This window comes from Calypte anna, chromosome 20, assembly GCF_003957555.1.
Source record: "Calypte anna isolate BGI_N300 chromosome 20, bCalAnn1_v1.p, whole genome shotgun sequence".
Classification (NCBI taxonomy): Eukaryota; Metazoa; Chordata; class Aves; order Apodiformes; family Trochilidae; genus Calypte; species Calypte anna.
Window position 1 is genome coordinate 14,514,930 of NC_044265.1, and position 132,615 is coordinate 14,647,544.

Here is a 132,615-nt window from a genome sequence, read left to right on the forward strand (position 1 = left end):
AGCCTGGAGATCAGACACGACCCAGTGGGTGCCTTGGGCTTGTGACCAGCAGAGAAACCTGAACCCATGGTGAAGGCAGCTCCATCTGCTGCTCTCTGTGCTCTTCCCTTCCCCGTGCCAAGCTCCCACCACCCAGCTCTGTGCAGTTGGTCCCTGCCCTGTGACACTTTCCCAACACCCCACTGGTGACCACCATTCCCAGAGACCTCATCCCGAGGTGGGTGGACTCTCCTTGATCCTACTGCTCTGTGGGTCACCTCAGGCTGCTGTGGCAGCAGATAGAGCTGCTCTCCTTTCACAAAGATGTGCTGGGAACCTTTTCCTTCTATTCTGTTCTGTTCTGTTCTGTTCTGCTCTGCTCTGCTCTATTCTATTCATAAAAGCTTTCTTACTGAGCTGATTCAGGGGACATGCTGTGAGCAGTGTGGGCCCCACTGCCTCCTTCTGACTTTGCTGAATGTCACCAATGCTGAGCACTCACTGGGAAGGAAAGGAGATGTCTCCCTATTTCTTTGGCTCTCCACAGATTGCTGGGGTGCTGCCTCCCTCCCAGCCACTGGTGGTTGAAATGTGAGAAGCAAAAGCACCGTGGTGACCACAACCCCAGAGCAGAGCTTCCTGCAGCTATCCAGGACCCCTGAGCTCTGGGTGTCCCCATCAGACTCTGCTCCTGAATCCCTCTTTGTCCTCGATGTTGTGAGTTGAAACCTTTTGCTTTTGGTTTGGACCAGGCCAGGAACCCCCAGAGGGGGACAGCAGGCAGGGGCTGTCAGCATCTGGCCAGGGGGTCCTGTGGGGCTGGAGTGGTTGGAGAAGGAGCCTTTGCTGTCTCTGCACGGTGCTTTCAGAGTTCCTACCAATAGTAACTTAAAAATAGGCAAGGGTCAAGCTGACACAGCCCAGCTGGGCTAAACCCTGTCGGGGTGGTTTTTGCTCTGTTAAGTCTGAAGAGCTGAGGTTGGCTCAGGGTGGGGGAAAGGCTCTTGGTGTGTTTCCCTGGGGGGCCTGGCAGAGCTGTGGCCCCTCTGCTGCCAGGGGGGGTTTGCTGGAGGCTGGGGGGCAGTGAGGAGTTTGCTGGGGGGGGCAGAGTGGGTTCCTGGGCTGCAGGGGGGACTCACACCACAATTCCTCTCCCTGCAGCCTGCCAGGGGTGGCCTTGGCTCCCTCCTCCCTGGGGATGTTTGAGGTGAGCTGGGGGGGCTGCACTGTGCAGGGGTCTCTGCTGGGGGTTTGTTTGGGTAATGCTGTCCCTGCAGCCCCTTCCTGCTGCTTTCCTTATCACTAACAGGATTTAAATGAAATCTAAATCCAATCTGGCAGTTCCCAAAAGCTCCCGTTCTGCTCAGGGGGGACCTTTGCAGTTGTGCTGGGCTGGGAGGGGGCTCTGGAGGAGCTGGGGGGAGGTGGGTGGGTGGCTCACAGCCTGTGCCTGTGTTTCAGGAGCTCCCACTGAAGGGCTTTCTGGCAGATGTTATCCCTGTGGCTCATGTGCCCTCCATCAGCAGTGAGCATGGCTACAGCTGCAGCTGAGGACTCAGCCCCTGGCACGGGGGGCATTTGGGCTGCACTGCAGGCATGGATCCCAGGTGGGCAATTCACTGGCTGCTGGATCATCCCTTGTCATTAGAGACTCAATAAACAGCTTCCATCCTGCTTTCATCGAGCCAACATGACCTGACCATTCCTTTCCTGGTGGTGGGCAGCTGGTGCAGAGTGAAGGCTGCCTTTGAAAAGATCAGGGTGCTCTCAAGAACTTGTCTCCAGGAGAAGCTGGGGGTGAGGCAGGTTCTGTGGCTTTGTGTGCACTGCCAGAGCAACTGCTCTGCAGCACTTGTGGGAATTGTCCCCATCAGGAGTCCTGGAAAATGAGGCAAGCAGCCATAACCAGCCCCCAGGAGAGCAGCTCTTTATGGTGCCTCCGCTCTGCATTTCACTGCAAACCTTGCCAGGGCCGAGCACGTTTTTATTAAGAGATGTCCCTTATTGTTGTTGCATTAGCCCACAAGTGAGGCTGGGGATCTCAGGGGGCAACTGGTCAGTTTTCAGTGGGTTAGTAGTTAGTTAGTGGGTCCCACTGGCCTGGCCTGGCCAGAGCCCACAACCTTCCTGCTAACGTGAGCTCTGCAACCCTTCCCTGGGCTATTTCACCTCCTGCCCCCATCCCAGGCTCCTGGTGATGCCAGCAGCAAAGCTGTGTCTGTTCAGCTCATTCATCTCCACTGACCAAGCCCGTTCTGGTTTGCTCTGTGTTTCTCTGACTTCATGTCCTTGGGTCTTTGAAAGTTGCTTTAGTGAGACCTGGACCTCCCTGTACCATTCTCTTTGTGGGAATCTGCTTCAGTTTACCCAAAATATTGAGTTGTCAGAGACCTGGGCGTTCAGCAGGGCTGGTGAGAGGCCAAGTTACAGTCATGCTGAAAGGTCACTGCTCAGAAGCTGTTCCCTGCAGTGCCCAGCTGCCCCTCCGCTCTCTGCCCCGTTATCAGCCCCGTCTTTATGGTAATTCGGTTTCCTATAGAGATTGCCCAAAGTGTGAAGCGATTCAGGACAGGTGATAACTTAATACCATCTGGCTAACGCCCTCTTCCACCTTATCAAATGTCACCATCTCTGGGTGACAGCGAGGCTTTGTGCTCCCCAGGTGCTGGGCTGATCAGGTTGCAGGAAGAGTGACAGCTCCTTAAGTACTTTGGCACCTTTGCTACCCCTTCCTCAGCCTTTAGCTAGGATATTTTTTAAAGCTGGAGATAATGTGTGACAAAAGCTGGCTAATCTGCTGCAAATACTGATTTCCAAGTTTGCAGAAAGTATTAACTCTGAGCAAGCATTTTCTGGACTATTATTCTTCAGAGCTGGGGATCAGCCCATCCATCCCTGTCCCTGAACACTGAGCAGTTCATGGCTGGTGCCCTCCCCCCCAGCACCACCAGCCTCCAAGCTGCTCCTCGGGATGTGAGACACACCAGGACCATGTTTGGGCCCTGGACTCAGAGGAAAGATTGCTTTTTCCAGCCCTAAAGAGAGAGTCTCCTGATATGTCCACGCTGGGATCAGTGGTCCCTCCAGAACTTCAGAATCATCCAGAGCTGATGGGTTCCAGCCTGGCAGCTCCATGGCTGGAATCACCAGTGGCATCACCCTCTCAAGGGCATCTCCTTGTGCCAGAGCATTCCACATCCAGTCCTTCTGCAGTGGCCTGGGGTGGAGGTGATGGTCCTGGAGGTAACACCATGCCAGTGAGACTGGTGCTGCACTTCCCAGGCCAGTGGTGTCTGTCAGCTCAGGGGGTCTGTAAGGCCATGACACCCAATCAATACCCCTTGTCATGGTGTCACTGCTCCTACCCAATTCAATACCTCCTTCTCCTCGATTACCAAATGGGTTATGAGCCACCCAGGTCACTGAACAGGCACCATTGCCTTTGGGAAGTGCTGTTGTCTGTAGGCTGGTTGGGATGGGAGCACAGGGCACGTCCTGCTGGCCTGGCTGGTGAACATCTGACTCTGGTACCACCTCCACAGTCTGTGCTTGCACTGAGAAAGGTGCTGCCCGGTCCTTCCTTCATTTATCACCCATGGCATGTGGCATGTCCCCACTGCAGGGGTGAGATGCTCTGTGCTGCAGCACCAAGAGCTGTTGAGGTACCTGCCAGGGCAGGTGCAGTGGTTTTTATATATTTCAGCCAAAACCCCAATTTTACTTGAAAAAAAAATATCTAGTTGATGAAGGCATGGCTTCTCAGCCATGGCCACAGCTTGACACCAAAGACTCATGTCCCAAAGTGGGAAGCAGAGTCCAGGCTGGCACCCAGAGCTGGCTGGGTCTGAGGCCCCACCTATGGGTCGTTGCTCAATGATTTACCCAACTCCTGACATCTCCAGGGAAATATTTGCAGTGGGAGTCACCAGAAAGAAGACATTGTTTGTTTTGCTCCCCACCAATTATTCTGGGTGTCTTGGGTGACATCGCTCACTTCTTTCCTGCTGTCAGGCTCTATAAATGGGGTACTCCATGCAGGTCATCTCCAGAAGACAGGGACATCGCTGGAGAGACCCTTCTGCTCCAGAGCTTGATCAGGTGAGAGCAAAATGATTCCTCAGAGATCTCTTTCTTCTTCTGCAAACCTGAATGCTTCCCAAAGGAGAGTCCTTGGGGCTTGTTTAGGAGTGTTGGCTTTTTAACTGAAATTATTATTCCTGATGGTGCCTGCCTGCCAGGCTCTGACCACTCCAACGTGTGGTGGATTTCATGGTGAGTTTCTCGAGCACAGACACACATTTGTTATATTTGCAGTCCTTGAAGAAGAAAGGGTATTTCATGGTTTTCATAAGCCATTATCACTCCAATTATTGCTGGTATAACTCTGTTATCTGAGGTAGATTTTTACCTAGGGTGAATTAGCCCTCTCACACTTGCTTGATCCCTTTCTGATGTGCAGTTGACATTTAAATGGATTTGGATTTTTACACTTTGGAGCAATGAAATTCATTATGGGCTTCAAAGAAATGTTACTTCAGGATGCAGGTGTCCCAGGTTTGCATTGATGGTCATCACTTTCCACAGCCACCAGGAGCAGAGATGGCTTCCTCCTGGGCTCTCCTCCTCCTCTGCAGCCACCTGGCCCTTTCACAAGGACGTGGAATCGTGGTCTCAGTTTCCAAAACTGAGGTAGATGGTAAGTGCATGGAAAAAAAGGTATTTCTCTTTTTTTTTTTGAGACCAGTTCTGCTATTTCTGTCACTTGACCATGCTCAGAAAATCAGAAGCTGGTCCAGATCTGTCAGCAACAGTGTCAATGCTGATCATTTGCATTTATAAAGCACTTTGGAAATGTGGCTGGTGCCACCACCCCTCTGCTGGAGGGGAAGGAAGGACCAGGCTGACACAGCAAGGTTTGTGTGCTGAGCCCACACAACCTCACAGTCACCCTGCATCTTTTTTTTCAGGTTTTAGAGAGTCACAAGTCAGACGTGACCAGCAGAAGGTTCCAGCTGGTGGAACTCTGGTTGGTAATCTCCTCAAAAAAAATGGTCCTCTTGGTGGTCTCCTTGGCAAAGATGGTGCTGTTGGAAGTCTCCTTGGCAAAGATGGTGTCGTTGGTGGTCTCCTTGGCAAAGATGGTGCTGTTGGCAGTCTCTTAGGCAAAGATGGTGCTGTTGGCAGTCTCCTTGGCAAAGATGGTGTTGTTGGTGGTCTCCTGGGCAAAGATGGTGTTGTTGGTGGTCTCCTTGGCAAAGATGGTGCTGTTGGCAGTCTCTTAGGCAAAGATGGTGCTGTTGGAAGTCTCCTTGGCAAAGATGGTGTCGTTGGTGGTCTCCTTGGCAAAGATGGTGCTGTTGGCAACCTCCTTGGTCAAGATGGTCTCCTTGGTGGTCTTCTTGGAGGAAACGGTGCTGTTGGCAACCTCCTTGGTCAAGATGGTCTCCTTGGTGGTCTTCTTGGAGGAAATGGTGCTGTTGGCAACCTCCTTGGTCAAGATGGTCTCCTTGGTGGTGTCCTTGACAGAGATGGTGTCCTGGGTGGTGTCCTTGGCAAAGATGGCATCCTTGACGGTCTCCTTGGAAAAGATGGCATCCTTGATGGTCTCCTTGGCAAAGATGGTCTTGTTGATGGTCTCCTTGATGCTGTCCTTGAACTTCTCATTGGCGAAAATGGTATTCTTGGTAAAAATGGTCTTGTTGGCAGCCTTCTTGGTGGAAACAGTGGCGATGTCACAGGGTGAGTGAGAGTGGGAACGGGTGTCCTTGGCCAGCCCTTGGTTTGTCTGGGTCACCCAGGGGAAAGAAGGCTCTGAACACACAGGGCCCCCCTCTGCCCCCTGCAGCAGGTCCATCCAAGAGGGTTCAGCTGTTGGGAGGTGCCTGCCAGGGGAGGGTGTCCTGGTGCCATCAGCTGCTCCTGGGTGGGAGGGACCCTGCAGGCTCAGTGTGGAAAGGACCCTGAGGACCTCTGCAACCGCAGTGCTGGGGGGCAAGGGGACGGGGATTCTCTGTACCAATGTGCTCCTTATTGCCCCCTTCTTTCCCCTCTCCAGGCTGAGAATCCTCAACAACACCCTTCCCAAGGTCACCCTGCGCTCCCTGCCCGGCTTTGGCCATGAGGTGGGCTTCAAGACTCAGCTGCTGGTAGAGGTCACCAGGTATGGTGTGTCTACTGGGACAGGGCTCGGGGTCACCAGCTCTTTGGAAAGGGGATGGTGACACATGTCCTGAGCCTTGGGCTGTGTTTGTCCCCATGCAGCGCATTGGGCAGGGACCTCTGCGTGCAGGTGGATGCAGATGTTACCATGCAGGTCCAGGACAACCTGGGGACTCACCAGAACACTCAGGACTGCCAGACTGCCAGCATAAACATCCGTGTGAGGTCAGCATCCGTGTGAGCAGGGTGCTGGTGGCCAGCATGTGGTGCCCCCAGCAGTGCCAGCCCTTGGTGCTGGTGGCCATGGAAGGCAGAACCCGTGTGCCCGATGCCTGGGAGGCTGAACCTGGCTGCTGGCCTGGGGGGAAAACCACTGAGCTTCCCTTTGAAATCTGGGCTCCAGCAGAAATGTTCCTGGGTTGTGCTGGGAGCACTGGGCTGGGTTCAGGGACTTGGTTTGGATGAAGTGTTGGCACTGAAGCACAGCCCTGGGCAGTGCAAGAGAGGCACCTTCCCTCGGGCCAAGTGCTGGTATTTTCCAGCCATTAATCCATGTCCCCTTTAAGCTCTGTTTTCCCGTTATCCAGACCCAATGTGGCCCTCCTGGATCAGCCTCTGAAAAGCCTCCTGAGCGAGTCCCTGCGTGAGGTGGTGAGTGGGCAAAGCCACGGGCACGGATGCCACGGGGCTGGGCAGGCAGTGCGGGGGCTGGGGTTGCGGTGCGGGGGCAGCCCGGGTTGTCCCTGTGGCTGTTTGCCAAGCTGCGGGCTCAGAGAGACGCCCGGCCGGGCCTCCCCGTGCCGGCACCAGAACCTCGGTGTCACCGTCCCCGTGAGCCGGTGCCTGAGCCCCGGGGGGGCAGCAGTAAGGAGGGGAACTCCCCGGCAGCCCATCCGTGCTGCAGGAACGGGGCGTCCTCCCAGCACCCGGGTTCGCAGGTCCTGGCAATGCCACCGCAGGGGTGAGGGTCCAGGGCACTGAGCCCCCTCCTCTGCCTCCCCAGGGCTGCAACATCCTCAGCGCCGGGCTGCGTGTGCTCAGCTCCCTGCTCGGCTCCAGGGCCTGTAAGTGCTCACATCCCCCTCTTCCTCCTCTTCCTTCTCCTCCTCCTCCTCCCCCCACGGGTGACCCCTGCTCTGGGGGGGTGGGTTTGTTGTTTTTTCACACGGGGTCAGTACAATTGTTGCACCACCCCCCGGGACCGGGACTCCCCGCTCCAGCGCCGCGTTCCACTTCCCTGCCCAGAGCAGCCGCGTGGTTTTTCCAGCCAAAAAGACACTTCAGGAACTCTTGGTTCTAGAAACAACATTTTTGTTGAAAAATGGTGCTTTCCAGCGGCTTGTCCAGTTGGGAACGCTGGCAGCAAGAGCTGCCTTTGGTTCTGATATCTCTGGGAACCACGGAACCGGGGAGCATCCCCTCACCCCGCCTGCAGTTCTGTGACTTTTTTCCTTTCCCTCCCTCTGTCTGCAGCCGTGCTCCCGCTCCGGGCCCTGGGGGATCTGCCGCCCTTCTCCATCCTCAGCCAGGATGCCGTCCAGATGGAGCTGAACGTGAGTGCCACCACCTGGACCAGGGCTGGGGGTTCAGCTCCACAGGGCTGCTCTTGATGGGAAGGTCCTGTTATTCCAGCTTGCTTTGGGCAAGCTCCGGTTGGAAGGTCCAGATGAGTGTGGTCTGGCCACATCCATGTTAATGCCACCACTTAATCCTTGAGGGCAGCAGGAGCCAGACTGGCTCAGCACTGCTGGATTAAGCACAGTTGTATCAAGCTCATCCTTGTTGATCAGAGGTTCCTCACTCCCAGGGGAGCAGAGCTGACGGGTCATAAGCAGGTTTATAAGTGGTCTGCAGAGGTTTGGTGGGTGATCAGTAGGGACCATCATCAGGCCAAAACCAGACCTGAAGGTGCTGAGCCCCTGGCCCAGGCTGCCCCCAGAAGCTGTGGCTGCCCCATCCCTGGCAGTGCCCAAGGTTGGATGGGGTTGGAGCCCCCTGGGCTGGGGGAGGTGTCCCTGCCCATGGCAGGGGGGGCACTGGGGGAGCTTTAAGGTCCCTCCCAACCCAAATCCTTCCAGACCATTCTATTCACATTCTATTGGGACCCAGGGATGACCCAGCACCCCCTCTGCTCTGTCCCCCGCAGCTCCTGGGCAGGGACTCCCCTGCACGTGGACCACTGGCCACCGCCCGCCTGCTGCTGGCCACCGGCCGCCCCCCCCGGCTCAGCCTCCCCCGGGGTGTCCTGGATGTCTTCCTGGGGCAGGCCCAGGCACCCTCAGCCTTCAACATCAGCATCACCAGCACCACGGTGGGTCACCACGCTTCCTTCTGGGGCCGGGGGAAAATCCTGGTTTTTCTTGGGTGCCCCAGGGGTGGTCACTGCCCTGTGCTGTGTTTGTTGGTGGGGTGCAGCCAAGCCCAGTGTGGGCTTCCCACATCCCCCCAGCCCCCAACACCACTGCTGTTCCCGCAGGTCCCCAGGGGTGTCTCTCTGTCCACAGAAGCCATCCTGCCACTCATCCCCCAGGTCAGACCCCTCCCCACCCCACCACCCCTCCCAGCCATGCAGACCCCCCTGCCCTGACCCCCCCTGTCCCTGCAGCTCGCCAGGGTCCTCCCAGCATCCCTGCCCCTGGAGCTGCGTGTGCAGGTGGCTGACGAGCCAGTGGTGACCGTGAGGGGACAAAAAGCCACCGCCACCCTCAAGGCCACCATCGATGTCACCCTCCCCACTGTGGCATCCTCCCAGAAGCTCCTCTTCTCCATCGACACGGTGAGTGGGGTCCTGGGGGATGAGACCCCTGAACCAGGGTGAGGGCTGAGTCTGGCTGTTGTCTGGCACCCCCTCAGCTCCTCAGCCCTTCAGAACTTTTCTTCGGAATTTAGCACAGCTTTGGTGCAGTGGTGCCCAGCCCTTAGAAAGTGCTCACAACCAAGTGCAAGTGCAATGTTTAATAATGCAAAATAAAGACAGGAGAGAGCTCCATAACACCATCCATCAGAAGAATGGGATTTCTAGGCACAGACACTTGATTTTTCTCAGAGTGGGTTATTTACAAGTACTCAGGCTTTTCTTTTCAGTCTTGAGAGCTGCACAGGGAAATAACCTTGTGTCTTCCCTTGTTCCAATTCCAGGACATCATCCTGAACATCATCCCATCAGTCTCTGATGGCAAACTCCAGTTGTCCCTGGATCTGGACAGGTAGAGCTGAGCTCTGTGGGGCTGTGGGCAGGGAGGGAGCTCCATGGGGAGGGGGCTCAGATGGGGAAGCTCTGGGGCCAGGCAGGAGGGGGCTGGTGGCATCCCCAGGGGGTGTGACACAGACATGGGAGATGTGGAAAAGGTGCCTGGGGCTTCTCTGTCACCTCCCAGCCTCAGCCCCAGCCCAAGGACATGTCCAAAGCCATGAGAGAGCTCTACAGAAGTTGCTCTGCTTTCCAAATCTTGTATCTTTGTGTGGCTGAGACAAATTCCAGACCATTCAAGGCTCTGAGCAGCTTTTGGGAAGCTATCAAGGGGCTGCACTGGATGGACCCCAACCCTGCTTTGTTCTTCTCTTTTGTAGCATCAACCTGACACGGGCACCCCGGGGGCTCGACGCTCGCAGTGTAAGTGATGTCCATGGGGAAGGAGACCCAAAATCCTGCTTCTCCTTCAGCCTTCTCATCTCCTCCTCTCTCAGCCCTGCCCACCCCCCGTGCCCCGTGGCAGTGACTCTGGGAAGTGCACACCAGTGTTTTCATCCCAGTAACTCACAGTTCTTCAGCCATTAACACGTGTCCCCTTCCTCTCAGGTCTCCTCACTTGCAGATTGGGTCCAGAGCGTTCTCAGAGCCTCCTACATCCCCACTCTGAATGGTACAGCCAGGCTTCACATTCCCTCTTCCCTCAAACTCATCTGGATTTGGGGCTCCCCTTTCCCTCACTGCCTGTGCTCAGTTTCCCCATGACACAGAACTTCTCTTCCTCTTGCAGACTCCTTGAGCCTCTCAGTCTCTCTGCCCAACATCCTCAACACCAACCTGGGGAGCATCGAGCTGGAAATCACTGAGGTAAGGATGGCATTTCCCAGGTGGGCACCTGGGGACCCCCAAACCCCCATGGTCAGCCCCATTCCCCATGGGCTGCCCCTGCTCTCCAGCACTCCCTCTGCCCGTGTGAATCCGTGGGGAAACCTCCCCTGGGGTCAGGGGGAAGCTGGTGAGGCTCAGACTGTGAAAACCTTGGGGTTTGTGCTGCCTCTTCCAGGCAGACAACTTTCCTGACCAGGGTGCTCTGCAAGAGTACTGCCCGGGAGGTCCCTTGTCCCAGCTCACCCTCTGAGCCCCCCAGCCCTGCTCCTCTCTGCTGCCTCCGTGTCCCCTGCAGCTCTGTCCTGCTGTCACTGTGGCCCCAGGGGACAGGCAGCCACCCACAGGGACCAGGAGAGCTGCTGGGGGTTCTGTGGCCACTCTTACCCCCCCGTATGGGGAAGCCCAGCTCTTTCTTAGCATTAATGGTTGTTCTTGTGTCACTCTTCCAATAAAATCCTTTACTGCTTCAGTGTTTCTCTCTCTGAATATTTATTTGGTAAGAGGTCCCAGGCTGCCAGCACCCATCTGTCCCCACTGTGCCCCACACAGAGCCAGGGTGGCTGCACCCATAGCGAGCAGCTGGTACCTTACAGAAAGTGTTTGTGAAGCTCAGCCTGGGGCAGATGTGGGCATGGGAGCTCCTGGCAGTGTCCCCAGGGGAGCATGGCCATGCTGGGACAGGGCTGGGTACAGAGCCAGGCACAGAGCTGAGGTGCCCCCCCAGGATCACATCTCCCCCCTTGCATAAGGCTGCACAGCACACCTGATCCCAGGGGGGTATCAGGTGTTGGGGACAGCAGGACAAAGGTGTCCTTGTGGCCTGGTGCTGGCATGGAGCAGCGTGTCCACCCCAGAGGGGCTCTCCTGAGCCTGCAGAAACATCCCCCACCAAGAAGGGACTGGAGGCTGCAGGATGGGTGGGGGGATCCTCAGGAACCGTGTGTGTCCTGGGTTGGGCATTAAAGGAGACAGAAATCTCTGGGTGCTTTTCTGGAGCCTCCCCGTGTGCTCCCCAGAACTGGGGAAGTTACCCCAGGATGGCAGTGGGTGTGGGACAGCCGAGCACTGATGTGTGTCTGGAATCAGCTGAGTTTCCAGCAGGGTTCTTGGGGGTCAGCAGCAGCTCCATGGGCTGAGCCCCAGAGTCTCAGGTTCCAGCTGGGAACAGCCCTGCCCGATAATGGGGCATCCTGTCAGCTGTTGCTCAACACCCTTCCCTGTTTTATAAATCTTTATTGATCTTGGAATACATGAAAACCACAAATGCAGTGGTACAGCCTCCATCCCCTGGCCCAGCTTTTGCAGTTCAGGCATCCTCCCGTTTTTCCTCATCTGCTTCAGTGTATAAACACCACTGCTCCTGGCCTGAGCACGGAGGTGCCTCTGGAGGACTGAAAATCAAAGCCAGGCCTGGAAATCTGGGATAAGACCAGGTAAATATGGTCAAAATAGTGGGTAGAGGGTGCTGTGAGCCTGGGAGGGCAGAGCCATCATTTCACCTGTGGGTGATAGAAGGGGAAAAACCCAGGAATGGCAGAAATGCAGGTGACTGATTCCAGTTTGTATTTAGTGACCAGCCTGAAAAATCAGAAAGGAAAATAGCTGTAGTCCACCCAAACCCCTTCTCTAAAGAAAACCCCCACATTCCTTTGATGCAAAGTTAGGCTTTTTGTGTTGCCATATCCTCTGAAGGCTGCCCCTGGTACTGGTATTGTTATGAGGGTAGAAGATGCTGGGTTAGGAGGCAAGGCTGAGGTGTCCCAGGTGTGAGCTGCAGCTGTAACTCCCTGCTCCTGCCTCCTCTGAGAAACCATTTCAGACCCTGAGCTTCAAACCATGTCAGGGCGACCAGGGGTGGAAAGGAACGGGTTGCCCAGGGTGTCCACCCATGGGAACAAGCAAACAGGTGCTGGGCTGTGCAGGAGGTGGCTTGGAAAGTCCCTGCAGATGTGCACAGGGCCACCACCACCCCACGTCTGTTCGGATTTATTTGCCAAATGTGGCTCTAACCCGGGAACAGTTTTGGTTCCCCTAAAGCTCAGGTTCTGTATTCACTGAAAAATATTCCCCCAGAAATCTCCAGTTCCCCATCACCTCCAGGGTCTCCAGCTTCTTCCCACTCTTTTCCTCTTCTCCTCCCTCAGGTCCTGCCAGCACCCACAGCTCTCTGGGCAGAGCAGAAGACACCATGTCCCCCACCCTGGCATGGCTCTGGTGTGCCCTGCTGACCCCAGCACTGGGTCAGCCAAAAGATGCTGTGCTCAGGCTGAGCCAGAGTGTCCTGGGTGATGGTGAGTCCCTCATCCTCCCCCGAGTGGGACCCTGGGACACGGGAGCCAACGGGGGCACCCGTGGGGGTTGCACCGTGGTACCACCAGAGCCCCATCAGCCAGGGGGAGAGCATGAGGTGTGTGTGGTACCTCATGGCTGCCACCCATGGGGCACCTCAAGCCATGTTTGAGGAGCACAAGGTGCAGGCAGGGGCTGGCAGCTGCCCTCCTGTTCCTGCTGGAAGGCTGTGGGGGTGGCCAGGGGCAGCTCTGATGGTGGGTGATGTTTCCAGCTCTGATGGTGGGTGATGGATCCAGCTCTGCTGGTGGGTGATGGTTTAGCTCTGCTGTAGGGTGATGTTTCCAGCTCTGCTGGTGGGTGATGTTTATTTCCAGCCCTCACAGGCTCTCTCAGACAAGGCAACACCCTGCAAGGTGCCCTCAGAGAGCTGCCACTTGGCAGTGGATGTCCTGGCACAGATGGAACTGGAGACCTGTTGAGTGGCCTGGGAGGAGGTCTCCTTGGTGGTGGTCTGCTTGGTGGTCTCACTGGGGATTTGCTGGGTGGTGAAGGGCTGCTGGGGGGGCTGACTGGGGGTCTGCTGGGGGGAGGGGGCAATGCTGGGGGTGACTTGCTGGGTGGAGGGGGTGGTGAAGGCACTTACAGGAGAGGACCCAGAAACCCTCCCAGGGGCTCAGTGGGAGCTGGTGGTGACGTCCTGGGGGTGGCATCCCTGCGGGGGTCTCTGGAGGAGTACTGGGACAAGGAGGTCTGCTGGGTGATGGAGGAACCCTCGGCACAGCTGGGACCCTCGGTGGCCCTGGTGGCCTTCTTGGCAGAGGGCTGCTGGACCATGCAGGGCTGCTGGGAGGAGGTGGCCTGCTCGGCATCCTGGGGGAAGGAGGCTTGCTCAGCACCGTCCAGGGGCTCACGGGGTAAGGATGGCACCGGGTGGGCTCTGTGCAGGGGGGAACCTGAGGGCTGGGTCAGGGCAGCGGTGCTGAGGCTGCCGGGGATGCTCAGGCTGATGGAGCTGATGCCTGGAACCTCCCCCAGGTTTGCAGCCAGCCTCGGGCTCCCCCAGGGAAGTTGAAGGAGTGGTTGGAAAGTTCCTGCCCGTAGAGGGTGCCCGGTACCTGCAGCAGCCCCGGCAGGAAGTAACAAACTTCCCCCTGGATACTTCGGGATGCAAATTCCACTCACCTCATGCAAAACCCAAGCCCGGAGGATGGACTCTGCTGCCCCCCAGCTCTGTGCTCTGCGCTGCTGACAGGAACTGTTTAACAAGAACCATTTTACTCTGCATCAGGTTTGGGTTTGTTTTTTTTTTCATGGTGCTCCTTTATTTTTCCACAGCCTACTCCCAGCTGTGGATAATTTATTGGCCAGTGTCCTGAACAGACTTCTTCCTAACCTGGTAAGCTAGGAAAAAACCATCTCCCCCCTGTGAAGGAGCAGTGAGTGTGTAAAGCAGAGTGCAGCTCCCATGGGTGCTGTGCCAGGGCTGCTGCTTCCCCACACCCACTGGTTTGGGGCTGGTGGGTCTGAACGTGGTTCCTCCCCTCCCTCCTGACTTTTGCAGCTCTGCCCCGTGGTCGATGTCACCCTGGGACTCATCAGCGACCAACTGGGCCTTGTGAATTGTAAGTCCTGGGTGGCTCCCCTGGTTTGCCCCTTCTGTCACCTCCCCCGTGGCTGCGTGAGGGCTGTGACACTTTCCTGGGTGGGAAGAGCAAACTGAACCCCGGGTCTACCCCATGCCAGGACCGGGACCCCTGGTAGCTCCTGACCCAGACCGTCTGTCCCCAGGCAGCACCCTAACATGGGCAGAAGGACCCCTGGGTGCAGAGAGGAGGCATTGGTGGGGTCCCTGGGCTGTCCCTGTTTGCAGCAGTGTCCCCCCATTGCTCTCTGAGGAAAGGACATCTCCTGTGGCACCCACTCAGCACGGGGGCTGCAGCCCTGGGCTCTCCTCGGGGGGAGAGGGCTGTGGGGCAGGGGAGGGGGTTTGCACCCCAACCCAGCAGGGCAGGGCTGACCCCTTCCCTCTGCCCCCAGCTCTGGTGCCCCTGGGTGTGCTGGGCAGCATCCATACAGCGTGTCCAGCCTGGCCCTGCTCACCAGCCAGTTCCTGGAGCTGGACCTGAACGTGAGTCCTGTGTCCTGTGTCCCGTGTCCCGTGTCCCCTCCCTGCAGCATGGGCAGGGCTTGGGCATTTTCACCCGGGCTCGGGGAGGTCTCCTTGGGCCAGGGCACCTGAGAGGGCTCCGAGGGGGCTGTGCAAAGGTGGGGGAGGTCACGGCTGGGTGCCTCCTGCTCCTGCTGCCGTCACAGGAGACCTCAGGGGGGTTTGGCTGTCACCAACTTCTGGAGAAGGAAATGCCACGGGCACTGACCCATCGAGGTCCTGCATGCAGAGATTTCACACTGCAGAAACACGAAGTTAACCATAAAGACAAATATTGCAAACTTTTTGGCTTGTGCTTTCCTCCCCCAGATTGTTGTTGGGTGAGTGGCAGGAGGGCTGGTGGATTTCCCCCTGGGGAAGCCAGAAGCTGTCCCCATGCCACCCCTGCCCCCCATGCTGGACACCACCTCCTCCCAGCTGGGCCTCTCAGTCAACTTCCTCAGCTCAGTGCTCTCTGTCCTGCAGAAGGAGGGGGTCCTGGACATGGACATCTCCAGTGACATGGTGAGCGTGGGCTGGGGGCCGGGCAGGTCCCCCCGTGCTCTGCCTTGCTTGGGCACCTCTGTGGCTCTGCCATCTTAGGGGAAAAACATGAGCACAGGAGCATGTGGGAACAGATTCTGCTGAACCCCTCAACATGTGCAGCATTTTTCTCCTCTCTCTCACAGTTTCCTGAGCTCCCACCACTAACAACCTCCACACTTGGAGCCCTGGTTCCTCTGGTGAGTCCTGCGTCCCCCTCCAGCCCCAAATGACTTGGTATAAGAAGCAGCTCCAGGAGGCTGTGGTCCTCCCTGCCCCTTCCTCCTCGAGGTCACCATCCCAGCTCTCCATGGAGGTGAATGAGCTCTGATTTAGGTCCCAGACTGGAAACAGTGGCAGACCAGAGCCCAGGGTTGTCCCCCTGTCCTCAGCAGCTCTCTTGGGTCCCAGACAAGCCTTGCAGCTGCCCCCTTTGCCTGGATGAGGCGCTGCCTGTGCCCCCCCAGCCATAACCAGATGTTCCTGGTGGGGCTCAGGGCAGGTTGGGGGCTGAAGCACAACCACTTGCTGGGCTGGAGCAATCCAGGCTGGGAGCAGCCCCAGGAGCAGCTCTGGAGCAGGCATCCTGCCCATGGCCCCAGCACCACATGTGCTCCTGCCAGCAGAACCTTCCCCTCTTTGGGTTCTGGCAGGTTCTCCAGGCAGACACGTGAGCTGCTGCTGAGAATCTCAGTCCCTGAAGCACCCGTGGTGACCTTTAAGAAAAACAAAGGTGTGATCCAGCCAACAGCTACAGCAGAGGTGATGGTGATCCACCCAGATGACGTCCAGAGCTCTCTCTGCCTCCTGAATATCGTATGTCTGAGGGAACAACCCGTGCAGAAATTCCCCCCCTGGCTCCCCCTCCCCACAGAGCCAGCACAGAGGGGGCAGATGGCACCCAAGGTGACATGGCTGGACAAGGGCTGCAGGAGCCACCCCTGCCCAGGCCTCTCTCTTTGACTGCAGGACACCTCCTTGCTGGCCCAATTCTCAGTTGAGGACAACAAATTGAAGATTGGTGTCAGCCTGGAGAAGTAGGAGCCTGAGGGGTGGCCAGGGCCGTGGGACCTCCTGGGCTGTGTGATGATGAGAGGAGGGAGAGGACTGGGTCAGCAGAGCAGCTGCCTGGGTTTTACTCACGTCTGCTTCCTCCTGCAAGGCTGATCCCTCCTTGGTGTCTTCATCCATTGGGGATCTTGATGTAAGAGCAGGAGCACCCCTGTGAGCCCCATTGCAGAAAGCAAAGAGCTGGTAGATAATGGCTGAGGAGCACCAAGGGCCCCTTATGTGTGACAGCTGTGTCATGGCTTTGGGAGCAGATCCTTGATGCTGCCTTCCTGCCAGCCATGAACAGTAAGGGACCTCCCAGCCCTGGTCTGTGTGTGCCAGGCTGTGCTGCTGCTGCTGGCAGGAGCAGGGGCTGGGTGGGGAGGGGGTGTCCTGGGTGGTGAACCCCCACATCCCAGCCAGGGCCCCGAAGCCCCATCCACGGGTGTCACCCCAGGGCAGGAGCAGAGAGTCCCAGGACAGAACCCCTGAGTCCTGGTACTGGTGGTCAGAAGGGGTTTGCACGGGGGCCACACAGGGCTCTGGTGACCACCCCTGTGCTGGGGACCCTCAGCAGGGACGGGGGTGCTGGGGGGGTTGGGGGTGCTGGGTGCCAGCATCCCCCTGCTCTGAGAGCCCTGAGCAGCCAGAGCCACCTCTGCCACAGCCCCTGTGGTGGCCACGCTGGGACACGGGCAAGGAGCTGCTCCCAGGTGTGGGGGGACCCTCAGCCCCACCAGAGCTGTCAGGAGGGGACAGGAGGGGACAGTCCCCGAGAGCCAGGTGGCAGCGTGCCCCAGCAGAGCTGCGGGCTCGGGGTGCTGCTGGCCCCGGTCCAGCCTGGCTACGTGGGACATGCGGGGAGGAACGGGTCCGGGTGGGTCCTGCCCCGGCTCTGCTGCTGCCCACAGCCCGCGGCTATAAGAGCCTCCCCGGCAGCAGCCCGGGCAGCGCCGGGACACAGCAAAGGGCTCCAGGTAAGTGGCACTTGAGGGACCGTGGCTACTGAGCCCTCCTGCTCCCGTTAGCCCACCCCGCAGCACCAGGGTATCTCGGCTTTAAGAGCAAGAATTTTAATGACATTTCCTTTGAAATCTGTAGCAGCACTTAATCATTTATGAAAATTAATTTTTAAAGCCAGTAGAGATCTTGCTGTAGGATTCCACTTTGTTTGTTGCTGTTAAGTTTGTTGTAATGATGAAGCCAGCAGAAAGAAGTGGGTTGTGGGTTTTTTTTCTTCATGACCTTGCTGAGCAGAATTCGGGATGATTTTCAGTTTTTCAGGGCTCATCCCAGCCTGTACAAACAAGTGTTTCCTGCAAAGCCAGACATGCTGTTTGTGTGTCCAGAGTGCTCAGTGTGCTGAGATGTGTGTGAGGTGCCAGCCCTGTAGATACTGGGAATGACTGCAGAGAGTCCTCTGCTCTCTCACGTATTCTCTCTAAGAGGAATCTTCTGAGAGGCCTGAAAACCATCCTGGCAGCTGTTTGCAATGCTGCACACGTCTTGCAGAGCCCCTCCAACAAATCCCACTTGATTTTATTTGACACAATTTTCAATGGCACTGCTCTGGCTGCTATCTTTCTCTCCTGTTCGATAACCACAGCTCCAGGAGCTGTGCATCATTACATGCTGATCAAAGGGAAAATGTAAAAGACAGTCCTGTGAAATTAAAGTCTAATTTTAATTGTGCCATGAACTGTCATAGAAGGATTTTATTTATTTTATTTTTTTTTAAGTATCTGGAACAGATAAAGAAGTTGTTCAGCCTGACCTAAATAAGGTTGTTTCTCAGTGCTGAACCTGCAGCCCAGGTGCTTTTTTTGTCAGAAGAGCCAAGCCCAGGGGTCTGCCCCCAGAGCAGGGGGTCCCTGAACCTGGCAGCTTCAGCAGGCACCTCACTCATTCCTCCCTGTGCACAAACAAACCCAGCTGATGGAACAGGAGGTCCTTGAAGATGCTCTCTCTTGACTAGAGGCAGATCAAAGACAAGGAAAACAGACTCTGCTCATAGCCCTGATGGAGCAAGCTGAGAAAAACAACCAACCAACCCAGGGAGAAGTGAGCCTGGGTTTGGCTGCACTTGGAATTTGGTAATAAGGTGTTCTTCATGTCCAGGAGGCCACAGCTCTGACACAAACTTCTTTATCCAGCTGTGCCCCTTTGAGGGTTCTTCTTTCAGGGCCATTTAGGAGCAGCTGGAAGCCATCCATCTCACTTGGTGCAAGGTCCTCCTGCCTCACCTCCATCCCTCTTGCTCTCTTTAGGTGTTTTCTCCTCCCAAGCTTCCCTGCAGTGTCACCACTGCTCTGCAGCTGTGGGGACAGCAGGGACTCTGGAGGAGCCCATCCTGGGCTGCAGTCTCTCCCTGATGACTCTGATGACTTTTCTGGTTGGAAAAAAGGTTCTGTGGGTCTGGGCTGGTCCCTTGGGGCTGGGGGACAGTGCCTGGGGTCTACATGTCCACAGGGCACCTGACCCCTGGGTGGCAGACGTGAAGGATGGAGAGCTGGATGGGTGCCCAGGCTGCCGATTCCCTGGGGATGGGGTTGGTGCTTGGGCTGATGTGGGTCTCTCTGCAGATGCTGGGACCTGAGATGCTGCTTTTCTGGATCCTCATCCTCCAAGGGGGTTTCCTGCTCCCCTCCCAGGGCCTCCCCATCCTGAGCAGTATCCCTGGGCTGAGCCCACCACAACCCCAAAAGGGTGAGCTCAGAGTTTTTCCATGTTTTGTGCTGTGTCCTCTGCCCACCAGGGACCTGCGTCCTGCAGGTCAGCTCCACAGGGAACCCAGCTTTGCACAGGGATGTTCAGGGGTTCCCATGAGACCTCAGCAGTAGATCAGCCTGACACAGCTGACCCAACCTCTCATGTCAGTGAAACTTCCCCAGCAGTGGAAGGCTGAGTAGTAAGAGGGACTTCCTTGGTGCAGGTCTGCTTGGTGGGCTTCTTGGTGGAAATGAACTGCTTGGGAATGGTCTCCTTGGCACAGGAAGTACGGGTGGACAACAAAGTGGAGATGACAGGAGCAGATCTGGGATCCTTGGCACAGGCCTCCCAGGTGAGGAAGATTTACTTGGCACGAGCAGGGGTGGGAGAGGGGGAAGTCTTAGCAATGAAAACCAGAAGAGTGCTGGAGGTCTGGCTTTTGCAGGACAGATCAGCAGCAGTGGTCTGCTTGGCACAGGCACCCCCATCCTTGGCAATGGGGGTCTCCTCAGCAATGACCTCCTGGGCAATAACAACCTGCTTGGAGGGAAAGGTCTGCTTGGCACGGGTGTCACCAGTGTGCAGAGCCTTGGCAATGGACTCCTCAGCAATGGTCTTCTCAACAATGACCTCCTGGGCAACAACAACCTTCTTGGAGACACAGGTCTGCTTGGCACAGGAAATCTCCTAGGCAATGGAAGTCTACTTGGTCTTGGTGGTCTGGTGAATGGAGGAATCCTTGGCAAGTCCCCCTTTGCCTGGTGAGTCGGAGCAGAAGCCCAGTGGGGGTGGTGTGGGGTAACAATCAGCACCCAGAGGAAGAGTTTCCCTGGAGGGGTGTTCCAGGGGACCAGGTCCATCTCAAGGTGGGTGTGCTTCCAGGTTGAAGGTGCTGAACATTGAGAACCTCCAAATGTCATGGAAGATCCTTCACGGGGGTGAGCTGGTGCTGAACCTGTACTCAAAGCTGGTGCTGCAGTTCCCAGGGTGAGCACGGCTGGTGGTGAGAGAGCAGAGTGAGATCATGGGGGTCTGAGGGTGCTGGGAAGGACAGGAGGTTCTTGGGTGCTGGAGAAATGTCCCCAGATGCTGAGAAGGAGGCTGGTGAGGAAAGATCTCTGCTGTGCTGCTGCCTCTCCCTGGGGATGCTTCCTGCTGTCCTCCCTCCACGGTCTGACCCCTGTCTGGTTGCTGTCTGGGTACTTCCTCTGGACAAGGTACTGGAAGCAAGGTGCCAAGGAGGGTCCATGCCCCATCACCTTGATTTGTCCTTTCTCCCCCTGGAGTCAGATGTGTCCTGGAACCCCCTTGGTGCCTGTTTGCACACTGGGACTCCAGGGATGGGGCCAGGAGCCTGATGGAAGCCCTGGGACTGAAGTGTTGTCCCAGCCAAGCCCAAGCTCAGCCACAGGCACTGCTCTCCCATGCTGTTTTGGCCTTCTCCAAGCCACACCAACTCCTTGCTTACTTTTTAGGGTTTTTCAATTTCTGAGCGGTTCCTCGATAGAAACCAACCTCACATCCCACATCAGACTGACCCAGGACACCCCTGGAGACCTCAGATTGGAGGTGAAGGATTGCAAGAAGCTCCTGGGCAACTTCAACGTCAACATGAGGAAGGGGTGAGCCACATCCCAGGCTCCTGACACCTCCCAACACCTCCTGAGCACCCCAGATCCCTCCTGAACCCAGCAGTTATCCAGCCCTGGGCAGCCCATGGGGTTTTTTTCTCATAGAAAAGCCATTTAAAAATTAAAAAAAAATCAGCAAGGGGCTGGGATATGAGATGTCCACGGGGCACAGGGCACAGGGCACAGGGCAGGACTGGCTGTGGGGCAGCTCTTTGCAGTGGGGCAGCAAAGTTGCATCCCAAACCTGGGCACAATCAGCTGCTTAGGAGCAGGAAACAAAGTTGGGAGCACCCCGAATTCCTGCCTGGGGGAGCTGTGGGTCTGCAGCACCCCGGGACATGGAGATGGGGCAGAAAGGGGGCTCCTCCTCGGGGGTCCTCCCCAGGGCTCCCAGCAGAGGTGCTCAGGTTTGTCCTGCCCTGCTTATGGTTTTCTGTTGATTTTTTTGGGTTTTTTTCCCCTTTCCAGCCTCCTCACCAACCTGATGAGTGGGATGCTGAACTCTTCACTTCAGACCCTCGTTCCTGCCCTGGTGAGTGCCTGAAAGTCCTCTGCTGTGTAAGCTTCCCCATAGTTGCAATTAGAGCTCTTGCCCTAATTGCCCTACAGACTTCCATATGCACACACCTATATATTTATGGACGTGCACAGGCACACACATCCCCTAAGTGAATTCAGCAGACTCCCTTGATCTCTCCTGCAGTCAGGATTTATTTGTTAGCAGTAATTCAGGTTCCATCATGCAATGTTACGGGATAATTTGTAACCAATTGCTTTCTGAATCGCCTCCTGGTACCATGGGGGGGGGGAGCAGGAGTGACAGCATCACTTAGGAAAAAAAAGGGCTTGTTAGAAAAATCTTTCATTCTGCTCAATCAAACCGGTGCCATTTTGAGAAGACAGCTGAGCAGTTCACGTTGCTCTTTTCCCATGGAGAAAACCATGGATGCTTTAGGAGCTGATTGTTCCATCTGGGTGTCCAGCCTGTAAAACTCAAGCACTGTCAGGGAAAGGTGTTGCAGCACCCAACATGTTCTCACCAAGGTTCTGCCTCTTGTTACCATTGCAGCTTTGCCCCTTGGTGAATATCTGGGTCGGTGCCATCAATCTTAAGCTGCAGTTCCTCAACGGTGAGTTGTTAACTTCCCTACATTGATTTTTAGAGCCACAATGAAGTTTTGCCCTCGTGTCCCTCCCCACGGGCAGTGTGTCCCCCCGGGAGAGCTGGAGGCAGAGGAGCCCCTGGGGAAGCTGCCGTGGGTGGCCCAGCCCTGGTCCAGCACAGCCCTGGTGGTCTCAGGGGGTTTTCTGGGACCCCCGGCTGCCTCTCCCCAGCTGCAGTCACAGAATCGTTAAACCACAGAACTGCTTTGGTTGGAAAAGACTTTTAAATCAATTACCAAGTCCAACCATTAACCTAACTCCTGCCTGGATGCAACTGCTGCTTCACTCCATGCAGCTTTGTACCCTGTTACCCCACACACTTCCCACACAACGAGACGTGGACAGAAGCTCCAGGACAGTTGGCTCTGAACCCCAGGAGCTCGGAGCCTCGTAGGAGGGATGAGAATCGTTCCTGACCTTCAGGGGGGCTGGGCACTATTCCTCCCCTGGGGATGTGGCCGGGTACCATGTTCTAGGATGGTTCCAGTCCTGACTGTGTCCCCTTCCCCTCAGCCGTCTCCTTCGGGCTCCTGGGGAAACTCCAATCCGCCCTCTCCAAGCTGCCGGTGGCCTCCGGGCACTTCGTGGAGCTGGATCTGCAGGTTCGGCCCCGGCCCGGTCCTGCCCCCCGCGCTGCGCTCTCTGCAGCCTCGTCCTTGAACACCTCCTTGGGTTGTTTTTTGGTTTTTGTTTCTTTTTTTTGCAGAATTCCCCGTTCCCGAGCGTCTTCATCGATTGGCTCCTGCAGAGTAAGTCCATCCCGGATGCCACCATGGGGATCCCCATGGCCACAGGGTGCAGCCAGCCCCAGGGGTGCTGGTGCACCTCAGGGTGGTCCCAGAGAGCCCCCCCATGCTGGGACAGCGGTTCTGTCGTGGTTCCTGTCCCTGGGGGATGTCCGGGCAGGTTTGTCCCCAGCAGCATCCGAGTGGTGAGGCAGAGCTCCTGCCCTGCGCAGCCCCGGGAAAGCCACTTCACCTCTCATGAAAGGATTTCATAATGTTTACTCAGTAGCAGTGAGTAACGGGCCCCAGGATGCTCTGAGGATTAATTAATATTTGCAGAGGTGATTGGGGGAGCTCGCAGCTCCATGAGGGCTGGAGGGGGGCGGGAGGAGCTGGGAACCCTCCCAGCTTCCCTGGAAGTGAACTCCCGGCACTGGATCGGCCCTGCCCGGAGCCAGGACCCGCGGGGAGGTTCGGGAGCCCGGAGCACACTGACCCTTGTCCCTCTCCCCCAGCCACAGGCCTGGATCCCGGGACCGTGCCCTAGGCGTGGGGTGGCAGCGCCGTGGGGTAAGGACAATGCGGTGGGACGGGACAGTGCCTGGGCTGGGCAGCAGGAGCCGGGACCGGCCCGGATCCTTGGTCACAGGAGGTGACACGGAGCATGGGGATGATGCTCTGAGCCCAACAACCTCAGCTCTGGCATCCCCCCAGGTGCCCCCGTGGGCAGTTCCCACCGAGGAGGAGGAGGAAGAGGAGGGAAGGGAGGAAGATGACTCAATGACCAGAAAATAGACATCAAAATGGAGAAACCCAGCCCAGAAAATGCACAAATTCTGTGTTACATTTCAGCCTTGCCAGACTTGGGGGTCTCTGCCCAGCCCAGGGGCAGCTGTGCTGATGGTTAACTGTGTCCATGGCTAACTGTGCCCATGGTTAGCTGTGTCCATGGTTAGCTGTGTCCATGGTTAGCTGTGTCTGTGGTTAGCTGTGGTTATGGTTAGCTGTGGCTGTGGTTAGCTGTGGCTGTGGTTAGCTGTGGTTATGGTTAGCTGTGGCTGTGGTTAGCTGTGGCTGTGGTTAGCTGTGGTTATGGTTAGCTGTCTCTGTGGTTAGCTGTGGTTATGGTTAGCTGTGGTTATGGTTAGCTGTGTCTGTGGTTAGCTGTGGTTATGGTTAGCTGTGTCCGTGGTTAGCTGTGTCTGTGGTTAGCTGTGGTTATGGTTAGCTGTGTCCGTGGTTAGCTGTGTCTGTGGTTAGCTGTGGTTATGGTTAGCTGTGTCCATGGTTAGCTGTGTCTGTGGTTAGCTGTGTCTGTGGTTAGCTGTGTCTGTGGTTAGCTGTGGTTATGGTTAGCTGTCTCTGTGGTTAGCTGTGGTTATGGTTAGCTGTGTCCGTGGTTAGCTGTGTCTGTGGTTAGCTGTGTCTGTGGTTAGCTGTGTCCATGGTTAGCTGTCTCTGTGGTTAGCTGTGGTTATGGTTAGCTGTGTCCATGGTTAGCTGTCTCTGTGGTTAGCTGTGTCCATGGTTAGCTGTGCTGGTGGTGCTGAGGACACTGGAGCCAGAGGCAGGAGCCCCAGGTCATGCCCTTGATGCCATCCTGGCTGTCACTGCCATTAGCCAGGTAATTTTTGGACACAGAGGAGACTTTCCTGGTTCTGAACAAAGACATCCTGGATGTGGTCCCATCCCATGGGAATTCTGTGAGCTGGCACCAACTGCACAAAATTCCCAAGAAGGGAAGAGAGAACAGGGACAAACGCTGATGAAATGTAAAGGCTTTGTCTCTGCTCTCCTCCTGCTGATTAGTTGGCCATTTCAAAGGGAAATGTTGTTGTTTCCATTGAGTTCACACTGTTAAAGGCAGGCACAAACGGCCTGCAGTCTAATCCCAGCATGTACTTAGCTGGTTTGTTCCCCAACAGTTATGCTTTGAACTGATCAGAGTAAATGCCCTCCTGTCTTGTGATCTCCAAGTGGATTTGGATGTGCTGCATTGTGGCTGAGGTGGATTCACATCCCTTCTGTTGCTCTTCATAATAAAAAGGTTTTTTCTTCCTCTGCATTCAGCACGTGATTTGGTTTCTTTCCAAACTGCAGAAGGATTTTAGCATTTGCAAGGGTTTTGTTATTTATCTCTCCTATCAGCTACAGGGGGAACTCACATGTGAAGAATATTTAGTAGAGTCTGTGGAAAGGTGGGGACCCACGGTGAGCTGTGGCCCCAGAGCCAAACCAGGGCTCTGCCTCCCTGGCAGTTTCAAGTAGCTGCAGAAACATGGTCAGTGGGAGAAATAAATATTCCCCTCATTTGTATTTATGCAGATTTATTCTGCCCTTGTCCCTGAGCTGCTGGTTCCTTTATTCTTCGTTGCTGCTCTGTGCTTGTTGCCAGTGAGCTGGGACTTGTTTGACACGAACAAACACATCCCTGGTGCCCTGCTGGGGCAGCTCCCAGGATGGGGCCAGGACCCCTGTCAGGGTGGGTGGTGATGGCTGAGGAGCTCCCAGGTGCAGGGGGAGCTTGATCCCAGCTGTTGGGTTTTGCTGACTGCTCCCTGCACCAAAACGTGTCCTGGCTGGGCCAGAGCCCCTTGCAGAATGGCTGCACCGGGAGAGCTGCCAGGGCCAGCACCAGGAGCACATCCCTCCTGGTGTCCCTGTGCCAGTGGGCTCTTTCCCACCCCCGTGTGCCAGGGTGGGTGACCCTGGCACAGCTCAGACCCCTGCCAAGGCACTGGTGTGGTTTTCCATGCAGGATTTCCACAGGCAGTGCCCAGGGGTGTCCCTGGCCCACCCGTGGTCCCCATGGTGGTGGGGACATGTGGCCCGCAGGGGTGTCACCAGTTCCTGCTCCCATCCCACTTCTGTTTGCACAGCAGCACAACAGGAGGTCAGGGACTGCTGGGCCAGGATTTACTTTGGCCCAAGGAAGGGTGAAACCAAAGCCCTGAAGGCAAACAGCAGCTCTGGGCAGCTCCGCCTCCTCCTGCTGCTTTTGTAACCCCTTTGTGGGACAGGAGCAGCCAGCGGGACCCCAGCCTCAACCAGGACTTTCCACCCAATATGGGGAGGAAAAAAGCCATGGGAGGATGGAGAGAAACCCATCATCTAGGGATGGGCACTCGAGGGAGGGAGGATGAGCACCGAGGCCTCCCCCAGCCCCAGGGGTTTTGTCCTGTGGTGCTGCAGCATCTTCCTGCTGCCAGCAGGTACTGCTGCTCCTGCAGGCCTGTGCCCTGCTCTCTTCTGAGCAGGGACTGGGGAAAGGGCTCTCAGCAACTGTAAGATGGAGTCTTGATCAAGAAACGATGGGGAGAATCTGTTTTTAAAATGTCTGAGTATGTTCAATTTTCTTTTTTTTTTTTTTTTTTTTTTTTTTTTTAAGAGGAGCTGTTTGCTGAGGTGCCTGCTGTTTGTTCTGGTGGCTTCAAAGAAAACTTCATGTAATTAAATACCAGAAGGATGACAATAAACAAACAAAAAAAGAAGAAACAGGTTAAAAGAGGAGGCTGAATAACCCAAGGGAAATGGAGCATCTTGTTTAGGCTCAGGAGCCCTGCATAAACCTGCCCTAAAGTGAATCTTGTTCCTGTGTCTGTGCCTCAGCCATTACCCTCAGCATCTTCATGGATGCAGAAAGCGGGGAGGACAATTCTGTCTGGCTTCTCATTTTCACAGCAGTGCTCTGAATATTAATCAGCCCCAGCCCAGCACTGTAGGCACTGCTGCACTGCCCGGGCTGCTGCCAGGGCTTGCTGTGTCATTTTCAGGGAGGCAGCAGCAGGGGCTGTGCCAGTCCCTTCTCTGTGCCCGGTCCTTGCAGGGAGCAGGAGTGTCAGGAGCACCCTGCCCATCAGGGTGGTGTCACCCCAGGGTTCCCTTTCAAGGCATTGGGCACCTTCTTCCTCCTCATATGTGTGAGAAGCAGGGAAATGAGCTTCATCTTCTCGTTAATCCTCTCCCCGTGTGGCTGCCCCAGCCCCACACCTCCCACTCCTGGAAATGAAGCCTAGGTAATGCATTTTCTTCCTTTTGAGGGGATTTGGGGGTTTTCCACACCGATGGGCTTTGCTTTTGACACCACTGGAGCCACAATGGGAAAATCCCTCCAGGCAAAGGCACTCAGCCCGCCTGGCAGCCCCATGGCTGCAGCTCCTGCCAGCCCCACTGCTGGGGATGGTGGCTCCCACCCTGCAGGAATGGAGACCTCCTTGGAATGATATGTACCAATTCCCTTTCTCTTCCAGTTTCCTAGAGGAAGTGTTTGCTAAGAAGGATGGGTACCTGCCAGGCCCATGGAGCACACCCCAAAACACCCGGTGTGGGGCTGACTCTGGGCTCCCCAGGGCAGGGCAGCAGCTGAACCCACCCTCTGCTTTTCCCTGGTGGAAAACAGCTCCCGAATTCCCCCCTCAGCAGTGTGAAAGAGAAGCTGTGGCAGCTCCCACACAGTACATGGTTGGGGGGCAGAGGGGGCCCCGGGAGGGTCTGTGTGAAGCAGGGGAGGTTTGGGCTCTGTGCTGCTCCAGTCCATGCAGTCACAGCTCAGAGAACCCAATCTCCCAGTGGGGGCTGCTTGGCTCTCTGAAATTCTGACATTTCAGGCAAAATGTTGTTTTGAATTCTACTTTGCTGTTTGATCTCCTGAGTTCTCCAGGCAAAACATCACCAAGGCTGAAAACCTCCATGCTGAACGCTGGATGGGAGGTGTTGAGCTCAGCTCAGCTTCTGCTCCCCTGGTTTGCTGCTGCTCCAGCTCCCCCCACATCCCGGAGCCATCCTGACCCTCCCTGCCCCTGCTCGGGTCATGTTCCCACAGCAGACATGTCCTGACACTCGGTGTGGCCCCAGGGCATGACCCTGACCGGATTTCTGACTGGGAAGGAGAACTTGTCCGGGAAAGAAGGGTTGAGAAGCACTTCTAGTGCTGGGGCTATTGCCCAAGGGCTGGAGCTGCTCCGGGCAGGCAGGGGCACACGGAGCCTCCCCTGTGCCAGACACAGAATGTCACTCTTGCTTTTTATCCCATTCAGAGTCCAACACAGCTGTCCAAACGAATTGCACCACCTCTGCCTCAAGAGAGGCGTTTTAATTACCCTATTGACTCATGGTCTTGAGAGCACCCAGCGTGGGATTAGGGGGATGCAGGGACAGAGCCCATCACCCTGCCCCCACCAGCCCATCACCCTCCCCAGCACACGCATCTGAACACTCCCCAGCCCCGATCTGTGCCTGGCTGTTAAATAACTCAGCCAGCAGAGGAAAAAAAATACTTGAGAAAAAAAATATCTGGGAGCTGCTAATGAAAACCATCAGAAAATAGATATCAAGTAATGACACCATGATGAGAGCTTATTAATAGGAAAGTCTAAAGATAAAACTAATTTAAACCTGATGAGACAGGACATCTCATCTTCAGAAGAACAAGGAGTCAATAGCTTGCTGTCAGTGAAGGAAATAAATTGCTCACAAGGGAGGAGGAAAAGCCACAGGACTCCCAAGCCCCAGGGAGCAGCAGTTTGTGTGACAGCTGAGGGGCTGCAGGAGCCCCCAGACCCCCACCCCAGGCAGCTCCAGAAGAGGGTGAAGTGCAGCCACAGCTGACTGCAGGACTGGAAGACAATTGATGGTCTTTATTTTGCATCAGACCCCGAAGTGTTACGTGCAGAGTCAGCAATGGTGATGAGCAGGCAGCAAAGGGAACCCCTGTGGCCCCCCAGCAGTGCTGGTGGGGGATGGAGGAGGAGGAGGCCGGGGGAAAGGGCTGCCAAGTGTGTGCAGGCTGAGTGCTAAAGTGAAACCCCCCGAGAAAAGGGCAGGAGCGGCTCCTCCTCTGGGCACAGCCCCTCCTGCCACCGCCTGCAGAGCTCTGACCTGCTCACAAACTGCCGGCAGGGAAAGGGTCAATTTCCCCCTCCGGCTTCCTTGGCATCTGGAGTGAAACCAGATTGTCTGGAGTGAAACCAGACTGGCTGGAGTGAAACCAGACTGGAGCCCCCGGGGGGCTCTGGGGAGGGATGTGACACCAGGCAGCACCACGGGCAGAATCCAACTGCTCAGCCCCAGCTCCTGGGGAGCCCTGGGGAAGGGAGCAAGGCTGGGGGTGAGGGGGGGCTGGATGGGGTCTGCTTTGAGGTTGTCCTTAGGCCAAAAATCAGCAGCAAACAGCAGAGGAGCCGTGGCTGCCATCCGAGCCAGCCCTGAGCACTGCAGTCCCTCTCCAGGGCTGTGCAGTGGGGGCTGCAGAACACCCAGGTTCTCGCTCTTCCTGAGTGACCTTTCTACCCCGTGAAGCTGTTTGTGTGCCCGTGTCACACACCCAGCACACGCTGCCAGCAGAAGAGGAAAGGTGCTGACTGCCTGTTGTGAAACCCTGGTGCTGGGAGGCAGCACGGCTGATGCTTGAGAGTAAATGTCACCCCAGGGCTTGAGGTTTGTGCCTGGAAAACTGAGCTGCCACATGGCAAAGCACCAAATCAGGTGTTTGTACAGGGGTGTACAAACGGGCAGAGACAAAAAAGGGTTTGTCTGATCTGCAGAGGGGCCCTGGGACAATTTTCTGGGAAGGAGGAAGCTGCTGGAGAGGTGAGGCTGGGCCAGGCTCTGCTCACCCCAACAGGACTGGCCGAGCCCTCAGGGTGCTGGTGGAACCACAGCCCAGCATCTTCCCATAAATCCTGAGGTTTCCCAGGGCTGGGAGGAGCTGGAGGGACCCCGTGCCATGGGGCTGAGCACTGGTGCTGCTGTGATCTGTGCTGTGAGTTGCTGAGTAACAGCAGGATCCACTCAACACTTAGCTACAAGCCCAGCCCCATCTTGTCACAAACCAGGAGGGACCTGAGGCAGTCAGTGGGGAGCACAGGCCAGGAGCTCTGCAGAAGGAAAAGGGATAAATGATTGTGGGAGATTTAAAACCCTGGGGGGTTCAGGACTGTCATCGCTGCTCAGACTGGGAAAAAAGAAAACCTTACAAGAATGAGCACAAGGCAGGATGGGCACAAGACAGAAGTTCACCCTCCCTAACAGCAGAACTCAGGGAGCAAAGCTGACAAGTGATACAGAAACCACATCCCACTTCTACCCCCCAAGAAAAAAAAGCATTCCTGCTTTCAGACAGGGCCAAATGGAGCTCAGCCTCCAAGGTCACTGTCAGTGCTCCCTAATGGATGCTTCAGAGCCTTCAAACCTCAGCTTCATTCCTGAGCCCTATAAAAACTAAGGAGGCAAGGCAAATGCTAAGTGCTATGGCTCCTTGGGGAGTCTGTGCAGTGAGCATTACCACCTCTCATCAAAGTGGAAAACTCAGCTCTCCTCTTAGTCTCTTGCTCCTAAAATACTGACTGTAAACCCACCCCCGGGGGCACAGAGCTGCCAGGCACCCACTCTGCTCAGATGGGGTGGGTGAGGGAAAAGGTGGCACCATCCCTTCCCAGGGGTGCACAGGAAAAGGGGAGTGCAAGAGGCACTGCAGGGAGGTTCAGTCTGGGCCACAAGTCAGCTCCAGTGCCTGTCCCTCCTGAGGGATGATGCTTGTACATCCTGCTCCTCCCTGGGCCGTTTCAAACCACTCAGCTCCTTGCTGTCTCTTCCTTAAATCCCCACGGGTCAAAGGCAAAGGCTGACACTCCTGCAGTGTGAATTTGGGCCCCAGACACTTCCCCATTTGGGGGCAGCACTGTGTATTAGACAGCACCTCAGGACCCAGACAGAGCAGTGCTGATCCTGCAGATTCCCTTCTGTGAGAATCAGCTCTGAAGTAATAAGCAAAAGGTATTTATTTCTTAAACTAAGGCCTCATGAATATTCAGTGAACCGTGCTGCTTTCAAAGAGATACAATTATATCCCAGAAAGAGCTGAGCAAGAGAGAAGCCTTTCTAGTGAAACCCTTTCATGCTTGTTCAAAAATCCTGCACATTCAGGTAGTGCCTGCTCTATGAAGAGCTGATCAGCTGTTCCTTCAGTGTTTGTCACTGGATAGAGGCTTTTCTCAACAAATTCTTTTAATAACATCTGTATTAAAAGGGATGATTCTTTCCCACCTCTCCTAAGAGAGAGTTTACTTACAAGCACAGGTTATTGCTCTTTGTTTGAATCTAGGAGCCCAGGCTGGAATGGGACAGGGTTGGCTGCAGGCAGGTAAGACCCAGGATCTGCAAGATGCACTCAGAGGAGCTGCTGGCCATTTATTTACACTGGTATGACCATTTCTCTCCCCTAAAGAGCAAAGACATCCACAGATACCTGGATTACAAGACTGCACCTGAAGCTTTAACAGGCTGGAGACAGCCCCAGATGGCAGCCAAACCCACAGCAGGCCTGGAGACAGAGAAATCCTCCCTCTCCTACCTACAGCCAAATATCCCCGGGGCAGGGTAGGGCAGCATTCCCTCAGCCTCAGGTACAGGGGATGAAACATCCCTCACACGTTAACATCACTTTGTATTCCCCAGTTTGGTGCCAAACTCCATCACAGGGGCATGGTGCAGGTTCCAGCCTGACCTTTCCCAGCACTCTGCAGCAGGGCAGGTCACCAATATTTGGCAAGAATCATCACAATCTCCTCTTCTCTGAGCTCCTTGTCCCCTTGGGCAGTACTCCTGCCTTTCTCCAGCAGTTCTGGAGGTTTTCTAAGCACTGTCAGGTTTTTTGAGTTCCTAAATTCACCTGACCCAGCTGGAATGGCCTGCTATGCAGACACACATCCTCCAGGCTGGGCTGCACCAGAGGATGTGAGCAGAGGTCAGAGCTGCAGCATGGTGTGGCTGGGCTCAGCCTGAGAGCAAGGGAAAACACAGAACCACACGGTACCAGGATCTGGCCAGCCCCCACACACACCCCATCCCTTTTGCCTCACTTGCACAGATCTATGGGGGACGAGTTGTTACCAAAACAGGAATCTATTTTATTATTTAAATATATATTTTCATATACACACATCTCCCTGTCTACACCCCATCTCCACCTGACAAAACTTCTTGTTTCCTCCTGGACAAAACATGCTGCTTCTGCCCACCTCTTCCCCAGCAGACAGCTCAGTGAGAAGGTGCAGAGTGGGAGAGGGCAGTGCGAGAGAGCGCAACACCCCTGAGGGTCTGAGAGCTGGCAGAGGTCACCTGAAAGAAACAGCACAAAAATCCTCAGAACAGAGGCTGAGCAGCATCCATTCTAATTTTAGGCTCTCCTGGCAGCAGCTGCTCTAGAGAACAACACTGTGCAGGAGCCCAAGGACACGAGCAGCACAGAGAGGTCACCTTCACCAGCACGTAGTCCCCTGGCTGGGCTCTGACCAGCGCCCTGCAGCCCGCAGCATCCTCCATCTCAGCATCAGGGAAGATCACCTTGGTGTTGCCATCATTCCTCCCACACAGCTCGGAGGCAGAGCGCTTGCTGGGCTGAAAGGAGGGCAGGGAACATTGCCTGCATGGCAATGGCTCTGATCCACTGCTGGGCTTTACTGCCTCAGGAATTAATTGAGCACCATTGCCAATATTAAAATAAATGTTCCATGCTGCTCAGCATTCCGAGTAACAATGTGCCACGGCCACGTGAGCATGTGGACACTCACACACCAAAGCCTGCACTGATTCAGAGACAAGTCTCTAACCTTCCCCATCCCCCTGAGATCAGCTCAGTGCTCTGGAAAAATCAGCTGTGTGCTCAGAGTCCTCGGGCTGTGTGGGGAGAGCACGAAGGGAAGGCAGAGGGGGAGGAGTGCTGTGCACAGCCTGAGAGCCTCCAGGTCAGCAAGAGAGAACAGCTCTGTCCCAGGAACTCACCCCCTCCACCAGCACCACCTGGGACTGTCCCACCATGTCCTGATTCAGCCTGGCAGCCTCCTCCCTGCACACAGCAATCAGCTCCTCCAGGCGCCGCCGCTTCACGGCCGCGGGGACATCGTCCTGCAGGCGGTGATGGGCCCGGGTTTTCTGCCAGAGAGGGACAGAGGCAGCACCCTCAGCCTCAGAGCAGCTCCCTGCCTGAGCCCAGCAGCACAGCTGCTATCCCTGTTTCATCTTTCAGGTGCTCAGCACCAGCAGCAGCCTCGATTTCCTCACGTTCTTCATGTGGCAGAGGGTTTGGTGCAGGTGCTGTGTGTGGAGCAGCAGGGAATGGGTCCCACTGCCTCTGTTCCCACACACTGAAAGATGATCCACATCCCTTTGCTTCCTTGTGTTTCCCAACCTCCCATCCTCTTCCCTGCCAGCATCTTACACCATGGGGAGCATCCTGAGGGCGGCTTGCCAACTAACCACCCCTCTATCTTCCAAAAATCCACTTCTCTCGAGACCTGACTGGCAGTTTCTGGGCTCCAGCCAACCACATCAGCACAATTTCTCACCAGCAAAGGGCAATGTACCTGCCCAGGTGTCTGCAGACAGGGCTGCTGCACTGCAATCACACTGGAGCATCTGCAGAACCAGGTCACCCCATCTCTAACCAGCCCTGACACCCAGGCTGGGGAACTGGGAGCCTTTCAGGCACAACGGGGGCCCTGGGACCACAAACCCAGGCAAAAACCCCTCCTGATACACCATGTCTTTAGCAACTGTTTTTCAGTCACTCAATTTTAGAGTCTTATTGTGAGAAACAGCACTCAGGCACGATGTGAGACACCAGAGGTAAGAGACTTCTCCATCAGGTCCCACACTCACCTGTCTCATGCTGTAGGCAAACAGGAACCCCACGTTGTAACGCACCTCCCGCAGCAAGGACACAGTCTGCTGGTGATCTTCTTCTGTCTCCCCACAGAAGCCAGCAATAAAATCACTGCTTAAGCTCACCCCTGTGACAGAGACACAGCTTTACACTTCCCTCAAGAACAGACAGGGAGATACAGCTGTGCTGAGCTCAAAGGCAGCCCAAGGCAGCCCCTACCTGGGATGGACTCACGCACGTGGTGCACAAGCTCTAAATATGCTTCTCTCGTGTACCTGCAACACATGGATCTGCTAATCAGAACCTGAGTCAGTGAGGAGAAACCAGGAGCAGGAGTCAGAGGGCTCCTGTGGAGATGCTCACCCTCGGCGCATGGCCTCCAGCACCCGTGTGCTCCCACTCTGGGCTGGGAGGTGCAGCTGTTTGCAGATGTTGTGTCGCTCCTGGATGAGCTGCAGGACCTGAGATGGAGAGTGGGGGACAATGTCACAGACAGCTCAACTCTACCAGGATCTCAAGGGCAGGAGTCTTCCCCGGCAGAAGCCAGAGAAGTGCAAACCCACGAGCACAAACATTCCCCTCCCAGGGGCTGCTGCTCCCACTCTGTGATTCCATGTTCCTTGGGGAAGGAAGCACAGCTCTCGTTGAGCAGTTCAGAGCTGCCTGGCTACAAGCTGAGGTCCAGGTGTTTGTTTTACACTTGCCTCATCAGGAAAATCCTTGGGGTGTGGAGAGGTGAAACGGATCCTCATTTCTGGATCAATCCTAGAAACCTGGTCCAGCAGGTGTGCAAAGCGCAAGCCCCCGGGCTTGGCTCTGTAGATTGTGCTGAAGCCATGACTGAGGGCTGGGGCAGCAGCTGACTGGAACTGCACCTCAGACATGTCTCGAAAGCTGTTGACATTCTGACCCAAAAGGGTCACTTCCTTCACTCCCTAGGAAAACACAGAGAGGAAAAAAAATAACCTGAAGCTGCAAGGGCAGCTGTGGTTCTGTTCTTCCTTCAAGGAGGAGTCTCCAGGGAATCAAAGAATCACAGAATCATAGAATGGGCTGGGTTGGAAGGGAGCTCAGAGCTCATCAAGTCCAACCCTTGATCCACTCCCCCCGTGGTTCCCAGCCCATGGCACTCAGTGCCACATCCAGGCTCTTTGGAAAGATCTCCAGACACGGAGAATCCACTACTTCCCTGGGCAGCCCATTCCAATGCCTGATCACCCTCTCCAGAAAGAAATTCTTTCTCATCTCCAACCTAAACCTCCCCTGGCACAACTTGAGACCCTGCCCTCTTGTCTTGCTGAGAGTTGCCTGGGAAAAGAGCCCAACCCCCCCCTGGCTCCAACCTCCTTTCAGGGAGCTGCAGAGTGATGAAACCCTCCCTTCCCTGGCTGTCTCGGAGTGTTCCAGGGGGAACCACAGATAAAGCTGGTGACACTGAGAACCAGCCTTTCCCCTGGAGGCAGCTGGGCCTCACCTGATCCGAGAGCATCCTCACTTCCTGCAGGATGGAGGCGATGGGGCGGCTCCGCTCCCGGCCACGGGTGAAGGGGACGATGCAGTAGCTGCACATGTTGTCACAGCCACGCATGATGGAGCTGACACGGGGGAGACACACACAGGTCACACCAGGATGCTGCCCAGAGGCTGCACCCTGGGAGGCAGAGCCTCTGCAGTGCAGGCTCTGTGAGGAGACCCTCCTGCACCCCCTTGCTGCAGAGGGGGACTCTGTGTGGACACACTGAGCAGGCCCTGGCTTGGTTTGGGGAATCTGATTATTAAAACCAGATAAAGGGGAACCAACCCAACAGCCACCACAGTGAAGGGGGGATCAGAGGAGTTAAGTGGGAGAGCCTGGGGGAGAACACAGCAGAAAGATGGGGAAGGAAAGGAGGGGGGGATGAGAGAGGCACAGAGTTTAGGAAGGCAGAAACACCAGTGGGACAGAAACCCGTGGGTGCAGCACCAGCCCCAGAGTATCAGTGTTCTCAGAGGAGAGGAGGAGCAGCCTGCAGACAGCATGGGGCAGTCCCTCCAGAGCTCAGTCAGACAGTAAAGCAGCAGCAAGCAGAGAGCAGAGCAGACTCCTGCCTCTGGGCTGCTGGGAGTGAGCACCCCAGGCACCCCCTCAGCAGCTGCTGTGACGTGCTCTGCATGGCAACATCTCCAAAGCAGAGCCACAGAAAGGCACAGAGGGAAATCAGGTACTCACACAAATGCTGTGGTGCCACCTGCACTCGTCTGGACAGGCAGGATATCTGCATAGGTCTCATCTAGTGAGAGGAGGACGTTGGCAGCTTGCTGGCCAGACTCAGCCACAGCCAGCAGCCGGGGAAGGTCCCGGTAGGCATCGGGCCCCGCCACCACGTCCACCAACTTCTCCCTGTGCAGGATCTCCTCCTTCAGCCTCTCGGCCATGCATCCTGACACCGGGGAGAAGGCTCCTGGTGAGGAAGTGCCCACCCCTGCCACCCCGTGAGCTGCTCTCACCCCGCAGGACAGGGGAAGAGGCGGTACCGAGGATGCCGATGCGCAGGGGAACGCCCGCCCGCTGCCTCCGCCCCTTCAGCGCCTTCAGCTGCCCCAGGCGGGTCCAGATTCCCCGCTCTGCCTTCTCCCTGGGGAGCCAGGGAAACAGAGGTTATCCCAACACCTCCAGCTTTACAGCCCCCCGGGGTGGAGCAGCCCCGGGGTTCTAAGAGGAGAATTCAAGTGGAGCCAGGGACTCATCCACCTGATGAACGGGAGGGACCTGTGTGCTGTGGGGATCATCTCCTGGCTCTGCCTCATCTCCTGTCCTGTCACTCACCTGGGAGCAGCTGCCCTGCAGGAACAGCTCAGGGACCAAGCTCTCGAGGAGCAAGAGCCTGCCCTGCCCTGCTCTGCCCTGCTCTGCCCTGCCCTGCCAGCAGCAGAGAGCACTGAGAGGAAAGGAGCCACGTTCCCTACACAGAGATCCCACTCTGCCCTGCACTGTGCTTCCCAGATCCCTGAAGCACAGCCCCTGTGTGCAGACACCTGCACTTCAAGAGCAGTGAGTAATATCCAGTGAATAAATACATCAATCACCAGAGCAGAAAGCTCTGCCTGGCCCTGGCAGGGACACAGAGCTCCTCATGATCCCATCCCGAGCAGAGGGAACAGGACAAACCAGAGCTCTGCACACCCAGCTCCACACAGACTGATAATTCCTTACCAAGTGCCCAACCCCAGCAGTGGCAGCTCCTTACCTGACAGAGCAGGTGAGGAGCAGGATCACATCTGCCTGGAGGGAAAAGGACACAGAGGAACAGGAGTCAGTGACAGCTCAGTGAGCAGGGAGCACCCCCAGCCTGCACGGGGACATGATGAGCCAGACTCCAACACTCAGTTAACCCAAGGGAAAAGGTTTGCCCCAGGGATGGGGGGTTTCACACAGGGGCCCAGGGAAGTCTCCCACTACCCAGAGGAATAAACCCAAAGATGAGTCAGGAGCAGCCCCCTGTGTCCAGTCCCTCTCCAAGTGAGAGGGAACTCAGCAGCCTGATGGCAAACCCAACCCACAGCTCTCCCACACCTGAAGTCATTTTCCTTATTCCACAGAATTCAGACTGCAAAACCCACACCACCAACTGGATTCCCACTGGACACAAGAGGAACATCCTGAGGACACTCAGACCTTGGAATGGTCTCCCAGGGGAAGTGGTGGATTCCCCCACTTTGGAAAGGTTCAGGTCTCAGCTCCATGGGTGCTGGGACACCTCACCAGGGTTGGACCAGGTGATCCTTGGGGTCCCTCCCAACCTGGCACTCTGTGACTCCCCATCAGGGCTGCACTGCACCCCCAGACACCACCTGGGCTGGCAGGCACAGCACTGGGGTGATGCCCACACCCCAGGAGAGCTGCCAGGCCCCTCACCTCCTCCGGGTCCTTTGTCCTGGTGTAGCCATTCCTCTGCAGGATGCTCCAGGCAATCTCTGTGTCGTTGACATTCATCTGGCAGCCATAGGTCTCCAGGTACACTGCAACACAGAGGCTGTGACCCAGCAGCCTGCCCAGGAGCTCCCAGCCCCCCCTGCTCCTGCAGCCTCACCCCTGGGGAGAGGGGCACAAGGGACACCCCCAGCAGCCCGTGGAGGAAGGACAAGGCAAACCAAAGGCTCTGGGAAACCCGAGTGCCTCAGAGCCTCATCACCCCAGTGCTGCAGCTCTGGTTTGTGGCTGCAGAGGAGCTGGGCTGTCCCTGAGGCAAGAGTCAGAGCAATGAACCCCCCCTCCCGGAGCCTGGGAGCTCCAGCACAGCCCTGCTGACACCTGAGAGGACAGAGGGGACAGAGGGGACACACACCGGCAGGATGGGGCTCCTTCTAATGCCCAACAACCCTCTGGGCCCCGAAGCACCCAAACAACGCCTCTTCCCCCCGCACTCCCTTCCCCTTCCCTTTCCCTTCCCTTTTCCCGGTGCCCCCTGACCCCCCGGGTCACGGCGGAGCGGCACCACCACAGACCTTTCCCGGTCCCGGGGGCAGAACCGGGGGGCGGCTGCTGCCCGGGGGGCGGCTCCCCCCTGTCGGAGCCCCTCAGGAAGTGCCTCAGGTCCGGCCCCGCGGGCAGCGCTGTCCCGCGTCTCACCGGCCGCTCCCCCGGCCCGCAGCATGCTCTGCAGGCGGCCCCGGTGCGGGGTGCGGTGGCTGCCGAGCGGAGGAGCCCTGAGGCCCGCAGCGCGGCCCGGGACGGGAGCATGACCGCCATAGCCCCCCACGGACCGCTTTCGGGGACGGACCGCTGCCGCTGTGCTCCGCCAAAGCGGTCCCCCCCGCGCCCCCACCCCCCGTAGCTGCGTTCCGCGGTTCCGCCGGGCCCGCCCCGCTGTCGGGCGGATTCGGGGACCCCCGGGGAGTGGGGGGGGGGGGGACGGGACCTGCCCAGCCCCCACCGCGGAAAACTGAAATAATGATGAAAACGGGACGGCCCGTGGTGCTCTGCCACCACCGCGGGGTAAAGACATCGGAAATGGGCGCTGCCGGCCCCCGGGGGGCTCCTGGCAGCCCCGGCCGCCCCGAGGGGTCCCGGGTCGGTGCGAGGGGTCCCGGGGAGGCTGCGACAGAGACAGAGACAGAGACAGAGACAGAGACAGAGACAGAGACAGAGACAGAGACAGCACCACGACCGCGGCTCAGCAGCTTTATTGCCACCAACCGCACAGGGGATGCGGGAGGGGACGGGGGGCTCAGGGACCCCCGGGGCGGGGAACCGGGGGGTTCGGTCCCGGGGCTGCTTCTGCCCCCGGCAGCGCCCAGGCCGGGAGGAGCGGTGAGGGAGAGGCGGTGAATCCGCTGCTGGGGGGACAGGGAAGGGGCGAAGGGGACATTGCGGGTGCTGTCGGTGCCTCCCCCTCCTCAGCTCCGTGCCCGGGGCTCGTAGTGAACGTCTGCCCCCAGCATCAGGGAATCCTGCGGGGAAAAGAGAGCGGCAAGTCCCGCTTGGAAGTCCCGCTTGGAAGTCCTGCTCTCTGCGGGTCCCCAGCACCCACCCCAGCCCGGGGCGGGAGGAGGGATGGGCACGGTGGCTCTGCCAGCCCTGGGAGGGCTCTGGGGCCATTTCACAGCCCCGCCTGCTGCCCAAAGCCTCCCACAAATTGGGTTTCTCGGCTCCCCAGGACCCATCCAGACCCCCGGGGTGCAGAGGGAGAAGCAAGGCTCTGGGTGGCATCTGTGACAGCGGGGTCCCGGCCGCGGGGACCCTCCTGCTCCTCACGACCCTGCACACCCCGGGGAGGGGCTCTGGCCCGGGATGCCCCTCACTCACCTGCTGAAACCTCACGATGGTGTTGTGGAGCTTTATTCTGTCCGGCAGCGGCAGAGGGAAACCCTGACCCAACCTCTCTGGGAGAGAGAACAGAGGTGGCTGCATGGGGATGGGAATGAGGGCAAGAAGCAGCCACCTCCTCCCCCCGGGCACTTTCTTGCCCCCGCTGCTCCGGGGCTGGCAGAGGAAATCCCTGCCGAGCTCCAGGGAAGGGCTGGGGGCTGCACACCCCTGGGCCCCTGGCAGCCACCAGCCCTGCTCAGGCCTCCTGTGCTGGGGAGTCAGGAGAAGCAGTGAGCAGGGAGAGGGTCTGGAAAGCATTAGGATTTGCACTGTGCTCAGTTTTTCCATTGTATTCCTGGCTGGATCCGTGTCACAGCACCAGGAGCTCTGACTGGGCTCACGAGCAGGGATTTGATGAGTGATCTGTGCCTGCTCAGATGAAGCAATCTGGCCGGTGGCTACTCCAGCATCCCCACTCCCCCAGGGGGTACTCACCATTCAGATTCGGGAGGAGGATGCTGGAGGTGTAGATGTTCATCATGGACTGCAGTGTCCGGACCTGGGGAGCAGAAAGGGGGGGAAGAAAAGCCTTAGTCTGAGGGCAAGCAGGTGACCAGGAGCTGGGGGATGATAAGAAGAAACGGAGACAAGGAGCTGCCACAGGCAGATGTTTCACCAGGGACCAGCGGGTTCATCTGCACTCCCAGATCCCAAGCTGGGGTCAGGGGGAAGGAGCCCCCCCCTCCCCTTTGCTCCCAGCAGGCTCTCTCCTCCCTGCTGGGGGCTCTGCTCCAGCCTTACCTGGAAAGTGCCCACGTCTGAATGCTTCAGCGAGAGCTTCATCCTGCAGAGAGATCCAGCACTGCAGGGCTCTGCCTGGGCTCCCTCCTGGGTGCTGCCAGTCCCCGCAGATGTGGTTCTGCTCCCTCCAGCCCCAGCTCATCCCCTCCACACCTCTGCCCCCCAGAACCCAGAACTGAAGCCCCCCCAGCCCCCCCACTGCTCCCCCTCCCTACCTGCCCATGGTCAGGTTCCCCACGATGTGCCCGGAGCTCACATTGATGACAGCAGACACGTTGCCTGTCTGGGGGGAGAGTGAAGAGCTCTGGCATTGCTCCCCCCACCTCACCCCAATCCAGACACCCAAACCCAAACTCACCAGGCTGAGGAGGAAGAGAGGAGCCAGGTGGTCACTGGACAGGATGGCATAAGCCTGGATATCCACCACAGGCCTGAGCGAGAGCCCCTCTGGTGTGATGCTCAGGAAGGGGGGGGAGGGTGTGGACAGCCTGAGCTTCATTGGTGTGTTGGGGTACATCTTCTCGAGCTGCAGAGGAGCAGGGGGAGGGCAGGGAGGGTGGCACAAACCCCCACTCCCAGAGGAGACCACCTTGCACAGAGCAAACCCCTGCCTGAGCACGGGAGCTCTGGGGAGGCAAGGCTGGACCACTCACCTCGGGAATGAAGGCTGAGAAGGTGGAGGTGGTCAAATGGAACTCAACGTCCTTTGGGATCTGTGGGGGGAGAACAGTCACCCCCGGGCAGTGCAGTCTGGTGAAATCAGCCCTCCAGCCCCCACACTGCTGTGCTGGACAGCCCCAGCCCCCGGGCAGCTCACGGGGCACAAAGGCTGCCACGGGAGCCCCTCTGCAGATGGAAGCCCCCGTCTTGCTGGGGCTGCTCACCATCGAGTCTGTGATTTCGAAGACCAGTGCCCCAGCTGTGTGGTAGGCAAAGCTGGCAGTGTTCAGGAAGTAGCTGGAGACCCCAAAGTAAACCATGTGGTCGTGGTCTGGGGGCAAGGCCAGCGGCAGGGGAGAGAAGGGGACAGCAGAGCGATGGGCCAGGGAGTAGAATTCACCCTGGGAGGAGGGAGAGAGGTGAGGCAGGAGAGCAGTGGGACCAGAGCCCATCTGTACCACCACCTGCCTTGGTGAGGGCATCAGCCAACTGGAGCTTCCCCAGGGCAGCCTCTCACCTTCAGGTCCACGTCCAGGGACTGGGCAGTAGCAGCTGGAGGTGCCACCAAGGCATAATCGATCCCAACCATGTCATCTATCTTGGATGTGACTGTAACAGACAAGACAAGGGATGAGTGAGAGTGGGAAAGCCAGGAGCAGATTTCCTGGGCTGACATCCAGGCAGTGCCATGCCCAGGCTCCCTGGTGCTCAGCACCAGCTTCATCTGCGTTCGCTTCTGTTCCAAAGCAAAATCACATTTTCCTGTTTCCCCTCTGAGTGTCTCTCGGCCATGCAGACTGACTCCTGGACCCAAGGAACCTGCTGGGCCCCCTGGCTTGGGGGGGCCACCACCAGCTCCCTGGGGGCTCCATGCAGTGAGCAGTCTGTGCAGCAGCCAGGCAGGGGGTGATGAGTCCCTGCTGATGCAGTGTTCCCCAGCTCCCAGAAATACAAGGAAATGGGGAGTGGGCAGAAGGGAAAGCACTGTCCTCATGGCTGGGAAATGTGAGGGAGAAACCTTCCCAAAACCCCCAGCAGCCCCCACCTGGTACCTGGCAGGGTCTGGGCGTAAGGCTGGAGCTCAGTGTGCACGGAGTTGGCCACCATGTCACAGACCTGGAGGAAGAGATGCAGCGAGGCTGAGCAGGGACAGACCTGCTGGGGCAGCTGGATCACATCCCCAGGCCAAAGCCTCAGCCCTGCTCCCTGCTTTGCTGCCCCATGCTGGTTTTATTCCTTGCAAAACCCTGCTTAAATAAAAGAGCACACAGTGACTTTGGTCCCCACTCATCAGACAGCACATTGTCAAGATACAAGCAGGGTTTACACCTGCAAACATCCACTCCCAGGGAGCTCCCAACCCACAGATCAGCTCCGTGGAAGCCCTTGGAAGGAATCTCACACGTGCCTCAGATTTTGCTGCCCTCCTTCCAGGAAGCAAAACAGCAGAAAAGGCCTTGGAGCCTCTGCTCTGCTCCTGTTGCCAGCCCATCTGCTGCCATGGCTCCCCTGGACCTTGGGAAAGCCACCACAACACATCAGGAATAGTGCCCAGGCAGGGTGGGATCTGCTGTGGGAATGGGATTTGCCTGTTCTCCAGCTGCCTCCTTCCTGAGCAGGGGTCACATCCAGGGAGGCTGTCAGTCCTGCCAGTTAGCCTTGTAGTAATTAGTGCTAACAGCTTGTTTCCATGTCTTGCTGCAGGTCTCCTGCATGGAGGCTTTTGTCCTGGGCAGGCAGCAACCAGAGCCCCCCGTGCACCCCAGTAAAACCAGATGGCAAGTCTCCAAAATCCAAAAAGGAGAAATTCTCCCCCAGAGCACAGAAGGAAGGCGGCCCTTCAGAGGAGAGCTCTGATCAGGCTTCCTCTGTTACAGGCAGTTTGGCTGAGGTGTAAGAGCTAATTAACTGACCATGGAAAGAAAAGTCTTTGTTAATTAGGAACCAATTACACTGAGCTTTGGCAAAGGCTGTGGGTTTGAGCATGAACAACACAATGCAGTTAGTGCTGCCCATTCCTCTGGTTCTCACTGGATCAGCCCCTGTGCTCTGGTTAAATCCCTTCCTCTGCTCTGATCCTTCCTGCCCAGCAGCTACAAGGGGGGGGGAGGTGGTAAAGATCCCCAGAAACACCCAGGGCTCTGCCCTCCTTCACTCACCCACCTTGCTTTCCAAGATCTTTCGGAATCTCTGCTCCACAGCTCTATAGAAGAGGTTATAAAGCCATCTGCAGAGAACAGAGAGGAGCCCTTCGTTAGCTCTGAGGCTGCTGCAGAGGATTTGCCAGGAAAAGGAGACACTGGAGACCCCAGGGCACTGGGGAATGGTGTTCCCATACCAGTGGGGTGCCCAGCTTTGTGTCAGGGCTCACAGCTGCAAACAGACCTGCAGGAGCACACAGCTCTAGTGCCTGCCTTAAGTCTCCCTTATTAATGGGAGAGGCCAGATTTAAGTTAATTTGGTTGTGATGAGAAGTGTGAGAGCCCTGAGACAGCTGAGGAGAGGTCAGCCTCTCCTGCACAAGGTGCAGCCCCCAAGGGACTGCAGATACACCACCACCATCCCACTGGAACCATTCCCATGCCAACCCGCTGCATTTCCAGGCCCAGAGGGTGAAGTTACATACCCAAGCTTGCCCGAAAAGTGCACCCAGACTTTGGAGATGTGGGTGCTGCAGTCAGAGGTGCTGATGGTGGGTTTCCCAGAGGAATCTTTGCCCAGCTTCAGGTTGATTTTGATATAGACATTCTCCACCCTCAGGTCAAAGGAACCGTGGTCTCTGCTGCAGGAAAGAGACATTTCTCACTGCTGAGTCCTCATGAAGGAACCCAAATCACCTTTGGGATGGACCTGTGTAGCTCAGGCTGTCCCCTGCAGTGAGAATACCAGGGGAGTTGGACTAGATGACCTTTAGAGGTCCCTTCCAACCCAGGGTATTCCATGACAAAACACATCCAGACCCAGAGAGGGGGAGCTGGGCACACACATGAAGTAGAGCTTCACCCGCCAGTTCCCATCCACGCTGGCGAAGGCGTTGGAGATGGAGACCTGCAGGCCCAGGCTGGGGAGCAGGGAAATCCGTGAGTAGGGCAAGTGGAAACTACGAAGGTCCAACCTAGAAAGAAATACATAAAAATAAGAGAAAATTCACATTGCAGGCACACACAGCCGGGGAGGAAAGGAGCAGGGCCACCAGGCCAGCAGCATCTCCAGCTGCATCCTGCTGTGGCAGAACTGTGCCTTGGAACTGTGGTCCCAGCAGCCACCCAAGCAGCAGGTCCAGACTTGGAAGAGCAGGAGCAGAGAGGTGCCACGGGGCAGGAAGGAGCTGGGGTCTCTGAGCAAGGGATGGGTGCACTGCTCCCATGGGCAAAGCCACCCCCATCACCTGGGCTTTGGTTGCACAAAACCCCCCCGTGCCCAGACTGCCCTCACCCTGCTTCCCTTCCCCCCTTTCACCCGAGGCAGGAGGGTCTCTGCCTGCACTGAGGATGGGGCAAACACCCCCGGGATCTGTGGGGGGACAGGACAGTCCTTGCTGCTGTGTAGGGCCAGAGCTGAGTGAGAGGCTCCAGAGAGCTCTCGGGGCTCACCTGGAGAGCTCATAGTGCACCTTCCCCACGTGGCGGATGCGAAAGTCACCCGAGATGTCTGGCACCTTCACCTTGGTCAGCTCTTTCTCCAGGACCGCGATCCCGTGCTGGTGGGCTGCAGGGACAGAGGGACAGGGTCAGGGACAGAGGGACAGGGTCAGGGACAGCCCTTCACACAGTGAAAGGGTTAAAGCAAACCTCCAGGCATGGCCTGGCTGCTTTCCACCTCCCCGGCTCTCTCTAAAGCTAATCTGTGTGCACAGAGCTCGGGGATCACACAGCAAACACGGCTCTGAAAGCTCCAGGGGAAGGTGGTGGCCAGGCAGAGGGACGGGTCCTGGCTAGGGGGGCAGCAGCAGGAGCCCCCCGGGCGATGGGGCACTGGGGTCCCGCCATGCTCCCTGAGCGAGTGCCCGACCCGGCACCTCGGCCACCACCACACCCACAAGGAGAGAAACCCGAACGGGACCCACCATAGTCCAGGCCAGCCTGGGTGATCCTCACCACGAAGCCGGGGTTGGTGGCCGCGCTCAGGGCCAGGCACAAAGCCAGTGTCCCGCACGCCACTGCCGCACTCTGCGCTCCCATCCCGCCGCACAGGGCTGCCCCGGGCCGCCCCGCCTTTATATCCCTGCCAAAAAGGGGAACCGCAGGAGAGGGAGGAGAGGAGAGCAGAACCGGAGCCGCAGCCCCTGTGGGGCCTCCCCGGAGCCAGCGGGTTTCTCTCTGGGCTCTGCTCCTCTGCCCTGGTGGCACCTTCAGTGCAGCACCCACACTCAGGGCACCCCCGCACCCAGGGCCTCTCCTGCGGGGCAGGGCAGGGCTGGCAAAAAACAGAAAGCAAGAGCTCAGCTTCCAGTTCTCCAGCAGGCACTGACAGTCCCTGCCTGCAGCAGCTCAGACCTCTGTGGGCACTGGGAAAGGCTGGGAACAAGCCTGGGGTGTCCCCGAGCCACCTGCCAGTCCTATTGCCCCCCCATCCCTGCCCCAGGCGCTCTGATGCCCCCACACAGACCTATAAAGGCAACCGTGGCAATCAGAGCAGCCTGGGTGCACAGTGCAGGCTGAAGAAACCACGACATGCTTTTTCAACCCCTACAGGCAGACCCCAGAGCCCCTCTACACCCACAGAGGGGCCCCTGGTTGGGCTGGGGGGCTGCTCGGGGGCTGCAGCAGGGCTCAGCAGGTGCCCTGCACTTCCAGCACAGGCTCTGTAAGACAGGAGATGACCTCCAGCGTACCAGGAGCAAGCCCCAAAGACCAAACTTCTGGAGCCCAGATATGTCACAGCTCTTGAGCTGAAGCCAGGTGAAGTGGATGGGTGCAGGGCTGAAGGGGGAGCACCCCTTGGGGACACTGCAGACTCTCCCCTCAGGCTGCAGGATGGAGGTGAGGGAAAAAGCAACTATTGAAGTTGTTTTCATTTCCCGTTGGAGAGGGCAGGACCAGAACCAGGAAACCCACAGCAGCTGATGCAGGCAGATCTCATGCTGGATCTAGGGAAGCCCTGGCTGCCAGAGGCTGCATCCCTGAACCAAAAACTGTTGTGAAATGCAGCTATTGCTCAAGGGCATTGAGGAACCAGAACCTGCTCCATAAGGAGAAATGAAATTTTATAGGGAGGAGCAGCACAGAAAGGAAGCAAAACCAGAAGACTTCTGTCGTGGTTTGAGCAAGGTCTGCAGTTGAACTTTAAAACTCCTTCAAAGAGCGTGAACCCTGACCAAACCCGGCTTTGTTTGGCAAGGAACAGCTGAAGCCACAGCTAAAGCTTGATACCCGGGACGGTTCCGGTACTGCCTTGTGGCAAGGATGACAGCAGGGACTGAGCTTGAAGTCCTGCCCTGCCCGACCCCACATTTCGGAGGGGAAAAAGCTTCACCTTGTGGCCAGATCTGCTGGGGAAGGACTGGCCCGGCACGGGCTGCTGGAGCCGGGCTCGGCTTTGCTGGGCTGAACGTGCTGAAAAGGGGGGAGGGCAGGGAGCTGCAGGAGGTCCCTTTGCTGCATGAACCCTGGGGCTCAGGACCTGCTCCCTGCTGTCCCCAGGCCAGGGCTGCCGCTGGTCCCAGAGGCTCCCCAGCATGTGGGGCAGGCCCTGATCCTGCCCACAGCTCCTTCTGCACCTCCCGTCTGATGCAACAGCTCAGACCACCCCGCATCGGGGACACAGGGCTCAGGCTGGGCTCTGCGACATGCCCAGCAAGGACACCCAGACACGTTTTCCTTCTGCAAAGAAATCCATTCGCATCCATTTCCCGCAGGACCACAGGAATGCCCCCGGTGGGGCAGGGCAGAGCTGCGGGCTGGCTGACACCGCTGGGGAAACGCAGGGGAAAACCCGGGGCACTCGGCAAGAGAAGTGAAAGCTACCTGGCTGGTTTTGAGGGAAAACTGGAAAGGGGAAGTCCACGGCCAAAAATAAAACTTCCCTCTCTCCATTTCCAGCCAGGACACGTTCACTGCCACCAAAAGGAAAGGGCCCTGACCAATCTGTGGCCTCTGTGGTTGTCCCCAGACCCACAGGGACTTCACCCAGAGTTCGGTGAAATTCTATCAGCACCGAGTTGCAGCTCCTGCCTGCTCCCACTGTCACCTGCCAGTCCCTGCCAACCTTTGATCCAGCAGCATCTGAAAATACAGCGAGGGACCCAGGGGGCTCTGCCACTGTTTTCCCAGCTGCAGGATCGGAGTGACCCAGCCTCGGCCGTTCCCAGAGCCGGGAGGGCTCTGTGCCAGCAAAGGGTCAGGGCTGACACCAACCCTGACTGCTGCAGCAAACCCAGGAACACCCGGGGACCTGAGACCTGATAATGCAGCTAAAATGAGAGCTGATAATGCAGCTAATAATGAGAGCTAATAACGCAGGAGCCATGCAGGGCACAGCTGTGCCCACAGGCAGGGATCCTGAGTGCAGGGACACAGCCACAAGTGACAAAGCTCCCACCTGGAGCCCAGCCCCAGATGCTCTCCCTGATGCTGGGCTCACCACTCTTGCCCTCCCTCCATCCCAGCGTCTCGGTGACATCCCGTGTGTCCCCTCGGGACCAGCACTGCAGCCAGAGCAGCTTCTCCACCCACCAAGGCTGCCATCACCCCAGACAGGAGGGCTCCTCTCGCAGCACTCATGACGTGAGGTCTGAGAGCCTCCTGGGAGACAAAAGGGGACCCAGAGAGCCAAGGGAGACGATTTTGCAAAAAAAGTAAAAATAAAAATGCAGGAATGGTGACCTCGGGCAGAGCTTCGGGGGAACTGAATAGTGGCTCTGTGCTGGTGGAGGGACAGGGCAGAAGGCCACATGCAGCCTGTCCCAGCAGCTGCTTGGGACAAACAGGACATGGAAAAAGGGAGCAAAAGAGGAGGGTGAGCTCATGGGGTCAGGGGCCCCCGGGGGCTCTGCCTTTTGCTAGGCAGGCTTGGTGCTCAGCATTCCCACTCCCCCCAGCCCAGCCTTGCCATCTCCAGGGGGGCAGGAGCAGCATCATGTGCTCCTTCGGGATATTCCAGGGATGTAGGGCTGGATCCAGCCATGCCCGGTGCATTGGCTAGTTTAGCACCCCAGGGCCCAGGCTGGGCTCTGCTGAGGACCCCACCAGCCTTCACATCCTCCTGCTCACCCGTGCTGCAGCTGGATCCGACCCGCCGGCGTGGGACTGCTCAGCCACACCGGCTCCCTCTGCACCCAACCCGGTGCCTTTCAGGAGGCGTGAGAGACAAACTCAGCTCTCGGGCTGGTTTCAGAGGTAACCAGGCAGTTAAAGGAGGTCAGAGCATGAGCTCATGCTCCCCTCGCACAGGGAAGCTATAAAAAGGCTGAGGCTGTGAACTAATGTAATTAAAGGAGCGATTGGCTGCTGGTAGGGGAGGGAGGAGCTAGCCGGCAGGCCCGGGTTTGCATCAGGGTTCTTAGGCCAGGTTTGAGCCCAGTGCCAGCCCTGCGGCGGTGCCGGTGGGTCCGAAGCCAGGGGTTGGGCTGCAGCCGGGTGCTCCGGCTCCTCATGGCCAAGCATCTGCCCACCCGTGCCCGAACCCCTGGAGCACTCGTGATCTGTTCTGGCTCTCACTAGCTCCCAAGGAAATGGGAAGCTAAAGCAAAGGCCTCCCTGGCGCCGTCCTCCCTCCAAACAAGCCAGCAGCCCAGCTGTACCTCCTCCCGTCTCGGCTTGTTTTTACAGCGTGTCCTTTGGCCGCTCAGTAACCCCTGGACAAATGTTCCTTATCGAGACTCCCTGGTGGCTTGCGGCCCACGCTGTGGCTGTTCCACCCGTCCCTGGTCCCGTCCCTCGGCCCCAATCCCATCCCTGAGCCCACAGAACCCAACTTCATCCTGAGCGGGGAGCAGAGGGTCCGAAGGAGCTGGACCCACTGCCCAGGAATCAAAGAGCTGTGCTGAGCTGCAGTGGTTTGTGTCAGACCCAGTCTGTGGCTTTGGCTCTTGCACTGACTGTTTTTGTACAACTTCTGGTTGCTAAATCACATAACTCTGCCTTCAAGTAGGTACTTTCCATCGCTGAAACATCCGAGGAGGCGTAAGAGACGCTTTTCCCCTGCTGTGCTGCCAGGCCCATTCAGAGCAATGTGCGCTGTGCCAAGCGCCGCTCTGAATACAAACCAGCCCGGATGATTCCCACCAGCGCCGGCCCCCGGTTATCCAGCGGGAAGCTACGGCAGACAGACCGTGCCCCCCCCCGCAGCTCTGCCTTCTCCCGGTGTGTGAAGCATCCCCGGAGCCGGGAGCGATCTGCCGGAGCAGGACCCGCTGGGGGCAACCGCCCTCCTGCTGGGGGGGGGTCCGTGGGGGTCTTGCCCACAAACACACACAACTCCCCCGGAGGGACGGAGCCGCTCCCGCGCCCGCCCCTGCCAGCCGCCACCCCGAGAACACCGGGCGGGGATACGGGGGAGCCCCCGGGGGGAGCCCCCGCCCCGGGAACACGCGAAGGGGCTCGTCCCGCTCCCCCTGCAGCCCGGCCCGGCCCCCCCAGCCCGGCGGCGCTCCCCGGGCCGCCCCCGCCAGCCCCCTCCTCCGGCCCGCCCCGCCGCGCTCGCTCTTTCTTTGCCTTTTCTTTCTTTTTTCCTTCTGTTTTGTTTTTGGGGTTTTTGTTTGGTTGTTTTTTTGGGTTTTTTTCCTCTCCCTTTCCCCCAGAAGCGGCGCGGCGGGCGGAGGGAGCGGGGCCGGGGCCGGGGGGGCCGGGGCTGCCCCCGCAGCTCGGGGAGGTGCCGGCGGCCGGGGCGGCTCCAGGAGAGCCCGGCCGTGGGGCAGCGCTCGGCCCCGGGAAGGAAGAGGGAAGGGACCGGCGGTACCCCGGGCCCCCCGGCCCCTCTGCCACTTCCCAGTAACCATGGTAATTCCATCTACTTTCTTTTCCTTTCCGCTGACCTCCCCCGCGGGCACCTGTGGCCCCCGTCCCTCCCCAGCACCGGGTGGGCATCGGGTGCGATGGGCACGGAGGTGACGGACGGGGACGATGGTGGAGGACGGGAGGGAAGAGAGAGGTCGGGAGCGAAGGCAGAGGATGGGAGCAATGTTGGAGGACGGGCATGAAGCAGGAGGTCGGGTGTGAAGGCAGTGGTGGCCGCTGGCTGCTGGGGCAGGAGGGTGTCGGGCCACAGCCTGCGATGCTCCAGCTTCCCAGCAAAGTTTGGGATGGGGTGCAGCAAGTGGGTGCTGCTGCTGCATGAGCAGTGCGTGGCATGCAGGTAGGGGATGTTTGGACATCCCCTGCGTGGCCATCTCGTTGGTCACCACAGTTGGCACATGTTGTGTCCCTGGGCTGGCGGGCGATGCGGTGCTGGACGCTGTGCTCCTGCTCTGCCAGGCTGGGACTGCTCAGTAGGGTTTGCATCGAGTCCTGCCAAAGTGGCTGCCAGAGAGGGCTGTGGAAGACGGAAAGCAATTATTATTCAGGGCTGGTCCTAAAGCTCAGACCTCGCTTCTTCCTAAGCAGGAGGGAGAAAGGCACAGAGCTGAGTCACCCTGTGGCTTTGGGAATGGGTTAGACAACTTTACAGCCCTGAAACACCAAAGCCCAGCTCATCTTGTTGGTGTAAACCACTTGAGAAAATATGGGTATTTGGGGAGAAATATCAATCTCTATTTAACAGCACTTTGGCTTATTAAAATGGAAATAGCTTTGCAAATGTAAATCTCCTTATGTTCCCTAATGCCTTTTGTTTCGGTCCGTGCTCCCTCGCAGCTGGCGGAGGAACCGGGGCTGGTTCCTTGCTTTTGGATTTCTGGCTGCTCCCTGGCCGGCCTGGCCTCAGCTTCTGCACCAGCGCTGCGCCAGGGTTACCCCAAAACCTCCCCCGGTGATGAGGTGCTTTGTGACACTTAACAAAGCCGTTTCCAGCCCTTGCAGGCCAAGAGGCTCCGCAGCACGGGGCGGGCTGTGCCGGTGCCTCCATCACTCAGCCGCTCTCTCCCGCCGCTGGCTTCCGCTGCTGGATGAAGTCCTGGGCGTTTCCATTCCATTGACAGAGAAGCGGCTTTGTTTATCCAGCTGATCCCTCCTCTGGCATATCCCTTCACTGGGTTTTGGTGGTGGTTCAGAAGATTTTTCCTTCCCTCCCTGCAGCAGGGCTGTGCCTTCCCCCAGGCACCCCGAGTATATCCCAGCCCGTTCACCCAAATTCCCCCCAGCTGTGAAGTGCAGGACAGGGCTGTGTGTGCTGCAGGGGAGGCTGCTCTGGAGTTTGGGGAGATGGCACTATGAGAAGAGGCAGTGGGTGTGGGAAGGGGCTCCTGGCAGCGTGTACCTGGTCCCTGCTGGACCCCCCCAGCAGAGCCCTTCCTGGTGGCATGGCCAAGCTGGGGGACAGCAGGTTTGGGGCTGTCCCTCTCCTATGGACACAGCCTGCCCAGAGCAGACCCCTGGCAGCCCTGGTCCTTAAGGACCTGACTTCTCCTGTTTGTGTTTGTTTTTTTCCTGTGAGCTTAGTTGGAAAGAGTTTAGTTTGGTTTCTAGAGAGAGCCAGGGCTGTGTGAGGCTCTGGTGCAGGTAGAGCCAGCCCATCTTTTCTGGCAGCACAGGAGCAGGATGGATCCCCCTTGGCTGTTACAGACAGCAGCTCCTCACCTCTGTGCTGGGATGGGGATGGATCTGAGCTTGGTGGTGCCAGGTCAGGAGGTGGTGGGTGCCCAGCCAGACTTGGCTGTGTCAAGGGAGCAAAGCAGAGCAGAGAGCTGGGGTCCACACTGCAGGTGGCCTTTCCAGAACAAGGTTACCCATCCCTCCTAGGAACTGTGCAAAGACCAAGTGTCAGCAGCTGGGTGGGGTCCAACAGCAGAGAGCCTGGCAGGGGAATGCGCTCACAGATCCCACGAGAAGGGCCTTGCTCTCCTCCTGCTCTGTCCCAGCACTGTGGCTTCTTCTGGAAGGCCCAAGGACAGGAGATTCCTGTGTGGACACATGGAGAAAAAGTCAAGAAGAATTAACCAAGGCGTGACTGCAAAATCATTTACCTAAAGAGCATTAAAGCTAATTAAGCTGAATTAACCAAGGCCACTTTGTGTCTGCATGGGCTCCCTGGCCAGGGATTTTCTGCCTGAAACTAATTCCCACCTTCAGTTAATCCCACCTCCAGTTAATCCCACCTGATTTCCCAGGTGCCTTGCAGGAGGACAGGGATGATGGCAAGCCATGACTGCTGTACCTACTGCTGGGACGATGCTTTGTAGGATCAGCTTTGCTTTGGGCTCCTCAGTACCTGGCAGCTGGCAGAGGGAGCACAGGCCGTGCTCTGCAGGAGGAAGAGGAGAGCCAACCCACTGCAGATCCCTGTCTGGCCAGGCTGGACCTGACCCTGCACAACACAGAAACCTGTGTCTCTGCACACCAGCACCATTCCCATCAGAAAAGGCACCATTTGCCCAGCGGCCCCAGCATGGTTTGCTCTTTCTCTGAGCCTTTCCTGCAGAAATAACCCCCAAGGAGCTGGAGAAGTCTCATCCTTTCCCACTCACCAGTGGGCTCCTTTGGGCAGCTGTGTCTGTAGTCATGGAACCAGTGATCTGTGGACAGGGGAGGGGGCTGGGACCAGCAAAGTGCTTCCCAGAAAACACTGAGAGGACTCATTCTGAGTTCGGAGAATTCAGCGATGAGTCTGAACCAAAGCACCCCATCCATCTTCCCATGTTTGTCCTTCCTCCCATCACTACATTCCTGCAGCAATGAGCTGCTGAGCCCGGCACATCCCCAGCTCAGCAGTCTGGCTCAATTTAACCCCTTGGCTGCAGGGGGCAGGAATCTGTGCTCAGTGTTCACCATGGGCTCCTCAAATCATATCCCAGAGCTGAGAACCAGACTCGTGTCCTCTGGCTGCACGCTGCTTGGTGTGCTCTGCACCCCAGGTCCTCCCCTGTTCCCAGCCCGGGAAGGTTTGGAGACCCCCAGGCTCAGTGGTGTTGCCAGCGTGGGCATTGCAGGGGGTGGCAGTGGTGGGATGGTGGGGGTGGTGTCCATGGGGGGTGACAGTGTCCCGTGTGGGGCTGCTCTCCCCACCAGCACCGTTCTCTTCCCGCAGGACACGGGGTCACTGGACACAGCAGTGCAGGGTGCCCTCCAGGCCCTCTACCCACCCTTCGAGGCCACGGCCCCCACAGTTCTGGGCCAGGTGTTCCGGCTGCTGGAGACCAGCTACCAGGGTGATGGGCTCTGCTGCCTGCTCCAGTTCCTCATCCCAGCCAAGCGCCTCTTCGAGCACGTGCGGCAGGCAGCCTGTGTAAGCCCTGCACCCCCACACGGGGGTCTGCTCTGACACTCTGCATGTCCCCCCCCCTGCCCTCCTCCCCGAAGGAGACCATGGGGTGCCCAGCTCCCTGGGGTGGCTCCAGCACAGAGCCTGGCACATGCTGTCCCCATTGTAAGGGTAGGGGGACTCCTGGGTCACCTTGTCTTATCCCTGGAGAGGAGATAAGACTGGAGAGGAGGTTCCCCTCTGTTAGCATGTGGGGAGCACTCAGCACCCTGGGAACAGCCACGGGCATGGGGTGGGCTTGCAGGACTCTGCTCTGGTTCAGCTCAGGGACATCCCTTCCAGTCACCAGGCTCTTCGGCTCCTGGGCAGATCTGGGCAGAGAGAGTGCATGGGGAAGGAGGGTATGGAGGTGGCAGAAGCTCTCACACAGTGTTCTTCCTCCCTCCCTCCCAGGCTCCCTACTTTAACTGCATCTTTCTCCATGAAGGATGGCCCTTGTGTCTTCGTGAGAAAGTGGTCGTCCACCTGGCACCACTCAACCCCCTCCTGCTGCGCCCCGGGGATTTCTACCTGCAGGCAGAGCCCTGCCAGGAGCACTCCGCCCGCATCACCGTCAAGCACCTCTCCTGTGACCTGCGCACGGTGGAGGAGACGCCGGTGCCCGAGGCTGCCTACGCCCTGCTCTTCACCAACGAGTGGCTGGAGGAGATCAATGTTGACCGGGCTGGGGACCCCCTGCACACCTGCCTGGTGGCCACTGAGAACGGCATCGCCCCTCTGCCATGGAGCAAGATCGCCACGCCAGAGTTCATCGAGAAGCCCAAGGCTGGAGCTGATGTGGTTTCTGCAGGGGATCAGCATGGCTCTGCTCCTGAATCCACCACCAGGCCTGCAGCATGCAGTATTCCCACGTCCCGTGGCACAGTGGACACCCCAGCACCCTACAGCAACGTTGCAGGCACCATCCCGGGCTGCAAGGTCAGGTCTTGGAAGTCGAGCCAGGGAAGGTACCCAGGACTGATCAAGGTGGACCAGGCTGGCCTGAGGAAGCAGCCGTCCCCCCTGGCCATGCCCAGCCTCTGCGAGATCATCAGCCAGAACCTGGAGGGGGAGTACGTGGACCTGCGGGAGCTCTCCCAGGAGCAGCTTGAGCTCCTGGCCAGGTCCCTGCCACCCACCTGCCTGCCGGGTCCCACCAGTGCCAGGGCCGGGGCAACAGTCCCCTGGACAAATGGGGAGCTGGTAACAGGCACCAGGCATGGCGGGGGGACACTGAGCTTGGAGGAAGGTCCCTGCACACCCTGCCAGGGGACAAAGCTGAGCCAGGAGCCACATGGCCCACGGTGCCGCCACCGGGACTCCTACCTGGCTGCCCTGCAGAACCCGGTGAGCTTCGGGCCCGGGCTGATGGCAGCCATCCTGGAGGAGCCAGACAGCCCCAGCCCCGAGCTGCCCTCCACTGCCCCCCGTCAGACCCCAGCACCACGCAGGAGGGGGGCCGGCAGCCCCCTACCCCTCACCCAGCACCCCCACCCCACCAGTCCCGAGGCAGTGGCACGGCAGGGCAGCTCCCGGCTACCCCCGGGCTCCAGCCACAAGTTCTCCTTCCTGAAGGGGCCACGGCTGGGGGCAGCCCCCAGGGATGAAAGGGCCACCAGCCAGCACGAAGGGGCCTGGAAGAAGGTGTCAGCCATCTACTCGCCCCGCATGGGCAGGGCCAAACCAGGAGGGAAAGGTACCCAGGGGGTGGCGGTGCGTGCCGGGGCTCTGCGGGGGCTTCGTTGTACATGTCCAGCTCCTCTCTCTGTCCCCACGGGCAGGTACAGATACGGCAGCTGCTGCCACCTTGGAGGAACAGACCCCAAAAAGCACGGGCTGCAAGAACGGTACCTCCACGCTGGGAGGTTCCACTGTGAACGCTGTCCGGGAGCCGCCGGGCTGGCAGGAGCTGCACATGGGGCTGCTGCGCTCGGGCATCGTCTGCCTGCCAGGTACCACAGCCCGGGGGAGGTTGGGAAAATGCTGTGTTGCTGGAGAGGGCTTTCTGGAAAAGGTTTCAGGGCTTTGCTGGAGGCCGCAAAGCCCCCAGGCAGAAAATTTCCTTTCAGCTGGACAAAAAAATTAAAAACCAAAACCCGAGCAGTCTGGCTGGAGCAGCTGCCCCGGTTCCCAGCTGCACCGAGCCCTCCCACACCATTCCTCACCAGTGAAGCTGTTCAACTTCTAGCTGCCAAACACTAAACATTTGGCTTCTTCCTTTTCCCAAGAGCTGAAAAACAGTAACAAAATCGTTCGTTTTTTCAGGAAAAACGTTCCCAGCAGCTCTGCCCTGGCATTTCCAGGGCCAGCACTCATACTGGGCTGATGCTGCCCCTCCAGGGGGCCAGTGGGGGCTGCACTGGGGTGGCACCAGGAGGCCACCACAGCTACAGTGTTAGCCCAGGCTGAGCACGCTGAGCTGAGCTGGGGCAGAGCCTGCTCCTGTGCCCCTTGGCACTGCCCCTGCTTAGCAAGCAGCAGCAAGGCCAGTGGGGGCTCCAGGACACCCAGGGGCTTGTTCAGAGCTGGGTCCATGGAAGCTGCCAGAGGTCACTGGTCCCTCTCCCCACAGGCAGCTCAGACAGACTGGGCAGGACCCTCCTGCAGGTGACCACCAGTGGCAGTGCCTGGGGTGCCAAGTGGTGCTCAGCCACAGAACTGGCCAGACTCATCCTCTACCTCTGCTCCCTTCCCAGGTAAGAGCCAGGAGGATCTGTTGGGTTCCCCTGGCTGCCTCCCTGTGGCATCAAGCTGGCACAGATGATGCCCAGCATCCCACACATGCTGCTTTGGGCACACCTTGCACAGTCCATGCTGCATTCACCATCCCCTGCAGCCATACCTCTGCTGAGGACATGGTTTTCAGCCAGGGCATCCAAATGGGCACCAGGTCTTGCCTGCTGCCCAGGAGTGTGGGAGGGGGCTTCAAGTGGGTTCTGCCAGAGGCAAAGGACCACTGCTTCATGAGCCACTTCTGATGTGCCATCTGCCTCCTGCTCTGCTTGTCTTTGCCAGGGGTGAAGCCAAGGATGGTGGGTTCACTGTCCTGGTGGATGCCAGGAAGCAGCCACCTGCTCCTGTCCTGTTCTCAGCCCTACGCTCTGTCCAGGTACACCAGGCTCCACATGTCTGTGCCACCAATATCTTGGGGTCCCTCCAAACTCCCCCAGCACCCACCCCTGGCTGGCACCAGCTTCTCTGGCAGCCCCTGACACTGCCGGGCCTGAGGCCATGGTTCTCATTTTGCTCACAGATTTTACCTGTGGGCATTGTGGATTTACCAAGGCAGCTGTGGCTGCCTGTGGCTGCATGGCAATGTATGGATCTAGAACACCCATATCTAGAACTACCCCTCCCCGGCACCAGCCCTGGCTCCCCACAGGCCATGCAGCACTTACACAGCTGCCACTTTGCTCCCCAAGCTGCTCACAACTCTGATTTCTGAGCACAGCCCATCCCAAACCTGGCACCCAGACCCTTTTTCCCAGGCCCCCAACCCAAGCTCACACCCAGCACTCCCATCTCTCCGGTGCCTCAAACATCGTCTGTGAGGCACCAACACTTTGGGACTGATGGTCCCATCCTTGTCCCTGCTATCACAAGCCCCCAACCCCTCCAGCATCCTGTGGGCTTTGCCATGGTGACTCTCCCTGCCTCCTGCAGAGCATCTCACGAGGGTGCATCCACACCGTGCTGCTGCTGGCTGAGAAGGAGCTGGTCACCCCCCGTGAGAGGCTGCCTGGGGTGCAGGTAAGCCTGTCCCCTCCTCGTGTGCTTGCGTTGTCACCTGTGGGAAGAGCAGAGCCAGGGTGAAAGGAGCCCTCCACATCAGGGGCCCTCTTGCTTGGAGACTCCAGGCCCCAGTTTGGGGACCTCAGGCAGAGCAGCAGCTCACTGGGGTAGATCCCCTGCACTGGGGACAAGGTGGGACCCTTGGGCTCACGGAGTGACAGGGCAGCCCAGTGCTTCCCAGTTACCTGCACGCTGCCACTGGGATAATGAATCTGAACTTGAAAGGGTTCATTGTTCTTTTAGTGCTGCTCAGCTTAATGAACATAACGTGAAATATCAATAAGCTTGATCACCCAGCTTGGGTGGGTTGTGCTTGGCAGGAGGGGGTCGTTCGCCTGCTCCAGGCTGTCCCTGGACATCTCTGGGGATGTCCCCCGTGCTCAGGAGCCCCGTGTCCTGCAGGTGGAGACCCTGGCATCGCTGAAGGCTCTGGGCCGCCACATCGACAGCTCGCAGCTGACCCTGGAGCTTGAGGGCACCTTCCCCTACTGCCACGGCGAGTGGGTTCAATTCTTCCAGGTGTCTGTTCTCACGCCAATAGCCATCACCTCACCTCCCCGCCGTGCCCTGCCATCCCCACCGCAGCTTCCGTGTCCCACAGACCTCCCTGGAAAAACAGCAGGAAAGCCCAGGCGAGGGGAAGAGAGAGGAGAGCTCTGATGGCAGGAGGGCAGCCCCCCCCTGCCTGCTCCTGCCTCTGCTTGTCCACCTCCACGTTCCCTGTCCTCCTTTTACCCGGTGCCCCGCGGTATTCCCCGCTCTGGCCTGGCTCTGCTTCTCCTCCTCCTGCTCACGGTACCCCACTGACCCACTGTGTCCCACGGCAGAAACTCCATCCCTTCACGGCTGGACTCAGGCGGGCGTCGGAGCTCCTGCGGAGCTGCATCCAGGAGCTGCGGAGTGCCGGCACGCTGGCGGGGACACAGGTATGGGGCAGGCTGCAGGGACTGCCAAAGAGCCCAGCACACAGACACAGTTAGCCAGTTCCCTCCCTCCCCAAAAAACCCCTGCTTCCCAGGGGAAGCTGTCCCTTGTCCCCTGTGCTCGTCCCCCCGGTCAGACGCGTGTCCCACCCTCGCTCCGCAGGACGTGTCCGCCTGCATCGGGAGGCAGCGGGAGCTGATGCAGCGGGTGCTGAGCGACCCGCAGCTGGTGCAGGTGCAGCGTGAGGGGGGAGCGGTGCTGGCCAGGCTGCGCAGGGAGGCAGCCCGCCTCGGACCCTCGCCCGGAGTCAGGTAGGAGGGATGCAACAACCAGGACACCCACCCACTCCTCATCCCCGTCCTCCTCCGCTGGCCGACAGCCACCTCCCCGGGGACAGACCTGTCCCCACGAGCACCAGCTTCTCGCCAGCACGTCCCAGAGCCAGCGCCCACCTCCTTCCTGCCTGCAAACTGCCCTCGAACCCGGGGGCTGCTCCTCGGACAGCCCTGTGTTGGATCTCCCGTTGGGGGAGGTGCAGGGGGTCCCAAGGGGGGAGATGTCTCCTGCCCTGGGACCAGACTCGGCAGGACCTGGGCCAGCCCTCGGGCTGCTCTCGGCCAAAGCCACTAGATGGGGCCAAGCCCCGGCGATGCTGCACGTCCCGCCCTGCTGCTTATCCAGCGGTGCTGAGCTCATCCAGCTGTGCTCATCCAGCGGTGCTGAGCTCATCCAGCGGTGCCGTGCTGCTCCGGGCCTCCTGCACACACAGCACTCATCCCGCTGCTCCCTGGACAGCCAGCGCTTTCCCATCCCCCGATCCCTGCCATCCATCCTGCTCCATGGGACAGGGCGGTATCACAGCATCTGCAGGGCTGGAGTCCCCTGCCCAGCGCACCCCAGGGAGTGCCCTGGTGTTCGGGTGGGCTCTGAGGACACACAGGGCCTCTTGGCTCTTGACCTGGGCATCTGCTGGGCTCTCACCAACCATATGTGCTGGGTTGTCCATCTCACACGAGCCAGCGCTCTCTTCTAGGGAGCTGCCCCATCTCCAGCTCCTTCTGCAGGGCTGCCTCGGTTGCATCTTCAGGAGCAGCCAGCTGATGGCTCCTCCTCTCCCTGACCTCCAGGACCAGCATGGATTCGGCCGAGGGGCTGTACAGCCAGCTGGAGGAAGAGCTTCACGACCTGGTGTCCCAGTCCAACAGCTGCCTGGAACGTCTGGAGTTCCTCCAAAAGATCCGGGAGCTTGAGGCTGAGTTTGGTAAGGTGAGTTGGGTGTCCCTGGGGTGCAACAAGTTGTCCTCTGTGATGTTCCCATGGCTGAGCATTTTGGGCATATTTCCTTGAATTTTGATGTTGAAGGAAGCCCAGAGAATAACAGGATTGTCTGAGTTTTGGTTTTCATTACGGAGCAGCCATGTGTGACCATGCCAGGATGCTGGGCCAGGGAAGGAAGGGGAGGTGCTGCAGAAGTGCTGTGGGGGTGGTGATCGCCCTGACCCTCACCCTGCTCTCTCTTGCAGCTGGGGGGCTGGCTGGATGGAGAGGCAGCAGTGCAACTGCAGGAGATGGGCACCAAGGAGCAGAGCCTCAAGAGTGTCCAGGGCTCCGAGGAGCACTTTAACGAGTTCCTCATCCAGGCAATGGTAGGTTTGGAGGTGGATTTTCTGTGACACACATCCCTGGGTATTTGTAGCAGCCGTGCTGTTTGGTGGCTCCAACCCCTTCCTGGCACTTGGCAGAAGTTGGAAATGCCAAATTAGGAACATCCAGATGTCATTACAAGGTTTGCTAGATCCAGCCCAGATGCCCCAGCTTTGGAACAAAGCTTCTGGGAAAAACTGGGGGTGTCCTCAGGCCGGATGGGTCAAGCTGCAGCCTTCCTCCATCCCTGCAGGCTCAGTACTGGCGTGGCCTGGCCCTGTGTCAGGAGGCGGCCGAGGTGCAGGACGCAGCTTTCCCCGAGGCAGATCCCTTCCAGAAGGCTGCAGCCCTGTTCAGGAGGAAGCTGCTGAGGTTCCTGGGGCAGGTGGAGCGGCGGAGGGCGGAGCGGGAGCTGCTGCGGGAGCTCGGACGCTTCTCCAGCAAGGTGGGTGCTCGGGCTGTCCTCCAGCAGGAGCTGGGCTGGCTGGGCAGCCAGGAGAAGAGCTGCTCTCCCTGTCTTTTCCAGGTGTCAGGGCTGAAGGTGGGCAGCAGGCAGTGCTCGGGCCGGGGGCCGTGCGGGGAGGGTCAGGCACTGCAGTGCCTGCAGAGCTCCTTCCAAACGCTGTCGGTGGAGCTGGCCCTGGAGAAGCTGCAGGAGATGGAGGCTCAGGTGTGCAGGATGCAGAGCAGCCAAGAGCTGGCAGCCTGGACCCAGGCACGGCACAGCTACCACGAGAGCAGACAGATCCTGGAGGAGATGCTGGCAGAGCTGCAGGAGGCCTGGGGAGCACAAGCTGATGAGCCAGGTGCTGCCCCATTGTGTCACTCTGCTGTGCCTCAAGGGACCGCCCCATCTCCTGGCACACAAGGTTCTACTGCAGAAGCCACCCAGTACTTCCAGGTTTCCAGTCAGAGCAGTTTCTCCTCTGAAGATTCAGACTCACAGAACTCCACTGAAGATGCCCCAGCAGCAAGCCTGGCTTTGCCCCAGGACCTCCAGGGTCCCAGGCAACCTTGCCTCTCTGAAAAGCCCTCCCAGATTGTTTACCTGGAGAACCACCACACCAATAGTCCAGCTAAAGCAAACACCAAGTAAAAACAGTCCCTTCCCATGGGGGCTGTTTCTGTGCAGTTGTGGAAGCCTCGATCAACAACCAAATGGGACATCCTATGCTTGGATGTGGGATACTGGGACCCATTGCCCAACCCTCAGTCCCACAGTCCTTCAGTTCCCTGTGCTTAGCCATGTTGGTCAATAATCTCCTGCGTGTCCTCCTCACCTCAAGTGCCTTTGTCCCTGCACACGCCAGGTTTCCCTCAGGACAACCTTGAGGGTTCCCCACAGCCATGCTCAGTGCATCCCATGGGAGCACAGACCTGCCCCCCACCACACTCCCCTGCTGCTGGGTGGTTTTACCATCCCCTGCATGGCAACAACAGGCAGTTTGTTCACGTGCATTCATTAACGTGGAACTAATGATATTAATGATAATAAACCTGCAGGGAAGTGCTTGGTGTGGTCCTTGTGGAGCAGAACAAAAAGCTGTGTCTTGCACAGAGCCAGGGACTGGGCTCTGGGACACCACAAGAGCCTCCAGTGCCACCAGTCCTGGCTGTGGTCACAGCCTGGCCCTGCTGCCCACCATCAGGGCTGTTGACTCACAGAATTGTCCTGGCTGGAAAAGACCTTGAACATAATTGAGTCCAACCATTAACCCAACTCTACCAAGTCTGGGCTCATCCCTATCACACCCTGCCCCACTGCGACCATTGCCAGAATGAATCCCTCTCCCTTTTTAAGGGTTAAATGCCTCCAACACTGATTCTCACTCTGGTCCTACCCCCTCCTGGTCCATGGGCAGGGTGGTGTCATCCTGCCCAGCCTCCCCACTTGTTGGGAACGTGCTGTCCCAGAGCCTCGGGGGTCCGGGTGCGACCTCTCTGACCAAAACACCCCAGGGTCCCCTGGGATCCCATCCCCACAGTGTGTCCCGCCTGTTTGGCCACCTGGGAGCGGGCGAAGCCACCCACCCCCCAGACAGCCACATCATGAGCTCATCCAGAGACGTCAGAGCAGAAGCAGTGCCTCACACCGGAGCCGTTCCAGGCGCTCTCCTCCTCCCAGCACCGCCGTGGCTCACGGCCCCGCACGATGCTGCTCCTGGCAAAGGGCACTTACCCATCCCAGTGAGCATCACTCATCTCCCCTCAGCCTTGTTTTTGCCAACCCTCCAGGGTGAGCCCCACTGAGCTCCTCTCTGGAGGCCACAGCCACCCCCAGCAGCACACGTTCCTGCCCAGGTCATTAACAGCAGCATTAATGAGCCCCGATCCAGGCACTACCCTGGGACCTCCTGCCTGTCCCTTTCTCCTAGTCCTTCCTGATCTCCAATCCTTACTTCTCCTCATGGTTCTTTCCCACTTGGTCTTCTCCAGCTCAGACACTGATTCCTGCTCCCTGCCCACCCGGACAGTGCCCAGAGCATTGTAAGAGCCAAAGCTCTCTCCTACCTCCAAAGGCATTTAGAGCCCCCCTTGCCGGTTCCCCGCTGTTTTCTGCTCCACCACGGGCTGGTTTGTTGTGTTTCCCACTCACTGCACCCCAACAGGGCCTTCCAGACCCCCCCATGGATGCTGATCTTGTTTAACAGAAGCCCACAGCTTCGTTAGTCCTCGTTAGCAGCACACAGCCACGAGCAGCTGAGTTCAGTCTCCTGGAAAGGGGCAAATAGTCAGGTGTTAAAAATGAGCCACTGTGTAAATTGAACAAGAAAGAGGAACAAGAACATTTTACTGAAATAACCTTGAATGGACACATTTGGGTCATGCCATGGCTGCATGTAAAGCCCTCGCTGTCACACTCGGAGCATTCCCAGAGCCACAGCACTGCCAGGCTGCTAAGAGGCAGAAATGCTGATCAATACTTCTGTCATTTTTAAATTTGATTATTCTGATTAATTCTAGGAGCCTGGTTATGGACAAATAGCTGCTGGTACACGGGGTGGCAACTGGATCGGGATCTCATTTATCCCATCATATCACTCAGGAGATAAAATCTCTCTGGTGGCCTCGAGTAAAACATCAGATTGACTCCAAAGGGCTTTGCTGGTTTATAGGAGTGACACCCCTGGGCCCCAGCTGGGTTGGTGCTCTGATATTCTCCTGAATTCTCTCCAGCAGGGATACGAGGTCAGAGGCTGAAATGACCCAGAAGTGGGCAGGGTAGAAGTGGCAGGAACTGAGCATTAGGCTCACAAAGTTGCCTTTTACTTAACCAGGGTGAGTAACGTCTGTTTTCACTCCCACACTGGAATGAAATTTTCTGTTTATTTTACCTGTGTGTAAACAGCCAGCTTCCTGGGAGCCCTTTGAGGAGGCACTTACCAGTCCTTACCAGTACTGTCCATGGAGCAAAGCCAGCGAGCCAGGGGCATTTTCTAACTTGCCATTTCTGAGCAGCAGTAGGAATGTCCACAGTATGGCTTTCAGACTCTCATACTAACATCCTAATTCCTCAGCAAAACACAGGAAGAATCAGAGAAGAAATAATTACTGACATGAATAATAAATCCTCACATCTACTACAACATTCCCTGCCTGCTCCAAGCACTTGTCCAGGAGCAGTGGGGGGTCCCTGGGGCACAGGGTGGTCCCTGGGTGGCCAGGAACTCTGAGCTGGGCCAAAGCCACTGCTGGCCTGTGCTCAGCCCAATGCCATGCAGGAGCACCCAGGCCATGGGATCCCCAAACCAGCCAGTGCTGAGGCAGGAAGGTGCTGCCACCAGTCTGCTCCCCTCTGCCCTGGTGGAAAAAGATGTTGTCTTCTGCTAGGAAAAAGTAGGGACTTTTAAAGTTTTAGGTTTTAGGCTGGAGTAATTGTACTTCCCCTAGAGAAATGAAATAATCTTCCAAAGCAGATGAAAGCAAACAATGGCTTTCCTGTTGTTTTTCTTTTTCCACAGAAAATATTTTAAGAAGTTCATCCTGAGATGAACTGATAAGTGAAGGGGGAATTTCCAGCCTCTCTGGAGGGTGAATCTCCTCCTCAGAGAAGCCCCATGCTCTCAGCTGCCCTCAGCCCCACAGCTGGATCCCTCCTACCAAAACCTGTTTTCCTGACATTCTGGAAAATTTTTCTTACCTCTGCTGCTCTTTCGACATGAGATTTATGGCTCCGAGTCTGACCAATTAAGCTATAACCTTTCCAAAAAGGCAAGAGCAGGAGTTAATCAATGTCTCTTTCCCACCCATGAAATGGCAAAATCATTTGTCAGGGGCTGGTGGGGGGCGGCTGGCAGGGCTGGGGGTGCCAGGGTCAGCCCAGCCCACCCGGCCTGCAGAGAGACTTTTTTTTCAAAGGAGAAAAATGTAATAAATGTCAGACGCAGAAGAAGGCGCGGGGAAAACCATCAGTGGGCCAACACGAGTCCCCCGGGCAGGACCCCCAGCAGGAGCTGCCCCGGCCCCCCCGCTCCCCGCAGCTCCGCAAACAGCCGCCGGCGTTTCAAAGCCCGGGACTTGGCTGCTGCTGATTCCCGGGAAACGCGTCCGTGCCTGGATCTGTGCTCCCGGGGGGCAGCGGGTCCGGCTGCAGAAGGGAAACCCAGAGCTGTGGGTGCAGGAGGAGGCGGAGGGCAGCACAAAGCTGCCGGATCTGTCCTGGGTGTCACCAGGGCTTGGGAAGCGGCTGAAATGGCCCCAGCAGCTTCGTTATCTCCTGCTCCGCAAGCTCGGATCTTTCCTGTCTCTGAGCTGAGGCTGCCGGTGCTCCTGGGGAGCCAGAAAAAAAACCGAAACGAAACAGAGAAACGATCGATAGCAAAGGAAAACTAACAGGGGGGGAGGTAATGCCAGAGGGTCGACCTTCAGGAGCTGAACTCCAGCCTGGGGCTGGGCAAGGCACGGGCAGCCCGGCTGCTTCCCAAACTCCAGCTCTGTCCCGTCCCGGGGGGCTGCTGGGCGCCCACCCTGGGAAGCGACCCCCGGGGCATCACCGGGACTCGGGAATTCACATCCCGACAGGTACCCTCCCGGGGCAGGAGTTGCACCCCAGCGCCATGGCCGGGAGCACAAACCTCAGCACAGAACCCTCGTTTTCCTCCCACAAATCGGTCTGGAGCCTGCCCCGAGGGAGGTGGGGAGAGCAGGAGGTGCCCTGGGGGCAGGAGCGCTGTGGAGGGGTCCAAACTGCTGGGAAATGACAGGGAGACTGGAATTCTGCTGGTTCCTGATTCAGCAAGATCAGGTTGCAAAACTCCGTGTCCCCAGCTCACATCTTGCCTGACAGCTGCTGTTTGATCCCACGCATCCTACCCTGTGCCACAGGACCCCAGCAGTGGCTGCCACCAACCTCGTGGCCAACTCAGGGCCCCTGGCTCGGAAAGGGGTGACACGGATGAAGGATCCATCTCCTCAGCAGATTGCTGCTGCCTGCAGGTCCCACCTCCCAGGGCAGAGAGAAGGGTGCTCCTGGCTTCTGGCAGGGAAGCTCTCAGCTCAGTTCCTACCAGCTGTGGAGCAGCTACAGGTTTAGTCCTCCCACAGATCAGAGCTCCTCTCCAGCTCCGGTGTGTGAAGGACAACTGCTGCATCCCCCGTGCCAGGATCCCTGTGGTCAGCCACCAACACTCCCCCTCAGCCCCGTTATCACGAGCATAAAACACTTTCTCACACTTTACCTTTTCCTCAAGTCACATCCCAGCCCTCCATCTCCTTTTCAGACCCAATACCCCAGTCGGGGGCAGGGATGGGACTATGCTGGACTCCCTCCCGAGGGGTTCTGGCTGCTGGGTCACCACACAAAGTGGGGAGCAGATGGGTCAGCCCAGCTCTGGGGAACACCCCAGGTGGCACGGGCCAGCAGGCTGATCTGTTAAAGTCAGTTGACAACTTCACAGAGGAAGACACTGTCCCTTTTCACAACTTGTTTATCTGCTGGCACAGGGGACTGAGTCAGGATGTGCAGGCACAGGGGGGGTGCCAGCCCCAGCACACACCCAGGACAGCAAACAGGCCCTGCCCGACCCAGAGCAGGGAAGGCAAGAAACCAGCAAGCTTTGAAGCAGCTCCAGGAGCAGGGTGGGTGCGAGGGAAGTCACAGTCCTCTGCTGAACACCTTGAGTAAATGAGTTATTTTGGGAGTCCAGCAGTGCAAACACCCTCTTAATGCAACCTTGTCTTGCTAAGGAGAGTAAAAATAACACCACCAGTGTGGTTGGGCTTCCATGTGTAGCATTTTCCAGCGCCTGGGCAGACAGATGCCTTTGTGGTACCTGGTAGTGAGTGAAGTGGGCATTAGAGTCCGACACAAGGGAGGTTTTCCCTTCCAGGGATGCTGAAACCAAGCTTGGGGCTCCCTGGACAGCCCCAGGGGACAGCAGGATGTTCATCTCCCATCACTTCAGACAGAGCTGCCAGTGCAGGGGCAGACACTGTCAGTCCTTCCTGTTCTGTGCTTAGTCAGAAAAACAGACAGAAATTAGTCCCTGACCCCCCCAGCTTGCTTGGCCCTGCACCCCAGAACACATCAGCACCCTCAGGGCAGCAATCTGCTCCTGGCCCTGTGAGCAGAGTCTGTTTCTAATCACCTGCAGCCCAGAGCTGCTACGGGCATGTTTGTCACACACTGCCTGCAAGAAATCAAACACAGCCTGAGTGCATCCAGAGTTCAGGTACAATAAAAGGGGAAACGTGAGCTTGTACAGGCAGAGCTGGACCCCACACCCTCTGTCCTGAGCCCAAACACACTGGCACATGCCAATGGCTCCCATGCCTAGGCAGCAGCCCCAGGCCAGCTCGGGGTAGGTGAAACGTGGGGCTGTGGGCCCCCAAAGCTGTCATCCAGCCCTTCCTCTGCTCCGGGAGCTCACGGGGCTGCTCCTGGCATGCTCAGCCCCCACCAGGACACTGTGCCAAAAAGCCCTTTGAGGAGCTGGAGGAGGCTGCACAGCTCACTGCAAACCCTCCCAGTGTGGTGCTGCATATACCTGAGCAGAAAGCATGATCTGTGGTGGGGGTCCCTCACCAGGACCACCCCAAGCACTGAGGGAGTGGATCCAGTTGTGTGGCCAGGACAGGGCACAGAAGGACATGGGGACAGCCGGGCTTTACGAGGGCACAGCCCATGGGGTAACCCTGAGTACCCCAAGTGACAGAGCCATGCAAAGACATTGTCACCCACAAGGTCCTTGGCACCCACAGCAGCTGTGGAACAACCACCAAACTTCCTGGCCCTCTAAGGGGAATAGGTGAGGGGCTCTGGAGGAACGGGATAGGACCCAGGTGGCTGAGGAAGGTTTCCAGCATGCTGCCACCTCCAACACAGAGGCTGCAGCACCCTGCACCCAGTCAGTGTCCAGAGGGCTGGCACTGGAGCTCCACCAGAAACAAAACCCATCCTTGGTCCTGGTACCAGTCACCTACCCCATGGAAGGGGGTGTGTTGTCTCTGCCCTCTGCTCCTGCAGGTGATCCCCAGTGCATTGGGTGACCCTGGGGTGCTCAGGGGGTCAGGCTGGGCCAGGCAGCACCACTGGCAGCCCCAAGGGGCTAGAGACCCCCGGGCAGAAGAGGGCAAGGGCTGCCAGGGAAAGAGCCGGTCCCTGCCCTGCAGCAAACACCAAGAGCTTCCATCGAAGTTTCCAGCCCATTTTCCCTCCGGTCACCACGTCTCTCAGGGATGCATTTACGGGAAGGGGACTGGTCGCTGAAATCCCGGGCAGCCGGAGCCCTCGCCAGAACTCGTCGGGAATGGAGATAAGGCTCGGGGGAAGAAAACTTTATATGGCGAAAACATTCCCCAAGTTCCTGGCACCTCGATGTGAACTGCACACCCCCTTTCCTCCCCTCACTTCTATATTTTTTCCCTCTCCTCTCCCCCGTGGTGGTTCCAGCCCCAGCTGGGGGGAGGCTCCGGGGGGCGGGAGGAGCGGGGGGCGCGCACTGGGGCAGGGGCGGCCCCGGAGTCTCCGGGGCGGGGGCTCAGTCCCCGGCGGCTTTTGCTTTTTCTTTTTTTTTTCCCCTTTGGGTGGTTGTTTTAAATAGGTGGGACCGAACCCACCCCATTTCCTGGAAACTTTGTTTTTCCCTTTCTTTCCCTCCGCCATCCGCGGGGGTGTGCGCGGCGGCGGGTGCCGTATAAATGGGGAGAGCGGCGAGTCCGAGCCGCGGATGCTGAGGGGCAGCTCCCCCGGCAGCGGAGTCCGGACCCGTACCCGAGCCAAGACTAAGATCAGCATCAGAACCGGGACTATCACGGGGACCAGGGCACCATGGCCGAAGGTAAGACCACAGGACAATCGCCCCTCTGAGCTGGTGGCCCGGAGAACCCAACCCCAACCCCGGATCCCTCCAGCACCTGCGCGGCCCCCCCGGATCGAAGCGTCCGGGATTCGGTGGCACCCGCAGGCAGGAGCCCCCCGCTTGCTGTGCCGACCAAGGGGCGGTGGGGAGGGGGAAAGGCTACACCAAAGCACGGCGGTGACACTGTCCCGGTTCGGTACCGGGTCTGCTTCCTTCCCTCCCTTCGCAGCTCCCCCGCTGGCCCGAGCGGTGCCACTATTTGTAGAATGAAGTCTGATGCTATTTAAAGCTTTCAGGGCTCTCGAGAAGAGCGTTGACAGCGGAACTAGGAGCATGTGCCTACGTCCCACCAAGGTTTAAGGAGGATTTCTGGAAGCTCGACGGGCTGTTATGCCTTTGGCCTCCAGAAATCCCTCCAGGAGGGTGGCTTTGCCGACCTGCAGGAGGAGGCAGAGACCCCACTGCCATCCACACGTCCCCACAGCCCACTCCTTGCCCCTCTCTTGGCACTTGTTTCTCAAAAACCTCTACCTTTTGACGATTCCTCTAGGGATGATGATCCTAGAGGCGCAGGGACAAGGAGGAGCCTGGTCCTGCTCTCTCTTCCAACAAGTTTGTCTCAGTGACAGCGAGGTTTGCCTGCTCACAGTTCATGTACTGTAGCACAGAGCCTTGTTCTGCTTTCAAAGGGGGAGGTGGCAAGAGAAAGGTCTTTTCCATGCTCTGTCCCATTCCAGAGTCTTCATGGACAAGTTGGAGGGACTTTGCCCTTACTTATGGGCAGTCCCAGCTGCCCACAGCTCACAGCACAGCAGGGACCAGATATGAACCCTGACAGACTCACGTTATGGTATCCCAAACCCTGGAGAGCCAGGAGTGGGGTTTCCATTGAGCTTTGGGAATAGCAACGTGATAAGGGAGAGCCACGTCCATCAGGCACTGGCCAGGGGAGGGCTCGGTGACCACCACTGCTGGAAGGGCACAGCCAGGGAGAGCGGCTGCACCAGACAGCATCACCCTCCCCGAGCCCCCCCAGGCTGGCCAGCCCTGAGCTCTGTGTGCTCTACACTAAACAATTCTGCTTATTTTGGCAACTACCCTGCCAGAGCATTTCAGGGTCACTGGCCCCGAGCAATGATGAAGGATATCTCATGGCTCCAGGGCAGCGCCGGGGGCGGGGAGGATGAGGAGGGCTGAGAGACAGAGCAGCATCAGGCACCCTCTTTGTCACCCGATTTGGGGATGGTCCCTCCAATTTTTCAGGTCGTAAACCTGCCTGGAGAGCTGCCTTTGGCCTGGACGAGGCATAGAACCATCCCTGGCATTCTGCTGGCTCAGCAGTGCTCATTTGGGGTGGGGGCAAAGACCCCACTGCCTCCCAGAAAGTTCAGGGCTTTTCCCCATCCCTGGATGCCACGAGCACGGGTCTGGCAGCACACGGTTCCCCCTCCCTCCCCTCCATGGCAGCCCCAGGAATGTGACAGGGAGGGCAGCGCTGAGCTGCCGCTGATTGGGCAGAGGAGGCTGCCGAACCCTGAAAAGGTTCCGAACCATCAGGGAGTGGGGGTAGGAAGAATCCCTCCCATGGGGCAGGGTTGTATCCCCGGGCTGTGGCAGAGCTGTGCCCACACTGCTGCTTCCACAGAGCTGGTGCTGGAGACGTGGGACCTGCAGTGCGAGCGCAACGGGCGGGAGCACCGGACGGCGGAGCTGAGCGGGCAGCAGCTGGTGGTGAGGAGGGGACAGCCCTTCACCATCACCCTGCACTTCTCGGGCAAGAGCTACGAGGAAGGGGTGGACAAGCTCGCCTTCAACGTCGAGACGGGTGAGTCCATGTCACAGGAGTGCTGCTGCACCTGCCCCGTTTCACTCAACACCCCCACAGGGGAGGCTGGTGCCAGGCACAGCTTTTGTACCAAGATGGAGAGAAAAGGTAGAAACTGAGCTCCATGATGAGCTGAAGGAAACCGACGAAGGAATAAACCAAAAACCCACCACTGCCACCTTCTCCTCCCCGTGACTAAGCCAGACTCAAGGCCGTGCTGGAGGCAGAGTTACTTGGTGGCTGTTTGAGAACCTGCCTGAGCCTCTCACCCTTCTGAGCAACAGCAGCAAAAGGGAATCTTTTTCAGACAGAGGGTTTCACTTCAGCACTTTTTCTGGTGGTCTTTTACCCAACTGCCCCTGCCCCCCTCCCTACAGCCACTTCTGCTCATCTGAGGCACAGGAAAGGGGAGAGGGAAGGTTCCCAGTGGGCCCCCCCATGCACCTCCCTGTGTTCCCTGAGCAGGTACATGGAGCTGGGCATGGATCCCCCTGGCTTCTCAGCAGGAGCTTCTCCTGCCCTGGGTAGATCCCGCTGGGAACAATGGGAATGGGGACAGGGACATCTCCCCCACAGCTGGGCTGGGTGCAGCCAGCAGACAGGGGCTCAGCCCCGCCAGCTCTGAGCAAAGGGATAGGAAATTCTTCCTCGAGAAGGAGTTATTTTGGGGCCAGTGTCCTGCTGAGTCAACCCAGCCAGAACACGAAGTGAAACCACGCCTGGGTTTCCCCACAGTGCCAGCACTCTATCATTTCCCCTAAAAGCTCTCATCCCACGGTGGGGTGACCAACACTGACCCAGCACCCTCTAATTCACCCTAAACCAGCAGCTCCTGGCCTGCTGTAACACAGTCCTGCTGCATCCTGGGCATCCTGGGCTGGTTTTACAAGCGAGAAGAAGCCCCCAGGGGGCTCCTCCCGGGGACAAAGGCACAGGCTGGCAGCAGCTGCCATCAGCCCTGGAGCTTACAGGAAAATGGGCAAAGGTCCTTTAGCTCCCGAAGGCACTCAGCCACATGGCCACGCGTCTTTCAACGGCGCTGGGGAGGTGCAGGCAGGGAAGGGGATGGCCCCTGAATCCAGACCTGGCCCCCCTGGGGACAGTGAGGACACATGACACCTCCCTCTGGAAAGAGGAACAGCTCCGTGGAAAAACAGAGCCCTTATTTTTAAAGCAGGAATATTTAGAGAGGGCCTGGTCCCCGAGGAGGAGGAGGAGGAGGTGGTGGCAGGCTCCCTGGCTGCCCATCCCTATGGCAGCTCCAGGCTGGCCCTTGCCCAAAGGACAGGGTTGGCTCAGCCCGACCTCCCTGAAAGGACAGAGAGGAGAAACTGTGTCACCCTCATGAGTTCATGAGTATTTTTGGTGACTCGCCTGGCACCTGGCCCACGCTGTGGGTGAAGGATGGCCAGGGACCAGCCCCAGGATGTGCTCCCAGCACGGGAGTGGGCTGCGGTGTCACTGTCACACCAGCATTACCCCAGGGACCGGGTGTCCCCGCTCCTGCAGAAGCTGTGCTGGGAGCTGGATGGGTGCAGGTGGCTTCTTGGCACAGCCGCCGGCTCCAAGGGGTCAGTAGGATCACGGTGTCCCGGGCTCGAGTGCTCGGGCCACTGACGCAATCGCTGATGTGGGATGTTTGCAGCAACGCCTGAGGCTGCACACATGTGGCCGGGTTCCTGCTGAGACCACCCCAGCGACACGGGATCCAGAGACACAGCCCCGGGGTGGGCACAGCGATGAGACACCCCCTCCCCCCCTGTCCCGGCCCTGGGGCACCCACGGGACGAGTCCCTCCATTCGGCCCCTTCCCACAGAGCAGGAGACATGGCCGAGCCTCCCGGGGCAGGGCTGCCCCGAGCCCCTGGTACCCAAAAAACAGATCAGCAAACGGCCTCAAAACCGAGGTTCGGGCAGCTGCCGCAGGACGGGGGGGCATTGGGAGCACCTCGAGAGCTGACCTGAGCCTTCTTGGCAGGGCCCTGCCCCATCGAGACGTCAGGAACACGGTCTCACTTTGCCGTGACCGACTGCCCTGAGGAATCGGGCTGGAGCGCTGTGGTGCAGGAGCAGGACGGGGACTCACTCTCCGTCTCACTCTGCTCCCCCCCCAACGCCCGCATCGGCTGCTACAGCCTGACCCTGGAGATCTCCAGCGACTACCAGGGCGCCAGCTACCACATCGGGGACTTTGTTCTGCTCTTTAACGCCTGGCACCCAGGTGAGCTTAACCCCTTCCCCAGACCCGCAGTTTCTGGGTGAGGGGAGCCCGAGCTGCCCTCCAGCTCAGTTGGGATGGGGCACCCCCCGTATCTCACCCTCCTGCAGACCTTGGGTGTCCCGAGCCCTGCCCTGAGCTCGGCCCTCAGCACAAACCTATGCCATTTCCATACTCACACTGTCCCCGCAGCAGCCCGGTTCCACGAGCACTGCCCCAGGACTTTCGCAGCCCCTTTTCCCACTGCCCGCCCCCCTTCAAAGTCCCTCCCGGGCTGTCACTGCCACACCGTGCCCCACGGGAGCTCACCTCTGCTGGGGCAAAACCGGAGCAGCTCTAGGCTATGAGCAGAAGAAAAGCCCTTGGCCTCTAATTTATTGCCTCTAATTAAATTTGCGCTTAATAATTGCCCCCGCCCATACCAGTTCAGCTGTTGCTGGCCCTGTAAAATGCGGGCAGCCCCACTCCGGGGGGAGGAGGGTGCTGCGGGGCAGGAAATTGCCGGGATTTCTACCTCTCCACACCCTTTGTCTGGCCCAGGAGCTGCTCCGTTGCCTCGGGCACACCGGGTGATGTCCTGACCCCTCAGGTCTCGGTGCTGGCTCGCTCAGGGCTCTGCCCAGCACCGGGGATGCGTGTGTTGGTTTTACTTTTCCAGTAAATAGTGCTTTTCCCAGAAGTTCGGCTTCAGCCCTGCTGTCAGCCGGTGCTCCTTGTTCCCACTGCTCACTTCTCCCTCCGGAGAGGTTTCCTCTCCCGAGGAAAGACCCGGCCCTACAAAACAAAAGGAACCGGAAAGAAAGGGGAGAAATGAAAGAGCAGGAAAGGAAACCACAAGCCAGCTGAAAATTTCCCATCAGCTCCAATCAAACTGTGTTGCTATTCTCCAGCAGCTTTTTCAGTGGGGAGCAGTTCCAGCCCCCTTTCCCACCAGACCCATCCACGGAGAGGGGGACTTTGAGCAGGGCGAGGGGTGTGGGGTGTGGGGCAGGGCCCCGTCCCCACCTCTCTCTCTCCCGCAGAGGACACGGTTTTCCTCCGGGATGAGAACGAGCGCCGCGAGTATGTGCTGGCCCAGGAGGGGCTCATCTACCAGGGCTCCCGCGACTACATCACCTCCACCCCCTGGAACTTCGGGCAGGTGAGCGGGACGTGGCCCCTCGAGCCCCCAGGGCCCCCCACCAAGTGCAGCCAGCACCTCGGGGAGGAAGCGTCCCCACTAAGAACCCTTTTCCTCAGGGAAAGGGGCTGAGCTGGCAGCATGGCAGAGCAGGGGGAACATTCCTGCGTGGTTCTGGGGCTGCAGGCTCCTAATCAGGGAGTCCACATGGAACCGGGAGCTGGTACCTGATAACAGCCCTGCTGATACAGCAGCACCCACACCCAGCCCCAGTGCAGGGGGACCCAGACACCCTCCCCGAGCTCCAGCTGTCCCCAGAGCTGCAAGGAACGGGGTGTCCGTGGCCCCCACAGGATCCGTGGTTCAGGGAAGGGCTGTGAGTCAGCCAGTGATGGGAAATGGGTGGGTGTCCACAGAGGTCGGCTGGGTGGCTGCCCCCGACTGCAGGAAGCAGGATGTGACCCCAGTGAGAGGGTGGGAGCTCAGCCTTGGGCTTCCCAGGCTCAGCCTCTGCCAGCCCCTTGTTGTGGTGGCACAAGTGGGGGACATCACACAGTGGGTGCTGGCTCAGTGAGGGGACCCCAGGGAGGTGTGATCCATAAATGTCCAGTAGCTCCAGTTGTGGGGCATCATGGTGAGGCAGGGATGGAGGACAGAGACCCCGTAACACTATGGAGACCTCACAGCCCTTTTCTCCCTCCTCTGCACCAGTTTGAGGATGACATCTTGTCCATCTGCCTCAAGCTGCTGGACACCAACCCCAAATTCCTGCGGGACCAGAACAGGGACTGCTCCCGCCGCAATGACCCTGTCTACATCGGCAGGGTGATCAGTGCCATGGTGAGTCCCTCCAAGGGCATCCCCAGGGGTGCAAACGTTCTCCCTGTGTTGTCCCCTCAGCTACATCCCCAATTAGTATGTTGAGGCCAAGTAGGCCCTCTCCATCCACCTGCCCCCCCACCTGTGCTGCTGGGATGCAGGTGGACATGGGGTGCATCCACACCCGTGTTCATCCCGGCACACTCGTGCCCTGTGCTCACCTGCATCCCAGCCAGCTCTGTCACAGCTCCAGGATGGGTGTGAAGGCACATTTAAGCTGGAGAAAGAGCCTTTTCTTCCCTCACCATCCTTCTCCTGCCCATCCATCATGGCCCTTCTTGTTGCAGGTCAATTGTAACGATGAGGACCGGGGGGTGCTGGCGGGGCGGTGGGACAACTCCTATGAAGATGGGATGAGCCCCCTGGCCTGGATTGGCAGCGTGGATATACTCAAGAGGTGGAAGAATTTTGGCTGCCAGCCAGTCAAGTATGGCCAGTGCTGGGTTTTTGCTGCTGTGGCCTGTACTGGTGAGAGCAGATACCCACCCCACCCCCCTCCGTGTCCTTCCCCATCTCCCACCCCTCCCCTCCACTCCTTCCCTGTGCTACAGCAGGAGGGAACGCTGAGGATGGTTCCAATCAGACCACAAGGATTGTTTAGCAATTAACCTCTCTGTTATTCTAATTCATCAGGAAATGGAGGGGGGGAAATTTGATAAAAAAAAGAGCTCTGGCTTTTCAATTAGCACCGAGGCCGAGGGAGGGGATTGGCCACATGGCACTGGGGAAGGAAAGCAGCTTTAAGGTCAAGTTTGCAATAAATTCATGAGTCCAGCCGAGAACAAAATAATTTCGGTGCCAGCTGGGCTGTCAGGTGGGGGGAAAGGAAAAGAAAAACTTCTCTGCTGGCTCCCGGGGCGGAGCACACGCACAGCCCCGCACACTCCCGCAGCTCCACCCCGAGACAAAACACTGCACCCGAGGGGCTGTGCCTGTGCGTTCGTACATCACAGCCCGACGAGAGACTCTTTAGAGGAGAGAAATAGCAGAAAACTAAAGTGGATTTTCTGCAACTCTCCGAAGTTTGTAGCCTTCCTTTGAAGTGTTCTAACCTCCTCCCTCTTCCCGGGGGAGCTGCGCTGGCAGTTACAGGCAGCTGTGAGATGAAACAGGAGGCTGCTGCCCATGCCCTTCCTCAAAAGCACTCGCAGCCACTTTTGTGCCTTTTTTCTCCTGCCACATCAAAGCCAGGCAGGCTGTCACTGCTTCCTGCCACCCCCTCACCCACACACGAGTCCCACGGTGACTGCAGGAACAGTTCCTGGGCACCCCTTTGGGGGGGATGGGAAGGGCAGGAGCCCAGGGCTCTGTGGGACTGGGTCTGTGCAAACCTGGGGCTCCCCAGGCACAGAGCTGGGCAAGCCCAGGCCCCCGTCTCACCCTGCTCTGCCTCCCCACAGTCATGCGGTGCTTGGGGATCCCCAGCCGGGTGGTGACCAACTACAACTCAGCCCATGACACCAATGGGAATCTGATCATCGACCGCTACCTCAACGAGACCGGGGAGGAGGACCGGCGCTCCAGGGACATGATCTGGTGAGGGGACCCCAGCCTGCCCACCCCCGGGCCAACACCTGCCTCCTCCCCAGCCCCTCTGGGTGGGCACTGGGGAGGCCCCTGCATCCTGGCTTGCCTTGCAGGAACTTCCACTGCTGGGTGGAGTCCTGGATGGCTCGTCCAGACCTGGCACCTGGCTATGATGGGTGGCAGGCGCTGGACCCAACGCCCCAGGAGAAGAGCGAAGGTACAACGTGCACCACCTGGGCACTCTGTCCTGACCCACACCCACGGCCTGGCAGGGTCTCCCCCCACCACAGCCACCTTTTGCCCTCGTGGTGGCCAAGCCCCAGGCAGTGACCGTGGCTCTGGTCCCTGCAGGGGTTTTCTGCTGCGGGCCAGCCCCCGTCAAGGCCATCAAGGAGGGTGACCTGCAGCTGAAGTACGACATCCCCTTCGTCTTCGCGGAGGTGAACGCCGATGTGGTGTACTGGGTGGTGAGGCCTGACGGGACACAGAAGAAGAGCACCCACTCCTCAGTGGTGGGGAAGAACATCAGCACCAAGAGCGTGGGCAGGGACACCAGGGAGGACATCACCCACACCTACAAGTACCCAGAGGGTATGGGGTGGCAGAGATCCTGAGGGGGGGCTGTTGGGAGACAGAGTGGGGAAATAATTCATTAATGCAGAAACTGCACCGGGAGGGCTGCAGGGATCCAGGCAGGGCAGCCCTCACAAAACTGTGTGACTTTTCATGCACCCCAGGGTCTGAAAAGGAGAGAGAAGTGTTTGCAAAGGCAGAGCACGAGACAAGCTCTCTCAGGGAGGCAGAGGAGGGGCTGCACCTCAAGATCAAGCTGTCAGAGGGTGCAAACAATGGCTGCGACTTCGACGTCTTCGCCGTCATCAGCAACAACACAGATGAGGAGAGGGTCTGCAGGCTGATGCTGTGCGCCCGCACCGCCAGCTACAACGGCACCGTTGGGCCCCAGTGTGGCCTGAAGGATCTGCTGAATGTCACCATCGCACCCTGGGAAGGTAAGAGACCAACTGGTGGCCAGGAGAGGACAGGGCTGGGCCGGGGCAGCACTTGTCCCGTGTTCAGCTGCATCTCTGGGGTCTGCGGTGGGGCTGGGGATGGGTCTCCTGGCAGAGCCCCCCAGGGACTAGGCAGCCCTTACAGCTTTGCATCAGTCTTTGATGCCAGGGTCAGGAACATCACTCAGGGGCTGGAGGGCAGATAAAGCAAAAACCAAAGTTCCTGCTGCCTCACCTGTCATGCTGAGGGGCTGAGCTGTGCATCCCAGGGCTCCTGCACCCTTCTGCATCCCTCCCTTGTGCAAGCTGGACCTGAGCTTGGCTGGGCTGTCTGGCAGGATTTTCCTGTGGTCAGGGAGAGCAGGACTGACCCTGAAACAGCAGTGCTGGGGCTCTCGTGGCTCCTCCTTGTGTGGGTGCAGCCTCTTGCAGCCTTTAGCTCCAGAGCTCTCCCTGCGTGGGCCTGCTGAACCTTCCTTTGCCTTTGTTACAAATTACCATTACTGCCTGGTAATTAAACAAGAGTTTTGATTTATGTCGGTTTACCACAGACCCTTCAGGGCTTGGAAATGCAATACATCTGCTGTCCTGGAACAGCCTCCTTTTTAATCTCTGCCAAGATCTGCTCTCCTAACAGGCTGGTAACAAGCGCAGCCTCGGTCGCTGCTGTTTGAGGGGACCCAGGAGGGTGCCCACTGCTCCTGCTGCCCCCTCCCTGCCGTGGTCTGATGGCTCTGTGTGGACTACTGCCAGTGGTCACAGCTTCTCCAGGGCCCTTCCTTCCCCAAGGCAGCTGGTTGTTTTCAGCCTCCTTCCCCCCCTCAGCACAGCCCAGACTCCGCAGGGATTTGGGATAAACACTGCTCAGAGATGAGTGAGGCAGCTAAGGGGGGGCTGGGCTGCCTCCCCCTGCCAGCACTGGCTGCAAAGGGCTGGCAAAGCCCCCATGGGCCCCGGGGCAGGCACAATCCTGGGGTCCTGCCCTGGCACAGAGCCCTTTCTCCTCCCCTCCCCCTGAACATCACTGCTGGCACCCCTCTTCCTCACCCCCCCTCTGCTCCCCCTTCCAGAGCAGCGTGTGCCCCTGCGCATCCTCTACGAGCAGTACGGGGAGGCCCTGACCCAGGACAACATCATCAAGGTGGTGGCTCTCCTGACTGAGTACCAGACTGGAGATGTCATCGTGGCTGTCAGGGATGTCTACGTCCAGAATCCAGAGATCAAGATCAGGGTAAAGGACCCATGGCCTGTCCCTGGCAGGGCTGGGGGGAAACTCACCTGGAAAAGGGGTTGCAGCAGTCACCATGGGGTGGTTGGTCCCAGAGACCTGAGCCCTGGGGCAACCCTACCTGGGACAGACTTGAGAAGCAGGTCTTGCCTCCCTGAGGTCCTGCATCTCCAGGGAGGGGAGCACAGGCCTCAGGCATGGTGGTGCTGGGGGTCCAACCCTTCCTCCTTGCAGATTTTAGGGGAGCCGATGCAGAGGAGGAAGCTGGTGGCAGAGATCAGCCTGGTGAACCCCCTCACAGCCCCCCTCAACAACTGCCTGTTCGTGGTGGAGGGCAGCGGCCTCACTGATGGACAGCAGACCAAGGAGCTGTAAGAACCTTACCTCCCTTCACTGAGACCAGGGGGGGTCCTGTGCCCAGAGCCCCCCAGGGAGGGTGGCCCCGGGTCCTGGGATTTGGGGAGCAGGGGCTGTGCTGGTCCCTGCAGGGAGCCTGAGCATCTCTGCCTGTGCTGGGGAGGGGGCTTGGCTGTACCCCAGGGGGGTCCCTGTGCCATCCTGCAGGCAGGGGGTGGGGGAGAGGTCCCTGGTGCAGGGTCACCCTGCTGACCCCCTGCCCTCCCCAGCGAGGAGCCCGTGGAGCCCCAGGCAGAGGCCAAGTTCCGGATGGATTTCGTGCCGCGCCAGGCGGGGCTGCACAAGCTGGTGGTGGATTTTGAGAGCGACAGGATGAAGGGGGTGAAGGGCTACCGCAACGTCATCGTGGCACCACACCCCAAGTGAGCGGCCCCCGTGGCCCCCTGTGCAGAGACCCTCCCCCTCCTCCCTGCCTCCCACTCAGGGGCTCCCAGACCCCCACCCGCTTTAGCCCAAGATGGTCCCGGTGGTGCCGGAAGGACGAGGTCCAAAGCCTGACCTGACCCCCCCCGAGCTCCTCCCCGGGAGCACTCAGAGCTGCGGGGGGAGAAGTGACAGCAGGGACAGGACAGAGGGGCTGGGGACATTTGGGGGCTACCAGTGGCAGCCACTTCACCACCTTCACCCTGCTGGGTGATGCTCCCCATTCTGCCTGTCCCCCGCTATGGGCACAGAGGGACCCTCTGAGCCCCCTGGGCAGGGGCCATCCCCCTCCCCTTTCTGCAGCACTGACAGCCCTGGCCACAGAGCAGACTTCATAAACCAAGCAGCAGAAGGGACCTTCCCCAGCACCCACCACACCCCAGCTGCTCTCGCACCCACTGCTACTGTTCTTTGAATGCAATTGGGTAGAGAAAAGATTGTACACTGTGAGCAAAAGCTGTTTATATGCTCTAGATATATATAACATAAATCTATTTATAGCTCTATAAATACATACTGCACAGAGCCCTGCTGCATAGGTAAAGCAGGGTGTTAGCTTCAACAACCATTCCCACCACTGCCAGTGAGTGATGGGACCTTACCTTGAGTTAACTATGCAAGCACTGAATAAAAACTCTATTTTTCACTTTTAAAGCCATGCTGGCCCTCCTCACAGCAGAGAAAGCCCACAGAGGAAATGAAACAAACAGGTTTTGCAGACCCGGGCTCCTGCTGGGGCTGCCCAGCTGCCAGAAGGGACACAAGCAGCAGCTGGAGCAGCAGAACCCCAACAGGGGTGAGGGAGAAGGGGTGGCTGAGCCCGGGGGCACAGGAGGAGCTGGGGGCAGGGGTCAAGCCCCACTGAAGAGAAGTGCTTCCCACAGCAGCACACAACCCTCCTGCTCTCTCCCCACAAGTGCTGTGGGAGGCAGTAAACAGACTCCAGGAAGGCTGCTGCAGCCCCGGTGGCCTCCTGCTGCAGCCAGGTTTTCCCAACCCCCTGGGCAGAGAGGACACTGGCAGCCCACCCACCCCCTGACCCTGGGGGGACAGCACAAGGTGACCCCAGCTGGTCCTGGGCACCCCAACACTGCTGATGTGGTCTCCTCTCCTGGTGCTCCCCAGGGTGAATGAGGAGCCAGGAGCATTTCTGACCCAGGACATTTCTGTTTACCTTAAGATGAGATAAACCCTCCACGTGCCAAGTTCCACACGCAGCTGCTGTGCTCTCCCGAGGCCCCACACCATCCCTCCAGCTCCACTCCTCCTCCTCCCAAGGGAGGACAGGAGCTGCCCCTGCTCCAGCCCAGGGTCTGGGTGGGCACTGCTGGGCTCTGGCTTTGTGCCTGGCAGGAGGTTACTGGCCAACAAAAGCTTCCAAGCCAACCCTGCAGCCTGGTCACAGGGTCCTTCTCCCCTGGCCTTGTGGAGGTTTAACCACCACAGTGCTCCATCCTGCAGCCCGATGGGGGCTGGGACCACCGGGGGATGCACCAAGGGTCCAACCCACGGCAGGGGGCTGAGGAGCACAGAAAGTGCTGGTGCCCCCTGGCAGTGTGAGGACAGGAGCTGAGCTGCAGGAGGGATGGGGATGCTCCCTGCAGAGCACTGGGGACCACAGCCCCCATCTGGGCCAGCACCCACCCCCCAGACACGAGCCCCAGGAGCACAGAGAGCCCCAAGGAGTTCAGAGCAGGGACCCAGCGCTGCCTGCCCGGTCAGGAGCTGTGCTCAGAGCCAGCCCTCCTCTGAAGAGCATTTGTTACAGACAGCTCTGCAGAGCCAGGCTTCCAGCTGCTCAGTGCCTGGTTTAAAAATAACCGGCAGCTCCTCTGGTTCGAAGCTGGGTCCTGATAAAATAAACATTAGCACAGCTATTTCTGAAGGTCACTCCCATCCATCTGAGGCTCGGCAGAGCACGGAGAGGAACGGGCTCATCAGCTCCCAGTGCTGCTGCCACTGCTGGGCTCTGGGGTTCGGCTCTTGGGGATGGTTCCTCCCCCATTATCCAGCAACCACTTCCCTCCTCCCACCCGTTTGTGGAGCCCAATTAATTACTTCGGGCACCTCTGCCAAGCATGGGGGTGTTTGCCCCACAGATCCTCTTCCTCACCCTTTAAGGACTGTGGGAACAGCGTGGCCAGGCTGCAGCTCCCAAGGCAAACATTCAGCTTCCCTCACCCTGGAGTGTAAGGAAAACTGTGAAGACACTTAAGATGGTTTTAGGTGAAGAAAAATGTTTTGTAGCTAACTCTGTGCCAGAAAATACAGGAGGCAGATGGAGGGAGAAGACAACTGGGTGTCCTGTATTAACACATGCTCCAGCCTCAAAACCCTGGAACTGCCGACTGCAGCAGAGTAGCTGAGTGTCATCTGCTGTGATTAGAGCAGCAGATGTCCCATCATCTCACTGGAAAGGCTGCTCCCCTTCAGTAACAAGAACAAGGGGATGCCAAGCACGGGACTGGGGGCACAACCCGTGCTGCCCACCCCCAGGAACATGGCCCCTCCACAGGGCATCCAGCAGGAGAAGCCTCCTGCATTCTGCACCAGCATAACCATGGAGCCTCACCTGCTCCAACATACGTGGAGGCTTGGCAGGGTACTGGCCTTCATTAAAATGCTTGGTAAATGGTGCTATGTGAAGCCCCTACTGAAAATAAAGAAGCTATTTTCAACCTACTGTTGCCATCCAGCAGGCTTTTCACACCATTCCTGCAAGTGGAAAAAGAGGGGAAGGAAGGAGAAGGGAAATGCTGCAGCAGCTCTCTAGAAGACACAAAGGCATTTATGTTGTAGTTCACACCCATTTCCTTCCAATCCTCTTTCTGCAAGACCTTGCTGTCACAATATAATCCCTTAAAGAAGATTATTTGCTTCTTGGGCTTGCGGGAGAAGCCCTGAGCAGGACACCTCCCCAGACTGATGGGCACAGTGTCCCTCCCTGCATGTCCTCCCTCCTCTCACAGCAAGCAGAAAGCTGCAAAACCCAACCCTGCAGAAATGTCAAACCTCAGGCTTTGGTTCTTCCTTCCCAAATCAGGTGCTGCTCAACTGAGCCACCTTCCCTCTCCCCCCAGCCCCCCCAGCTCCCCAGCCAGCAGCCCCACTGTGAAACCACCATGAAGTTTTCAGCTTGAGACTCTTTATTTGCCATTTATCTTTTACCCTTCTGCTTCATAAACCATCCATCCAAACCTCACTTCCAGCTCCTTGGCTATGGAGAGAGGAATTTACTGTCTAAGATGGTTCAAAACCAACCCTGCAGTGCTAACCCAACCCCTTTATCACTGTGCTGCAGTAACTGCCAAGGCTTCCAAAGCTTCCCACTTCTCCTGGCTCATTTTCTTTGCTTGTTTACGTAAAAACCTCCCAAATATGCCTTGCATTAGGAAACTTGGTGTGGCCCAACCTTACAAGCTGCCATGAAGTTCAAACAGGAGAAGTCACTGCCCCAGGAGCAGGTGAAAGCCCTGGCAAACACCTCCCAGCCTGGCTGCACCACAGCACCACCCCCCAGCATCTCTACAAGGTCATTCTTTTTTTTTATGTGGCATGAGGTGCATTTTATACTTCTTGTATCTAATCTTAAAGATAAACATGAAAAGTTTAGAACTGACCATGGAATGTATCAGCACTTGGCCTGAGAAAGTAACTGGATGAGTCCCAGGGCAGTCACACCCCATGGGAGGCAGCGGGTGCCAGGCAGCTCCAGAGAAAGCCCCTGCCACCCCCAGGCCGACCCAGCCCTGCTCTGTCCTCACCTGTATAACCCCTGAGCTGGCAATTTGTGCCTCAGTTAACCAGGATGGAGCTCTCACCTTCTACAGGCAGGTAAGCTGCTTTGTTCCTTGTGCAGCAGTGCTGCTGAGCAGCAGGGACAGGAACAGCAGTGAACTGGAACAGATGACTGCACAGAAAGCTGCAGAGAGCCAAGGGCTCTGGGAAGCATTTGCTTCAGTTCTTTAGAAAAAATAAACAACCCTCCCAAAAAACCCCAACAAACCAAAACCAGAAACCAGATTCTCAAAGCAAGAAGGGACAGCCAGTACCCAGCCACATTTGATGCCTCTGGAAGCCTCAGACAGGTTCCTACAAACCCAGCACAAAGGTGGCTTTTCACGGCAGGAATCCTACACCAGGCTCCCTCCCACTCACCACAACCTGCCCTGCAAGCCCTGACAAAAGCAGCACTGAATACTCCCTCTCTGATGGCAGGTTCATGAATAAAGCAGCTTGACAGACACTCTCCAAGGCATATGAAACAAGGACCACGTTTGCCCAAAGAGCCCACTGCAGAGTGGTTAATTGGGGTGAAGACCCCCAAAACCTCCAAGAGGACGAACCCCCAGTAGGATGGGAAGGCCCCTCCTGCACAGCAGCAAGGCTCTGGGATGCAGGATCACTGACCCTGCTGGAGCAGCAGCTCCTGATGGAAAGTCACACTCCTGGCTCCCAGGATTGGCTTCTCTGTCTATTTGTAAAAGCATAATTATTTACATGTTCCCCTACAGCCCAGATTAATGCATGAATGAAGAAGCCCAAGTTCTGCACCTTGTGCCCCTCCAGTCAGAGGTCAGTGCAGGGGAGCACATTTCAGTTTGTTCACTGCAGTAAAGACCTGAGAAAGATGCACACCCCAGTGAGAGTTTACATCCACCAGTGCTGAGGGCAGAACCCCCAAACAAACCCACCCTGTGCCAGGGAAACCCCTGAATGGGGAAAAAAGTAAACCCACTACTATTCAATGACACCCTCTTTATTCAAAAATAGATATCTATGAGACATTTCAGAATATACTGCTGTCACAAATGGCAGCCTATATGTCTAAATTAATTCCTAAATCAATTCATATACAGATTTAAGCTTTTGTTAAAAAAAGAAAAGACACACCTTGGGAAAATCTGTTTAACCTTGAGAGAATGTCACCCAGTTCACCAGATGCCCTTTGCCCAAAAGTAAAACAAATAAAATTAAAAGCCACAAGACTTCATTTAAATTAAGCAAAATAAAACACTTAGGTATAACTTGGAAAAAAAATCAAAACCTTTCAATTAAAAAAAAAAAAAGGACATACAACTCTCACAGAAGATCTGCCCAAAACAACAGTGTGAGATGTCCACACATTTGTCTACATAATTTTTTTATGACATCTTTTTTGTCCTATAGTGGATACACATTCAATCAATGGTCAAACTAATTACTGGTTAGAGCAGCCTCAGGGTAACTCCATGAGCTGCAAGAGGACAGGAATGAGTCTTTTGGTTTGGGTTTTTGAGGTTTGGTGGATTTTTTTTTCATTTTTGGCAAAAGCAGAGAGAATGCACAGTGATTTATCTGAATAATGTTTGGACCATAAAAGGCTGCATAACAAAACCACTTAACGGAAAGAAGAGATCCACAACTGGAAAATCTCCTGTGAACTGAAGAGGAAAACACATTTCTTGGCTGGGCAGGAAGGGTGCAAGGGGTTTTAAAAAAAGGACAAAATGAAGTGTCAGTAAGAAAAGGACGTGAGCTTCTTAACAACATAATGACCCAAAAATGCTGTATTACCTGTTTTAACTGAATTGGCTACTGAACACCCTGTAAATAAATTAATGAGGCTGCAGAACAAGCTTTGCATTTCCGTAGGTTTCCTCTCACATCTCTGACAACAGCAGAGGCACAAACAGCACATCAACTAATTTCAGCCTCAGTGCTACAACACCTGTATTACCAGATCAAGTGTTTCCAGAAACTTAAAATATTTTATAGTGAGAGGTGCTAAATTTAAACAGAATTTTATCCAAACTGGAATGGTTTTCAGTGATCAGAGTCCAGCTTGTCAGCCCTAACACACAACTGAAATGCAGCCACAGCCATGTCAGCTACAGCATCAGCCAGCAACAGAATGGAATTACAAGTCTTTGAAATTTGGCCTTTCCCCCCCACCCACTTTTCCTGACTATAAAAATCAACCCACAATAATCTGACACAAAATTAAGTACATCCTTCTACTATCTACATGCATGGACATGGTACATGTGCATACAGGGTATGTGCATACATAAGGGTCTATTTCCTAAATAAATAAACATTTATACCACATTTAACTTCTGTTCATCAAACAGCTTCACTAAAGCTATGGAGAGGATTTACAGAATAGTATTTGCAATGTGCCCACCCTCAGAGCAGATCAGGCAGTGCCTGTCACTAGGATATCACCTGCTGCAATACACCATTCCAACCTCTCAGTTCATTAAACCAAAGCTTCTGTGACCATCTAATTTTGTATAATGAAGAGGGAAAATGTGGTATAAATCTAAGGTAGCTAGAACAAAATTTACTTCCACTCTCATTTAGGCAATATCCAGTTCTGCATTGCTCAGCAGAGTGTAAATTGTGAAGCTCTCTCTAATTCACAAAGAAAAGCTGCTTATTTTTATTGCCTGTGGTGAGTTTCAATTTACGTACGTGCCAAATAGGAGCCATCTTCCTGTCAGCCCCACAGCAGTGTGAGGAACTGCAGATGTAAGAAGAATATTTCTCTGTACCACTGCTCAGTAGATGCCTCCTCCTCACACTGACATGGCACAGTGCCTGCACACACACACATCCCCACAGAGCCACTCTACTGCTCTCAGAGGTGAGTTCAGAAACCCAACTAAACCAGACAAGACTTAATCAGAAATAATACAATACTTTCACAGAGAAAAAGCATTATATGGTCAACCTTTCCTTGAAAACATCCCAGGTATGTATGTACATGATTCTCACAACTTCTGTGGGGTTAACAAGTGCTAAGAGCAAACAGCAACTAAAGAGTATGGGAAAAAGTGAGAAGAGTTTGCCTAGACAGACCACCCCACTCCCTTCAGAGCTCACACCCTCGCCCTTCTTCCCTCCCTCCCTCCCTCCCCATGAGCCACTGTACCCAGAGAGGGAGAGCATGAGCAGCCAAGAGGTTGAAAGCAGGGTCTGCAAGTTCCTTCCAATTGTAGATCTTGGAAGACTGGATTTCCAGTCAATACCAGAGTCTTCTTACTTCTGCTGGTAATAATGGAAACTGGGGGACACCGTTTGTTCTAGTCTGTTGAAAAGAGGTCACCAGCAGATGGCAGAGGTGCCAGCCCTCCTGTGACATTGGGCAGCAGGGACAGATCTGGGAGGCTCTGGATGTGGGACTTGAGCTCCTTGCGGACCTGGGTTACCCGAGCAAGTTTCTGTTTGTATTCCTGAGGGAAGATACAGAGATGAGAGAATGACCATTAAACACAAGATAATTAACAGTGCTTTCAGTTAAACCAGGAGTATTTTCCAGGTGAGGATGCTGAGTGAAGGTGGTGAGGCACTGGCTCTGAGCAGCTGCTGGCATGGTGCAGATCCACACCCAAGCTCACAGCCCTTGGCATCCCTACACCACTAATCCTGCCCCCTGCTACTTCAACAGAAGCTGTGTCAAATGCCCCCAAACCTGCACCCCCTGGGGCCTGGCAGATATCTGGGAGCAGTGTCACTGCCCAGCTGCTCTGCTCTTACCCAGGCTGCCAGGGGAGGAACACTGCCAGAGCCTTCCTCCAACACACACCTCTGCTGACAAGGCTACACCAGAGATATTGCTGTCCTGCTGAATTGCTCATTTTCCTTAAGCTGGATCAGCCTTGAATACTCAGGTAACTCAACTGTCAAGTCATCAAATCAAAACCAGGTTTTGTCTGTTCAGTAAGGTCTCTCAGACCACACCACCACAGCAGCTGTGCCACAGGACTGGAATGTCAGCAACACAGACATGTGTGATCTGCACATCTCAGCCAGAGGAAGACACATCCATATTGGGTTGAAACCACACAGAATACAGGCAACAACTTTTTCAGAAACTTATTACAAAGTGAAAAAAACCAGTAAATTCCTGAAGAGGAAATTTGCAAGTAATTTTTCCAAGAATATGACCTGGGTTGAACATTAAAAGGCCAGTAAGAAATATCTATCCAACTGCAGAAATCTGCACTAAGAGACAGCAGATAACAGGGAGTAGTATTTCATAATGAGAGAGGAAGAGTTTGTACCCTGAAACCAAGAGAAAGTCCAGTACCCTTGTTAAACTGTGTTTAAAGGCCACTTAGCAGACCAACACTTACCCCAGTTCTCTATTCTCAATTAAAGACTGATGTTTATGTAATTTGCAAGGCTTGTGATTCTAACCATTGATGTACCAGTCACAGAAGACAGCTATTTAAGTAATAAAAACCCCAGTAACACATCATTTCTTTTGGGATGCACTTGTCTTCATGGCACCTCCAGAATGCAAGGAACAACGAGCTTAAGAAAAACCAGACACAGAAGAGGCTTCCATCCAGTCAGTTCTATTATTAATTTACTTTTTCATTTCTTAGTTACTTGGCAAAGAGAACAGTTTACCAGAGAACAAAAGTTTATCTTTGAAGATCAAATGAAACTAGGCATACATTTTATCAAAACATCTTTCTGAGGAGTGTACAACTTTAATCCATTCTTCCTGACCTTCTCAGTGATGGGAATTCTCTTCACCTTCTCCCAATATCAAAGCAGAGCAGTTCCTGCAGGGTTACAAGCAGTGACTTTACACTCTCTGTGTTTCATTACTTTGAATTAGAACAGGCAGAGCAGCAGCTGCAACAGCTCTGAATACCCCCACGCCTGGAATGGCTCTATGAATATATTCCATAAATTTCCTGCCAGCACCAAGTAAGAATGTCCTTTAACAGCCTATTTCAAACTGAAATCTTTTTATGAGGCTCAGTGAGTTAACACACCCTCATAACCAAACACCTCTGTTAATGCACACAGAATATCTACTGATATAATGGAGATCAGAGCTCTACCAGCTTCATAAACTGACATGCTCTGTTCTCAAGCCTAGAAAACAACCACAGAAAAAAACCCAACAAATGAAACCCTCAGGAAAAGGTGCAAGAATCACAAGGTGCAAAATCAATAGGGCAAGGCAGCTGGCAAGTCCTCAGACTCTGATAAATGGGTAGAAGGTGCAAATTCCAAACCTAAGCCAAGAAAATACCTCAAATACCACTTGATTTGCCAATTCTTCTCAGTTTGAACAAAGACTTCTGTGCATAGATGATGGTAAGAAAAAAGAAATCAAATAACTTTGAGAACCACATCCGTTCAGTTCTAAGGAATTCAATTCTTACCAGCAGGCCAATGCAGGCATTAACTAGTCCACACAAGTTTTTGTTAAAGCAGTGAGGTGTAAATCCTGTTAAATAATGATAATAATAAAAAAGTAAGAGAAAAAAAAAACACTCACAAAGAAAAGGCAGCAAAAGCCCCGAAACCATTAAGAACTCTGGCTCAGAAAAACATCACTCAACTTAGGAATGTAAATGACATTCTAGGGAAGTAATCAGGAACCAAGATTTCCTAGAAGAGATGGACACTGGCTGGAGAGATGTGTTACACAGCACAGTGATAGAGAGCTGCCTCCTGCATCCCAAACACTTCCATCTGCTCTGGGAGCAAAGCTTTATTTCTTCCCCAGAGCTGTGTCCATATTCTGCAGGGCAGGACCCTGGAAGCAGGTTTTACAGGAAGCAATTGTTCCTCATGTAGCCCATGCCATGCTCTGGGCATCTTGCAGATTTCTGCAAAAGATGATGCTGTTCCATTCTATATAACTGAAAAAACCTGAAGTGCACTTAAAAGCCACTGCTGCCTGGGTAGGAACTTGTACTCCATGTGTCTAGCTAATTGCTGTGCTGCATAGCTGCCTTTCATTAAGATTAATAGTATTTGGAGGATTTTTGCCTTTTTTTTTTTTTTAAACAAAATAATGAGATCTTTTACTGTAAGCAAGAGTTTCAGGATGATACAAGAAAAAAACCACTGGCACTGTGCCACAAAAATGCTTTTGCTAATCAAAATTCCCTTCCAGTCTGAGGCATTTATGTGCCCAGTGGCCAAGTGAACGAGGCAGTCAGCCCCTGAAACAAATGCACAATCAGAATTAACCACCACCCAGGGGCTCTGACAGAAGCCTTCCACTGAAAAGCAGCCACAAAACCATCAGGACAGAGCCCCCATCCCTGCTGTGCTCACCTTGCCCGTGACACAGCACAGACTCTGTGTGATGTCAGCTCAGCACTCACTGGACACCTCCATCCCTGCCAGGGAGATGCAGTCACACACTGCAACTCCTGACAGCACCTCCAGACACTGAGAAACACTGAGCTGAGAACCCAGCAAGAGAGCAGGGAGAGCAGGCAGACACCCTCGGGTCTGATCTGCTGAGCCTGAGCCAGCTGGGGGAGAGCAAAAGGCCAGAGAAATCAGGGGGAAAAAATAAAGCACCAGAGGCTGAACAGAAATATGGAATGGGAACGTGGAGAGGTGAGAGGCTGGGCAGCAACACATTTATGTGGTTGTGTAAAATCTCTGTTTAAAAACATGAAATATCCAACAGGCTGATGCAGGATTCCTGAGCTTTTGCTGCTAACATAACCTCTGTTAACAACTTTCAAAACATCCACATTAAAACAATAAGAATGTCACAATGGCAATGAATTTATAAGAAATGATCAATATGAAGGGTGTTGGGAGAAAATTACCCAAATTAAAGCTTTCTAAAGCAAAGAGATTCAAGTCTGCTCAGTGAGTAGGTGAGAGCCTTGCTTTACATCCCTACAGAACACTGAGACACAGCACAGCAAAATCAGGACAGCAAGGGGTTGGTTTGTTTGTTTGTTTCTTGGATAATAAAGAACAAACCCAAGGTTGTTCTGTGCTATAAATACATACACTATATACTGTAGCATGTTCCTCATGTCACCTTTAACAAACACAGGCACATACAATATTTGAAGGGCATGGGAAAGAACTGACTGCAAACCACAACAAAAATGCTAAATGCACATTTTCTCATTTTTTCCTCTCTTCTCCCCAGCAGATTACAATAACCCCCCCTCCACTTACACCAAACATTCTCCTGTCTGTAGTTGGCTTAAGGAGCCATAAAGCTTCCCCACAATTTCCCATTTTCTAGCACTACTCTCCCTGGGTTCCTCTGGTCCCAGATATTTAGTCAACTGCATTTTTCAGTTGCCTGGAACTCCAATGCTCTCCCAGGGATCTCCCCCTGACCTTCAGTTTTACACAAACTGATCCCCTGGATTTTTTCCACTTGCCTGCCAGGCAGGGAGACTCCAGAACACAATCCTTCCCCTTGAAGTTGTGCAGACTCAGGTGCTGAAGGACAAATGCCCTCCCCAGCCCAGGGACTGTGAGAGTGCAGCCAGGGACAAAGCCAACACAAAGCAGGGAACTTGAACTGCAAGTTAAATACTCGTGAGGTGTGCAGACACCTTATCTCATGCCTATAGAAACAACAGTTCTTGTTTGTATGCCTGGAAATGGCTTTTATGTCCTGATACTCTGAAAGTCCAGGCCAGGCCATGGAAGATCCCTGCAGCAGCTGCAGGGTCAAGCCCACCACTTCTGACTGAGATGAAGCACCAATTAAAAAGAAATCCAGTGTTCAGATGCTGAACTACTGAATCCACTACAGCTTTCAGTAAGTTAACCTTAGGAATATTTGCCTCTAAAAACATGTGCCTTGCTACAGGCTGTTCAGCATCACCTTCATCCCAGCTGATTCTGCTTTGCAGCAGAGTGTCAGAATTAAAGGAATTCTGCATTCCCCTGCTAAGTGCTTTTAGACTACAATCAAATTATCACAATCTCCCCCTGCTCTGGATAAAGGAATGCTAAATATTACACTACAATTTTTTCATCCTCTGCCCTAAAAGCAGAGTTCTGTCCATATGTTACAATCTTCAGGCTTTGTGCCAGCTTTCTCCCTTCAAACCAACAGTGCTTGGCTGTTTCAATCCCTGCTCACACCATCCTGTATCAAAGATGAAGTGTAATTCATTATCCACAGCCACCTTGCTCAGGATATTGTCCTTTAATTAAACAGCTTTTCTGCACCTGATGACAAGAGCTCAGTGTCACAGGGCTTTGACATTGCCAAGTATCTTGAGCATTAGTCCAGCAGACATAACCACACTGAGTTTGTCTGTTTTGAGAATTTGCTGTGCTTCATGAGGGATGGTATTAATAGGATTAGTAAACAACTGTAGCTCTTTAGACTGCAAAAGCTGCTTTTCAAAGGATGTAGATTAGCTACTTTCATTGCCATCATGCTTAAAGACTGCTTTATGAATAACTAAAATACAAAATATACCCAAAATTATCTCCAAACTAGACATTTCCACATCTTAAAACAAAGCCCTGAATCAACAGACCCCTCTCCCCAACTAGCAGCTTGAGGATAGTGAACAATCCATTTTCTACCTAGAATTGCCATTCAGCTGAGAGTCAGGAGCCTGCTGCATGAGGGAAAAAACAGCACCAGAGATTCCAGAGAAACTTGGAGAGAGTAAAGCATACAATGAGGAGATAGGTAAAATCAGATTGTTTGAAGTTATTTTCTTATTTCAGGCTTTGCATGAGCAGTAAATGTTTTTGTTTCTTAACATAATCTTAATTGCTACAAGAACTTCAGATCCTGCAATTAAAACGCCTGTTGGCACTACAAAGGAAAACGCAGGCTTACCCACATCAAAGACTCAGGCACTGATAAGCAGATGTGTCCTGCCCTATCTGCAAACATCATCTTCCCCTGTTTATTAACCACCTACAACTCCACAACAATGGGGCTGCTTTCAGCAGGCAGCACCCCTCACCTGAGCCTTGATGCCAACTACTCCTTCATGTTAAGAGCTGAGTGGCCTTTCTGCAGCTGCCAAGAGCTGAGGCCACCTCGTTCTGGCAGAATGAAAAGATGTTAACCCAAACTGAAATTTAATAAGATGCAGATATTCAGTAGCATCATTCTTTACTTTCCAGCATCTCAAAGGATGTGTTTTACACTGAAAAGTGGGCAAGCAACCTGTTGTGTTGCCATCAGCAGAATTATTCCTACTAACAAAAGAGCTCAGCCACCAAACGTTTCATTTTCAGAGCTGAGTTTCTGCCTCTGCCAGAGTTACAATTTTCAAGTAATATTCCCTACATAAAGGATATTTTCTAAACAAAAACCCAACACAATTCTCACAACATTTCAGATACTGCATTACAAATTTTCATTTAATGTTGTCCTTGTGTATTTCTTAATTTCATGGTCTCAAACTGACTCAAATGCATAGATTTTTCTGGACTTGCTGTGCAGCATTTTATTATCTATTCCTTGCCTTAAAAAAAAAACAAAAACAAACAGCAAGATGTCTGTCTTGTATGCATTTTGACATAGCACACTTACTTATGTTTCTGCTAGACAGGTGTCCTTGTTTCAGCTATGAAAAAAAACCAACTGACCCAAGACTTCCACTTGTACCTCACAAATAAATCAGGTGCTAAACAGGATTTGTTTTATAGCACCTTTCATATCCACATCTGAAAGTGCCTTTTAATGATTCAGGCATAAGACAGATGCTATCCTTGAAGAAGCCAACAGAATTATTAACTATGGAATGCAGAATCAGTGCCTGTCTGGCTGATTTGGAAAAAACATTGCTCTGGAAGAGCAGCATGTTCAGTCAGGGAGAAACACTGGTATAAACACACATGACAAAGGAAACACTCAAAGTGAATCTTCCCTCAGAACAATGCTGCCTGCTTGTCAGAGGCTGAGGCTCCTTGTGACAGCAAACAGAGGCAGCAGTCTCCTTCCAGGAGACTTTGTCCTCTGCAGCATGTCATGTCCCACCCAGCAGCAGCTGTTGACAATAACCAGCAGCAGACAGTGGTGAGGAAGCCCTTAATGTGCCCCCACGGGGCAATTTAGCAGATGGCAGTGACATACAACCACAGCCATTAATTAAACCTCCAGCCTGGTCCCAAGGTGCAGTGCTGAAAGAACTTCCTCCCCAAAAGAACCTTTCAGATAAAAGGTTGGCTGCAGCAGCCCCTGTGCTTGCCCTGGGGGTGCAGCTGGGGCTCAGGTCCAGGCAGAGGGGTCACATTTTAGGGTGTCCTCCCCTCCTTATCCAAGGGAGCTATGGCAGGAAACACAACAGGCACTATGGGGTATCAGCCCCATTTGCACTGCACCAGCAAAGCCATAGGGAAGAGGGGCTTAGAATGGAGACCAGAAGATTTTGGTTAAACTGCATCCCCTTATCAAGTAAGGGCTGGGAAGGCAGATGAGGAAGGAAAAGAATAGCAAACCCACAATTAATAAATCCCCAGCTAATTATGGCAAAGGAAGGTTGATTTTTGTATTTAAAACATAAAAACAGAGTAGATCTGATGAACTTTGTGAGGTGAGCTTGTTTTTCTTTAAGGAGTTCTGGGCCATCCATGTCCCTGTGTGCTACCACAGTCCAGAGTGACCATCAGCACAGATCTGCCTCCTTCCAGGCTTCTGACACCACTCACCCCCTCACCCCTCCTCCTCCAGACACAACCCTGCAGTCACCTCCCTTGAGCAACCCACACAGACCAGGAGTCAGAGCGGGGGGATCTGGTGAGACAACCACCTTGCTGGCACCGGTGCCACCAGTACTCACTTCCAGCTTCTTCTCCTTCTCTGTCAGCACATCCTTCTGGTTCTGGGTGTACTCGATCAGCATCCGTGCCAGCTGCCGCCGGTCCTCCAGCTCTGCCGCCAGGCGCCCGTTGTACTCAGCCAGCAGCAGGCAGGCCTCGTCCACCGTCTTGGAGAGACGCTCGGCTGCCTCCTTGTCTGTGTGCAAGAGGGTGGGGAGTGAGAGGACAGAGCTGAAGGCTGTCTGTCTGACAGCAGGGCCACAATTCACCAGGAGCAATCCACTCATGAACAGGCTTCTGGCTTGACAGTGAAATGAGAGTTCTTATCAGAGGGGATAGGAAGGGAAGAGGCAGGACAAGCAGCTCACAGGGGGTGGGTTTTTTTCAGACACTGACATGACTGCTTTGTATCCTCACAGAGATGTCAGTGACTGGAGGAGTGGATGGGTATGAATCTATGAAGACAGCCCCCACGACAGGTTAATTAAACTGAAAGTTTTGGCTCTATTTTCGTTACCCAGTTAACCACACAGGAGGTTTTCATGTTTAAACACAGCCTGCACTACTTAATTCTTTTCTCCTGAATAACTCCCGAGGTAGCAATACAAGCAAACACATGAACTGCACAAAATCTTCCCAGTTTGACTCTGTAAGAGTATATTATAAAGGACTGAACAAGTGACAGTTCATAACAAGCTCCAAATTAAAACTACTTCCAGGAACAAGAGCTACAGAACAAGGACACAAAAGCAGGAATTCACTTCCCCATACACTGTGATTATGTAAAGAAAAAACCTTCCGTTTCCAAGTTATTCTTCAGACCCATGTTCATTCATCTTCCAATTTCATACCTGTAATCTTCTCCAGTAATGAGACATCCTGAACTTCCTGAGGCAGAGAGGCAATTTTCTGCCGCACTGTTGCATCTCCTGATGCTGCATTTTCCAGGTCTTGCAGGGCTTTGATCAAATCTTCAGTCTACAAGACAAGGTAGCTAACATCAGAACCAGGTAACATCTCTGCCACGGCCCATGGGTGCCACCACTGCACCTGAGGTCACCTAACTTGGTAAACAACTGTTCTTGGAATGTTTTCTTTAGGTAATTTTCAAACTGAATCCCAGCACAGGGAGTATTTCCCAAGTTCACAATATCCCAGTGCTCAGGAACTCTTGCAGAAGCACAGGAGGATCATCTTTATCAAGACTCTGCAGTGGAACACCTCTCATTCCACTTCAGAGAAGTGATCTTTTAATACAAAGCTGAAAAGTTGATGAGCACACCAGCCTGGGAAGCAGCCCCCAGCCCCCTGTGCTGCATCAAACTGGGACTCTGCCTCCAGCTGAGCATCCCTGACACTCTCAGATCAGCAGAACCACACAGGCACTTTTTGTTCTGTTTTAAAGGTGCATTCTGACACAGGAGAAAACAAAACGTGGCCAGATTTCCATTGAAGATAGCCTTACCAGGACCTCCTCTGGCACAACATAATTCCTCCCTGCTCCAAAAAAAATACAAAAAGGAGAGAGACTCTCTGAAAAGTGAGTGTTTGCCTCTTTGCTTTAAAAAATACTGGCATTTTCATGGGAGAGTTTTGAAACTGGTCCTGTAAACATTACCACAAAGCTACATTAGTTGTTTGGAAACTAATAAAAACACTGAAAAACGTTAAATAAATATTTTTTTAAACTAAAAAACAAAGAAGCCCATTACCTAATATTTACAACTTCTTTGCAAACTCCTAAGGATTTCCAACAGTAACAATGATTCTCATCAAACCATGAGCTGGAAGGAATCTGGAGGCAGAAACAACAACTTGCTTATTTCCTTAACAACTGTTATTTATTTTCGTTTTTCAATGCTTACAGCCTAACAGATGGATTGTATATTTTTTTATCCTTCTCAAATGGACAATGGTTTAACATATGTTCATTTTGTAGCTGTAAGTGGTCAGCATGATCCTCTATTTCATTCCTACTTCCTCACCATTAACATGCCAGCCTCAAAATCAAGCCTTCAGAACTGGTTTTCCTAACCAACCCCATACACACCTACCACAGGCTGAGCTTTGTAATCAAGAGCTCATGGGAGGAGATGTCCTACCAAAAATAATGGGTTCCAGAGATTACACACTGATCTTGGAAGTAATTTTCCTTATGGTCTGTTCTCCAGCAGTCCTTTGAGACCCTTCACTGGTTGTGCTACTCACACCTTGGTTAAGACTTCCAGACATCACTCAGAGGCTGCACTGTGTTTCAGGATGAAAAAAGGGATCTGCTCCATCCCACATGGACTTCTCCACCCCCAAGGGAATGTCTCCATTAAGAGCATTTTACTTGTTGGCAGCTCCACCTTGTGGCTAGTACAATTCCCAGTGGGTAGTGCACACCGAGGTGGCTCCAGGACCCCCACTCACGACCCTGTCCCACCTACCAGCAGTGGCCCAGCACTGGGGTCTTGGGGTGAGTAGCTCCCTGGGTAATCATCATCTTCCTCCTCTTGTATTTGCTGAAAAGTTCTCTTTAAAGACTTCTTCTCCTCTGCAACTGGAGAGACACACAAGTGACTCATGTGGATGCTGGATCTGCCCACATTAACTTTCCCTGCTTCAGAAAACCTCTACCAGATGCTCTGATGATTAAGCCTCCTCTAAAGAGAAGGTTGACCACAGCTGGCCTCTGGTGTTGGCATCATATTCCCAACAATCAGCAATAAAAGCTTGGGTTTGCTCACAAAGCAAGTCAGGACACATCCTCACACCAGAGGTTCCTGGGAACTTCTGATGCCAGGGCACACGAGGACAGAAGAACCTCAAGCTCTCCCTCTGTACCAGGATGTTTGTACTATACACACTGTAGTCCCACAATCAATTAAATAACTGCTAGTTATCCAACCTGCCAGTTTTCCATCAAAATAAAGACTTCAGGACAGCTCTGTGAAACTGAAACTCAGCAACAGTGTTGGGCAGAGCATGAACCCATCTGCAGCACGTCAGAAAGAAGGAATTCATCAAGCAGGACAGTGCTGTCCCAATGACCCTTAGTGTGGCATCCCTTAACTTGGAAGGGAAGAGACTATTTAATGAGTCAGGAGCCTTAATGCAGCCCTAGGTCCAGGTAGAGCCTTCAGAAGAAGAGATTATTCTTCAGACTTGCCACCAGAATGAATAGCAGCCAGGGCAATTCACAAGAAAGCTTTGGACACGGTCTTGAGAAAATCTCTTCAATGGAATCAAGTCTTGCCAAGATAATAATGGAGCTCAAGGGAAGAGCCTGTAAATACTTTAATTCACAGGAAAATCCAAGATCACTCTTGACTTCAAATTAAATTGGGCTGCCCAGCTCTAAGGAGGAAGCAAACAGAGAGCTCTGTCCTGAAATGCAGAATTTTGAGGTGGGACATGTCTGACAAAACCTCATTTTAATGGAAAGTCATTGGTGCTGCACATCCTGCTGATGTGGGGAAAAGCTGAACAGTCTGTGGGGCAGACACAAACAAATCTCTGTTAGAAAGCAGATTTACTTCACGGAAGGCAAAGAAGCTCAGTTACCCAAAACCAAATGCACTTTTGATGTATGCCAGAGCAAAGCTGTCCAGGAAGGAAAAGGCAGAGTCCCAGCTTTGTGTGTATGTAGCTGATGTGACAGAGTGGCTTCAGGACCTGACCCCAAGCAAGTAAGGTACCAGAGCAACAAGACAAACAGCTGCTGTCCCCAGGGTCTGCACAGGACAGGAGCTGAGCTGAACAGGAGATGTGCAGAGGGCAAAATGGCCAAAGAGCATCTGCAGAGCCTGGGACAACGTGTCACTGGTATTGAGCACTTGAGCTTGCTTATCATAAAGTAATTAACCTACACAGGACAAACACGAGACAATCAATGAAGAACGTGTGACCTCAGAGCACACATCCAGTGACAACCAGAATGAGAGCTGGGATTCAAACTGCCAGGGAGCAATTCTATCAGAGCATGGACAGCTCCTGCCAAGGAAACCAAGAGTCCATTCCTGACAGGGACGTACAGAGAAACCCCTGGGAGAGATGCACTCAGCTCTCCTGCTTCATTGGGATCTTCCTCCCAGCTCAGAGACTGAGCTGCTCCCTCAGAACACTCAAGGAGCAAAGCACTCAGTTTCTCCACCCTGACAGACAGCTCTGCACTAACAGCTTTGCAGTGAAGCTCTGGGTTGCTATCTTGCTGCTGCAGCATGCAGACAGACTTGGAAAGGTATTTCTCTGCCAACTTTTCATCCTTAAACCATCTGGTGGCTTGAAGAAGCTTATGGCATCAAAAACGTTAGTGACTAAGTCTGGGGTTTTCCTGTAAGCTGGGAACATGGGAGACCTTCCCATCTAAGCTGTTCACCTTCCTGTTCTCATCTCCTGGTGACTGATTTTGGAGGTAAAGCAGTTTCTTTGATTTGACTCCAGGCACATTACACACAGAACAGAGAAACCAATTGTGGAATCTGTGTACACACGTTCAGAAGCATAACCAGGAGTCTAAGACTCTGCTCTGTTACAAAGTCAGCTTACGTGGGGTTTGGGTTGGTTGTTTCTATCTCAAGGCAATATAAAACTATCCCTTTCTCTCACAAGGATTGGTTACATTCAGCTCCTCACTCAAGCAGCAGCCACATCACACACTCAGGAACTCCCCACAAAAATAATGCATTTCACTGGAGGAAACTGCAAAAAGGGTTCAAATTTAAAAACCAAAGCAAACAGCCTGCCACTCACATGAGGATTTATCAGTCCCAGCAGCTACATGACAGTTAAGCACAAACCTGTATGACAAGCTGCATGAGCAGAAACTCCTGCTGGCAGGAAATATGGAAGGAAACCCCACTGAAGAGCTGCTCTGGAGTAATGGTTAAACCTGTGAGACAGAGCTTCTGACCCTCAAGCTCAGTAGGGAGCTGTTGGCAGATGAGCTGAATTCAAGCATTGGTTTTCTTATCTTGGCAAGGCTGTCACCCTCAAGCAGCATGACACAAAATGCACCTCTCACAACTGGAACTAACACTTAACTTGGATAGGGTTTGGGTGCCAAGCACCAGGGTTCAGCAAGTTGGGCAAGATCCCAGTAAACTACATGAAAAACCCTTTGGTAAAGTGATTTAGGCCAAAGCACTGAATACAACAAACAGACAGGAAGGAAGCATCAGACCATCACAGACCTCCAGAAGAACAACATAAGAACAACCCAATGCTCCCATGGACCCTCCACCTGCTCCAACCCCTGTTCCCTGATGGGCAGATTACTCACAATTAAGTTCTCATTACAACACACATTTGTTGCTAGCCTCTCCTAGGTCAAGCATAACTGGAGTTGATCTGCTCCAAAACTCCACCCAGTCCTCATTTCAGCCAGGAGTGGAGGGCCCTGCCTGCTCTGCTCTGCTCTCTTCTCCTCTCCGCTGGTTTTCTCCATACTCCAGCACAGATCTGACCTCCTGCACCAGCATTCCTGACACAAACACAGCCAGAGGTGGCAGCTCAGTCCTGTCACAGTCTAACACTCAAGGATTTCTGCCAACTGCTTATTGCAAAGATAAAAGGAAACACCAGCTGCATATATTACCTAAAGGATTTTAAATCAAGCCCCTGCAGACCTGGTTCTCCCAGGCTTTCAGATAAATGGGTGATTCTTCTCTACTGCTTGTAAAAAGAAACATTCCAGTCAAAATGAGATTAATGAGAAAACCAATGCAAGCTTAATGAATACATTCAGACTCAGAGCAATAAGATACCAACACTCAAAAGCTCATTTCCATGTATTTACATATTTCCTTAAGGAACTGAAAGCAGGGAGCTGTACCACTGAGGTAGCCACAACCAGGGAACAGAACACTTGGACAGGGACAGAGCTCCTTCCCCTGCACCTCTCTGGAGGGAACCATTCCTTCCTGGTGCAATCACCTGCTCTGTGGCAGGAGCACACTCTGAACTGCTGCATTTCACCCAAGGCCTTGCTAGGAATGAAACAAGAGCTGAGCAGTGGGTTTTACACTTCTGTGACAAATGTTTTATCTGTAAAACATGATGCATTATTGTCCATCCTGCTTATGTTCACCTGCTTGAAAATGGAGCAGAGCAACCACAACAAAGCCTTCCTCCAGTCACCGACCAGAAACTGGACCAATTTACAACAAATGAACACCAATTTATCTTGCAGATCAACAGAACTCCCCTGTCAAGCTGCCTCTTACCATGATGAAGATCACTTGAAAACAAGCCAGTCAAAACAAAGTCTGAGGAGAACTCTGACAAGTTTTATAAATTTCTTTTTCTCTTAAAAATCTCCATTCCTTTTTTTCCAACAAAATGACAAAGCAGGCAGCCACACTCACCCTCACAGAGGGGCCTGAGCTGTTCTCTCAAGTAAGAGATGCCACATTAAAACCTCCCATCACCCAGACAAAAACCAAGTTACCCCCAAATGAAGATGAGCACACAGTTGTAAAACACTTGTACTCCTGCACCCTGCTTCCCACAGCCAAAGGTCTGCTCCACTCAGAGGGGTTGGTTTTGTATAAACCAAATATAAATCAAATTAATTTGGGAAGGCTCAGTGTCAGGATTGGTTGATACCAATCAGGAGGAGGACACTGAGCTGAAGCCAGTGCCAATGCCCCGGGACACCCCAGATGTGATTCTTGGACACACAGAACCATTTTGTTTAGAGTAAAAACTGAACACTTGTGACACATTTCTCTGGCAGTTCCAGAGCCCTGGTAAATGAGTCCAACAGGAACCCAGGCATGTAAATCCTCTGCTTTCCTGACAAACAGATCTTTTCTGCATTGCACCCAGACAACAACAGAGCCCCAGGGCCAGCTTTTTCACAGAGAGACCTCCCCTCTCCCACCTCCCTCAGGTCAGGGGGTGCCCCAGCATTTGGGGAACACAGGGAAATCCCTTCCTGATGTCACCTGGAGCCAGGGGCAGTGGAAGGGCCCTGCTGTGAGCTGCTGAGGCCTCACCCAGGACTTCTGCCTGAAGGAGCAGTTCACACAAACCACAACATCCCCAAATGAAGTCAGGTGCTGCAAGAAAAGAGCAGGCAAGCTTCTGGGCATGCATTCCACCCTTCAGTCATTAGAGTTGTTGCTGAGTCATAATAAACTACATCAGCTCTGCAAACAAACACAAAAATGACAAGGAAAGCACTAACAACACTGAACAAAGCACCAGAACAACCCAGCTGGGCACTCAGAGCTGCAGGTGGGACAGTATTTTGACTCTCCAGGTGGATGCAGCACTTCCCTGCCCCCTGCCTGCCTGTCTGCACATCAGGAAGCAGCCCTGAGGCACCCTGTCTGCCTCAGCAGAAGCAGACATTACCTCAAGTCCAGCCTCCTGCCAGCCAGGAGTCACAAGGCAACACACCTGCAAACTGGAACTGCAAGCTTCAGGAACATCAGAGCTCTGGTGACAATCCTGAGCAATCTCCATGACCAACCCAACTCCTGAACCCAGAGCTCAACTCCTGACAGCACTTCCAGTGAAACAAAGCACAAAACAAACCCAGTATGCATTTACCTTTTGTCTGGGGGCTGTTGGAGTCCTCCATGGAGAGTTTCAGTTGCTGGATGAACTCACTGCCATACACACTCCTCTCCTGCCAGATGTTGAGCAATCGTTCCAAGGGCTTTTTGCAGCCCTCATCTGCTTCTCTGTTCAAAGATTAGTAAATCATTATAATTCAGCTGAAAAACATTCTCTGGGTTGTGAGAGAGCATCTTCCAAAGGAGCAGCTGCATCCACTGCAAGATTTGCACATTTGGAGAGAACCTTCCTCATCCTGCCCAAGACAAACTCTGCAATTGGGGCCAATTTTCCCCTTTTACTGGAACCAAGAATTGCCTGAACGTGCCCCACGTTCCCACCCCGAGGTAAAAGCTGGAAATGGTTTGAAGGAAGAAATATCCCCTCGTTCAGAGGAGTTACAAAATACCCCCTGTTGGTATGTTACAGTATTAGCTTTGAACAGTTGTTTCAGTCAATAACATCCCAATTAAAAAGCAGGCTGATTGGGTCATTAGGCATTTAAGTGCAGTCATACAGAGTGCTGACAGCCAGAGAGCCACCCAGAACAGCACCTCCCCTGAACACCCAGAGCACTGCAGCTGCTGAGCTGAGGTAACAGGAAATATTGTGCCATTTAAAGGAAAACTGAACTGACTGACACTCCACTTTCACAGGATGGCAGCTGCATCACTTCCTCCTTTGCACGTGCAAGATACTTTCTCCTCCTCACCAGGAGCCCAACAATCAGATAACTGCTTAAAAAGCAGTGCAAAAAGGAACCCTGCTCAAACCAAAGACTGATGAGAATCTCGTGCCCAAAGTGCCAGCTCTGAAAGTTTCCTGAGCCTGGGGAAGGGGCTCTGATGAACACAGACAACTGCTCAGTGCCACTCCCCAGGAGCAGACCTGAAGGATCCCCTGGTACCACTGCAGGAACTGCACTGGAGCTGCAAGCAGAGCATGCTGCATGCAGAAGGCTGTGAGGGGATGGCTCACACAGACAGGAACAGGAGCTGCAAACAGTTCCCAGCCACAGAGTGGTTCCATCCAACCTCTGCCAGGGAGAGGGCAGCAGCATCTCTCTCAGACTTCAGCAAGATCGACCAAAATATCCCAAATCCAACTGAATTCAACTCTGTAACAAGAATGCCAATCTCTAGAAGGAAAAGCTGCAGCCACACAGAACACAGCAACATACCTGGCAACGTGGGAAAAAGCATCCACAAGCACAGACTCAAACTCCCTGGTGAACTCAGGGCCTTTCCTCTTGCTGTTCTGGATGACATCGTTTGCTAAATACAGGAAAGTGAGTTTCCTGCTGGATTTTGCTGGGTAAGGAGAAAGACAAACAGAGAGCTGGATTTATTTGGTGCTTCTTTCACCTGGAATCCTCAGCATGGTTCCCAAAACTCCTTATGGCTTCTTAGCCTAAAACCAACTCCCATGTCACCAAGGCAAGCCAGGCTCCCTCCAGTCCAGGAGCTCTTACTCTCCTGACTCTGCTCAGATTATTTCTAACTGATTTATAAAGCAACCATCAGCTGAACAGTTCTGGAATCCAGTGCCACCCCTGCTCTGGGGAAAGAGGAGCACAAAATAAAGTTTAAACACGTGGTTAGAAGAAGCTGCTACAAGCTGTAACAACAGGGAAAAAGCTTTGTACTGAACCACCTCACTCAGCAGAGCAAAACTGCAGCAGAAAGCTTCTGTGGAGACTCAAATGTCTCTCCAGACAACGCTGAGGTTGGATTCCTGCCACATCCCCTCTCCTCACCTTGGCACCCTCAGTTCCTGTCTCCCTGCAGCCGTGGCAGATGCAGCTCCCAGGCTCTCTGGAGGGGGTTGGGAGGGACCCTCCCAGCATCCCCCCCACCCCCCAGCACTGCCAGGGAGGGGCAGCCAGGGGCTGACAACAAAGAACTTGTCACCAAGATCCGAACCCGCCCTTTTCCCACTGGGAAGCCGTTTCCTTTCATCCCATCACTGCACTCCCAGTCCTTCCCAGTTTTCCCGTAGCCCTCCAGACCCCCCTCGCCAGCAGCTCCATTTACCGAGTCCATCCGCAAGGGCACAAAGCGCACAAACGATTCCCGGGCGCCCCCCGGACACCCTGGACCCCCCACAAACGCCTTTCCTTGGCTCATCTCCGGCACCTCAGCGATCCCACACCGCCCAAACCATTCCACAACTCCCACTCAAGCTCTGGAAGCTCCGCAGCCCACGGGACCCTCCCGGACACCCCCGGGGACGCTCCCGCCGAGCACCCGCAGCGCTCCGGTGCCTGACCCCGCTCCGACCCCCCCGGGGCCGCCCCTCCCGGGTCACGAAGCCTGCGGGACGAGGGCCCGGATCCCGCTCCCCTCTGGAGCGGAAACGCGGCGGCCCAGGGACGGTCCCGCCGGGCCCGCACACCTTTGCGGAGCTCCCGGTGCCAGACGGAGACGATGGGCCCTGCGTGCTTGCGGTGGTGGATGAGCCAGAGCGAGAGCGTCTGCACGCTCTGCTGGGAGTTGCTCAGCTCCGACAGCTTCTTCTCCAGCGCTGACTCCGAGAAGGAGGACATGGCCTCGGCACTCCCTGTCCCGTCCCGCCCGGGGCCGCTCCTCCCCGGGGGAGGCCGCGCCGCCGCCTCTCCGACCGCCGCCGCCACAAGATGGCCGCGCGACCTCTGACCCCGCGCCAGGGGTCAAGGGGCGGCCCCGTACGGGTCGCGGGAGGGAGACGGGAGAGCCGCTCCGGACGTACAGCGCATGCGCGGCCGCGCTACCCGGACTCCGCCAGACGGGCAGGAGGAGGCGCATGCGCGTTGGGGCCGGTCGGGACCTTTCTGCCGCCGCCGTCCCCGGTGCGCGGCCCCGGGCTCTTTGTGGCGCTCAGCGGTCCCGGTTCCCGCGGGTCACTTCCGGCAGGCGGCCGCCCCGCCGCGGGAGCAGGTAGGCCCGGCGGCACCGGCACCGATCCCGTGAGGCCGCCCCGGGTGCAGGCCGCGGGCCGTGCCCCCAGCCATGGCCGTTTTCGACACCCCCCAGGAGGCGTTCGGGGCCCTGCGCCCCGCCTGCGTGCAGCTGACCCGGGCACAGACCCTGCAGAACGTGTCCGGCCTGCAGGCCCTGCTGGCGGCAGTCAGCGCCCCGGCCCTGCAGGCCCTGCAGGAGTACGTCCTGTTCCCCCTGCGCTTCGCCCTGAAGGCGCCGGGGCCCCGGCAGCAGCGGGTGGTGCAGAGCGTGGTGCAGTGCATCTCCTCCGTCCTGGCAGCCACACGCGTGGAGAAGCAGCAGCTCCTGCAGGAGCTTTTCTCTGAGCTCTGCTCCTGCCTCTCGCCCCCGTCCAGCTCCAGCAAACCCCCCCCGCAGTCAGAGGAGCTGAAGCTGGCTGTGATCCAGGCACTCCACACCCTGATGCATTCGGCTGACGGGGATGCCCTCTGGTCTCTCTATCAGCCTTCCACCCTTCCTCTCTTGGGATTTGCTGTGTCCTTGCTGCTGGGCCTGGCAGAGCGAGAAAGAGCAAGGCAAGTTAAGATCTCTGCTCTGGAGTGCTTGCAGGTCCTGGTGCTGCAGTGTGAGTGCCAGGAGCACCGACCCCTAGGTGCAGAGGAGGCACAGCAGTGTGGGGATTTGTTTGCTTCTTTTCTCCCTGGGATTTCCATCACGCTGTCTCGGGTTATCACTGGAGACATGAAACAAGGTCACAAACCCGCCGTTTGTGCCATCAGACTCTTCTATCAGGTTGTTGGCTTGGTAATGGCTGATGAGCAGCTTGCCCGAGTACCAAAGAGTAAAGAAAAGACACCAGTGGAACAAAGCAGAATATCAGAACTGATGGTGCACAGGGGGCCTGACTGGACTAAAAGCACTGCTGAAAAACTTGGCCTCCTCCTGCACAAAGTGGTCGAGTTCTCTTCAGTCCACCCCCACTGGAAGGTGAGGCTGGAGCTGGTGGAACTGGTCCAGCACTTGCTGAGGAACTGCAGTGGCTCTCTGGTGGACTCCTTCAGCCACCTCCTGAAGGCCTTGGTTGGGCTGGTGAACGATGAGAGCAGTGATGTGCAGAGGAGGAGCACGGAGGTGCTGCAGGGCATGGCAGAGCAGGGGCTGGTGGCTCAGAACAGGGCTCTGGCTGATGTGCTCTCCGAGAACCTCCACGGCCTCGCCACAGCTCTGCCTCGCCTGATGAGCTCTCAGGATGACTCTGGCAAGGTTTCCACCCTGAGCCTGTTGCTGGGCTACCTGAAGCTGCTGGGCCCCAAGATCAACGTGTTCCTCAGCTCCGTGTCCCACCTGCAGCGCCTCTCCAGAGCTCTGCTGCAGGTGCTGGAGATGGATGTGACAGAGGTGAAGGTCCTGGAGCACAGAGCCTGGGGCTGCAGCAGCTCCTGGGGACTGCGGGGCTCGGCGGGGCCCGGCCTGCAGAGGGGAGGGGGGCAGAAGAAATATTTCCGATTTTTCCGGGAGGAGCAGGTTTTCCAGCTCCTGCAGCAGGTGTGCCGGGTCCTGGGGTACCACGGGCACCTCCTCCTCCTGGTGGATCACTTCTCGGGGCTGTACCGAGCCTCTGCCGCGCACCGCAAGCAGGCGGCCCTGGTGCTCAACGAGCTGCTGGCAGGGGCTGCGGGGCTGGGCGTGGATGTCCTGCGGCAGAGGGAAACCCCACCCAGCAGGGAGGAGCTCAGGGGCTCCGTGACCTCCGTTCTCGAGGAGTACACAGAGCAGGACAACTGGCACTTGGTCACCAGCATCCAGACAGAAGCAGCAGCAGCCCCCGAGCACTCTGTGACACCTCCAGGGCTCTCTGCCTGCCCGGGAGGGACCTGCAGGAGCCTTCTGCTGCCCTCCCCAGAGCCTCACCCCACGGCCCACACCATCAACAGCAACATCTGGCAGATCTGCATCCAGCTGGAGGGCGTGGGCTGCTGTGCTGCTGTCCTGGGGCAGGAGTTCCGGGGGCTTCTGCTGTCAGCTCTCTACCCAGTGCTGGAGAAGGCTGGGGACAGCACTCTGCTCATCAGTGAGACAGCACTGGGGACACTGGTGGACATCTGTGAGGCCTGTGGTTATGACTCCGTGCAGTGTTTGATTAATGAGAACTCTGATTACCTGGTCAATGGGATCTCCCTCAGCCTGCACCAGCTGGCACACCAGCCACGTGCTGCCCAGGTCCTGGACACAATGCTGAGACACTCAGATGCCAGCTTGCTGCCACTGGTGGAAGATGTGATCCAAGATGTCCTGTCTGCACTGGATCAGTCTTATGATCACCAGGCTTCCACTTTCCTCAGGGTCCTCCACTCAGTGATGACAGCTTTAGGTACCTCAGTGACCTTCACTTTGTGCACTTGGGTCTTGCTGTCAGCTTGGCTTTGGCCTCTGGGCTTCCCAAGGGGGGTTTCAGGTAGCCAGGGTGCTGCAGCCTGGTGGCAGCTTCAGTGGCTTGGCCATCCAGCTCTCCAGTGCAGGTCACCAGCAGCCTTCCCTCTCCACAGCCAGATTCTGTTTGGCTGCCCTGCAGACCTGCAGAAACATGGCCTGTAATGGTTGGGAAAGGAGTTACTGCTCCCATAAATGTTCTGTAGAAGCACCCGGGGTGTTTTTTCCTGTTTGTGTCAGGGTTTCAGCCTTCTCACACCATCAGGGAGGTGACAGTGATGTGGCAGCAGGTGCCTGGCTCTCTCGGTCAGTCCCATGAGACCAGAGACTCAGGCTTGTCTCTCAGGGACTCTGTGGCACCTCTCTGACTGGATGGCTGAGTGGCATTCCAGTTTTTTGTTCTGTTTTGTTTTGCAGTGCAGTGGTTTGGCTCATCCTGTGGTGAGGAGCACCAGCAGAGACAGGCTGCTGAGGGGCAGCAGGTGCTGACAAGGCAAGAAGTGGAGCAGTTCTTCCTTGACTATGTGAGACAGAAGCAGATCTCAGAGGGCAACCTCCCTGACCCAGGAGATGAGGAGACAGGTCAGTTCTGTGCATGCCTGCAGAGCTACTTCTTGGCACAGCCCTGGCTGCTTGGCTGGTGGGACACACACAGTGTTTTGGGTTCAGGACCTGGTTTCCCTGTTTCCAGGATCCTGTTGCATTTCCCCCCCCTCCCTTGGTCATCCCTGGTCCCTTTTCTCTCCTGGCTAATGATGCCACCACTCCCTTCTCACCTGGCTCTGGCAGGCCCTGCAGACATTCACAGAGGGAACCTTTTAGTCCTTACTGGGCTGTGCTGCAATCCTGACCTTTACATACTTCACCTTTAAATACCCAGGCTTTCTGTTTTTAATAAAAATCAATGGGAAGTAAGTCCATGGTGAGAAGAGTCTGCAAATGTCAGACCAGCTGCACTATCCTGTAAGGAAAGCAAACCTTCCCTAGTCCCACACTCTGCATCTCATGCTTACCTCACAGGACTCAAGCACAGACTTGTACCTGAGTACCTTAAAATTCCCTCACTTGGGAATTTGCAGAGGAGTTGTGGGTGGGTATTGTGATCTCCCACAGCTCCCTGGCCATTTCCACAGCTTCAGTAATGGTTTTGGCTTCTAGATGAGGTTCCTCCACTTCCTAAGCTGGAGCCAAACAGCTCTGACCCAGAAGGAGAAGCTGCACTGCCCAGCCATGCCCAGCTGGCCCGGGAGGTGATGGAGAGGTGCATCCACCTCCTGGCTGATGCCAGGCTCCGAGTGCGGCTGCAGGTGAGCAGGTAGCAGCTGGGGGGGGCTGGAGTTCATCATGGGGTGCACAGGGGCTCCAGACAGACCCTCCAGCTGCTGGCAAGAGAAAGGGAGAGAGTTTTCTGGGCACAGCCTGGTTTAGGAATGTCACAGCCAAGCTGGACAGAATCTGAAGGGGGTTCCTTATCAGGCACACTGCTGTGGCACTCGTGGCTGCCATGTCCTATGCCCCAGCCGTTTCTGGAGGAAGCAGAGTCATCTTTCTCACATCTGGGCCTCCCATCCCCCTTCCTCAGATTGATGAACGTTTCTGAAGTCACTGGGGTGGTGATAAGCAGGGCTAAAAGCCTGTGCTTTTTTTTTAATTATGAAAATCCTTTGAAGGTGGCCTCCTTTTAAACTGCAAAGAGAAGCAGGAAGCACAGCACTCAGGCATAACCCAGATTCTTACCACAGCCCCAGCCCCACCAGGTGATCCTGCTGCTGTGCCACAGCTCAGCCTGCAGCATCCAGCTGGGAATCAGACCCCTGGCACAGCCCAGCTCTGTAGCCCATGTCCCTGTGCTATCTGTCCCTTTCTGAGCAGGCTCAGGCATTGCTCAGTTATCCCAGTTCATGCTGGGGGCAAACCATCCCCTTTCCTGTGAACACCCAGTTTCTCCCAGCTCCCTGGGATGGCTCTGGGGAGGATCTGCTGGAATCCCCAGTGCTGCTGGCACTGCAGCACTCTGAACGTGTGTTACCTGCTCCTTCTGCCCAGGTCCTTGACGTGCTGGAGCTCTGTGTAACTGTGCTGCATCCTCATGGAAACCATCTGCTTCCCATGGCTCACCGTGTCTGGCCAGCTCTCATCACCCGTCTGATTAGTGATGACCCTCTGGCAGTGCTCAGAGCCTTCAAGGTACAGCAGCAAACCTCTGCCAGCAGCCTTCAAGCTGGTGCTTAGAGGGCATTGCTGTGGCCCAGGAGAGAAGCACTGAGTTATTTTTGAACGTGACTTGGAACATGGGGTCACCACCCCTGTGGTGGGTGGGCTTGTTCCACTCCCACTGCAGCTTGTCCTCAGACAAAACCTTTACCCTGTTCCTGGGGAAACAGCCACACTGGTGGTTACTGCAGGGAAGAGGAAAACTCTTCTTCTACAGCCTGAGCAGCTGTCAGAGGCACAGTGCAGCACAACTTGCCCTTGCTGGAGCCACAGTCTCAGCACACACACCCCCTCTGGGGGCCTGAGACTGAAGAGAGTGTTTCACAGTAGAGGCACTGGCAGTGTGGGGAGAGGTTAGGCAGAGTGTTGGCCTCATGACAGCACTGGTAAAGAGCTCCTGACTGTGTCAACTGACTGCATTCTCTCCCTGACTCACCAGCTGGACAATAAAGCATGTTTCCAGAGGTTGCCAGCCCCAGGGCTTCCACTGCTGTGCAGGGTGAGATTCATTTTTGAGTCCTTCAGTCTGAATAAAGGAGAGTTTTGATTTCCCCAAATTCAAGCAGCCATGCACAGGAATTGGTAACCATACTTCACATGTGCCTGCCCTAAAAGAAGGGAAGGATTGCTACACAAACACTAATTAACTCCTGGAAAATTTAAGGAATTATTTGAGTTAGGACTGAGTGTGGGTTTTATTATAAGAAGCCCCTGGGGGTGTCTTCCCAAATCATGAGACTGGAAGTCTCAGGTCAGTGTAACCAAATACAACTTCATCAGCATTCCAGTCCATGCAGGTGTGGTCACACTGCTCTCAACTGCACAAAAAATTACCAGATGAGAATGAGTGCCTCCTCCTCCCCTGCTGTGGTGGGGTGGCTGAGCTCCTCCCAGACCTCTGTGTGCATTTCCTCCACCAGCTGGTGTTTCTTCTCTAGGTGCTGTGTACCCTGGCTCAAACATGTGGGGACTTTCTGAGGCAGAGATTCTCCAGAGATGTCTTACCTAAGCTGACCAGTTCCCTCCTCAGCCAAGCCCCAGCAAGTGCCAGAGCTGGGCCTGTGTACCACCACACTCTTGCCTTCAAGCTGCAGCTGGCTGTGCTGCAGGGACTGGGCTCTCTCTGTGAGAAGCTGGACATGGGTGAGTAGCTGGGAAAGTAGAGGCTGTGTGAGAGATCTCTGCCAGACTTACCTCCTCTCATCTCAGCTGACCAGACCTGCACTTGCCTCTCATCCTTCTGCTTCCCCAGGGGATTGCTTTGCTGAGCTTCTCCAGCCTCATCCTGTTCAGGTTCTGCTGGGCCTTGTTCCATCCTCTTTGAGAGCTCTGTGTTTGCTCTTCCACAGAGACAAATGGCAGAGAAGAATCCCAGCATCTTGCAGAACCTGACTGCTCATCTCTCTTGTGCATGAGAAGTGGGTATAAAGTGGAGTGCCTGAGATGCTGCAGCCAGGCCTCTTGGGCCATGCTTTGTTCCCAATTAACTGAAGAGCTGGAGCCCAGATAAGACTTCTGGCTAAGCTGACTGGCTCCATTTTTGTGCATCTCTCTGGGTCACCCTTCAAATGCAGCACATCACATTCTTCTACTGAAAGAAACTCTCTGAAATTCTCCTAGGTTAAATTTCTGGAGATTACTTTGATGAGGGAGAGGGTTTGCTGGATAGTTGCTTTTTTCCTCTCCCAATGCCCTTGATTGCTTTCCTAGCTTTGCAGCAAGATGCTGAAGAGGTGAGGTCAGAAGAGCTCTGGGTCAAACAGTTCAAAGGCTCAGAAGCCTCTTGCTGCCAATTTAGAGCTGATTCTGTTAGGCAGCAGCACAGCAGAGTTGGTTACCTCCTGCCCTTCTTTTCTGTTCCATTTCTGCAGGCGAGAGTGACCTGAATAAAGTGGCAGATGCCTGCCTGGTTTACCTCAGTGCCAAGCAACCCGTGAAGCTGCAAGAAGCTGCCCAGAGGTAATGTCTCTTACATGCAGGTGTATCAGGTGGACAAGTATTTGGGACAGAGGGAACAAGGTCCCCTTTCCTTTTGCACCTTTCCCATTCCTCCCTCTGGCAGGTTTGAGTCCTGTACAAGAGTCTTGGTGTGGAAGTTAACTTAGTTAACTTGTTTCTAGTTAGTACCCAGAGTGAGCTGGAGAGGTTAACTTACCCACAGGCTGCAGGTGCTGCTCAGATGACCACTTGGGGACAGGAGAGATGCTGTGCTGCAGTACCTGAGGCTCTTGGCCCCCATAAAACCACAGAGGAGAAGACAGCTCTGGGAGAGGATGTGCCAGACATTCCCATGTATTTTATCCCTTAATACCTCTGCAGGGCGGGGGATTTACTTCTCTTATCCTCCCCTTTTCCCTGAGCTCCTGTGGTGGCATCAGCCCAGGCTCTGCCAGGTGGAGCGGAGTTTGTTTGGGAAGCTGTCAGTCAGTCTTGGCACCAGTCCTGCTCTGAGAAGGCTGGGAGAGGTTAAAAGAGCAAAAACAGTTTAGGTGAACACACACCAGCTCTGTGGCATGTTGACAGACATACACTTCACTGCTTGGTGTTCAAAATCCTGCTCGGCATGTTCCTGCTGTCAGGATAAGAAATCACTGTTGTCAGATGTCACCACCTGGAAACAGGGCCAGAGATTTCAGCAGACAAAGCAAGCCCTGTTACAGAGCATGCAGAGCAGAGGAGGAAGCCCCACACCTCTGTCTCTGGGGAAGGAGAGGGGCCAAAGCCTTCCCCTCCCCGGGGAGCAGGAGCAGCAGGCACTGGGGAGAGGGAGGTGCTGCCGGTTCCCTCGGGGCTGCAGGGTGCCAGGGAAGGGCTTTTGTGTGGCTGGGCAGCAGTTCAGAGGGAGCACGCTCAGAGGCTGTAGCTGTACCTTTATTTGTATTCCTGCACTGGGGAGAGGAGGTTTATTTTTACCTTGGTGGCTTTTATGGCACCACAGCAGGCTCCAGCAGCATTTGTTCTGCAGAGGGGCTCTGTGCTGTGGGCTTCTTGCATACCCTTAATACAATAAGGTGTTCTCTGTGTAAGCAGTGCTGGAACAGAAAGCAGAACACCAGGATTTATCTACATATTTGGAACCTTAAGCTTTTAAATCATTAACAAAGCAGCCTGAAAAGCTGTGCAATTTCCCCCCACAGCAGGGGCAGGGGAAATACTGAATTAGCCCCATGATGTAACAGGGTCATTAGAAGCTATTTTGTAAAGCATGGTCGTTGGAGAAAAAGAGCAGCCAAGATCAGGGCAAGTAACATTTCCTCTTGTATATTGTTTTTATTCTATTTTAAGGAAAAAACACCATATTACACTGCTCCCCCATGCCTCTGATTCACCATTCATACACATTTCTCTGGACAAAGCAAAGCCTTCCATGAACAGCTACTTCAAGGGAAGCTCTGCTGGCCAGAGAAACATGCACTGAGACATGGATTGCCTCTGTCCTGATACTAACCAGGCATGTTGTACCCTGCTTGTGCTTCTAGTTGAGTTCAGTCTGATCCCTGGTTCCAGAGCCTGGATGGATCAGAGTTAAACCCCTCACCATCACTGTCAGCTGTAGTACCCACAACAAGAGGTTTCATTATGGAAAAGTCAGAATTAGTTTGTACCATAACAATCAGCTGCAGAAGAAAAGCTTCCCTTTCCCAGCCACACTTCAGCTCCCCTTCTCCAGCTGCTCAGACACCAGATTCCTGTGAGCTCCACTCCTTTTCCTTGCTCTCCATCTCCCTGGAAGTAATCCTGCAGACTGACACAGGTTGTCACATGTAAGGCCCTTTCCATCCAGGCAAGGGCAACGTTATCAGCCTGCTACATGAAAAATTCTGCATTTTAAATGCTTCTAAAAACAGACAGACCAGAACTAATCTTAGCTACTGCATGAGTGCCAACATACGTCACATAACTCAGCTTTATCACTGCAGAAATCATACAAGGTAAAAAGATGTTTGGAATCAGCTTGCCATATTGATTTATACTAACTGGCCCTTGCTCAGCTTTTTGGATTCCTACTCAACTCATGAGTTGTGAGCTGCCAAGAGCAAGGTCAGGTCTTACAGAGTCAGCTGTAGCTCCAGTAACTCCCTGCACTGACTCAGTGAGGGATCTGCAGGTATGTGAAGGGCTAAGCAGGAGTTTTTGGTAAAGCCACAAAACAAAGCAAAAAAGGGGGGAGTTTTGGCTGCCAGCCAGGGATGTCATCACGCCCCAGGGAGGCTGCTTAATGCCACTGATGGGACCCTGTGGTTTTATTAGATGAACCAGTGGGAGTAAGTGGATTTTGTAACTGCAGCTTTGTGCAATACTCAACAGGCAATAATAGACACTGGGAAGAAAGAGAACTCCAGCGTGTCTGAGGAAGAAAAAATGGAACAATAGGCTTTATTATGAGGTGGCTGCTGGGAGTGTTCCAGGGGAGGAATATTATGCAAAGCTTGGAAAACAAAATACTGAAAAGGAGTTTGGTAGGGCGTAGGGAACACTGACTACACCTTTGCTTTCATTGAAAATAAGCCAGTGCAGCTGTGGGTGAAGCTACCAGAAACACCCAAGCAGCTACAGGGTGTTGTGTGGGGTCACAGTGGTGTAAACAGAAAGTCACAATATGTAAATCTGAGTTTCCCATCAATTTCTTAAATTGAATCATCCCTGACAAGCTTCTCACTTCGGGGAAAAAAAAAAAAAAACAACAGAGTTTGAAGGAAAAGATTAAAAATATGTCATTGGCTTATGTCAACACTTCACAAAATAATTCTGCATCTTTTCAGATTCAAGTAACTGGTTTGAAATTTACACTTAATTCCTAGTAAATGTTTACAGCTTGTGAAGTTTATTGTCTGACCTTTTGGTCAACAGCCTGAGTAGGAATTGGTTTATTTTTAGGATGCAGAAATAATTTCCCCAGCTCTTACTGAAGCCTGTGGTGAACTGTCTGTATCTAGTGGCAGAGATGCAAAAGCCAGAAGCATTTGTCCTTTTCCCAGCCTGATTACTGAGCCAAAGCTTGGGAAAAGACAATGCAACAGGAGTGCCAAACTATGCTCTGCACTGGTAGAATAAGTTTGTTTAGCACAATTGTAACAAATAAGAGCTATTTTTGTACCTGTTCAGATGCCAAAGATGATTATGCCGGGTACCTCTTGGTTTGATGGTGTGGGGTACTGGATAGGTGTTGGCAGCTGCCATGGACAGCCTGGGCTGAAGGACACCACAGCAGGCACCTGCACAAGGCAAAACTCAATAAAATTATGTCTCAAGTTTAAAAATAAAATAAAATAAAATAAAAAGCAACAGAAAACAAACCTGGATTAACCCCAGGATTCTTTGCCATGGAAACAGGTTGCTTAGAAACTACCCCAGAGTTGGTTTGAAAAGGTAGAAGTCAAGTTGTTCTTGAAGCCGCAGAGCACTCCCGGAATCAGGAGATAATCACAGGCCCGAGGCCACCACGGGCACAGGAGGAGGTGGAGTTCTCCAGGGACCAAATAATCTCTTGAGAGCTGCTCCCTCCGGAGCAGCTGGTTGTGAAGAGGTTGGGGTGCAGGGACCTTTCCTGCCAGTGTGAGAGGTAAAGTTGTGCCTGTGCTGGGGAGGCAGGAGCCAGCTGGGAGCAGCATTCCCTGCTCCAATCCTTACTTCCCGGTGTCTCATCTCTTGCTCACTCTGATCCAACCCAGCCATAAAGCTGTGAGGATTATTTCTCACCCGAGCAGCCCCTCCGAGGCCAGGGGAAGCTGCTGGGATGTGCTGGCAGGGCCAAGGGAGCACCAGAGGGGTGGCAGCAGGGGACACAGGTCTGGCACTTGCTGGGGACAGTGACAAAGCCAGGGGAGCCCCCCCTGCTCACCTGTGTCCCCCAGCAGCAGGCAGGGTGCTGGGGAGCTGTTGCTGTCACTTGGAAGCAGGGGCACAGTGGTTCCTCTGGAGCAGGCAGATAGGAGGGGACAGAGCCACAACGCTGTCCCTTGTCATGGTTCAGAGCACTGCACCCAGACAGGCAGGGGGTAGTGGCAGACAGGGGGTTAGTGAAAAACAGGGGGTTAGGGGCAGACAGGCAACACCTACAGCTTGGGCTGCCCATGGGCTGTCGAGTGACAGAGCCACGAGTGTTGTGAAGAGCTGAGGGAGCTTTCTGGGGCCTCTGTCCCATTTCTGTGCTCTTTGAGGTACCACAGTCACTTCCAGAGGAGAGCTCCCTGCTTTACAGCTGGAACCAACCTCACTTTGGGGATGAAGGTTCTTCAGGGAGCAGTTTTGACAGAATGGGGTCTGCGTTTTGTGTGGCTTTTGTAGCAGATCTTAGATTTAGCAGAGGGAATTCTGTCCTCTGCTTCCTGGGGCAACAGAGACAGACTTACCCTGCACCTCCTCTCCGAGTCACCTCGTTCAGCTGTGGTTCTCCTCACGATTTCAGTAGAACCCAGGGAGCTGCATTCCTGGGCATTTACTGGGGCCCTGGCAAGCCCAGCACACGCTGGGTGCTCACACAGAGCACTGCCCCATGCTGGAGGGCACCCTGCAAATTCTGGGGGTTTTTTGTACTTTGCACAGACAGAAATTAATACCAGTGCAGCCCAAAATGCCCTCTGTGCCCTGACACAGACCTGGCCCAGACAAAGGTCACCAAGGGTGAGATGGGGCAGGAGGAGATGAATAAGTGGATCATGGAAATCCATGGAGCCATTTGCTCCCCTGCTCTCCAGCAGGACTGTTCACAGCATCTTTGTTCCAGCTGCTCACAGCTGGAGTCAGAAGTGTGAAGTGCATACTTAAAAGTCAACCCCCCACCTTACCTGGACTATTGAAATTAGAAGTGAGAACCATCAATGCAGCAGAGCATTGGAGGAAGCTGACATTCCTCTCCCTTTCTCTCGTTAATGAAGATTTGTGTTGCTTGTTTGGTTTTGTTTTCTGAAACAAAACTGCTTTGTGAAAGGTGCTGCTCAGAAGGAAAATGTGAGGCAGGCAGTAAGGACCCGGGGTGAGGGGAGACCTCACAGATGGCCCAGCCTGGACAGCTGTCCAGAAACACCCCTGGCCTTACCACCTCTGAAAAGGGACAGAAGTCCAGACGAGTTGGAACCCCTCACTCCCCAGAGCCCAGAGCAGCTGTGAACATTCACTGCTTCTTTTAAGAGCTCTTCAGAACTCAGCAGATGAGTAGCACACGCAGTGCTCTGCATCACCTCACAGTGCCTGGGACACCTCTGGGCTTTTGTCAGCAGCAGCCTGTGCAGAGGGACTGAAGCCTGGGGCACTTACTCACCAGCTGTTTGTCTGATGTTGATAACTTACTGTGTAGCATAATAACTATTTTTTTCTCTCACTTGCTGGTAGATGTGAAACCACCAAGATGTCTTCTCTTGGGCACAGGAGCCATCCTAATGGCTCTAAAGGCCCTCCAGGTCTGTCAGAGGTGGCAGACATCATCAGAATTCTGTAGTGGTGACACTGTTGGGTGCCAGTCCCAAGGCCTTTTTCCTTATTGTTCTTTCCTTTCTTCTCTCTTATTTCCCAAAGTGTTTTCCACCACTTAATGCACATGGACCCTGACAGCACTTGGCTCTTGCTGAACGAGGTCTGGTGTCCTCATGGGTACCAACCCCCCCACGCCAGCCTGCAGCCCCTGGAGCTCCGTGGGATGGGGAGGCAGCGGAACGAGTTCACAGACAACATTCTGCTTCTGCTGGAGAGGCTGCAGCAGCAGGAGAACACCACACCACGGGCTGGCACCCAGGAGACATCTGGGTGGCTGAACCATAACACGGACCAACACAGCAGCTGGGAGGAAAAAAAGGAACCACTGGGATAGAGCTCACCTGGAAAAATCCTATCATTGATCCCCCAGGTGGTTCCAGGGACAAAGGAAGGATTGTCCACCCTGGGGTAGTGGCCAAGACACCCTCCCCATGGGTAGGACTTTGATATTTATGGGGTTTTTTAAGCAGTGTTTGAGGATTTGGTGGGTACATTGCCCCATTTCTCCAGGCTGGAGCTTTCCTGCACGTGGTGCTGGAGAGCAGCCCAAGGGGCAGAGCACATCTATTCCAAGTTCTCCCATAGAGAACAGAGTCATTTTCCAGGGCTGCCAACTTAAACCAGGCTTTTTCTGGCCATAACCCTTCCCAAGGAGAGCACTCTGGTTGGGGTTATTGTCAGGAAAAGTTCAGATGCCTTTCCAATAGATTCCTCACCAGTATAACTGGCAAGAACAACATCCTCTGAGAAACATCAGGGCTGTTCCTTACACTTTCCAGTTTGCTGGGACTGGCCCAGTGTGCTCCCCACTCCCTCCACTGAGCTGACAGAGATTCTTTCAGAAAAATTCTTTAGGAAACCAGCCAGCCCCCATTTACAGCCCCCACTGACAGCATGGAGTGATTTAAGGCTCCTCAGCACCAGGCTGCCCACCATTCCCACAGACCACTGCCTGCACCTCTGATTTTTAGCACCCACCCAGTGACAAGAATTTGAAGCACCTACCTGTGTTCCTGTGGGTGGGATGAGTCAGGGGGTGACATCAGGTGTGATCACAGTGTCACCACAGCAGTGCCAGGCTTTGCTTGAGCAGGTAGAGCCCAGCACAGCAGAGAGGACCACAAGGCTTTAGGCTCTCCTGCTGGCTCCCAGCTCCATCCCCAGGGACAACCCACAGGTGCTGTTTTACTTGGCTGCTCCCAGGCCCTGGCAGCTCCTGGATCCATCAGCTCCCCCCAGCATGGTTTCTGGCAGTCAGCTGCCTCCCGACAGACGCTGCTGAAAGCTGGAGAGGCACGGGGACAGACCTTGACTGTAAATTTGGAACAAGCTGAGAAGTGCAAAAACCAAAGCAATAAACTGTTTATTGCAGTCAGAGCAGGGTCTGTGTGTCACTGGGTCCCGGGCAGTGCCCAAAGCCCGTCCTGGCTGTCAGGTGCTGCCCATGCACCCCTCTGCTGAGGTTACCTCCTCTTGACTCCCTGGTTTTGTTCAGGCTTTAGTACTGGTTGCTTCTCCAAGAAAACCATAAGTCAGTGGCTTTTTACCAGGTAGGACAGATCTGCAGTTCAGACTTTACCTTTTACTGCCTTTTTTTTTTAATATATATTCAGTGCTTAGCACTGTGTTGGGTTTAGTACAATGGAACCCTTCAGAGCTGATCTGACAGGGAAGACAGGCCAGGCAGAAAGGTGAAATATTACCTTTGGTCTCCAAAGCACCCGTGGGGTTGGTGCAGAGTTTTCTGGATTGTTGTAGCACTTGATAAAACTCATCCATCAGGTGCAGACACCACATCCAGCCCCTCTCTGCCTCTCCTTCAGTGCTGCCTGGAGCTCACACGTGAGGCAGCAGCAGCAGCACTGTGAGGGAGTCCCAGGCTCCTGCCCAAACCCTCTGCACCCCCAAACCCCCCTGCAGCACGGGGCTGTTCAGGGGAAGCATTCCCATGGGAAACCCCTGCCACCTTCCTGCAGTGTGGTACCAGCCCCAAAGCTCCCTCAGGCTTCCTCACCTGCAGATGGAGAAGGGCTTTGCCCGTGTGTGTGGTTGGGCACCCCAGGAAGCAGGGGCAGCCTGGCCCTGCTGGATCCCCTTCTGCCCAGGCCAGGCAAGCTGAAAGAAACAAAACAAAAAACCCCTTTGTTCTAGCTCTTCTTTATTTCCTTAGAATAAAGTTATACACGTTCCTGAAAGGAAAAGCACAAAACTGAACAGCATCTGTGACATCCAGCATGGTCACAGCCCCGGGGTGTGTCCCATGCCCAGGAACAACCCCAACCCCATCATCTGCACCCCGGCCCAGCTCCGGTTCCTCCCAGGGCTCTCCCCGAGTTGGTCCCCACGGCTGCTGTCCCCAGGGGGGTGGGGACATGCTGTCCTGTCTCAGCCTCGCAGCCGCCTGTCACAGCTCTTCTCAGCTTCGTTACCACCCCTGCTTTATTACAGGCAGAGTAAATTGCTTTTGTCTGAAGCAGGATAATGGCCAGAAGAGTGACTGCATGGAAATGGCATTTTCATGAGGCAGGTTCCTCCCCAGCAGTGCCCTGCATGTTAAGCTCAGACCGGTGAACCCGGGGGCTTCCCTGCTGCCCTCCCACACCCCCTCCCTGGGTGGCACCAGAGCACCCCAAAACCTGCTGGGTTTAGGACCGAGCATATATAACATAAAGGGGTGCCTGGGTCCAACCCACCCTGACCCAACCACCCCTTCCTGGGGATGGGGAGCAGAGGAACCTCCCTCCAGCCACCTCCTCCTGCATGAACCCAGCCAAGAACATGGGGAGACCCCACAGCCAAGGGGGGGACACAGCCCCACATGCAGCCCCTCAGGGTCGGGCACTGCCACAGGGCTGCAGGGTCCAGCACACACCTCCAGCAAGTCCTCTGCCACCACACCAGCTCCCAAGATTTCATATAAACTCAGTAAAATTAATCTCTTCTAATAAAACTTGTTATTTTTAAAGCTCGCCTCTAGGTTTTGCAAATTACCACATCACACAGAAACTTGTTTTCTCTCTATTTGAGGTGATTTGCAGCTTTTTACCCTCCCCAAACTAGCTCCAGCCCTTCCTTTTCCTACTCTGGAGGACATTTTTTATTGCATAGTAGCCCATGGCCCCCATCCAGAAGCCCACCCAGCATCCTGTAACCACGAGGCAGAGCCACCCCTGCTCACCTAGGTCCAGCACCCCACTCCTGGAAGGATGAGAGCTCCTGCCCAGCTGCAGCTTTTAAATGCTTTGAGCTCTCAGCTGCAGGTGATGATGCCCATCCCATCCCATCCCCATCCCCACCATCCCCAGCCCTGCAGCCCCCAGAGCAGCCCCAGCTGAGCCCCATTTTAGCCATGGCAGTGCCAAAGCCCCCTCCTCTCCCGGTGCCAGGGACAGAGACCACAGAGGCGTTGTTTAAATCGCTTTATTAGCTGCAGCGGGGCTGGTGGCAGCAGGCGTGGCGGGGGGTGAGTGGTGGTGGGGGAGCAGCACCCAGATGGGGAGACCCAGGACCCCCCCTCTCCCTCCCCAGGAGCCCATCCCCAGCACCGAGCCAGGCTCTGCCATTTCCCCTGTGACATGGAAGCCGGGTGCTGGTCCTGGCCCGGTCCTGGCTGTGCCGGTGCTATGGCACAGGAGGAAGGGGAGCTGGGCCGGGAGCGGGGGCTGAGAGCCACCCCCGCGGGGGGACGGTCGAGCCCCCCTCGCCACATGGAACGCCACGGGGGACAGGGGTCCCGCTCCGGCAGCACGGCTCCCCGGACACACCTGGGCCGGTAGCGGGCCGGGCCGGACCGGACCGGGCCACCTCTGCCGAGCTGAGACCTCGACGGGCTGGGGGGCTGGGGCAGGGGGAGGCGATTCCCAGGGGCTGTGACATGGATGCTGGAACCGAGCGGTGCTGCCGGGATGGGGGAGAGCGACGGCCCTGGGGCTCCTGGGGAGGGCCTGGGGGGGTCTGCAAAGCACAGGGCAGGGGGGTCCCGCGGGCAGAGGGGCCTCTGCCAGGCACCCAGAGCTGGGTCACAACGTGGCCCGTAGCACCGCGGGGGGCAGCAAGCAGGGGGTGGGGGACAGGGACCACCGGGCCCCGGGCCCCAGGCGTGGTCCCAGTGACGGCCCCCGGCACGGCTGTGGTCCCGCTCCGGCACCGAGCCCCAGCACCACCGCGGCGCGGGGCTGGGGAGGACACCGAGCCCGCGGGAACCCGGTGGTGGGGCCGGTGCGTGAGGTGGGGCGGGGGGGCACGGGACCCTCACCGGCTCCACTGAGTCCGGGGCGTCGGGGGGCTCTGGCACCCCCCCTGGCACCGCCTGCCTACAGCAGGCAGGAGGCGTCCGCCGAGCGCTTCCTCAGCTCCTTGCCGGCTTTGTGGGGGTGTGGGTGTGCGTGGGCCGGGCCCGGTGCGGGGTCTGGCAGCGGGGCCCCCTGCAGCTGGGTGTCCTGGGGGTGCCCCACGGCCCCCACCGCCTCCACCCGCAGGTAAGCCTTCACCTTGTGGTGCCGCGCGTTGCCGTCGCTGGAGTCGATCACCCGGCACTCGTAGGTCCCCTCGTCCGACGGCTTCACCCGCGACAGCCGCAGCTTGTGGGAGATGTTGCTGCCGACCACCTTCACCACCTGCAGGGGGGCGGGCGGGGGGTCAGGTGGCACTCGGGACCCCCACGGCCCCCGGACACCGGAGTAAGTGGCACCCCTGCCCACGTGCCACCAGCCCGTCCCCCAGGGAGGTGCTGGGGAGGACGTGGTGGCAGCAAGGCAGTTGTCCTGGGGAACCCCAGCCCTGGGATGATGGAGCCCCCGGTGTGCACCCGGCAGCTCCGGGTTCGGAGATCAATGCAGGACCACGCTGGCTAATTAGCTTTCCTACCAAATTGATTCGCTCTCAGTATTTATCACCCAATGAAATTTAAGACTTACTCAGTAGCCAGAGCCATGGCTGCTATTGGGCTGGGTCAATAAATCAGATTTATAACCCGCCCCAAGGCCCCTGGCTCTGCTCCCTATAATCACACTGGATGGCAAAGGCCATTTTTCTACTTGCCTCTGCATTTGTTAGCTGAAGATTTTATGGTGTTTAGAAATGGGGCTGGGAGCCACAGCCAGAGAGCTGCAAACTCCTGGTCCAGAAGGCAAAGAAGACAGCACCAAAATGTGGGCAGCAGCATGGGGAGGGGGTGGTTTACCACCAGCCCATCCAGTGGGTTGAGCTGCAGGGGCAGCCAGTGCCTGCACATGTGAGCACATGTGAGCATACATGAGCACGGGTGAGGACAAGGCAGGCTCCAAGCAGTCCCTGAGATGGGGCAGGAGGCTGTAGGGGAGCTGCCAGCCCCTGTGCGAGCCTGACAGGGTGCTGAGGCCATCACAGCTTCAAAAAGGAGCTTCAAAAAAAAATCCTCTTGGTGTTGGAAGAGCAAGGAGCCACTTACTGAAATTAATGGCTGGGAAATGTAGCACTAATGAAAGAAAACCCCAATTTGCTGGTGCCACCGGCAGCTGCCCAGCAGGTCACTGAGCCTCAGCCCACAGCTCGGCTACAGGAGGGAGAATTTTATGGGCAGTTGCAATGCTCAGGGCCTCATTGGCATGAGCAGGACAGTGCCAGCCCATGGGAATGAGGGAGATGGGACAGACAGATGGCCCAGCCCTGCACTGTGCCACTGCTCGGTGGCAACACAGTGAGTTTTGTAAAAGAGGGGAAGAAATAACTCCAGAGCCATTGGGTTTGCTCCTATGTGGCAAAGAGCAGCTGCAGTTCTCCTCTGGGCATCCCTGCCAAGTGCAGGGGGTCCAGGCAGAGCCAGCACCAGCACCTGCAGCACCAAGAGTGTTTTGGTGGATAAAAAATGGCCAAGAGGGTCCCTGCGTGTGATTTACATCTCGTGTTGTTTGACGCTGCTGTTTGTTCTCAGTCAATTGCCTCCGTGCTGTAATGCACATTTTATCAGAACTGTTCATGGGGGTGTCTTGCCCGTGTTCATTTATCTCCTCCATTCTCCAAATGCTTAATGATCAAGGACATTCAAAATAACTAAAAAAAAAAAAAAAAAAAAAAAAAAAAGGGTTTAAAAGTCAAGCCTCTCCCTGCTGGCATGACCAGGAGGGGATGGCAGAAGTGCTGCACCTTGAGCACTTTGAAATAAATCCTGGTTACAGAGGCACACGCATTGATTACATTCCAGAGTGCAATTAACTGCCTAATTATGCTGAAAAATGCCCCAGCTGAGCAGAAGCATGGGGCCCAAGATGGCTTTGCAGCCACAGCACCCTGTCACAGGACAGACCCCAGACCCAGAGGCTCCACATCCCCTCTGGATGTGGATTGTGGGCATATTGTGGTGTCCATCACGGGACCGCTGGCAAACGGGGCTGGAACCTGGGGGAGTCACGAGGTGAAGGTCCCTTTGGGGCACTCGTCACCGTCAGGACAATCAGGGGGCACCGATCCCCACGGGAGGGCAATGAGAGGCTGTGGCCTCCATCATGTAGCTCTTTGTCATGACACTGCTGTGGCTCTGTCACCTCCTGGGGCCGAGGGACTGATTCCAGGCATGGGGACCCCTGGCCCCGAGGGGCAGTGGGGGCCTGGCAAGCCCTCTCCCCCCACGCTGCCTTAGGGAGGGACAAGCACAGAGTCAGGGGAGGCTGCAGGGGCAGGGCAGGGGTGGGCAGCACTTTCAGATACTGCTCCATTTCTGTGCACCCAAAGGGCAGAGACCCCCAGGATGGGGAGAGACAGAGGGGCAGTCAAGGTTGGGGGCATGTGCCTGACATCGGGAGGCTGAGAGCATTCAGTTTATTTAAGTGATTAATGTCTCCTCATTCTGCTCACGTGAGCCTAAATGGCTTGGGATGCTAATCCAGTGATAAAATTAGATTATTTTCTCAGCGTAAATGTCTCCCAGATGCCAACAGGAGCCGGGTGGGGCTCAGGGTCGGGGCTGGAAGGGGGAAACAGGGGAGCTGCCCCTCTCCATGGCTGTTCCCAGCGCCCATGCTGGGGTGGATGCAGTCCCCTCACCCCAGCACTGCCAGCCCCCAGCACGGGGGGGAGGAGTGCAGGTCCCACCCCCTGGGACTCCCGGTCCAGGGCAGCCAGCCTGACTCAGGACACAAACCCCAGGAGATTTCCCAGCCCGCACCCAACACTCCTCCCCGCTCTGGGCAGTGCCAGCATCGCCCCCCAGCCCTCGGCCGAGGCCCCTGCAGCCAAACTCACGCTTATTTTTGTTGCCTCCTTCCCCGGCTCCTCCTGCAGTGATGGGTCCAGCTGGTGGGAAGAGAAGGGGGACCAGAGAGGGGAGAGAGACCGTCAGCTCGGCTGGGGGGAGGCAGGAGCCCACCGGATCCCTGCTCACCTTGGGGAGTGGCAGGGGACAGCTGCCCCAAGTGAGGAGGAGGAGGAAGGGGCTGCCCAGCCCCTGCAGACCGGGGCAGCCGGAGCCGCGGTTATCATCGATATTCCCGACCCGGCCAGGGAGCTCAGCACCCTGGGTCTCTCCAGCACCCCTGGGTCCTCACCAGCAGCCACCGGCAGCACCAGGGCCTGAGCATCTGGTGTTCCCACTGTGCCATGCAGCCCATTCCCATGCCCACTCCCCACACCCAGCACCCCTGTGCCCCTCACCCCACAGCCCCCCTTGGCTCCCCAGCGAGGAGCAGCCCTGCCCTGGTGCTTTTCTCAATTAATGGTAATACCAGCAGCAGCTCTGCCAAAGACACAATAATAAAGGCTCATTAAAATACCCAAAGCTGCCTTCCCATTATTTGGCCCTTATCGCTATGTGAACAGAAAGAGAAGCACAGAGACAGCTGTTTGCTGAGCCCGCTGTGCAGGGACACGGGGAAAACAAGGGAGGGCTGTGGGGGCTGTGGGGATGGATGCAGAGGGACGAGTCTGTGATGGGGCATGACAAGGCACAAGCACAAATCCCGTGTGGCTAACTGGGGAGGGGAGCCACGACAGCCCAGCTGCCGGCCACACACCCCGGAGCAGCCCTGGCACAGCCCCACGGGAGCCCCGGGCCCTGAGCACAAAGAGGGGGGGACGAGTGCCCACTGACTGCCGGGGGAGGAGAGGTCGGGGCTGGGGACCCGCGGTGGGATGGGGACCCACTGAGGCCATGAGAGAACCCCGGGGCTCTGCCTCCTCTTGCTGCTGGAGGGGTTGGGATGAGGGGCATTACCTGGTTGGAAGCCCATGTCTGTTTGTCCGTCCAGTCCCTGTGGTTGCGGACGTACCACCACTGAATCTCAAGGGAGTAGGAGGGGGAGCCGCTGCCTCGGAAGGAACAAGCCATCTCCACGTCCTCGCCTGCCCGCGCCGTCATGTCGTGGGGGGTCTCGGTGAAGAGGGCTGTGGGAGACAGAGCCAGGGCTGCGGGAGCCTGCGGGGACGTGCCACTGCCCAGCAAAGGACAACGCCACAGCTCTGGCAAGGAATGATTCCACCACTCCAGCAAGGGACGATGCCGCTGGCCATGCAAGCAGGAGAGCCCAGACGCCTCCCCACCAAACAAAGCTGGCACCTTGAGAGGAGGTGAGGAGTCCCTTCCAGGCAGGTGGATCCCTTCTGTCCCCAGCTGACCCTCGCCCGCCCCGTTTTCCCCTCCCCAGCCCCCAGCACTTTGCAAAGAGCAGGGTGAGGGCACAGGCCCCCCGGGTCCCATGTCACACCCGTGGACCCGAAGCCCTGGAGCAGGAATGGGATCCCTGCACCTCCGAGATGTAATAAATCAATAAAGCCTGATCCATCTCTGCTTAGATTAGCGCATGAATGAAAAATCCTTGCTTAATGCGGCCCCCAAACAGTCTCCCACATGCCATATGGTTTGCTTTCCTCGCTCAAAACAAATATTGTTGGGAGATGTAATTAGAATTCTTTTCATCTCCTCTGGAGAGATTATTGTTCCTCTGTAAAGACAGCCCCGGCGCGCAGGTCACCAGCAAATGTTATTGTCACAATCTGTGGTGGCTTCTTCCCAGCACAACACGAGGACGGGGGCTGAGCCCACCCCAGGCCAGCACAGCCGGGCCCGGGGCTGCGGGAGGGGGTCCCGATGTGTCTGTGCCGGGTGCCCTGTGCCCTCCCGTCTTCACCAGCCGCCTGGTGCTGCCATCTCACAGCCACCACGAGGGTCTCCCTGGTGTCACCGGAGCCCCCAAGGACACGCGTCCTGCCGGGAGCAGTGCGCAGCTCTGCGGGGCTCCTCGCCGAGCCCTGATCCCCTCTGAAAACAAATTACTATCAGCCCAGACGGAAAAGTTAATACCTTTACTACCTCCCCGTCCCTCCGGACGCATGGAAATCCCATATACTTATCACTTTCCTCTAATCCATCTCAGCAGGGGAGCTGAGGGAAATACCCAGCATAAGAAGAACGCGGCTCCCGGCTCCAGCCCGCCCGATCGCCCGGGACCCTGGGGGCTGCCCCGGAGAGCAGGAGAGTCCGGGGCTGCCCGGGGCTCACGGTACCGGTGCCGGCACACTCCTCACCTCCAGCATCGGGCTTTTCCCTCGGAGGCTCCTGCTGGCGAGGGCGATGGCCGAAGCCAGAGGGTCCTGGCAGAGCCCTCGCCGCCCCCCGGGACCCCCCGGCACATGGAGCAGCGGCGGGGACGATGTCCGGGGCTTCAGCTGTGCCCAAATTACTGCAAACACAATTAAAATCCGCTCCCACAGACGGCAATTTGGCAGATGAGCTGAGAAACGGGTTGATTGGATCATGCACCTTCTTTGTTTCAGATCTTAATTGGGAAGCGTGTGTACCAATTAACCTCCGGCTCGGCCGCCTCCGAGTGCACCGGCGGGAGGGAGGGTCCCGCTGGTGTCCCCCCCCCTTCTCCCCCCCTCACCGTCCCTCTGCAGGGAGGGGGCTGCAGGGCCCCCAGGGTCAAGGGGTGCCTGCGCACCTCGTGTCCTTGGGGTACTGGGCTGTGCTGCCCACCCCCCACCAACTCAGAGGGGGGTCTGCAGAGCCCCCTCGGACCCCAGCCGCCATGGGGACCTCTCGGGGGGAACAGAGGGGCCGCTCCCCATCACTCCTGAGCACCAACCCCTCTAATGGACACCGTGTGCCCCGACTGCCAGGTTGGGGCAATGTGGGGGGGCACGGGACGAGGCTGCCAGAGCCCATCGGTGCCCCAGCCTCCTCTTGCCCCTCCCCCGACACCCCCAGCACCCACCACTGTCCCCTCTCGCCATGCTGACATTGATACTGCATCCTCCCAGCAGAAGAGGGGGCTGGCAGCTCCCGGTGCTTTATAGCCTGCTACCTGTCATAAACTGAGAAAATCGGGATCAATAAATCTTCCAGGAAACAAAAATCAGGGGAAATAAAATGAACTCAATGGGGAAAGACAGATAAACGGAATTGAAAACGCCTGCTGGGACAGCTTGGTGCTCTCATAAACCCAAGATGTAAGGGCTGCTGCGCCCAGCACGGGCAGGAGGGGAAGGGGGGGGCACGCCCTAGACCCCCAATGGCAGCTCGTGCATTGCTCCGGGCTCCTGGCAACGACTCGCAGGACCCCCTCCCCCTGCCCACTTCTGCCGAACCCAGCAGAAGGCCCTGGGCAGAGCTGCAGCCGGGCCACAAGGCAGGGTCAGGAGCTGGGGAGTGGGAAGCCCCCCAACCCGGGGAGCAGGAGGCCCTGGGCAGGCGGGTGCAGGAGCCGGAGCAGCCTCTGCTGCCCCTTGTCCCTCCCTCCGGCTGTCCCCATTGTGCCGGGGATGCGATGGAGTGCGGCCCCTTCTCCCCTTCACAAAGCTCCAGGTCATTGCTCTGGCTTTGTTCTGCCTGGGTGACTCAAGACACTCGCAGCACTAATTGCTGCCTCAGCCCTGCACTCCTGGCATCTGCTCCCCCACCAGCAGGACTGTGCCGTGAGACAGGGCTGGACCAGAACCAGCTCCGGACGTGGCCACCGAGGCCCTGGGTCCCTGACACCGTTGCTCTGACAGACCCTGACCCTGTGTGGTGCCAGCAGCCCCTTCCCAGCACCCCCTTGAGCTGGTCCCCGACAGCACTTGGACCTGCCAAGGACACCGGCACATCGGTGCTGCCATCACCAACACCAGAGGCTGCACCGGGGGCTGCATCACTCTCGCACCGACTCCCTGCCTCCGGCAGCTCCCGACGCAGAGTCCGTCATCGCCCCCCTCCCCGGGGTAAAAGAAGAGGCAAGAGAAAGCAGCTGGCAGTGGCAGGAGTCCATCTGGCACCAGAAGTGCATCCCAGCACATGCACCGGGAGGGATGGGCCCCCCCTCGGTGCCACAGGGCCCCTCCAGCCCTCGGTACGGGCTGTCCCTGCGGGAGTCACCCCGGGAGATCATAAGGTGCCAGAGGCATCCCCTGGGATGCACCCGAAGCAGAAGCTGCCCCATTATGGGGGCTGTGCCCGGCCCACGTTGTCCCCGCAGGCTGCTGGCCTGAGCGGTGCAGGTCAGGCTGAACCCTCCCTCTTCTTCCCATCTGCCCAGTGACATCTGTGAACACAGCTCCTCCCGGCACGCCTGCGGGCAGGGATGCTGGCCCCGGGTCACCGACAACACAGCACAGCCACAAAACAGCTCAAGAACATGATGGCCGTGTCCGGGGTCACCGGCGGGAGCCCAGCAGGCAGATCCGGCTCCAGCAGCTGGGCCGGGACAAAGGATTGGGTAGCGAATGGGTGACAGGGCCAGGGCTGGAGCCCGGGTGGATCCGGACACAGATCCACTCAGCCAGGTCCTGGTTCTGCTGGCGGGTGCCGGTCGCAGTTCCACAGGAATGCTGCTCTCCTCCAGCAACCCTGCAACTGCTCCTCCCGAGGGCAGCCCCAGGCTGGAGCCACAAATGCCAGCCCGGGACAGGAGGGCTTCTGCCAGCACACCGGGGACAGCAGCGCCATTTCTCTGCCCCTCTTTACTGTCACATTAGCAGTAGAAATAACTCAAATTTGCAGCATAAATTAAAAACAAAAGAAATCCAGTTCCTGCCGTGCTTACGCTCAAGCCAGAGCCCACCTCGTCAGGGAGCTGGAATTAACCTTGAATCCTGTGAGTATTCCAGCAGTGACCCTGACCCACCCCAGCTGGGTGCCACCAGCAGTCCCCTTGCCCCGGAGTTTGCCACCACGGCAGAGACACCGGCCCTGGTACGAAGAGCTTTCCCCAGCAAAGGGACTTGCTGCTCCCAGCTGGCTCTGGGGAGTTGTGAATCTCAGACAATTCCCTCCGAGTGAAGAGAGGAAGAGCAGTTCTTCGACAGCATAAGTAGCGAAACCCTAAAATGGAGCATTACGACAGCTCCCATCAGGACCCTTAGCACTGACATGCCACCAGTGATTCCCAGCAGGCGTGGGATGATTCCCACAGGCAGGGCACTTGGTAGCAGGCAAGAAGCAGCCTGAGGCAGACAGGAGCTCTGCTCCACTGGAGATCACCCTGGTCTCACACCCAGCACCCAAAACACAAGTGCCTGGTACTGGCAGCTGCTGCAGAGAGCTGCCCAAACCACACAGGTTGCTGGTCCCCATCCCACAGCACCAAGTGCCTGCAGGCACAGCACCCCCTGCCCGGCTCTGCCTGCCCAGGGACCACTGGGCTCGTCCCACAGCAGCTCCAGGCCAAGCACCTACTGCGAGGCACCAACACACCTGGCACAACCGAGCCTCGCGACACCCCAGTGCCCAGCCCTGCACCAAGGCAAGAAAACCCCAGAGCCAGGGGACACAGCCATGGGAGAGCTGGACACAGGCAGAGCCACAGCAGAAGGGCCCAGGAAGGGCCATCTGTCCCAATGCCCACGAGTGCTTCACACCCTGTGAACCAAAATCACAGAGCACCCACGACAGGGAGAGCACCCAGCTGAGTGCTCCTGGCACCTGCTGAAGGGGAAGCAAAGCAGAGCCCCCAATGCCCCCAGCCCTCTCCGGGTCCCCACTGCCCCCTCCCCAGCCCTACTGCTTGACCACAGTGTCGCTGCCACACTGACCGAGGGTTTGATTTGCTGCCTCCCTCACAGGGAGCGTTGTGATTAAAATTAGCTGTCACTGTCCTAACGTAATAATTCCCAGTGTCTGGCCCCTCGTCTGTCAGCTTCTTCAAGGGAAAAGAAAGCACAGACATTTGATGAGGAGAAGTGTCAGAAGTAATTGCCTTGAATGACTGCACGAACAGCAGCAGGAAAAAACACATCGAGTGGAGAATTCCCATCAGGAAGTATGAAAAAATACGGCAGAATGCAAAGTGCTTATGAAAGTAATTGATAGAATAATTATCGGGGTGTGCGAGAAGGGAGCAGGGCAGCACCCCGGGGAGCGGGGGCACCGCTGCCTCCAGCCCTCCAGCAGCGGCTTTATTGACGGCGAGACACCAGCGCCTGAGAGCAGCCAAAGGAAGGAGCTCGGCTGCTCCTTCCCGGGAAGGGAAGCTGCTCACCGAGCGGCTCTCGCTGCCCTGCTCTGGCAGCCTGGGAAGGAGCTGGAGCTTCCCAGCCGGCGCCGGTGTGAAAGCCGATGGCACCAGCACAGCGTGCACAGGCTGTCTGCAACGGGGGGCATGAATAATTGAAGGCACCAGCCTGAGAGGAGAGGAGAGAGGAGGAGAGAGGTAGCGCTGTGGGGAGGGAAGTGATGGCGGGGAAGGATCCTGCGGCTCCAGAACTCTCCTGAGGGCAGTGGGAACCGGTTCTGGCTCCATCCTGGCTCCAGACAGAGCCTTTGCTGTGGGACAGGGGTAAGACTTTCTTTGCAGGAGACGTTTCCCTCCCCAGCAGCCCTGGCTGCCGTTCGATGGAGGCACATCGCTCTCACTTGCAGGGTGGGGGCCACGCACCCTCTCAGGCGTCCTCACAGCCCCCCCACCATGCCTGGAGCACACCCCACTCTCCCTCGCTGCAACCGCTGTGGAGAAGTTAAAGACAGCAGCAAACGTGCTCATGGGCTGTGCCAGACCCTCATGGTGCAGCCAAGGCTCCTCCAGGCTGCCCGCACCGGGCAGAGATGGCGGCGAGCTCCGGCCAATGCCTGCTGTGGGCAGAGTCTGCAGGACCTGCCCGTCCCCACCGGCCACGGATGAACCCGACCCACAGCCCAGGGTCCTTTACACTCTGTGCCCTGGCCCATCGGGCACTGGTGGTGTGGAGGGGAGGCTGTTCCAGACAGTAATGAAACGATCAATCTCCGATCTGCTAAACAGCGATTTATACAGGTTTTCAGCACACGCAAGCTTTTATCAAATTGGTATTCACCTACTGAACACAAATGGCTTATTATACATGACCCACTTATTCACTGCTTTTCAGTGTCGTTAATAAAGGTTTCTGTTGTGATTAAGTGAGTTGCTGCAGAACTGCTCGTAGTAGCAAGCTGTAATGTGGCTCCAAAGTGCACTCGCCCTCCCAGGATATTTCTTCTCCTTGGCTCCCTGCTCCCTCACAGCGACCATTTCACCATTTATTTGGCTACTGCTGAATTTCTGAGGGGGGCGGCGGCTAATGGAGGCTCTTTGCCCACAGCTCCTTCCGGCACGCCAGGCTGGAAAACCTCCGGAAACCTCCAGCCGTGACCCCAGGCCAAGGCAGATCGTCCCTGCCCACGCCGGTCCCGAGGCTTCCCCTGCCTGGGGGCTCCTCGAGGCGGAGAGCGGCTCCGCTCCATGTGCCGGCAGCTCCGGAGCCGTGCGAGGGGGGCGGCTGTGGGCCGGGCACCGCCGGGCACCCAGCACACGCCCCGCCGTCACTCCTCGAGATCAGATTTAAATGCGCCCGTGTCACCCCGCAAAGAGCAGGGGAGGTCTCGGCCCTCTCCTCTGGGGGGGCTCTGTCTCCTGTTCCCTATCCCCAGAGACAGAACAAACCTTTTGGCAGGGGGCTGCAGAAAGAGGTTCCCCTTCCCCAGCCCCCAGCTGGACCCGGCCGGGTTTGGCAGCACCACCGGGCACCGGGGCCGGCACCGAGGCCAGGGAAGCGGGGAACGTGAGACGGGAGGGTCGCTCCCGCTGCCACCGTACGAGCCTACAGCGATGCACTGGGGCGTGCCCAGGGGTGCCCGGCACACGGTGGTGCGCAGGGGACGCACACTTGCGCGGGGATGTGCCTGGAGGTGCAGATTTGCGCGGACATGATCACAGAGACGCACCGCGCGGAGCCCCCCGGGTTCGGCAGCCCAGCAGGGGAGGCGGAGGCCGCCCGCCGGAGATGGGAGCGGCAGAACCCAGCCCCGGTTCGGCCGGGCCGTTCCCCCCGTCCCGCTTCCCTGGAGCCGCCGGGGCGACGGACCGCCACTCACTGCTGCCCGCGCCGGCGGAGCCCAGCTCTGCCACGGGTACCGGGATCTCCCCCCAAACCCGTCCCGGGGCCGCCCCGACCCGCCTCCAGCCCCGCGCGGGGACCGAGACCGCCGGAGACCGGCACCGCGGGGAACCGAGCAAAGGGACCGCTCCGAGCCCGGCCGCCCCCCGCCCCCCGCTGCCGCCGCCAGAGCCCCGGACCCCCGCCCCGCCGCCCGCGCTCACCGCTGCCCACCGCCTGGGCGTCCCACGGGGGGTGCCGGGAGGCGGCGCCGAGCTGCAGGTAGAACCCCAGGTAGTGGAAAATCCCCAGGGCCAGGCCCAGGGCGCCCATTTTGCCGCGGGCGCGTCCGTCCCGGGGGCGGCGGCGCCGCCGGGCCGAGCCCTGTCCCCGGGGCTGCGCCGCGGTCCCGGCGCCGCCGCGCTGCGGAACTCTTCCCTCTCGCGGAGGGCGCCGCACGGCGAGGAGGTGCCGCGGCTCGCCCGGAGCCTCCCCCGCCCGGCGGAGGGATCCCGGCCCCACGCACACCCCCAAAGTTTTTCCCACGGTTCATTCTTAAACTGCGCGGGGCGGGGCCGGGCCCCACGCACCCACCGAACCACCCCGGTACCACCCCACCTGAACCCCTCGGTATCCCACCGGAGACCCCCCGCACCACCCCACCAGGACCATCCGGGACCACCGCGCCCACCGCAGACCCCCGGTACCTCCCCGGTGCGACCCCCCAGTACCGCCTCGCCCACCGGAGACCCCCCACCGCCCCACCGAGACCCCCGGTACCGCCGCACACACGGTTCCGGCGGGGGAGGCTTCAGCACCAGGGACAGCGCCCGCAGCCCCGCCCGGTACCGGTACCGGCCCCGGGGTGCGGTGCCCGCCTCCCCATTGCTCTCCCGGGGCCCCTCGCCCCTCCCGCCAGGAAAATTAATTATTTAAGAGAAGGAAAAGGATCAGACACCGAGGGACAGGGCCCGGGCTCCGGCACACACCCCAGCTGCAGCCTTGGGAGGGGGGAACAGGAGAGGGACCCTCCGTGGCCCCTGCAGAGGAGGGACATGGGGCGACTGCGCTGGTTTGAGGCCTTTTTTTTTTTTTTTTTTAAAAAAAAAAACCATTAATGGAAGCAAGGGCGCAATCGCCCGCGTGTGTCAGGGATCACCGCCCCAGATGGTGCAAACTGCAAAACCAGGATCTGGGGGAGTGAGGCACCCGAATTCCTCCAGCTGGACAAACCCTGAGGCCAGACCCCCCCCGACAGCACCGGCCTGCCCCCCCTCCATGCCCCTTGCCGCAGACAGAACCACAGCCCCAGGACCTGCACCATTCACACACTATTTTGAAAAGTTTAATGGTACGAGGGGGCCCGAAGGCTGCTGAATTTCTCACCCCCCCGAACACCACTTCCTGGCTGGAGGGAAGACACAGATGCAGCTTTCACTCACACAACGTTATCTGTGTGCCACACGGCAGACTGAAGGATATTTGCTCTCTAGCTTAACAGTAAAAATCAGATTATTTCAGGTGTCTTCTGCCATGAGATGACAGATGCTTGCCACAAAGAGATTCTTTAAATTGGAAGTGAAAACACAAACGGTATTTTCTTGCCCTTCCCTCAGCAGGATTCTTTCAGCAGAAGGAGCAGCAGTGCTTTCCCCATCACCGCCCTGCCAGGCAGGGTGCTGGGGAGAGTTCCTGTGTCACAGATCAAGAGTTTGACAAAGTTGTGTCTTCTGCAGTGTTTGCTGCAGGTCAGGATAAAGCCCAGAGCAGGGCAGGGAGCATTGGACTCTGCCCAAGCCCAAGCCCCTCTAGAGCTGAGGGGAGGGGAACCGTGGGAATGGTTGGGTTCAGGGGTTCCCTCTTTGGGGCAGGGGAAGCAGCAGTCAGGGGGTCCAGGCTTCCCAAGGGGAAACTCGCTGGATCTGTCAGCAGCTGGGAAGGAGCAGGAGGAGATGCTGGAGGAGCTCAGGAGTCACGAGGTGCTGTCCCCGTGTCCCACCACGGGGTCTCAGGGACAGAACCTGAGCTCTGAGCAGACCCTTTCCTCAGGCCAGCACCAGGCTCTGGGAGAACCATGGTCAAAGCATGAGTGAGTCCCAGGTTGGGCAGTGCCCAGGTCCTTTCCTCTGCTCCCTGAGGTGAAGGATCTGGAGTGAACCCATGCTGGAACAGCACCTGCAAACAGTCCCCCCCCACACCCAACACCAC

General features: G+C 56.2%; 9 protein-coding genes and 1 long non-coding RNA gene across 12 annotated transcripts; 6 read left to right on the forward strand and 4 right to left on the reverse strand.

Moving 5' to 3' along the window:
- Nucleotides 1-4,578: 4,578 nt before the first annotated feature.
- On the forward strand, nucleotides 4,579-9,348 carry LOC115599465 (BPI fold-containing family B member 4-like). The gene is made up of 11 exons (XM_030463376.1): nucleotides 4,579-4,675; nucleotides 4,947-5,552; nucleotides 5,753-5,768; nucleotides 6,035-6,139; nucleotides 6,241-6,363; nucleotides 6,726-6,789; nucleotides 7,142-7,202; nucleotides 7,612-7,691; nucleotides 8,285-8,449; nucleotides 8,744-8,914; nucleotides 9,277-9,348. The coding sequence occupies exons 1-11, from the start codon at nucleotides 4,579-4,581 to the stop codon at nucleotides 9,346-9,348; spliced, it is 1,560 nt and encodes a 519-aa protein (XP_030319236.1).
- Nucleotides 9,349-9,468: 120 nt separating this feature from the next.
- LOC103532181 (BPI fold-containing family B member 4-like) lies at nucleotides 9,469-22,120 on the forward strand. Its single transcript, XM_030463377.1, is given in 19 exon segments — nucleotides 9,469-9,486; nucleotides 9,709-9,751; nucleotides 10,119-10,195; nucleotides 13,821-13,904; nucleotides 14,070-14,130; nucleotides 14,546-14,575; nucleotides 14,578-14,636; nucleotides 14,985-15,179; nucleotides 15,344-15,408; nucleotides 15,851-16,013; nucleotides 16,167-16,236; nucleotides 16,361-16,401; nucleotides 16,520-16,553; nucleotides 19,435-19,717; nucleotides 19,839-19,943; nucleotides 20,432-20,578; nucleotides 21,056-21,119; nucleotides 21,657-21,717; nucleotides 22,047-22,120. Coding segments are annotated over 19 exon segments (1,674 nt in total).
- Nucleotides 22,121-22,274: 154 nt separating this feature from the next.
- On the forward strand, nucleotides 22,275-23,397 carry LOC115599446. Its single transcript, XR_003988433.1, has 4 exons — nucleotides 22,275-22,353; nucleotides 22,458-22,500; nucleotides 22,992-23,046; nucleotides 23,191-23,397. It is a non-coding gene; the product is annotated as an uncharacterized LOC115599446 (long non-coding RNA).
- A 7,945-nt stretch (nucleotides 23,398-31,342) lies between these two features.
- CDK5RAP1 (CDK5 regulatory subunit associated protein 1) lies at nucleotides 31,343-37,880 on the reverse strand. The gene is made up of 13 exons (XM_030463217.1): nucleotides 37,622-37,880; nucleotides 37,032-37,135; nucleotides 36,364-36,398; nucleotides 35,651-35,751; nucleotides 35,346-35,556; nucleotides 34,611-34,731; nucleotides 33,841-34,071; nucleotides 33,500-33,597; nucleotides 33,356-33,411; nucleotides 33,133-33,263; nucleotides 32,257-32,406; nucleotides 31,732-31,872; nucleotides 31,343-31,593 (listed from the first exon to the last, which is right to left on the reverse strand). Exons 1-13 carry the CDS (start codon nucleotides 37,863-37,865, stop codon nucleotides 31,513-31,515), a joined length of 1,704 nt encoding a protein of 567 aa, XP_030319077.1. The 5' UTR covers nucleotides 37,866-37,880; the 3' UTR covers nucleotides 31,343-31,512.
- Nucleotides 37,881-38,377: 497 nt separating this feature from the next.
- BPI (bactericidal permeability increasing protein) lies at nucleotides 38,378-44,590 on the reverse strand. 2 transcript variants are annotated; one of them, XM_030463269.1, is made up of 15 exons: nucleotides 44,452-44,588; nucleotides 43,979-44,093; nucleotides 43,372-43,500; nucleotides 43,012-43,167; nucleotides 42,549-42,612; nucleotides 41,438-41,501; nucleotides 40,903-40,994; nucleotides 40,610-40,786; nucleotides 40,379-40,438; nucleotides 40,084-40,251; nucleotides 39,941-40,008; nucleotides 39,726-39,768; nucleotides 39,420-39,483; nucleotides 38,922-38,998; nucleotides 38,378-38,566 (listed from the first exon to the last, which is right to left on the reverse strand). In XM_030463269.1, the coding sequence occupies exons 1-15, from the start codon at nucleotides 44,564-44,566 to the stop codon at nucleotides 38,513-38,515; spliced, it is 1,446 nt and encodes a 481-aa protein (XP_030319129.1). In that variant the 5' UTR covers nucleotides 44,567-44,588; the 3' UTR covers nucleotides 38,378-38,512. The 2 variants fall into 2 exon arrangements, with proteins under 2 accessions (XP_030319129.1, XP_030319130.1); XM_030463270.1 differs by having other exon boundaries at nucleotides 38,421-38,566; nucleotides 43,012-43,164; nucleotides 44,452-44,590.
- Nucleotides 44,591-49,258: 4,668 nt separating this feature from the next.
- Nucleotides 49,259-60,554, forward strand: KIAA1755 (KIAA1755 ortholog). 2 transcript variants are annotated; one of them, XM_030463168.1, is made up of 14 exons: nucleotides 49,259-49,324; nucleotides 52,506-52,703; nucleotides 53,133-54,414; nucleotides 54,500-54,670; nucleotides 55,291-55,414; nucleotides 55,734-55,827; nucleotides 56,382-56,468; nucleotides 56,913-57,029; nucleotides 57,338-57,436; nucleotides 57,597-57,745; nucleotides 58,562-58,700; nucleotides 58,958-59,080; nucleotides 59,332-59,523; nucleotides 59,605-60,554. In XM_030463168.1, the coding sequence occupies exons 1-14, from the start codon at nucleotides 49,322-49,324 to the stop codon at nucleotides 60,172-60,174; spliced, it is 3,348 nt and encodes a 1,115-aa protein (XP_030319028.1). In that variant the 5' UTR covers nucleotides 49,259-49,321; the 3' UTR covers nucleotides 60,175-60,554. The 2 variants fall into 2 exon arrangements, with proteins under 2 accessions (XP_030319028.1, XP_030319027.1); XM_030463167.1 differs by lacking the exon at nucleotides 49,259-49,324 and having other exon boundaries at nucleotides 52,375-52,703.
- Nucleotides 60,555-67,162: 6,608 nt separating this feature from the next.
- TGM2 (transglutaminase 2) lies at nucleotides 67,163-78,679 on the forward strand. Its single transcript, XM_030463169.1, has 13 exons — nucleotides 67,163-67,357; nucleotides 69,024-69,203; nucleotides 71,182-71,424; nucleotides 72,444-72,562; nucleotides 73,253-73,381; nucleotides 73,708-73,888; nucleotides 74,821-74,956; nucleotides 75,061-75,164; nucleotides 75,299-75,538; nucleotides 75,685-75,957; nucleotides 77,028-77,188; nucleotides 77,420-77,556; nucleotides 77,812-78,679. Exons 1-13 carry the CDS (start codon nucleotides 67,348-67,350, stop codon nucleotides 77,966-77,968), a joined length of 2,070 nt encoding a protein of 689 aa, XP_030319029.1. The 5' UTR covers nucleotides 67,163-67,347; the 3' UTR covers nucleotides 77,969-78,679.
- A 4,089-nt stretch (nucleotides 78,680-82,768) lies between these two features.
- Nucleotides 82,769-102,752, reverse strand: RPRD1B (regulation of nuclear pre-mRNA domain containing 1B). Its single transcript, XM_008497758.2, has 7 exons — nucleotides 102,491-102,752; nucleotides 101,277-101,406; nucleotides 100,091-100,224; nucleotides 94,981-95,093; nucleotides 93,400-93,526; nucleotides 92,569-92,744; nucleotides 82,769-85,242 (listed from the first exon to the last, which is right to left on the reverse strand). Exons 1-7 carry the CDS (start codon nucleotides 102,639-102,641, stop codon nucleotides 85,093-85,095), a joined length of 981 nt encoding a protein of 326 aa, XP_008495980.2. The 5' UTR covers nucleotides 102,642-102,752; the 3' UTR covers nucleotides 82,769-85,092.
- A 96-nt stretch (nucleotides 102,753-102,848) lies between these two features.
- TTI1 (TELO2 interacting protein 1) lies at nucleotides 102,849-116,506 on the forward strand. Its single transcript, XM_008497911.2, has 7 exons — nucleotides 102,849-105,385; nucleotides 105,862-106,026; nucleotides 106,603-106,751; nucleotides 107,491-107,631; nucleotides 108,597-108,801; nucleotides 109,530-109,617; nucleotides 115,174-116,506. Exons 1-7 carry the CDS (start codon nucleotides 103,084-103,086, stop codon nucleotides 115,463-115,465), a joined length of 3,342 nt encoding a protein of 1,113 aa, XP_008496133.2. The 5' UTR covers nucleotides 102,849-103,083; the 3' UTR covers nucleotides 115,466-116,506.
- A 2,924-nt stretch (nucleotides 116,507-119,430) lies between these two features.
- Nucleotides 119,431-130,831, reverse strand: VSTM2L (V-set and transmembrane domain containing 2 like). Its single transcript, XM_030463098.1, has 4 exons — nucleotides 130,632-130,831; nucleotides 123,317-123,486; nucleotides 122,350-122,400; nucleotides 119,431-119,747 (listed from the first exon to the last, which is right to left on the reverse strand). The coding sequence occupies exons 1-4, from the start codon at nucleotides 130,738-130,740 to the stop codon at nucleotides 119,445-119,447; spliced, it is 633 nt and encodes a 210-aa protein (XP_030318958.1). The 5' UTR covers nucleotides 130,741-130,831; the 3' UTR covers nucleotides 119,431-119,444.
- Between the last annotated feature and the right edge of the window lie 1,784 nt (nucleotides 130,832-132,615).

Coding starts and splice junctions, on each gene's coding strand:
- KIAA1755 (XM_030463167.1), top strand. CDS start 52,425: ATGGTGGGGGTGGTGTCCATGGGGGGTGACAGTGTCCCGTGTGGGGCT. Junction 57,437..57,596: donor GCACGCTGGCGGGGACACAG/GTATGGGGCAGG, acceptor CTCGCTCCGCAG/GACGTGTCCGCCTGCATCGG. Junction 59,081..59,331: donor AGTTCCTCATCCAGGCAATG/GTAGGTTTGGAG, acceptor CCATCCCTGCAG/GCTCAGTACTGGCGTGGCCT.
- TTI1 (XM_008497911.2), top strand. CDS start 103,084: ATGGCCGTTTTCGACACCCCCCAGGAGGCGTTCGGGGCCCTGCGCCCC. Junction 106,027..106,602: donor CCCAGGAGATGAGGAGACAG/GTCAGTTCTGTG, acceptor TTTGGCTTCTAG/ATGAGGTTCCTCCACTTCCT. Junction 107,632..108,596: donor CAGTGCTCAGAGCCTTCAAG/GTACAGCAGCAA, acceptor TTTCTTCTCTAG/GTGCTGTGTACCCTGGCTCA.
- BPI (XM_030463269.1), bottom strand. CDS start 44,566: ATGGGAGCGCAGAGTGCGGCAGTGGCGTGCGGGACACTGGCTTTGTGC. Junction 43,501..43,978: donor GTGCACTATGAGCTCTCCAG/GTGAGCCCCGAG, acceptor ATTTCTTTCTAG/GTTGGACCTTCGTAGTTTCC. Junction 38,567..38,921: donor CCATCGTGAGGTTTCAGCAG/GTGAGTGAGGGG, acceptor TTTTCCCCGCAG/GATTCCCTGATGCTGGGGGC.
- RPRD1B (XM_008497758.2), bottom strand. CDS start 102,641: ATGTCCTCCTTCTCGGAGTCAGCGCTGGAGAAGAAGCTGTCGGAGCTG. Junction 101,407..102,490: donor GCACCGGGAGCTCCGCAAAG/GTGTGCGGGCCC, acceptor CTCCTTACCCAG/CAAAATCCAGCAGGAAACTC. Junction 92,745..93,399: donor ATTACTGGAGAAGATTACAG/GTATGAAATTGG, acceptor TCTTGCACACAG/ACAAGGAGGCAGCCGAGCGT.
- TGM2 (XM_030463169.1), top strand. Junction 71,425..72,443: donor CTTTAACGCCTGGCACCCAG/GTGAGCTTAACC, acceptor TCTCTCCCGCAG/AGGACACGGTTTTCCTCCGG. Junction 73,889..74,820: donor TGCTGCTGTGGCCTGTACTG/GTGAGAGCAGAT, acceptor GCCTCCCCACAG/TCATGCGGTGCTTGGGGATC.
- CDK5RAP1 (XM_030463217.1), bottom strand. CDS start 37,865: ATGGCGGTCATGCTCCCGTCCCGGGCCGCGCTGCGGGCCTCAGGGCTC. Junction 35,557..35,650: donor CCTGCGCATCGGCATCCTCG/GTACCGCCTCTT, acceptor CCCCGGTGTCAG/GATGCATGGCCGAGAGGCTG. Junction 33,412..33,499: donor CTGGAGGCCATGCGCCGAGG/GTGAGCATCTCC, acceptor CATGTGTTGCAG/GTACACGAGAGAAGCATATT.
- VSTM2L (XM_030463098.1), bottom strand. CDS start 130,740: ATGGGCGCCCTGGGCCTGGCCCTGGGGATTTTCCACTACCTGGGGTTC. Junction 122,401..123,316: donor AGACATGGGCTTCCAACCAG/GTAATGCCCCTC, acceptor TCTTCCCACCAG/CTGGACCCATCACTGCAGGA. Junction 119,748..122,349: donor AGGAGGCAACAAAAATAAGC/GTGAGTTTGGCT, acceptor GCCCCCCTGCAG/GTGGTGAAGGTGGTCGGCAG.
- LOC115599465 (XM_030463376.1), top strand. CDS start 4,579: ATGGCTTCCTCCTGGGCTCTCCTCCTCCTCTGCAGCCACCTGGCCCTT. Junction 4,676..4,946: donor TTCCAAAACTGAGGTAGATG/GTAAGTGCATGG, acceptor CTTTTTTTTCAG/GTTTTAGAGAGTCACAAGTC. Junction 6,364..6,725: donor AGCATAAACATCCGTGTGAG/GTCAGCATCCGT, acceptor CCCGTTATCCAG/ACCCAATGTGGCCCTCCTGG.